Source organism: Cynocephalus volans, chromosome 1 (assembly GCF_027409185.1).
Source record: "Cynocephalus volans isolate mCynVol1 chromosome 1, mCynVol1.pri, whole genome shotgun sequence".
NCBI classification, from domain to species: domain Eukaryota; kingdom Metazoa; phylum Chordata; class Mammalia; order Dermoptera; family Cynocephalidae; genus Cynocephalus; species Cynocephalus volans.
In genome coordinates, this window is record NC_084460.1 from 34,371,007 (window position 1) to 34,515,185 (window position 144,179).

Consider the following 144,179-nt stretch of genomic DNA (forward strand, 5'->3'; position numbering starts at 1 on the left):
AGAGGGAGCCAGGAATCCACCTGGGCTAAAGATGGGCAGGCCTGCTCCCCACTACCTTGCTGAGAGCCCCACTCCTGCTCATGCTGGGAGCCAGCTGTGTGACCACCCAGGGGCCAAGGTGGAAAACCAGCCATTTCCACTCCTGGAATAAACCAAATCATGTTCTGCTCTTGGTTAGAAGTATCAAAGGGGCAGGAGAGGTGACAAAGTCAGTGTTTCCAAAAGTGCATTTGATAAAAAAAAAAAAATTCTTTTAGGCTATAAACCTCCAGGTGGGAGGTAATTCACTTTCTACCAGGCATCGTATCACAATCACTGGGTTTTACTGGCTGGTGTTGGAAAAACAAAGCTAAGTGAGGAGCTTCTGTTGGAAGGCCTTTTGTAGAGAGAGGGTGAGGTAATTTCTGAAACATGGCTGGTTAACAAGGACAGAGCCCAGCGTCCTGGCCAGTCTTGATATATTCAAGTCATTTCAGTCCAGGCTTCCTCAGACTGAGGCATCAGAGTGAGCAGTTAGGGGTGGCCTGGGCACCCCCGCCTCCCACCTTCCATGTCAGTCATGTATGCAGAGTGAATGCCCAGGACTCTGGGCCCAGCATTCCCTTTTCTGGAATGCTCGGTGAGGCAAATTTGCCACCTGGCCCTTGTGAGTTCCTGCCTGGCCTGGGGGCTCCCAGCCTGCTCCTGCCGGAGGAGTGGTGATGCCCTAGGGCTGCAAATCCGAGGTGCCCATGGCCATGTCCTCTACTGCATTCAGGAGAGTGGTGGTAGGGCTGGAGTTGGGTCTCACCCAGCTCTGCGATTCATAGCCTGGGTCTCCTGATGCTGGGAAGAGGAGCACAAGGGGCAGGCCGCCCTTCACCACACCAGGCATTCTCTCATGAGCCCTCTGAGCTTGTGGCCCATGAGCTGGGCACTGTCCACAGGCTCAGCCAAAACTTTTTGGTGTAACAAGCTGCAGGTTTGTTCCCTGCTCTGTGCGCCTTTTATTTGTCCTAAAACTACCTCCTTAGAGCTCTGAAGGGGCCCCCTATGTCCAGATTCTAATTTGGGGAACAGATCTGGGTTTCCTTTAACCCACTTCTTTCTGAGCCTGTAAGAAATTCTCCCTGAGGGACACCTGGACTGAGGGCTGGGGCTGGAAGAGCCCCTCTTGTGCTACTATCCTCTTGTAATGGGATCTGCTGTTTGTCAGTTCCAGTCCCCTACTGTGGTCCCCATGGCCCCTGTAGCCCAGAGAGGAAGGTGGACCTCAAGGGACCTGGCTGATACTTTACCAGGAGCAGGGCAGCTGGGCGAGGGAGCAGAGGGCTCATGGGAGTGACTGTACCCCTGGTGGCTGCTGGACACAGAGAGGGTCTCATAGCATCAGGCCATCCCCACCCCAGCTCTAGGACAGATGTCGTCTAGGGTGGAGGGGTGGCCCAGGAGACCAAAGACAGGTGTACATGATGCTTTCCACATCTCTGGGGTCTGAGGTGGGCTCTCCCTTGCCTCAGCCTGTGGCAGGATCAGGATGGAGATGATCCAAAATCCACATGCCTTTGGCTTTAAAACAGTATTCAGCCCAGACTGACACTGAAATTCCTCTTGAGCTGACTTAAACTACAAGGTAGGGAGTGCCAAGGGAAGCCACACACTCCCCAGGAGAGAGCTGTGCACTTTTGGATCTTTTTACTCAAGGGCCAGAGACTGAAGGCATTTATTGCCCACCCTGAGCCCTTAAGGCTGTTCCCTCCTCCACCATTGCTTCTTGTCTTCTGGGCCATTCCTCTCCACCCTGAAGGTCGGGAATCGTAGCTGATTCCCTGACAAGAGCCATCTTGAGACAGAGATGACTCTTGGGCATTAGCTCATGTTTTCAGTCAGGGATGAATCATTCCCTGTTAGGGCTTCAAGTCCCTGGGGAGTTTTCCCTGTGGGTCTCCTGGGTGTTTAGGGACAAGATAGGGAATGGCCTGCAGTGAATGAGCCAGGGTCATTCATTTACTCACTCACATAACTTGTGTAGCTGCAACATACCATGCACTGTTAGGTTCTCTGGATAAAGGAGGAACAAGACAGGAGAACTGCTCCTTCCAGTTTTCATCCCTCAAGGACCACAGGCATCAGCAGCCCCATTCATGTCACCTGAGGCAGAGTGACTGCCTCTCAGTCCAGTGTCCCTTTTCTTTTCAGCTCCTAGAATCCTTAGAGTATGAATCTCTTTAGCTGAGAAACAGCTGTCATGGCCACCCCTGGATAAACATTTGCCACTAAGTGCAGATGCTGGATTTTGGGTTCCATCCAGGCAGTCACCTTCCCAAGTCTGTCTGGAACTTTCAGGGGTATTCAGGCCAGCATCTTTAAGGGACTGTAAAATAGCAGTTTAACGTCAGTGTCTAGAAGAATGAGTCCGCAGTTTGCTGCCAAATGCATCTCAGGTTCTTAATGTCACTGTGTCTTGCTCATTTTTGCTCTTTTGTTATATAGTCCCGCCACCCCACCAATAGATAATGGGAGGAAAAGCAGCTTCTTTTAAGATCATAGCCTTTCCTCATGAGTCTGCCTCTCTCTATGGCAGGGGTGGATCAAGGAACTGGGAGAAGCCTGCCAAGGTTGACCAGATACCCAGCTCCTGCTGAGACCTAGGTTTGATGGCAGTTCCTGGCAGATTAAAGGAGGCCACTTCTAAAGCAAGTGCTGCACAGCTCAGTCACCGTGAGCTCTGGCCCTTGCTCCTACCTTGTGCCCCAAATTGAAAATTGGTGGCTTTCCCCAGATTTTGAGTTTCTGGTCAGTAGCTCCAGGAAGCTGAATGAACCCTAGGCTCATGTCTACTTCAGGATATAATTCTCCATCAAATATGCATCATTAGTAAAAGAGCCCTGCACTATTTGATCAATCTCAAGGGGCCTGGAAAGGTTAACAAGGAGGTGGTCCCAGTCCTGCCCCACCACATTTTGCTGGCCTCAGAACATGAGACCATTTGGTTATTGGTGTCAGACACCTTTTGATCTTGAGCTCTCTCTCCCACCTGCTCTCCCAAAGCAGGATACTGGGGTACTTTCCAGAAGGGCACTCCTTAAAACATGCTCAGAAGGACTGTATTTAACTCTTGCTATTTGTAGCCTTGGGAAAGCCTCCCGTCCCCTAGGCACATAAGAGCAAAGGGTCACATGGTCAGTGGATGACTCTGCAGAAGTGACCCACTTTGCCAGAAGCTGTAGCCCTCTCCTTGACAGGCCAGAGGGCCTGTTTCCCATGGGCATTGCAAGTGCCACTGTGCGGGGCCTGGCTCTGCACACCCAGGAAAAGTCTGCAGATGCCCAGCCCTCCGCAATAATTCACCAGACCAGAAGCCACCGATGTACAGAGAACACTTAAGAAAAATGTATTTTATGTGAAAAAAAAAGGTTAAAACTCTGTATACTGTATCAGCAGCTTTGTGTACAAATGGCAATCAAGAGAGTCTAATATATTTAAAACTTTTTTTTAAAAAAAACCCTCGCTGATCTTTGATATTGTAGTGAAGTAATTTTCAGGTAGCCCCTCACCATGTGGCAGTGGTGGGCCTCGGGTCCAACACCGTGGCTCCTCCATATCCCAAGGGGGCACATGTCCCTGGAGTTGCTTCCAGCTGCCAAGACCTGTGACAGAATTCGCTGTTAAGAGTTTTTAATTAAGATTATTAAATTCCTTTTAATAACACCTGTTAGTGTGACTGGTTATTGCTGTGAACACATTTGCACTCTGCTGACTTGAATTCACAAAGAGGTGGGGCCTGGGATAGAGGGTGGGCGAGGGCTCCCGGTCCTCGCCCCCACCCCAGAAGGTTCTGCTAGGAGGACCCTGAAGCAGAGGGAGGATTCGGGGCTCAGACATGGCACAGATGTCTTCCCAGATTGGGAGATGGCGAAAACTGATGAATTCGAGAAAAGATGGGTGGGTGAATAAAAAATTAAACGCAGGTGATAGAGGCGACATGGTTGACCACATCCAAGTTGTGAGAGCGCAGTCAATGTGCCCGAGAGCAGAGCAGGCGCCAGCCTCTCGTCCTTCCCTCTGCCTAGGCCTGGCCACCCGGGGCCTGGCAGGGCTGCGCTGTGCAGCAGCCGGCAGGGGGCGCGCTCGGACGGCCGGGGCCGGGCTCTCGGGCCTGTTTAGCCTCCGCTGCCCGCACCTCCGCCCGGGGCTCCACGGCCGCTCAGGCGCGGCTTCTCTCTCTAGCTGACCGCCAGAGCTCGGTTCCCCGCAGGGAAGGAGAGGGACCGACTACGTCGGGGAAGATACAGAGTAGCTAGGTTCAAACTCCGCTCAGCAACTCCCGCAGTGGAAGCAAGGGGCGGGTCAGGCGACGGGGCAGCCAATAGCACACCAGGGGGCGTGGCCGTGGCTGCGTACGTCCCGCCCCGTCCCTCCAGAATGGCAGCCAATGGGAGAGCCGGGGCGGGGCGGCGCGGCCAATGGAGCGGGCAGGTTTGATTCAAAGGTGCCTATAAAGCGGTCCCGCACGTCTGGCCCAAGCACCGCCGCGTCCGAGCGCCAACATGGCTCTGTTGTCCGAGGGGCTGGACGAGCTGCCCACCGCCTGCCTGTCGCCGTGCGGGCCGCCCAACCCGGCCGAGCTGTTCAGCGAGGCGCGGCGCCTGGCGCTCGAGGAGCTGGTGGCGGGCGGCCCCCACGCCTTCGCGGCCTTCCTGCGACGCGAGCGCCTGGGTCGCTTCCTGAACCCCGACGAGGTGCGCGCCATCCTGCGTGCGGCCGAGCGGCCTGGCGAGGAGGGCGCGGAGGCGGCGGCCGAGGACTCCTTCGGCTCGTCGCACGACTGCTCGTCTGGCACCTACTTCCCCGAGCAGTCGGACCTGGAGCCACCGCTGCTGGAGCTCGGCTGGCCCGCCTTCTACCAGGGCGCCTACCGCGGTGCCACGCGCGTCGAGGCGCACTTCCAGCCCCGCGGCGCGGGCCCCGGCGGCCCCTATGGCTGCAAAGACGCGCTGCGCCAGCAGCTCCGCTCGGCGCGAGAGGTGAGCCGCCCGCCCGGCTCCTGGGGTCCGCGTCGGTCCCTGTCGACCCTCTTCAAGAATAGGAAATCGAGGCCTGCTGGGAGCGAGGGCCGGGCCCGTTACCTCCTCTGCCCCTTTCTGTATGCACGGGCCAGGTGGACCCCAGCGTCCACGACTCACCCCACTCTGCGTGTCTCCCTTCGGTCCTGGGTCCCCCTGGCCTTTCCTAGTGGCAGGGGAGAGTGGGAGGTGCCTCCGTCATCGAGGATGCGAACTGTGCCTGGGTTCTAACGCCTGACATTCGTATCCTCTGGGGGAGGGACCAGAAATACTCCCACTTCCAAATTTCAGTTAAAACCAAACCAGATTGCCAGTTTTTCTGGCTGTTAGCCAACACTTGGTACTACTTCAGGGGCTTCTTACGAGACGCATTATCTAAGAAGAATTTACCTAGGGAAAAGTTCCTGAAAGATTGTCTAGAGAGAAAACTATGGGGCATTAGGAATCTATTAATACTAGTCTCTTCCACGTGTCTTTCGTTGTGGAAAGCAAATAATACAAGAGTGGCAAAGTGAGAGCCCTGCCCCTTTCCCTCCTGCCACAGATGGAGGGGAAATTGCTCCTTTTGTGAATGAGTTGGGGGCGTTGCTTTTCCCTAGGCTGGGTCTGCTCCAGTTAGCAGTGGCCTCCTAAAATGCAAATGCCCCTGCATTAGGCCGGCTTCTCTATTCACAGTGGCTTTGGGTCCTATTTTCTCACTCTTAGTGTGGCATGGTGTTGGGGTGCAGTGAGAAGTCTTGTCTGCCTGCCAACCAGTATGAGGCTGCAGCAGGGTGCTGGGAATCTGGGGATCAGGGAAAAAGAATGCAATGGACAAGGTGGGAGGGACAGGTAAGGGTATGGCAGCTAGACACCTAGTCCAGAGCCATGGTCAGCTGCCACATTGCTTGTGGACTGACAGTGCCCAGCTTCCTTGCTAGCTACCTGTGCCAGGGCATGGAGGTGAAGTCCCAGGCCATGGTAAGACTTAGTAGGGCTGGAACCTGAGTGTGTCTGACTATGGGTAATATATTTCTGCATCAAGTCTGGGAACAAGCCCCGACTCTTAGGAGTGTTTCTGATAGGTGTTTACCTGACTGCTGGAGTTGCAATGTTAATCCATACAGTGAGTTAGGGTCTTGCCTTTAGGGAAAAGGATGTGGTCTCCAGCTAGGCGAGCATTAGCCTTGTGGTGCTTGGGTAGGCTGAGGGTCCGTTTGATACTGCAGACATTTTACTTGTGGGTTCAATGAGATTAAAAATATGGGAAAAGGCAAAATTGTGGGGTAGGTGTGCATTCCCAAAGCTCACCTCCAGGAGGAGAACTTGAACACTTGGAACTTAAGAAAAGGAAAGAACGGATCTCCAAGAAAAAGAGATATGGATTGCCCTAGACTTTTGCCCAGTCCAAATTTTAGTGGTAGTGAAAGGGCACTGGAGCTAGAGGGAAAATATCTGTACACTCACGTGCTGGCCTTAGAAGGGGATCGAGGCTGGAGCTCAGACTCTCCCCCTTCCTGTGGGCATTTTGTGATACTGACATTCCTGGGTAGAACCTCCTGTCCCGTTCTGTCCTCTAATCCAACTATATGGATCTGTCCACTAATCCAAGAAACAATCCACTGTTCTCTCTGAGATTCTATATATGGAACCTGGGCAATTTTAACTGAGAAAGGTGGTTAAGTTACCTTTAAATCCAATGAGTATTTTCAGTGTATCTGCCATATGCCAAATTATTTGCTTATTCTGTATCTACTTCGTATTGTACACTACCAGGAGCTGGGGTCAAGAGAAAGGCATAATTCTTGACTGCACTGGAGAGTGTACAGTTGGCTAGTGAAAAGCAGTGAGGAGTTTGCTGCAGGAAGTGGGGGAGGGGTAGAAGAAAGTGTTTGGAGTGGTGCTGATCTCAGAGTTAGGTCCAGGAGGATGGGTGGGGTTTGCCAGGCCCAGGGGATAGGGACAGGACCAGAAGTGTGAAAGGGCCTGGCATGTTTGGGGTCAGCCAAATTCCCCATAGCTGGAGCAGAGAGTACATGATGGTTAGTGGTAGGAGAGGAGGCTGAAGGGGAAGACTGGAACCAGACTGTTGAGTGCTTTGCACACTACTGAAGGAGCAGTGGGGAGCCATTGAAGGTTCAGAGGGAGGAGGGGAGCATGATCAGATTGGTGTTCCCTTGCAGCAATTCTTGTGGAAGCATGGAGGATGGGTTTGAGAGTGGTGAAATGTGTCCAGGACAGTTATAAGGAGGGGGCCAAAGGGATCTATGTACAAGAAGAGGGTCTATGCTAAGGCAGTGCGGGCAGGAAAAGTTTTAGGTAGAATTGACAGGACGCGGTGATTAGATAGCCTGGAGGCAGACGTGGTGGGGGGGGGAACAGGACAGTAGGCAAGGCTAGGAGAGGAAGATACAGCAAGAGTTAAGGAAGACTGAGGTTTTTTAGCTTGGGTGGACAGCAGTGCTACCAAACTGGAATACTGGAAGAATAAGGCTGAGGGTAAGGGATGCTGAGATGAGCTGGATTTGAGAAATGCTGAATTTGAGGTCCCAGAGACCATCTCTTTTGGTTTTTTTAAGAAAACAGTAATGCCTTTTGCCTGGCACTGTTCTAAGTAATCCCAAGGTAGGCACAATTATTATCTCCATTTTATAGATGATAGAATGGGGACATGGAGAACTTAAATTGCTCTGAGGCTGTTCAGCCAGGGGATGATGGAGCCAGGACTCAAACTGAAGCACAAGAGTCTCCTAACCACTCTTAGCCACGACGCTCTGCTGTGTTGCCATGTGTGGGGATAAGGAGCTTGTCCTCAAGTGGACAGAGACATATGGGGGAGAGAGATAATAGAGAGCTAATCTAGTGGCTGGTCAGGTGCTGCCACTCTATGTAAAGGCATGCATTGTGTATATGGGGAATGGCTGTGTCACTCTGGCCACATATTTTGAAATCTAGTACCTGTGACAGTGAGGATCATGAAGGTGCACGCCTCAGGCTGTTTTCAGGATGAGATGAGAAGCTGTTCTGCATCTGTGTTCCAATGGCTGAGGTACTTAGTGATGATATGATTGAGCACTTTTCAACAGGTCAGTTTTTGTGCTAAACCCTTTTCCTGGATTATCTCATTTAACCCTCCTATCCCTGGGAGGAGGCCACAATGAAGAAGAGAACAGGCACAGAGAAGTTAAGTTCTTTGCCCAAGATCACACAGTGTGGGACAAAGCTGGGCTGAAGCCTGAGTCTGCCCTGCTCTGCAGCTGATGCTCTTAATCCCTACTCTACACAGCCTCCCTGCCATGAGGAAGGATTGGTACTTGGGTAGTTTTCAGCAGGCTGAAGGTTTTTGACAGTTTCTTAAGATTTGCACTTTTAATTTCCATGTTGCATATTCTGTAAACAGGAAAATGACAATGATAGTACTAGATCTGCCCTTTTCAGGAAGAAGACTGGACTGGGGTGGTTGGTTTTAAGAGGAGGCGGCAATGAGCTAGCAGAGAACCTTCTGAACTCATCAGGTGGGGAAGGCGATTAATGACACCAGCATATAGGTCCCTGGGGTTCAGGTTTTATAAATTAGCATGTGTTTTCCCCTTCCTGGAAAGATAGAATCAGATATATATTTTTGGTACCTGGAGCAGAAGAAGTATGTGGGAATCTTTTGTTGGGCACATTTAGGAACTTTGAATTCCATGTGAAGTATCCTACACAGTGACACCAGAGGTTGGGGTCGGGCTGCACTAGAGCAGGGTCAGACCTAGGTGTTTGCTCCCTGCAGCTCTATCTTCCCTGACTGAGGAGGTGCACCAACCTGCATCTTCAGGCCTGGCTCTGGAAGGAGTGTGGATAGGAGCTCCATGACCAGGGTTGGGCACAGGAAGCCAGGGTTACTTAGTGGCAGGGCTTAATCCTGGCTTTGCAGCCTGAATGGATAGTTCTGGGATAGGTTTTATCCTGCAGCTCTCTGACCACACAGAATCACCCAGGGCATCTGGCACATAATAGGTGCTCAATAAATACTGTGGAGGCCTATTATATGTACCTTTACTCATGCAGCTACATGCTTTTGGGGGAAGAAAAAGGACAGAGAGGGAGGGCAGAGGTAGGAAGGAAGAAAACCAAATAGTTCAGGTGATTCTCTCTGCCTTTCTACTGAGCAAGGATTTGTCCCTGGGTGGGAATGACTGGGGTTGTGAATCTGCCAGCTCCCCCATTGGCTCGGTTTCTGCACACCTTTCATGCCTTTCAAATTGTGGGCATCTACCACACTGAGGTACATGTTTAAAAACATGATTTATATATAGCATGGCTTGAATAAGAGCTGACTGCTTACCTGGTTCTCGGAGAACTTCACCAAAGCTGGAGGAAATACTGCTTTGGACCTTTTGAGAACCCCTATGTTTGCTTCCTAAGGAATTTTTAGGATAATTTTGAACTATATGGGATTTTTTTCCTTATGCACTTGCTCTAGAATCTATGCCTATTCTACTCTATCCATTGATGGATTATTCCCTTCTTTGTCTCTATTGCCCTGTGAATCAGCATTTGGCTGGGCTGGGGCCCCCTTCCTGGAATAGCGCATCACCTCATTTGGCAATGGGCTTATGATGTGGATGTCTGGCTATTCCTGGTTTCTGAACGGGAGTTCATGGCAAAGCTCATCCTCCCCGGAGGTTCCTCACTCCTCAGACCCATCCTTCTTGCCATCTACTTATTCCCTGCATGCTTTACTTCCAAAGAGGCAACCTTTTTTTTTGCAAGACCTCACCCTTCGGCATCCTTTTGATAACCTGAGCATTAGTGGCAGTGATCATTGCATTGACAAAGAGTCCTGCCAGGAGGAGTAGCTGTTGAGGAATCTGTTGGGGGCTCCTGGTGTGTATGTGGATGTATCCAAATTAAGGCTTTCGTGTTCTTGCTTAACTCTCTTCTGTGTTACAGTAGAAACTGTGCGGTGTGATCAGTTCCTGTTGTGGATGCCCATGTCAACCCAGAGCAGGGTTTCTTAACCACATCACTACTGACCTTTTGGGCTGGATAATTCTTTGTTCTGGGGGGCTGTCCTGTGCATTGTAGGATGTTGAGTAGCATCCATGGCCCCCACTCACTAGATGCCAGGAGCATCCCTCCCATCCAGGTAGTCATGACATTCAAAAATGTCCCCTATTGCTCAAGAGTCACAGAATTTCTGTTTGGGGTGTTGAAAGAGTTTTAGAAACATATAGTAGTGATGGTTTTACAACATTTGAATGTAATTAATGCTACCGAATTTTACACTTAAAGATTATTAAGATGGCAGATTTATGTTATATATATATATATATATTTTACCACAATAAAAAAAAGTCTCCAGACATTGCCAAATGCCCTCTGGGGGCAAAATCACCCCCACTGGCCTGGAAGTTCTCACTAATGCATCATTTTGGGATGTTACCCATCAGACTGAAGTGTCACTACTGTTTTCCCTTCCTTTTGATTTTATGTGCCAGGTTAAGGATTTAGAATCTTTAGCCATTTCTTTTCTTTTTTTAACTGTGTTAAGACATCCATAACAAAATTTGCCATTTTAACCATTTTTAAATGTACAGTTGAGTGGCCTTAAGTGCATTCACATTGTTGTGCAGCTGTCACCGCCATCCATCTTCAGAACTTTTTCATTTTCCCAAAGTGAAACTCTACGCATTAAATGCTAGCTCCTCACTTTCCTCCTCCTCGTGACCCCGGCACCCACCATTCTACTTTCCGTCTGCCATTTCCTTTCCTTATTCTTTTTTCCTAGCATTCGTCAGACAGTAAGGAAGCTGCGGGATTCTTTTCTGACTCCTTTATGGATACAGGATAAATTCTCTCAGAAAAAACAAAAATCAAAAAAACAAAATGTAATGGATATATTAGCTTTTTAAAAATCTTTATGCAAATGTATAACCTCTGAAGGGGAATTTGGCAATATCCAGCAAAGTTTCAGTTATAATTACCTGTTGCCCCAACAATTCCATTTATATTATCTATCCCAAAGATACACTGGCAGATGTATGCAATAGGTTATTTGTTGTAACACTAATTATAATAGCAAAAGACTAGAAAGTCCTCAAATGTCCATCAGTAGAGGACTGGTGAATAAATTAGTTCATCCACGCAATGGAGTACCCTGCAGCTCTAAGAAGGAATCATGACTGGCTCTCTATTCTGAAATGAAGGGTCTAGAAGTGCACTGACCAGTGCAGTAGCCATGAGGCACATGTGGTTATTGAAATTTAAATGAACTTAAATTAAGTACATTAAAAATTCCGTCCCTCTATCATCTCAGAAGGTTCTGTTGGACTGCAGTAGTCTAGAACATTGTGGTATGTTTTGCTTTTATCTACGTGGGATATGAACATTCATATACATGTATACATAATACATATACTTGTTTATATCAAACAAGGTTTATATATACCTACACGTACTTGCTTATATTTAAGAAATTGGAAGAATAAATCAAAAATGAATTGAAATTATTATCTTAATAGGGAGGGAGAAAAGGAATGGATGAGGATGGAAGGTATCTCCCAATATACCTTGTTTTGTAGACTGGATTTTGGAACCAGCCACATGTATTACGTAATTATAAAATAAAAACTCAAAATGAAAATCCCTCCCTGCCCCCCAAAATTGCCTGATGCTTTCCCCCTACTTTTGAAAAGCCCTGCCTGACTGTGCCTGACTGTCATGCTGGAACAGTACAACAGAAATGCAGCTGCATGTGGTCAGTCCCTCTGTGGGCCAGTGAGAATTGTCCCCCCATTTCCTGGAGAGGCACTGTACGACTCCGCAGACTGCTCCACCAGCACTTTAATCTGACACTTAAATTGTTAATTTTTTAATAACAGCCTGTGAAACATAGGGAAAACAACTTAAACAAATTTAGGTTTTGCTGTGGAAATTTACATTCTTTTTGTTTTTAAACCCTGAAGATGATATAAAGAAGTTATTTAAAGATTTTTAAAGAAATCCTAAGGAGACCATTTCTGTTCTGTTAAAATATGTAATATCTTTTGCCTTTTTAGCCAGAGGGTGGCTAGGTGAGTAAGTGGCAAGAGCACTGGGGACCTGAAGAAATTGATGGGTGCCATGTGGTCAGCATGGGGGGCTCAGCGGTCAGGCTGCTGTTGACCATTGCACAGGCTAATGCATCTGAATGTATGCAGACCTTGAGTAGAATTCCAAGCATGTTGTACATCTGACCTTCCTTTATGACTCCGGGTGGGAAGGGAGGGAAACTAAGGTACACAGGGAAGGGGTAATGGACATGAACTTCCTGCTTCATGTGAAAGAAGAGCTGGAATGAGAACTGGAATGACTGGCCCTGAGTGGCCCCTTTTTTTTTTTTTTTTTTTTTGTCTTTTTTCGTGACCGGCACTCAGCCAGTGAGCACACCGGCCATTCCTATATAGGATCAGAACCCGCGGCGGGAGCATCGCCGCGCTCCCAGCACCGCACTCTCCCGAGTGCGCCACGGGCTCGGCCCCTGAGTGGCCCCTTGAGGTTGCATGTGTGCCTTGCCAGAGCCCAGACCAGCCCAGGGAGGGGGCATGAATCACAGACTCTTCAGAGCTGGAAGATGCCTTGTTTTGAGGACACTGAGGCTCAGGGAGAATGGCTTGCCCAGGGATAGGGGCAGAACTGGGACTAAGAATATGAGTAGCTGCCATTTGAGGGCTTTCTATATATAAGCCAGAAACTGCCAAGTGTGTACATGGATTCTTTCATGGGCTGAACCACCAAACACTATAAGATAGGTAGCATTATTTGCGTATTATAGAAGCCAACAGAACTTAATATGCTAAAGCATACATGGCTCTTGAAAGAGGGGGAGCCAGGGCCAAGTCGGGTCTCATTCTACAGCCTATTCATGTAACATCAGTGCTTCCACTTCTGGATTAGTTAGCAAGACTGCCTGCAGAGAAAAGGTGCCCTGTGTTCCAAGTTTCCTTGATGTTTCTACTATTAATTATTTTGTGTTATTATTAATCATCCTCCATGGTGGGCTAGATCCCATGTACTTTGTGGGACACTCTACTGATCCTTTCAGGATTTATTCCAAGATCCCAGTCATTTGAACACTACATATTAGACTTGTTAGGAATAATATTTAGTCTAGCACTTTTCTGATATTTAGATGGCTCCAGAGTCACAGACCTGGGTTGAAATTCCAGCCCCTGCATTTCCTTTACTGTGCTACTTTTAACAAGTTACCTATCCTCTCCAAACTTTAGTTTTCTCATCTGTAAATTGGGGATAACAGTTGGTGGGGTTTTGAATCCTCTAGATAACTCTTTAGAGCTTTTGTGCAAAAAGACAAGTGAAAAAGGTTCCAGTTCTATGTGACAAGTATAAAAAGGGTTGGTGACCTTCCCAAATATGTGGTGAATACCACAGTGATTTCTGCTCTCAGACTACATTAGTCTCCAAGTTTCTTGGTACAGATCAGCAGGGGATAGTTGGCGGTACTGAGAGGGTTGGGACTGCAGTTTGTTACCCAAGAGGATGTGGGTAACTCGACATAGGTGTGGCTGTTCCAGATGTGGCAGGAGAAGGACAGGAATGGTGTGGGGTATGGGCAGCAGGCTGGCATCCAGTCACTGAGATACATACAGATGGGCATTGACCCTGTAGACTTTCAAAAGTCAATACTTGCACAGCTTTCTGGCCCTGTGAGAGCAGGTGGGCTTTGTGCAGCCCTAGCTGGGAGATGGCAATGCCCACTGTGACCCTGGGCACCTGGGGGGTACGAGCTGCTTGCCTTCTGGATGTGTCTCCTTTGTCCATCCCACATCATGCCTTGGGGAGTAGGAGTATTGGCCAATTTCTGCACCATCTTTGAAGTCCTACTGTACTTTTAGGGCCCAGCACCCTGCAGCAAGAGCACCAATACCTAGGAGATGTGTCCTAGTGACCGTTGCTCAACTCAGTGAAGAGACTGTTCCTTCAGAGATTCAAAAAGCCCCAGGTCTAGCTTAACTATGTAGGGCTTGCTTGCATGAGGACTGGAGTGGGGAGAAGTAGGGGAGTGGGGACAGGGCCTTGACAGAACCTGCTGATCCCTTCTAGGCATGGGCTGGTTCTCTCCTGCTTTAATAAGAAAAGAGGAGGGAATGTTGGGTATAAGGATAGTCAGGGGAAGAATAAACCTCCATCAACCCTCTAAACACTCTGAGGGTGTTAGGGCTCAGCATTCAAATCCAACACACAGGAAAGATTGAGGCTTTAAAAGCAAGCAATGAAATGATTAGAAAATTATATACTTACTCATCACATAACAAACGTGTTGTGCAATTGTTTTGTTAAACGGTGCATCAAAATTCAGTTTGGCAAGCGCCTGTGCTGTGGGCCCTGGTCTCAGATGCCTGCCTCCATCAGCCCTCTCTAACAATGCCAACTGAGCTGGATTCTTCTGGTCTCTGTTCCATAGCAGTGGAGGGGGCAGTCCATTGGTTCTGTCACTCTGTGTTACCCCTAGCTTTTCTCCTGTCTCATTAGATGGGGTTCTCGGGGACAGGGATTGACCCTAGATCCTCAGGCTCACACTGACTATTTGAAAGCAGAGTGGGAATCAGAGAGGCTAGCAGGAATCTGTGTGTTCCTCGTCAGCTTTCTCTTGCGAGCTCTACTCTCATTCTTACACCTGTTACTCAAAACCCCCTTGTGATGGTTTACTGCCACCTCAAAATCAGTTTTCAAAGTCTGTCTCAAGTTTTCTTTTTCTGTTTCTGAATTCTGTGGCCCTGAGCCTCTCTCATTCCCTCTTCCCACCGCTTCTCCCTCCTTTTTCCTCTATTGCTTGGCTCTCCCACAGGCCTCTTTCTCTACTCTGCAGCCCTCATTTCTTCTTGCCTGGCCTGTCATCAAAGCCTCTATCACTGATTTTCCTTCTTTTGGTCTCTTGTCCTCCTAAATGTTTGCTGCTGAAGTTGGTTAAACTAAAACATATCCAAGTGACTGCTGTGTTGCGGGCACTGCATTGGAGGAGGTTGTAGCAGATCACTGCCCTAAGCCAGCCTCTTCCAGAAGCAGTTTCTTCTGTCCTGTTGGATTGATCACTTTGAACTAACTCATTTCTCTTATACAGGCAGTGTGGGGAAGGAGGTTTAATATTGATTGATTGACATTCAAGACCTTGTATGTTCTTGCTCATTCATCCATCGTTCCCAGGCATGTCCTGTTGCTCCCTTTCATGAATACTGTACATTCCAGCCCAACTGGTACATACCCCATCATTTCTTCCCTCTTCTTCTGTCACCACATGGCTTCCTGCTGGTATGCCCTCCCCTTCACATCCTCCGTGTCCTCACATCCAAATCTTGTCCTTATTTGTGATTCAGCTCAAATGCCATCTCTTCAAGGAAGCCTTCCCTGCTCTTATCTGGTAAACATTTGAGTTCCTGCAGTGCATCTACCACTGCAAGGGAGATGGTTTACTATCTCCCCCTCCCCCCAGCACCCTGAAGTATTTCCCTGATTTAATTGCTTCTTGCAGTGCAGTATGTACCATTTTGCTTACTTGCATCCCATGTTTTCTTCTTGAGGATAGGTCAGTCTATGTCAAATTCTTCATAGCCTCCTTTCTGCCTTGTACAGACTTTAGTCCATAGTAGACTCTGAAGAGGCAATGGCTGCATAATGGAGCATCTGTTGCATGCCTTGCCCTGAGCTAGGTCCTTTCCGTGCTTTGTCTCATTTAATCCTTACCACAGCCCTTTGCTGTAGTGCTGTTGTTATCCATATCTTCCAGAGGAGGAAACTGAGACTCAGAGAAATTAAGCAACTTGCCCAGGGTCACACAGCTAATAAGTGGCAGAGCTGGGTTCTATGTCCAGGTCTTTCTTCCTGTTAGCCTCTACTTTATGTGACCTGAGTGAATGGGATGGATACAACTCTCAAAATGGGACATATAAAAATCATTGGAGGATATAAACTTCTGAAGATGCTACCGATTTAGAAAGGACATTTTATTTTTAAAATCATTCTGAGGGCTGGCCCATGGCTCACTTGGGAGAGTGTGGTGCTGATAGCACCAAGGCCACGGGTTCAGATCTCTATATAGGGATGGCTGGTTAGCTCACTTCGGAGAGCCTGGTGCTGACAACACCAAGTCAAGGGTTGAGATCCCCTTACTGGTCATCTTTAAAATAAATAAATAAATAAATAAAATTTTAAAAAATAATAAAATAATCACTCTGTTCAGTGGATTTTAGTCATGCCTTTACCAAGAATAGCTCAACCAGGGCACCATCAAGATCAGGGAAGGCAGGGAAGGGCAGCCAGGGAGATCACTGGTGTTCCCAGACCCCCTCCTAACAATGCCTTCCCAGGAACTGGCATTTCAAGGTCCCACATCTTAGTAGATGAGAGCGTGAAGTGTTGGAGAAAAACAGCAAAATTGCCTCTTTGTCCCTGCATATCTTCTTTAACCCCCAAATCCTTAAGGAGTAATGATGTCAGGTACTGTCCTGAGTCCTCTGGGGCCACAGAGATGAATCAGTCCCATTCAAAGGCCTCTGCTCCAGTAGAAGGGGTGAGACCTATAAATAAATAATCTTAACATTCAGAAAAAGAGTTAATGTGATTCTGAGAGACACAGGCTTTCACTGTTGAAGTTGAGAGGAGGGAGAAACCCTTACAGCTCCAGATTGCAAAAGAGCTCATGAGACTTGGCTTCCTTAGTTAACACCCCCAGCTTCTGACTTGGTTTGTAGGGATTTGCTTTTAAGCCTGGGTGTTTTGACACCCCAACTACTCTGCCAGGAGTATAGCTGAGGGCCATGGTTTTAGCCTGTGAAGGGTGCGATTAGAGGCTTTGCGGCCAAAGCAGCCTCTCTTTAAAAGAGTGAGCAAAGCTGGGACCTGGCAGATGTCTCCCTGCGTTGAACTGCTGGGGCATCTCAGACTGTGGACTGGGAAGGTGAATAAGCAGACACTAAGGGATCCTTTGCACCTTGCACTTTATGTAACATAGTCATTTAGTTCTTGCTTCAAGCCTATTTTGCAGCTAAGGAAACAGACATTTGAAACAGCTATAATTTGCCCAAGGATGCATAGCCAAGAGGCAGCTGTTCACTGTAATCTGATGTTGGGTGTGGAAAATCAATTAGAGCACTAGTGGAGCCATGCTGTCGGGGACAAGAAAGGACTGGTCTGAGCTTCAGGGTGGAATCCTTAGGAAATATTTGCATGTTCTTGTGGTGGGCTTGCCCTGCGGGCAGACTCCAAAGAACTACAGAGACCACGTTTTTCAGCGGTGAGGTGAGTGCCATGGAGGTCATTTGGGTGGATGCTGTACAGCAGATGCTGACAAGCCTGGCTGGTGAAGAGAGTAGAATGTTGGGAGGAGGTGGTATGTGCTGTTAGGGAGGCAGAAGGTGGGAGAACCTACGTGCCTGGTTTGATCGGTTTCAAGCTATGAGTTAGTAGTGGATGAGGTGGGCCTTTCTAGATCATAATAAAAATATCAGAGATTATGAACCAAAATCAGACAAAAATCAAAATCATAGACTTAGAGAATGTTACTCCGAGAGAGGGCCTTAGAGAGAATCTAAGGTTTGATTGATTTGTTTTACAGACATAAGAAACGTAAGGCTAGTAGGGAAAGCAACATGCCTAAGACGACAGTGTGTGAGCCACAGAACCTAGACAGCTTGCTGCTCTGAATCAAGCTGTAAGACTGGGGTTTAGTAAAGGAACAGAAGTCAGATGGAACGGTGTGGAGGAGAGTGGTTGGAAGGCAACTTGGAGTGTTAGCTGGGCCAAGTCAAGATTTGTAGGATACATGGGGGCTGGCTGTTTAGCTCAGTTGGTTAGAACACAGCCTTATAACACCAAGGTCGCAGGTTTGGATCCCTGTACTGGCTGGTCTCCAAAAAACAAAAAAAATTGTAGGATACAGGGGCCTGAGTGTCTTCAGAGATGGCAGAGAGTCCATGGTGAGGGGAAAATTGATGTGGCAGAAGGAGAAGGAAGGATAACTGTAGGATGGGATCCTTTCCCTGCTCTGCCAGGGAGTGCAAAGTTGAGACACCAAGTTGTGAGGTGGTGGTCTCATGAGCTGACAGCTTGCTCTTCCCTCTGCTCACCTGCTAGGTGATTGCGGTGGTGATGGATGTTTTCACAGACATCGACATCTTCAGAGACCTGCAGGAAATATGTAGGAAACAAGGAGTAGCTGTGTACATCCTTCTGGACCAGGCTCTGCTCTCTCAGTTTTTGGATATGTGCATGGATCTGAAAGTCCATCCTGAGCAGGAAAAGGTTTGTGGCGCACTATTTCATTTTCACCGCAGTCAGCAAGTGTGACTGAGCATGCATGATCTACAAGGCGGTTGGTGGTGGCATCCCCATTTACAAGTGAGGGAACCAGGTCCATGAGCACAATCATATGCCTCAAGTCCCACGGAAGACGAACAACATCTGTGACCTGACACTTCCATCTTCAGTGTCTACCCAAGAGAAATGAAAAAAGGATTAAAAAAGATGTCCACACAAAAACTTGTATATGAATGTTTATAGAAGCATTATTCATTACAGTGAAAAGATGGAAACAGTCCAATGCCCAGCATCTAATAAACAGATAAATAGTATGTTGTCTGTTCATACAGTAGAATATGTTTCAGCCATAAAAAGTAACGAAGTGCTGATGCATGCTACGACATGGGTGAACATGCTAAGTGAAACATGCTCAGTAAATGAAACCAATCACAAAAGACCAGAATAGGGCAATCTATAGACAGAAGGTAGATTACTGGTTGCTTAGGACTGGGGTTGGGGGCTTGGAGGGATGTGTGGGATGCTAGCTAAAGGATACAGACTTTATTTTTAAGGTGATAAGAACATTCTAAAACTGACTGTGATGATGGCTGCATATATCTTTGAGTATACTAAGAACTACACAATTTTACACTTTAAACGGGTGAATTGTATGGTGTGTGAATTATATCTCAAGCTGTTAAAAAGGAAAGAAATGACAGTTGGGAGTCATAACCTCAGCCTCTCCTCAGAACTGTGCTATCTTCTAGCAGAGTACAGCCAGGGCCACTGATGGCAGAGGGCCTGGGGGCTGCCTCGGAAGCTGCTGCTTTGGCAGGAGCTCCAGTGGGCTCCGCTTTCCATCATAGCGACTGCTGTTTGTTGAGCTCCTACTCTGTCCTCGGCAGTGCCCAATGCTCTTGACAAATATAATGTTACTTTATCCTCACAGCAGCCTGCTCAGGTAAGTGCCACTATCCCTTTGTTTTAGGTCAGGAAATGTTGACACACAGAGGCCAAGTGTCTACATCTACAAAGTAGTGGGCCTGGAGTATGATGCCTCTTCTGTCTGCCTCCATTCCTCATTTTGTGTTCATAATCATTGTCACATACTGCTGCAAATTTCTTATTATTATAAAATTAGACTTTATGTCCTTTTCTCTGATCATGAAAATAATTTGAGTTTAAGTATTTAGATGTAAGGCTGTACAACTTCGTATGTTTAGTGGAAAGAGGCAATAAAAATAGTCATTTATTATAGGATTCTTTTTTCTTTTTTAATTAAGCAACTTAACCTGTTCATCACCTATTTGAGCACCTACTATGCACCATGTACTGTTCTAGGTAGTATTAGAAATAAAGGAAGCAGCAAAAGGAACAAAGAATTTGGGCTTTGGTACCATAGGTCACTGCATGGGAGACACTAATTACCTTGTTATTATCAAGCAATTTGGTTTGCAAAATTTTGGCTATTTAACTTCTCCCACAGAGTTCTTGTTGGTTGGTTTCTCTAATGATAAAATGGAGGATTGGGTTTAATTAGGTAGTTACTAACCTGTCACTGGTACTACTAAGCAAATTTGTAGGGAGGTAGGTTTGGGGCTTAGGGATAAAATGAGACGAGACAGCCATTGACCCAACAGTCAATTAAAAGATGAGATCAGGGGGACCCAAGGAAAACGCTGGTCAGGCGTGGAAGAGAGTATTATCATCTAACCAAATATTCAGCCCGTGAGTGCTCTCATACAGAGCCAGGTGAAGAAATTGAAGGTGTCAATGTTTAATTTCAAGGCGCTCTTTCTATAATTAAGGCTGTGTGTTAGGAGTGGAAAATCACAGAATAGTTCTGGCCACAACTTTGATCAAGAGACTGGCTCTGATTCATTTACTCAGCAGAAATCTAGGAGTATTTACTGACTCAGTTGTCCACTGTTGGTTGCTGCCTTCAGGGGTACCCAGATCCTTGGTAGAAGGGATTGAAAAGGAGGTCTGTACCTCTGGCCTCCCCAATTTTTGTAGTATCTTCCTAGGGAAGCACTGCCTTCCCCAGCTGCTTCTCTCACCTGTGCGTGTCTGTGCTGGTGAATCTGTGCCCTCACAGAGTGGGGGCAGACTTCCTGCCCTGGCCCTGCGGCTAGTTCAGAATGTTGGGTTGTCCTGTCTGCAGGAACTTGGTCACTCATTTGTGTGTGGCTGCTCAAAAGTGCTTTGGCCACAATCACAAAAGCCTGCCTGACATTCAGATATGTCCCAAAGGGAAAGATACACAAAACCACACCTAAATCTGTCCGTAGTGGTATTTTTTCTTATGCTTGTTATTATATGTTGATCCTTTAAGACTTGGCTCAGAAGTCATCACCTCCTCCAGGAAGCCCTCCTTCTGCCAGTTACAAGTGTACCTCTATGAAATTTCTTGTTTGTTTTTTTTTTTTCAATTTTTATTTTTAAATAATTTGAGATTTACAAAGAAGTTAAAAAATAGATAAGGAATTCCTGAATACTGTTTGCCGAAATTCTCCAAATATTAACATCATACAAATCTTAGTATAAGTATCAAAATCAGGAAATAAACGTGATATAGTACTATCTAATCTACAGACCTTATAAAGGTCACCAGTTGTTCCACTAATACCCTTTTTTCTAGTCCAGAACCCTATCCAGGACTGTACGTTGCATGTCGTCTTAGCTACCTTTAATCTGGAGCTGTTCCTCCATCTTTCATTGTCTTTTAGAGTTTTGATACTTTTTTTTTTTTTAAAGATGACCAGTAAGGGGATCTTAACTCTTGGCTTGGTGTTGTCAGCACCATGCTCAACCAGTGAGCTAACTGGCCATCCCTATATGGGATCCGAACCTGTGGCCTTTGTGTTATCAGCACCACACTTTCCCCAATGAGCCACGGGCCAGCCCGTAGAGTGTTGATACTTTTGACGAATACTTGCCAGTTTTCTGTAGAATTTGGTTTTGTCTGATGTGTCTTCATAGTTAAATTCAGATTATGCATTTTGGTAAGAATCACAGAGGTGATATTATGTCTTGCCATAATTTTTTTGCTTTGTATTTTGTTTTTAACTTTTTATTTCGAAATATAGATTCATAGAAGTTGCAAAGACAGGAAAGAAGTTTCACGTATTCTTTACCCAGATTCCCCAATGGTTGCATCTTATGTAACTTATAGTACAGTATCAACACCTGGAAATGGACATTGGTACAATGTGTACATATAGTTCTGTGTCATGTTATCACACTTGTACAGAAGACACAGGACTGTTCTATCAAAAGATCTCAGTCATACTACATCTGTATAGTCACATCCATTCCCCTCTGTGTGCCCCCGCAAAACTTTAACCCCTGGCAACCACTCATTTGTTCTCCATCTCCATACTTTTATCATGTAGACACTGTTATATAAATGGAATCATACAGTATGTAACCTTTTGAGATGGGCTTTTCTTCACTCAGCACAATGCCCTTGAGATCCATCCAGGTTGTTGCATATATCAGTAGTTCCTTTTTATTGCTGAGTAGTATCACATGGTATGGTTATGCCACAGTTTAACCATTCCCCCATTGAAGGACATTTGGATGTGTCTAGTTTTTGACTAATATGAATAAAGTTGCTATGGATATTTGTGTAGAAGTTTTGTGTGGACATAGGTTGTCATATCTCTGGGTGATGTTATGTCTTGCTGTATAGTTTCTTAATCATTCAATTAGTTTTCTCTCTCCTCCTCTAGTCCTTGAATGTAAGAAGCGTGTCTTATTTCTGTTGTCTCAGGGCTTGGCACATAGTAGGGACTCCCTATGTTTATGGAATGAATGAGAAAGTCAAACAAAAATCTTAAACATTTAATTTGAATGTATAAGATTTCTAACAATATATAGCTACTGGCTTGCTCCAAAGAATGAAGATTGTCTTAGTATTTTGCATACATTTACATATGTCATTTTACAGGAATAATTATGTCTACATGTTCAGTATATAGTCCCACTATACTACCAGTGTACCTTTTTGGTAAATATGTTTTTGTGGGAGATGTGACATTGCTGATTAAGCCATGTATCATATGAGTGTTTCTGCCTCAGCAGTCCTGTGTTAGAGAAGGCTTGTCCTGTGTTCCTGTTCTCTGTACCCACCATTGTGTGGGGTAAGTGAGGATGAGCTATTATTCATTAGTGATGCCATCAAACAAAAGAATAGAAGTGTCAGCTTAGTTTCTTTCAGTCTTTGTTAAAATGTTATTTATTACTAGCATGTTGTCTTTGATGACTTTATCCCCCACATTTTGTTTCAAAGTTATTTCTTGGATTCTGTTGTTTAATCTCCCAAAAAGGTATGTCTTCTTTTAGAATACATATACACATGAACTAAGGCTGTCAAAAGTAAATATAAGAAAACGAAAGAAGAGAAGTACCCTTACTTAAATTCACAGAGTCATCTGGTGATTATACTGTGTGTGTTGTTACTAAATTGTGGCTCTAAGCCACGCATCTGTCAATAAGTTTGAAATTGTAAACTAAACCCTCTTGTATTAATTGTTTGTTTTCACTTGATGAGCGTCACTGAATTGTTCATTTATTTTTTTTCCCACTCCCTCACCTACAGCTGATGACAGTTCGGACTATTACAGGAAATATCTACTATGCAAGGTCAGGGACTAAAATTGTTGGAAAGGTTCATGAAAAGTTCACGTTGATTGATGGTATTCGAGTAGCAACAGGCTCCTACAGGTAAGTTTCTAGCCCGTCCATGGCTTATTAATCTAAACTCTTCAGAAGCAGCATGTAATATAAAGGCAAAAGCATCTTTTTCCTCTCAATGAGAGCCTTTACTGCCAAGCATTCTGATATGTGTGCATCTGTGTTTGTGAGTTGGTTAATCAAAGCCTCCTTCTGTTGAGGCAGTCACGGTGGGGGTCACTCCCCCTGTCTTGTGCTCCACAGAATTAAAATGTAGTGGTTAAACTTGCCATGAGACCACTCAATCAGAGAGTCCTAGATCCAAGCCTTGGCCCAGGCCTGTAGTAGATGATTAGGGGTTAACAGTGACACACACAATCTCAAATGCTGGTTCCTCTGGGATTTGGGCCCCACTGGTCTGGCTCATTTGAGAGTTAGAGCAATGGCAGGCATCAGCATCATTATCCAAGGCTGTCACCTTTAGACTTCGATTATTCACCTTGCTTCAACACTTGTCATGTACTGCTTTAGTCTAGAAAATACTGACCTTGTTTCTGATCTCACCTCTGCAGTCTCCTTTGGCAATGGCATTCAAGGAGAGAGCAGGGAAGGTGGACAGAGGGTGGAGGTAATGGGTGGTTAATGCTAGGCCTTTTTACTCATGGCTCCAGGATCGTGTGCCTTGCCATCTCTGCATGAGAGATTATCTGATGATATGCATGAGGTGTGTGTGTAGAATTTAGAGAAGAAAAATTCATTTTTGAGGAAACACACATCCACTGAGTGCTAATTATATGTCAGCACAGGGCAAATGTGGACATGTGAAGGTTTATGGAAGATCAAGAAACTTGCTACCTTTCTTTTAAAACAGAAAGTACTGTCATTGCTCAGAACAAAATTTAGACTCTTTCTCAAGATTTCCTTTTGTAAGAAGTTTATAAATAACAAGAGGAAACTAGATTTTCACCCAAAGTAGAATTTATTAATGAAACTTGGCTCCAAATTGTTTTTGGCTATTCTAAAATATAAAAATATAAAAACTACCCTCTACAGATCAAATGTGCTACTACTGATGACCATGATAGCTTCCATTTATTGAGCACATTTCATAATCCTGGTATTGGATAGGTGCTTTGTTCACATTATTTCATTGAAGGTTTTCGGAAGAATCTTCCTTCTCAGGCTTTGAAGGCAGATCTCAGGTGGAATTTGCATTAGCCAGGATTCTTGGTTGCAAGAAACTGAGATGATACTATGTTTTATGATCTCTCATTTAAAACATTCTACTTCTGGTACAAATTTCTGTATCAGTGGGGTGATTGCAAGTGTCAGAAAGCTAACTCAAACTACTTTATGCAAGATGAAACTTATCAGCTTGCAGAATTTGAAGGTGTAGAAAGGTACAGTTGGCTTTTGGCTCATCTTGACCTAGGGGCTGTACACATTTATCAGAACACTATCTCCTGATTCTGCTTTTCTCTGGTTTATCTTTATTCTCAGGTAGGCTCTCCCTTTGAAGGCATATATCCTGGCTTATCTACATGGTCTTTAGTAACTATCTCCCAAAGAGACAGACTCTTTCATCACTGGTATCAATCCCTGAAAAGTGACTTGGCCTTGATGGGATCATGTGCTCACCAAGGATGCAGAGATAGGAGACTGGTCAGCCTGCCCCTACTGTGATTACAGGGGGCACATAAAGGAAAGCTTTCTCGGGTGGGGTAGGTGTGGGTTCTGTTACTAGAGGAAAGAGAAGGGATTGCTGGACAGGCAGGGGCACATGGCTACTAATCGGTTCTAAACGTGTTTTGAGCAATGGTGTCATTGTTAGAATAACAAAGCATCTCTTTGTGAAATTGGCAGCACTGGCGGAGGCAGCAAGGAGCACTAGCAATTTGTAGGGACTGGGGCCTAATCCAGGGTCTACACACTGGTTCTCCAATATGCCATCTCTAGTTGATTTCCTCACCTCTGGCACTGTCCTAAATATTTCAGAAGCCCTTTCTAGGTTTTAAAAACTCTGAGGCTGAGGACTGTGTAGGTGTTAGTGTGTTGATTAAATGGCTGGCCTTTTTACTTTCTTGTTAATGCATATATATGTTATGAACATATGTTAGGGCTAGTTGAATTCATGCTAAATGGTAGGTATGAGATTACCAAAGTTGTGACCCTTATATGGCAGGATATCTGGGCTTTATTATTCAGATTGATAGTAAGTAGACTAAAAGTCCTCATCCTTACCAGTTTCTGTTTGTTTGTTTTTAATCCTTAAGTTTTACGTGGACGGATGGCAAATTAAATAGCAGTAACTTGGTAATTCTGTCTGGCCAAGTGGTTGAACACTTTGATCTAGAGTTCCGAATTCTATATGCTCAGTCAAAGCCCATCAGCTCCAAACTCCTGTCCAACTTCCGGATCAGCAGCAAGTTTGACCATCTAGCTGACCGAAAACCACAGTCCAAGGAGCTCACGTTGGGCAACCTGCTGCGGATGCGGCTGGCCCGACTCTCCAGTACTCCCAAGAAGACGGACCCAGACCCAGAGGTGCCCTCAGAGGGCAAGGCAGAGACCAAGCGCTGGGACTCTGAGTCCTCCACCATTAGTGAGGAAGACTACTTCAGCAGCCAGAAGGATGAGTTAGAGGACAGAAAGGCGACTGATGCCACCACTCAAACAGAGCCAGGAGAGGAGATGCCCGTGCCCAGCATGAGTGAGGTGGGAACACAAACCAGCAGCAGCACAGTGTGTGCAGGCACCCAAACCGCAGTCGCCACCAGGGTAGCGAGCTCCCAAACCACGGTGTGTTCCAAGTCAACCACCACCCAGACCGATGTGGATGAGAACATTCTCTTTTCTCAGGGAACCCAGTCTAAAGAAGGGTCACCACTATCGAAAATGTCCGTGTCGAGATCTTCCAGTCTGAGGTCTTCATCCTCTCTGTCTTCTCAGGGTTCCGGGGCAAGCTCCATCGGCTCCCACACTTCCCTCAGAGCCACTGCCTTCCACAGCCCCGGATATCCCAAGTACTCGGGCACCCCCTGCTTGGATCTGTGCTTGAGCGACTCGTTTAGAAACTTGAATAAAGAGCGGCAGTTTCACCTCACTGGTGTCAGGTCCCGCCTCAACCATATGCTGGCCATGCTCTCAAGGAGAACATTCTTTACTGACAACCACCTTGGCTTTAATCCTGGAAATTTTACCAGAGCATCAGCTAATTTGCTTGTTATTAGAGACACAGCACTTTATCCTTCCTATCAGTGACTGCTCAGTGTTCAGGCTCCTGGTTTCAGCCAGACTTGTAGTAGACATTATCAGAGCTTCCTGCTTTATAAAGTATCACATGTCCCCAATTGCCTTTCTTTCACCTAACTTTCAGTCACCTGGTCTGTCTTTGAATTCTATAAGCTGCATATTATTTTACATGCTTTTATTTTATGTTTGTCATATACAGACCAGGTATTGGTTTTATGGCTTAAACACTATGGGTACAGTTTTTTGCACATTTTTAATATTGAGAGAATTAAAGAGAATATTTAGGTGTTCTAAGGTTAATTCAGTAAGAGATAAAATATGTTTTGTATTTTTCTTGATTTGCATGCTCCTTTGTTTTAGAGGTTTGAATGACCAGTGTTTTTATGATCAAAATCCTATTTAGAAAAACTTCCTTAATTGTATATCTCTTTAGAATATCTATGTTCTTAGCATTAAATTGATATAGACAACTTTTGTTTGATTATTTGAGTACTCGTTTTTGCTCTCTGGCACTTTTTAACTCTAGGAATATGTCACAAATATATGCATCTAATAGATATCTATGGAATTTTTAAATTTTTTTTTAGTGTCAGGGTGGGGAAGAAGTAGATGATTCAAATTGGAGAAGAGAAAATATATGCACTTCAAGTTAGAAGACATAAAACTAGTATCAGTGTCATACCTTCCTTACCATTATGAATATTGATGTTGCTCTGTAGTTTGACTGAGGAAGTTAGCCAGAAATAGCAGCCCTTTGCTTTTCTTTTTTCAAAGAAAAAGCCTGAGCTATTTTGTTGAAACCCTTGGTTCTCTGCTTCTCTGCCAAAGAAGGCCTTCCTGGATTCATCCCAATATTAGCCCTAGTGGCCCTATGGGCCTAATTTCGTCAGATGGGTGTATTGACAATGATTTAGCAATCTAATATCATAGAGTAGGGGCAAAAGAGGACACTGACAATTATACTAGATTCCTAGCCTGGTGGCAGGCAATGTAACTGGTTTCTACACCCTGCTAATCAGGATTGGCATGGCTGTGGAATCCTGTTTTTGTCTGTTCTCATTCACATGGACAGACAAAAGGAAGAGAGTTAGATGATGCTTCCTCCTTCACCTGACTTGAAATCAAAAGAGATCTATAACAGGGGAGGGTGTTGCCTGTCGCAGAGACTGCTGATGTACCCAGATCATGAGCACTCCTGCAGGTTTTCATACATGCACCAGGACCCCCTTCTGATGACCAGGTTATTTGCTGGGTAAGTGCTATAATCTGTGGCTGTGAAGCAAATACAAGGAAACTGGTCCATGTCTGGCTGTAAACAATTCTAGGCTAAGCGTTGAATAAACATTGTTTGAACCATTTTACACATTTAGGTCACTTCATATGTGCTATCTTTGATCCTCACAATAATGTAGTAGAAAGCTATGTAGGTTAACATAAAGTCAGTATCGTTAACCTGTTAACATAGGTTAAACAACTGCTATTTCCAACTTTCAAATGAAGAAACTGAGTCTCAGATTAAGTAGCATATTCAAGGTCACATGGCTGGTAAATGGTGACACAAGAATTTGAAGACATGTTTCCTGATTCTAAGTTCAGCACTCTGTTATACGACTATTTCTCTATGTGCAGTATGGAGGCGTTAGAGTATACCTTGAGAAGTGGCAGTTAATGCAGTGGTGAATGGAAAACAAAAACTTAGTTGCATCAACAAACATAGTTACAAAGCTATATGGTCCCCCAGTCCTCCCTCCATCCCCCTTTCTTTTTGTGTCCTGACCGAAAATCAGAGTTTCTCGATCCCTCTGTGACCCAGCCAGCTGCAAGTTCTTCCCGGTAGGCTTGAAGCAAAGCTGGGGCCTTGAACATTTCCAGGCACTGATACAGATGTCTAGGTGATTGCCTAAAAACACTGAAAGAAACAGGCCCAAGCCCTGAGCCAAATTCCTTAAACCCTCACATAAACTCCATACCCTTACCCCCTCGCTGTGGACATATCTAAGTAAAATATCCCCTTCTCTCACTGTCTGTCCTGAGGATAAGCTGCAGCACTCTGTAGGTAAATTACCCTAAGAAATGCTTTGGACTGATTACACTGGCATTTAGTGCTGTTTTCTTTGGAATCCCAACCAGCCCCATCTTGGGATGGTTTGGGACACTCCCTCATGAGAACTCCACTGCTGCTGCTTTTGGGTAATTCATTTGGATGAAACAAAAGCCCTAATCTGTGATAATGTATTTAAATTCCATTTGAAATTTTAACTCAATGTTCTGTGGAACTGTTAATAGGATTATATGAAAAAGATTCTGTGTTTAGATTGGGAAATGCTGGACCAAATAAATTTATTTGTTTATTCTGGGCGGCTGGCCGGTATGGGGATCCAAATCTTTGACCCTGGTGTTACAAGGCCACACTAACCAACTAAGCTAACAGGCTGAACCAAATGAATTTAAACAAAGCTCTTTACTATAGGACTACTCAGATCTTTGAACTAACAATCACAGTGAATTTCTCAGAGCAGTGCAGGTAGATGTCCTATCACAAACTTACCCGACCACAGAGCACTCTTTTTGTAGAGCAGGACCCAAACCCATTATTCTCTGAAAGTGTTGTCAACAATTAGAAATAAGAGTAAGAGATACAGGGAATCATGAGAAAATGGCCCAGTCTCTCAGAGTAAGCAAAGCTTTTCTGGAGTTTGAGTCCAGAAAGTATCACTATAGAGCAGAGTTTCTCAAAGTGAGATCTGAGGCCCACCTGCACCAGAGTCTGCTGGGATGCTTGTCTAAAATGTTGATTATTGACTACACTCTCAGCGGAGGGCGAGTATGGCAGCCTATGTGGTTCAGAAATATTTGTTACCTTCCCTGGGAGAGAATTCTCTCTATCCGTCTACTGTCAGACTTGTCCATTATAGACTTGGCTATAAATATTTTAACATATATCTCTAAAAGATAATTCACTTTTAAAAAAACCACAACACCATTATCACACCTAAACAACTGATGAAAATTTCTCAATATCACCAAATAACTACTCAATGTTTAAATTTGGTTGTGTCATTTTTTTCTCCCTGATGGTTTGTTTGAATTAGAGAGCCATACAATTTTAAGATCAACAGTCAGACTTCAGGGTTGACATTCTCTTGTAAAACTTAAGGAATCGACTGAAGAGATGCCATCCTACCTCTGTAGGCAGTTACTGGGGATTATGTCTTTTTCTTAATGGAAATTAAAATGACTAACAAGAAAAGCTAAAGTATGAGTTTGTGTAAATTAAAAGTTACGTGAAGGACACCTAAGAGTGGGGGATAAAAAATAGAGTCAGAAATGAGGCTAAAGTGCATGCCACAGTGTACACATCTCCTTTGTACAGGCTGCACACTTAACTTTAAGCTTTCCAGTAGCCAAGACAGAAAAAGAAACCTGGTAGATACATCATTCGCAATGTCCATAAGATTAAAATAAATCCAGGTACAGGAGGAACAATTATCCCTGGTACCAAGATCAGGCAAGAATTTCTTACAAGGACTCAAGAATAGTACTGTGAAGTATCTTGATAATCACATCCTACTAATGACGATGACAGATATTCTGGGGCGTGCCCAGGACCTCTATCCCAAAGGCAGTTGTCTGAACCTGTGAATGAGTTGAATGTATTCACATGCATTCTGTGAGCATGGAGAATGCACCTTCTGCTGAATTTGTTCAGATGAGCATTGTTAGGCTGGGTTTCCCTGTGCCACACACCTAAATGTATGCCCCAGTTTGCCTGGCATAGTTCCAGTTTGTCTCTTATCCCCAGGTCCCATCTGGTTAACACCCGCTTTCGTTCTCAAAAGTGTCCTAGTTTGAACAATGAAACATACGGTCATCCTATGTAGAAAGCACCTTGCAGACCTAAGGAGGCCTTCCCCAACTTGTCCAACTCTATAGAATTGCACGTTCCTCAGGCCAACATGATAGAGGCTCCTCTGGTTGCTGAGTTTCCCAGTGGACCTCTCCACAACTCTGTGCCCAAATCCTTGAAGTTAAGTAAACACTTCTGCTTATGCTAATACTTATGCGAACGTGACCACTTGTGTGCAAGCCAACAAACCAGACAGGTTTACATATGTTACAACAAGTTGCAAAGGGCTTTACCTTAAGCTCTCAGTGGAAAGTCCCAGTATGATACAATTCAGTAAAGCAAGTCTGCAAAGAACCACTTTTTTTCATTCCGGGGTATAGCTCTCTCTGGTCTGGCTTAATGAGGCTACCAAGTGTAGTTAGGATTTTTCATAGGAAGCTAACAGTTCTAGCCCATGGATACATGGATGGTTGTAATGGACATCTGTTGTTTTTGCTTCATTCATGCATTCATCCTCTGATAATCTCACCCACAGATTTTTCTCTGAGGAAACATACTATGCCCAGCTCTCAGTCCATGTGGTTCTGGTGAAGCTGACCACATCTGACCCTGGGGGTGGAATATGTGGCCTAGGTCTAAGCCAATCACTACATCTTATTCTCTGGCCTTAGTGATTGATTCAGGGGTGGATAAATGGCCAGTCAGAGATACTTTTGCTAGTGAATCTTGGAAAGAGGTTTGATGGTTTTTTTTGTTTTTTTTTTTAGTTTGTTTATTTCTCATCCCCCCACAGGAACCCTGTGCTCCCTGAGGGCAGTAACCTCACAGCCTCCATGCCTCCTGCCTACAGTGCACGCAGTGCTAGAGGAGGTTTGATGTTTAAGAGTATGTGGTGGCTAGAGCTGATATGGCCATCTTGTTACCACATTACACCTGAGTCAGTAGAAGGCCGAAAGATATGAAGAGTCCTGATTATGTTTTATGTGTCCTGATGCAGCTGTTTCAAGTCAGAATTACTCTTGGATATTTTAGTTTATATGAGCCATTTTTTGCTTAAGTGCAGATGGGTTGGGTTTTCTATGACTTTCATCCACAAAAGTCTTAACTGGTGCAAAAATGAAAACCCCTACTAAATCCTATGTCTCCTAAACCTGATCAATATGCTTGGTCAGAAATATTTCAAGGCAGGAAGTAGAAGTTACCATCTACACAGAAAAACTTCTATAATATACCCATGAAACATGATTTTGAGGAACATTATCTTTTTGGAAGACCTATCATTATTTGGATGTTACAAAATGTACCTCTACATAACAAAATGATAAAACTTTTATGGAATTGTTGGCAATGGACTAAATAAATTCTGGATGCCATCTCAAGAAATAATGGTTTTAATTTTAGAGTAGTTATTTTAGGTCATTCTTTCTGAAATTAGTTAATAAGGAAGACTAAGAGTCTAATGAGACCAGTCTGAGTTTGTGACCATTAAACCACACCATCAACATGTGTTGGCTATTTTCCTCTCATAGAAGTCTGTGTACCCACTGGTGACAGTTGGACTTTGAGAACTTTCTAAGACAGATGAACTAATTCTCATCTAGGAGAGTTTAGCTCTAATGGTTTGAAATGGCCTATGTGGCTGAAAAACACTCGCCTGAGTTCTTTTTTAAAAAAAATAATTTATTTTTTATTATCATACACATTATTACAAGTCATGCTTATTTATTATGCCCCTTATCCAATTTCTGCCCTTCCCTCTACCCTCCCCTGCCCCTTCCACCCTCTAATAACCATAGATTTGTTCTCTTCATCTGATAGGTTAACTGTTCCTTTGTTGGTTTGTTGCCTAGATGATCTGTCCAGTACTGAGACAGGTGTGATCAAGTCCTCCTCTATTATTGTAAAGTGGATGCTTCTATTACTCTGCAGTTGCTTTGTGGAGAGGGCCATGGCAATTTTGATGGCTATGGTAGGCTACCCACGTGGAAACGGTGTTTTTGGTGTGCTCTTTACCTGGTTGTGGCTGGGTTTGGCTTCCCCTAGCTCTATGCCTTAAGACCCGGGTGGGGCCCCAGGGCGGTGGTGCCAGCTTGCCTAGTTGCAGCTGGGTTCAGCTATAAAGCCTGAGTTCTAATTTCAGTTCTGTTACTAAATTAACTCATTGATTCTGACCACATTTAACTTCAATGGACCTCAATTCTTTTAATAAGACAAGGAATTTAGGCTAGATAGTGACTAAGGTTTCCTCCAGCTTTAAGATATATGATCCAATAATTTAGGCATGGCCAATCTACTGTGTTTGTAAATAGGAAGATTTCATCATATAAGTCATGAGTAATGTATAAAATATAGAAATAATTTTAAAAGAGACATTTCTTTCATTTTCCCTTGTATTCATATATTGTCACCTCTCACAGAGTGATGGAGATGCAAAAGATTACTCAGAGTGCATGTTTTCAGAGCAATGAGAAGCCCAAAGGGACTGCACCCAGGGAAAACTCCTTCATAAGAGAAGAGCCAGGCACAGCCCTGGGTCAGTTTTTTCTTCAATTTTTATTGCAGAGACAAAGTTACAGAAGAAAAACAGGTGGTTAATCAATCATAGTGAAAACATAAAACAAACTGGCTATGTGACAACCCTCATTAAAGCAGGTATAACTTAAGATAGTTCAAGCAATTTACCATCAAAAGGACTCATAAAACTAAGCTATGTGATGTACAAAAGGAAACAATGAGATAATCACCAAAGCACTTAACTCCCCAAGAAACTCAAAGAAACATCTTAGGGCAAGATGTGGAGCGGTTCCCCAAGCACTAACTAGCAGAATATCCTTGAAGATTTTAGCTCAAATACTTTCCCAGTATCTAGGTTTAGCTGCACCAAGGGCAACTGTCCCCCGAGCAATCACTTTTTGCTGTGCTTCAATTCTCTTATCTACATCAAAGTCCTGTGAAAGTTTTCTGGTCTTTTCCAATCTTAGCATTTCTATGTGTTTTCCTAAAGAGCTGGGCTTTGGTCCCCTAAGCTAGGGGCTCTGGCCTCCTAAACTACAGGACTTTGGTCCTTCTAAACTCCAGGCTTTGTCCTTCTAATCTACAGGCTTTGGCCTAAACTAAGGACTTTGGTACTTGTAAACTACAGGCTTTGGCCTTCTGAATACAGGCTTTGGTCCTGTGAAATACATGTGTTTTGTTTCCATCTCATTAAGGTCAATATCCTCCACAATGCATAAACCTTGCTTTCTATATTTGGTCCTTCAGTGAAAATAATACAAAAACAAAACAAGCAAGGATCAATGTCACGAAGAACTAAAACTAAGTATGGTATTCATAGACACATTACCCAATAGGCACTTTGTTATTAGGCTATGAATATGAATGTGACATGGTCCTTGTCCTCAAGAAGTTCCCATTATAATATAATAGGCTGATTAACTATAATTCCACTAAATAAGTTATCACAAAAGCAAGCACACAGGTTCTGATCTACAGGGGGAATGCTTAAGTTGGATAGCGAATTTAGAGAAGTCATAGAGCGGGCTCTTAAAGGATGAGAATATTTTAAAGGATGGATGGAGAATTCTAGGCAGAGGGACTAACATGTATTGAACTCTATTTTTATTATTATGGAAATAAATTAAAAGGAGATTTTGGAAAATGAATGTGTGCAGGTAAATTCAGAGTTTTTTCCCATGGCAGGTTTACTCTGCTTGAATCGAGGTAATGAAAGCTAACATTGATTACCTGCTATGTCTTGCAGTGTGTTAGGTACTTACACATTATCTTACTTAATACCTTTTTAACCCTCATTTTAAAACTAAGATTAAATGATGGCTAGGATCTAGGAAATGGCAAAGTTAGGATTCCAAGTCAGGACTACTTGTCTTCAAAGCCCTTGCTTTTGCCATAACTATGCCATTTTCCTCAAAGAATGCAGATTTTCTTCATAGCTCTAAAAATGCATAGATTTTGAAGGCTCTCACTTCCTTCATTTAGTTGCCTACCTATAAAATATCTCTTCCACGTAAGCCCATTAACCCTCATTACTTTTCCTTTGGATTAGTGGAATCTTTCCCAAGCTTGTTGATCCTAAGAACGTGGGAGCTTCTTAAAATGCAGGTTCCCAGGCCATGCTCCTGGAGGTTGATTCAGGATTGGATCAGGGTCTAGAATTTTTTTTTTTTTTTTGCAGTTGGCCAGTATGGGGATACAAACTGGTGACTTTAGTGTTATAAGGCTGTGCTCTAACCACATGAACTAACCAGCCAGCGTATAATCTGTATTTTTAACAAGGATTTGATTCATGAGCAAACTGGAAGAAACACTGGGTTAATGTCCTAGCCTAACTCGCCTACCCACTTCTAGTCTCTTCTTTCAACCCATTTCCAACCCACACCCTGCCCCCGTTTTCTGGCATTACTCTGGAGGTCCTTGAAGATTTCCATACCATTTCACGCTGCTTCATTTGCTGGTAATGAACACTACCGCTTATCGAGCATTTATTTACTATTCCCCCCACCCCCCGCCACCCCCGCCTTGGACGTAAGTCCATGAAGGAAGGGGCTGAAATCGCATTACCTGGGCACACAGTAGTGTCTACCTGCAGCCCGGGAGACACAGACTCAGTTACCCCAAATATACGAACTGATCTTTAAAGGAAGAAAAGGAGTTGAGGAGCAGTTCCAAAGTTGTTTGCCAAGACATTACTTTGGTTCACTTAAGTAACGTGAGCTACTAGTTGGCTCTACAATTGGTCTTGGCTTCATAAATTCTAGTGACTTGTCTCCAACTTTTGAGGTAAAAAGAAAACAGAAAAAAACATTCTAGGGACTTTGTAACAGAAAGAATGAAAGTCACATTGTACAGTTTGCGATAACATTTAGGTAGTCTGTATCTGTTGGTGGCGGCAGAGTGACTACTAAAAACGTGCCCTTTAGCAATCATCCCGGACATGGGCGAGGAGGACATCACTGAGTCCCACACTCTTCTCCCTATGGGCCCAAGTTTGACAGACCTCACGTGGTTTAGACTGCTCTAAGCCATTTTCCATTCTTAGCAGGTGCCCAGTATTTACTGAATCATCAAGCCCATAAGGGAGTCACTATTATCCTTCAATTTGAAAACAGGGAGGAGACTAAAGAAGTAGCAAAGTTGGAACAGCCTTACGACATAATCAGTGTTCAGTAGTGAACCCGGGAAGCTCTGCCTCAGCGCGCACCGCGTGCAAGGTGCGGCGCTGGCGGCAGCAAAACTTTCATGCCAGCGGCCCTCGTACAAAGCGCGCCCTTCCGCAGGTGTGCGGCCGCCATTCAGGCCACGCCACGACCCCAGAAAGCCACTTGGAACCCGGAGTCACAGGCTAAAGAACAAGACGTAGGAGCTCGCCCTTCTCCTCAACATGGCGCGGCGGGCTCACGCGGGCGCGGGGGCGGGGCAGAGCGCTCTCCGGAGACGGGCCGTGGGTCACGTGGCTCAGAGGGGGTGGTGCCACGGGGGCGTGGCCGTCACGGTGGCCCATCCGCCTGGGCCGAGACTCCTCGCGGGCTACGCCCCCGGGACCCTCGGGGCTCGCGCGCAAAGGCGGGGTGGAGCCTCTTTCGCGACCTTTCACCCCAGCATGGCTGCACCCGTGGGACCGGTGAAGTTCTGGAGACCCGGTAAGGCCCTTGGCGGAGCGCTGGGCAGATGCGGCGGCCTGTTTTCGGTCTTGGCGCCGCAGCCGGCGCCCTGGGCCCGGCGGGCTGGCCACTGCCGCCTCCGTGCGGGTGAACTCTGCGGCCCAGGCTCCCACGGTGGTCCCCAGAAATTCGGGAATGCGACCCCAGCCTGGGCAGAAACTCTCCGTGTGACCTCGTTCGAGTCTCTCAGCCTCCTCGGGCCTCGTTTTCCTCGTTACTTGTGCCTGTCCTGCTCACGCTGCCAGAATCATAAAGCGCCCACGCGTGCTTTGTTACCGCCCCAGGGCTACGTTGGGGCCGGACGGGCGGTGCTGCTGAGCGTTTAGGAGCGCAAGCTATGGAGTCAGATTGCCCGGGTTCGAATTTTCGTCTCTGCCTTACAGTACTAGGGTGACTTTGGGCAAGTCACTTAATCCTTCTGAGCCTTGGCCTCCTCACGTATACAATGGGCAGAATAACATCTATCCCGTGGGCTTGAATAACAAGCACAACGCGTTGTCTGAATTAGGTAAATTGCTCCTAAAAAGGGAAAGTGTGTTATTTTCTTTTAGGGTTATTCTTGTCCACCTGAATGTCTACCAGAAAGTGAACACTTTTCGTGTTGGTTGCCACCCACTTCCTCTCTTGCAGGCTAACGAATCACGATCACAGCATGCTTTGCTTGTTTTGACATTTACTCATTTAACAGGTTTTTATTAAATGTGTACATGTCAGACCATGCTAGATGCATTACTTCCTCCCCGTTTATCAATTTCTTGTAAAAAAAAAAAAAAAAAGAGAAAAGTTTCTTAAACTGTTACCAGCTTGTTTTTTCCCACCACCTTCAATCTTGCGGGTTTGGATGTGCAAAGTATATTGCAGCAAAAAAGAAATGAGACAGAGAAGGTAACAAAGAAAACTTTTAAAGGGTGTTGTAGAGTGGTTCCCAGAAATTCTGACCATGCATATAAGTAACGTGAGAGACAAACCCAAACAAGAAAAGTGCCTAATTCTTTTTTAAAATCTGTAGTTTGTCATTTGATAGTTTTATGATTCAGCATTTCAAGGCATCAGCCAATTACCCATCCTGAGTTTTATTTACAACCGAAACTAAGATCTCATTATGTAGTGAGATCTTTTATTTATTCAAGCCTTTAGTAACAGGTGAAAATGGTAAGTATGATAAAGGCCTGAATGAATTGTTGAAAATCAGAGTAGGATACTATTTTGATTAAAGAACATGAGATTAAAAGTTTTATTCCATTATTTAATTCACTCATTGAGGGTGCACTTATTGAACACCTAACTCTGTGGTCAGGAGACACATAGATGACTAGGGCTCTGCTCGCAAGGTGCTGTTTCTCTCAATTAAATATGAAGTTGGATGTCCTGTAGAAGAGACTTTAGAATGAGGCAGAATAAGGTGGTTGTAGAGTCCTGGAGTCAGGCTGCAGTGCCCATCCTGACTACCACTTACTAACTCAGTGGTTTGACAGAGTTACTCAAGTGCTCAAAGTCTCAGTTACCCCATCTGTAAATTGGGCATAATACCTATCCAAAGAGTTGTGAGGATTAAATGAGAATTATATATGAAAGGATCTTAGGAATAGATACATGTTGACTGTTATAATTATATGGAAGTATAGAAGAGGGAGGGAAAAAGTGGACGTGTGGATAAAAAAATAGTTTATAAAGATGGTGATATTTTTGAAGTGAACATTGAAGCATGAATAAGGGCATATTCCACAGAGAGGTAGGGGAATGGAACTATAGGCAAACAGTGCAGCATTAACAAGGGCAAGATGGGGTGATGGGGTGTGTGCCTCAAGAATGTCTATAAAATCAAAATAATTGAGTAGTGTCATGGTGTTATGTGGTAGGGTAGGTTTTGGCATGTGGTAGGAGATGAAGCTTGAAAGGTAGGTTAGGGCCTCATTGTGAATGGTATGCATGGCAGGTTAAAGAATTTGGACTTCAGTGTTTTCAAGCAGGGTAGTGACACAATGAGGTTTACTTTATCTTTTTCGTGACCGGCACTCAGCCAGTGAGTGCACCGGCCATTCCTATATGGGATCCAAACCCGCGGCGGGAGCGTCGCGGCGCTCCCAGCGCCGCACTCTCCCGAGTGCACCACGGGCTCGGCCCTCAATGAGGTTTACTTTAGAAAGATAACTCTGGCAGTGGTGTAGGGAAGGATGGAGGTAGAAATTGGAGGCAGGGACACCCTCAAGAAAGAGTCCTACTAAAATCGGTGAGAGATATTGAAAGCCTCAGTTCTGGCCTGGCTGCCAAGAGAAGAGACCAAGTGGAGAGAGACTTTAGAGGCAGATGTGGGAGAAGATGAAGTCACCAATGACTCAAAATTCTCAGTTGGGTGAATGTCTAGGTAAGTTGTTCTCAAATTTTGCTGTATAATTGAATCACTTGGGAAGCTTTAAAAAATTCTGATGTCCACTTGCACCCCATGCCAATAAATCAGAAATCTGGAGGGCAAGGGGTCAAGCAGCAGTATTTTTTAAAGTCCCCAGGTGATTCCAGCATGCATCGAAGCTTGGGAACCTCTGGTCTAGGCAAACTATGCTGAGATGGGAATAGATTTAGTACACACTAATTGGGCCCTTACTTTGTTCTAGTCACTTTCACTTATAACATTTTATTAAACAGTCACAGTATCTCTGTGATGGAGGTAATATTCTTATTTTACAGATGATCAAACCGAAGTTTAATATATGGAAGAGGCTGTGTGAAATGCAGGATAAAGGGTAGGAGGTGGTTGAAGCTGGAGATGAGGCTAGATGTTGGAATCATGAACATATCCTATAGGCCGGGTGTCACAAGCTTCGGATAGTTTACAGGGGCATTTCGGACAATCTATTTTTTTTTTTTTTTGGCTGCTGGCTGATGAGGTGATCTGAACCCTTGAGCTTGGTGGTGTTACGAGCTCAAATGAGCCAACTGGCCAGCCCCCAGACAGTCTAAATGAGTGAAGCTGCAGGGTAAAAGTAATAGGGAGCAGTGGGGACTGTGGCAAACTAGAGTGTGCATGCAGTGGATAGATATGTACAGTGTAGACATACACTAGAACTTACATATGCTGTCTACAGTAGCGAGCTGTATTCATTTTCACCTAATTGTTGTCATGTGGGCTCAGAGTTGCCAGGTTTCTTTTTTTGTTTTTAAGAAGACTAATGTCCAGACTTGAATGGGAAATCTTTGCGTGTTGTTATAAGTGAACTATTTAAAATATTTTAATGATAGGATGTCTGGGGACATTAAGCCACCAGTGTGTTATCTCTACCTTAGGAGTATAACTTAAGAGCTTTGTATGGCAAACACTTCATAGCAATAGCTTTGACGTTTCTTTGGCCTGACTCACAGTAAGAAATATGTTGTGTTGTGATTTAACACGCATCCATAACTGAAAAAAATTGTGCAAAAACAATATTGCTTTCTGGGATGTGCTCTGATACTTTCTATTCTATTTCTAGTTCATTATTTTTAAATGCTGAACCTACTACATTTTAAAGTATAACCTACTACATTGATTTCATAAAATACTTATAGATTACCACTCAAATTTTGAAAAACTGGGTTAAAGGGAAAGCCGGATTGGGGTGCTATCATTAGCCTTGTTTTGTAGATGGACAAATGAAGACATTTATGGTTTGCAAAAATTACAGAGTTGTTACTCCCTTAAGCATAGCGTGTATTCCCAAGGAAAAAACAACCATAAGCAAACAGAGTGGGCTGTGGGATGTATATAGAGGGGAAGCAGTCCTAATGTTCTGGTTGGGCTGAATGAAGTCTTTTGTAAGGAGATGATGCGTTCTTTATTGATTGACAGCAGCTGTTCTTGTAAAAGTGTTCAGAACAGAATATACCAGGATGGACTGGGCCATGTGTTAGAGACAAAAGAGGGATGGGGTAGTGAAGACACCTGGATAGATTAAACCCTGGTGTGGGAGGAAGTTAAGAGACCCTGCAGGAGCAATTTAAAAATATTCCAGACATGAGGGAAAGTTTAAAACGTGTTTTGAAAAGGAGGGAATTCAGGATAGAAACACAGTAGAAGAGAATAAAGGATTCTTTACAGTAGTTTTCTTGGGCAAACCTTATAAGGAGTTATTAAGATGTAGCAATAATAAGGGGAGAAAGGAAAACCTGCTCTTTTGAGCACAGGCTTTGTTCCAGGTCTTGTTCTATCATTTATCTTGTTGAAAGGGAGGTCAACATTTTGGCAAAAGCAACATAGCAGTGCCCCACTTACCTGATTTTTGGCAATCTTGGACTTCTGGAACACAACTATGTTCCTGGAAGTAAATGGAAAAGGGTCAGGGATCTGAAGCAGTTATTCTAAATTTGGCTCTTCGGGGTCTATGGACCTCAGCATTTTATATTTCTGGTAAATTTATATTCTGAGTTATTTTTCAGGAGAGGGAGTTATAGTCTTTATCATATTGTTAAAGGGATCTGCTCCCTGCCCTCCCCCCAATGTAAAATTAAGTCAACTGGGCTAAATAGGCTTTTCACAAAGCCCTTGTACGTTCACATAGCGTCACAGATTCTGAGTTCAGAAGACCTTGGAGATGATAGTTTTTGGTAATTATCCCTGTAGTTCCCCCAAAAGGAGGCTGTGCAGCACATTTTTGAACTTCTAGCGAGGGTTTTTATTGATTCACAGCATACACCAGTGCTGAACAGCTCTACCCTTTGAATATTAAACCTTGTGTCATTTACTTATTGCCCTTAGTTCTGTCCTAGGGCTACATGTACAAATTAGTGTGAAAAGTTACAGAAGCTGATCATAAAGTTTTAATCCATGTTCCTCCTGAGGCTTCTTCCTTTTGAGGCTAAAGTGATTTCTGGTTTCATTTCCCATCTAACCACTCCAATCCTGTGGTTCAAATGGGGGCTGCCATTTCTGCATCCCACTCCACTGGCCGTGATTGATTGGATCAGGGTGGGTATCGGACCTAAGCTGGGAGAAAAAGTCAGTCGCCGAGTGTCCAGTATAAAAGATCCTCTTCCATCCCCATGTACACAACACACAAGCTGGGGCTCCTGGTTCCCTTTATGATGTCTATTTCTCTCCATAGCACTTATTACCACCTCTGTACTAAGTTACATTCTACAGGGAGGAAGAACAAAAGAAGCAAGTAAGCTCCATGAGGGTAGGGCCTGCGTGTGCATTCTTCACTGGTGTATTTTTAGCACCTAGAGTAGTGCCTGGCACAGAGCAGGCCCTCAGTCCATCCTCTCTGGGTGAGCGAATGAATGATTGGTAGAGGACTTGTAAACTTGAGATCTGGCCTGTCAGAAGCCTTGTTCCCAGCTCCAGTACAGAAGCCAACCAAAGGACTGAAAAGAGCTTGTCCAGACTTATAGACATGAGAGAAGGAGAAAGCTGGGGCAGCCTTTGAGTCCCTGGTTCCTGTCAGCCCTGATCCTTGCTGTCATCCTACAGGATTAATCCTTTTGTCTCAGATAATTCCCACTGGGTTTCTTGTAAGACTGTTGAGAACTCGATAATACTGATATCAGTACTAAAAACACTGTACTCTATAATATACAGATCTGGGTGGCCAATTTGTTTTGTTTTGTTTTTGGTGGATGACTGATATGGTGGTCTGAACCCTTGAACTTGATGTTATAAGGCTGAACTCTAATCAATTGAGCTAAATAGCCAGCCCAGGTGGCCAATTTGGAACCCACTGGACTGCGATCCCCTGCTCTTGACAAGACAGTGAAGCTGTAGAGAAGATTTTTGTATTCTGATAGGTACTTTTCTAGATGCTTTCCTAAAGTTAAATACCTTTTAGTAGTTTGAGATACAAAGCTTACTGCTGTTGTGGATCTTCGTCTATGAAAATTTGTAACCTGTACATATTTTTTTGTTCACTGCATCAGAGAATCTGAAAAAAACATTTCTGCTGCAGGTACAGAGGGGCCAGGTGTCAGCATCTCTGAAGAGAGACAAAGTCTCACCGAAAATTTTGTGACAACTGTCGTTTACAATCCTTACTCTGCCCTTTCTATAGAGCAGCAGAGGCAGAAGCTGCCAGTGTTCAAGGTACGTTGCATAAGCATGTTCAGTCCGTGGGCCTGAATGTTGTGTCTGCAGCAGCTCTATGCTTGGCATGGAAGGGGCTAATGGACACAATGAGCTTGGAGAAACCCTATTCTAAGGGATTACTTTTCAAAATATTTGTGTTAGTTAGCCTTATAAATCTTGAAAGCCCCTAAGATTTGTTCAGTTAGATCTTGCATCTTGAAAAACTGGAAGAAGTGAAATCACATTCTTTTTTCCCCTCATTGTTTTCAATTACGGGCAATTTCAAACGCAGACAAGTAGAGAAAATAGTGTAGTGAACTTCTGTGTACCCAGCTGCAACAAATTACTACATATGGCCAATTTTTGCTTTCTTTTCAAAGGCATATTTCTTTAAATAAGATTAATTGGGAATACAAGGTCAGCTGAGAAAATCAGTCAGTACTCTAATTACCTTTGAGACAGTGACAGGATTTTGGTGGGGTTACTGGATACTGTTGCACATTCCAGGCACTCGATTTTATTAGTGTTCATGAAATGGCCACATGCTCAGCTCAGTGTAAACCAGTATTTATTCTAAATACATTTGTTTGTGGTAAACCATAGTTCTCCAGTACAGATGGGCACCATTGATGGACATATTTTCTCCCTGTTGGCAAGTCCACATGGGAAGCCAAATTGTAATCAGGAACTAGGATCAGCGCCAAAGGCAGGTTAGATATACTTGGAGGAAATCTGTTTCATGCAGCCCCTGATGAAGGGCGATGAATTCTCTTTGCCTCACACGGTGCCTCTGGAATGACCCAAGTAACTGTGGCCACCAGCACCCATGTCTCTCTCTCTCCTGGACAGTACTGGGTGAAAGGTGCCAAGTTCTTACACTTAGGGAGTCCTTTTATCTAGACTGTGTTGATAATTCTTCTGTTAATATGTTCTTTCTCCAAATGGATATGAAACAGCAGCCTTCTAATGTAGCCAAGTTGCCTTCATTGGAGTTTTATATGGCCCCAGACATTTTAGTCACTCATGAACTGACAGTCTCTGGGTTTCTTCCTCAAGTGACCTCATCCATTTTGTGTGCATGTTAAGGAGGTTGACCCTCAGGAGATGAGATAATAGGTTTGCTGTTACTTCCTTACCACTGAGGAACACAGTCTGAGCTGTGATGAAGCATCGACTCTGGAGCTAGATTTCAGGGTTCAAACCTGAGCTTCAGCGTTTGCATGCTGTGTGACCTTGCTTCACCATTCTAAGCTTCTGTTTTCTTATCTATAGTAGGGGAATAGTGGTGGCACCTCCCTGGTAGGACTGTTATGAGGACCTGATGGGATAATCCATGCAGAGCATTTAGCAAGATAACTGATGTGTGGTAAATGCACAAGTACAAGGAAAATTATTGTTTACCGAGTGTTTGAATTCTGGCCGTTTCCTGACTATTCTTCATCCTCCAACTGTACTTATAAGATAAAATAAAGTTAATGACAAATGGCAAAAAAAAAAAGAAAACAAGATGTTGAGATATGTTGATGAAATTAAAATGGTAAGAAGAGGGGTATAAGCTATTGATATAAAGCAAAGCAGAGTTTCAGCACAGTTGAGATCTCATAAGATGTTAAAGATAGATCTAGAAGATGAAATACCCCTTCACGAACCCTCCCCTATTAAAACTAAAAGCAGAAGTAAGTTTAGAAACAGAGGTTGGAACTAAAGCATCAGCAAGTCTTTAAGTATCACCCCTTATCCTCAGTACCATTATAAGGCAGCCTTCCCCTTGGCTGCCTTCTGTAGTCTGGTGTTCTTTTTGGGCCCTGAGCACTGCTATCCAATGTTGCCCTCTTATTCCTGCCAGCTCCACTTCTGAAGCTCAGTCCCATTCTCCTCACCAGCTCTCCTTTACTTCACTGCACCTGTCGGTGGTGCTGTCATTCTCTGTCTCCAAACTGGAAATCTTTGTCATCTCTCATGAATGTCACACATTTGACTCTTTCCAATTGCTGTGCTTCTTAGATCCTTTAGGCCTTTAACACATGAAGTTAGAGCTCTTACCTTCACTTTCTTCATGCTCAAATCACTCTTGTATGCTGCTGCCCAATTTTCTCAAAACAGCCTACTTTGCCTCTACACTCTTTAGCTCTGCATTCAAGGTCTTTCACAATGCAGTCCTAACTATATTCCTTCACTGGAATTTGCATAGTTTGCTTATTTCTATCTTCTCTCTTTTGCTTATGTTATTTCCACTTCCTGGAATGCCTTGTCTGTCTATTTATCTGTATTCGAATTGTCTTTCAAGTTTTTCTTGATCACCCACTCATCCATCCATCCATCCATCCATCCATCTATCTATCTATCTATCTATCTATTCTACTGTTTTTGTAATACTTGCAAAGAACATGAACCTTTCCCCTTTCCTGGGGACAGCGTTGTGCCAGCCTGGCCTGAACTCACCCAAAACAAAAGAAAACACAAAGTCCAAGCAACCAAGAAGAAAGCATTTAGGTTACAGTCATTAGACCACCTGCGGCAGAATCTCCTTTGGGTGCTTGTAGAAGTACAGATTCCTGGGCCCCAGCCCAGCCCTGCTGAATTAGAAACCCTGATGGTAGGGTTAAGAATCTTCATTTTTAACAAATGTCAGAGGAGATTTTCACACTAAAACTTGAGAACTGCATATTTAGACTCCAGATAATGCCAAATTCAAAAGCCCAAAGCCTCCAATTCCTTATTTTCTTGTTAGAAACTGGCAGTATCCTGGCCCTTCTAATCCTCACCAAAACCATTGTTGGTGTGGCATCAGATGAGCTGAGCAACGATCAGAATGGGATAATTAGGCAGTTTTTTATTTAATTCCAAACCAGGTATTTATGGAATACCTTCATTACCTTTTGGACCATGAGATGTATTTATAAGCAAATGTGTGTACAAAAATTCCGAAGCTAAGGAGATAGATAGATAAGCTAACTAGACAAGATGTTGGAATTTTCTGTGACTTTTCAGTGGACAAACCAGTGTTTCTGCTCACACCGAATGGGTAAAGGAAGGCTAAGTTGAAATATGTATGTAATCTGTGAGTGCTTTATTGTAAACTTGGATGTAGAGGTTGAGATGAAAGCATATTCTTTTTTTTCTGGGGCTTTTTACAAGTTAATAATGAGAAAATTTTAAATTAGGTAATACATGCATGTTGTACAAAATTCAAAGGTCTCCTTCACACCTGTTTCCCAGCCACCCCGCTCCCCTCTCTAGAGGCAGCACTCTTATCAGTTTCTTGTTTTGTTTTTTTCCCAAAGATAGTGTACATATAAATAAGCATGTGTGTGTTTGTTACCCTTTCTTTCTTTCTCTCTTACTCTTTCTTTCTTTCCTTCCTTCCTTCCTTCCTTCCTTCCTTCCTTCCTTCCTTCCTTCCTTCCTTCCTTCCTTCCTTCCTTCCTTCCTTCCTTCCTTCCTTCCTTCCCTTCCTTCCTTCCTTCCTTCCTTCCTTCCTTCCTTTTCTTTCTTTCTTTCTTTCTTTCATTTTTTTAAAAGGTGACTGGTAAGGGGATCTTAACCCTTCGCTTGGTGTTGTCAGCACCACGCTCAGCCGGCCATCCCTATATAGGATCTGAACCCATGGCCTTGGTGTTATCAGCACGGCACTCTCCCAAGTGAGCCACGGGCTGGCCCTATTATTACTCTTTCTTTAAAAATACAAATACTAGTGTATTATTTACAGTGTTCTACAATGCCTTCTTCCCTTGATGTATCTTTTAGATCATTCCATATCAGTACAAATAGACATTTTTTCTAACAACTGCAAATTATTTCATTATTGGAGTGTTTCATACCTGATTAAACCAAACTCCTGTTGATGAACATTTAGACTGAATATTTGGCTATTGTAAACAATTCTGCAATGAGTTTGCTTGTATATACATCTTTGTGCATTTGTATTGGTATGTCTGTAGTATAACTTCCTATAAGTGAAAATTTTGAATCGAAGGGTATATGCATTATATATGTTGGTGTTACACTCAATTGCAGTTGTATCAGCTCATGATGATGCTAGCAGTACCTAACAGTGAGAAATACATTTTGATAGTGTTTGTTAAAATTTACTCTTTTTTGGAAACTGCTTATTTCACAATGTCCTAATATCTTTGTTTAGGTCTTTTGAAACAGTGTATAGCTATTTACAATTTATGGTTATTCTTTTTCAGCTTAGGAATCATATTTTGTACTTGATAGAAAACTATCAGACAGTGGTGATTGTTGGAGAAACGGGATGTGGGAAAAGCACGCAGATTCCTCAAGTGAGTACATATTTAATACATGTCTTTACACTTAAAATTTTTTTTTTTTAAAGATGACTGGTAAGGGGATCTTAACCCTTGGTTTGGTGTTGTCAGCACCACGCTGAGCCAGTGAGTTAACTGGCCATCCCTATATAGGATCCGAACCCGTGGCCTTAGTGTTATCAGCACCGCACTCTCCCGAGTGAGCCACGGGCTGGCCCTTTTACACTTAAATTTGGTTGGAAGGATTTTGTAACTTGAGAACTCTTCTTTCCTATCATTTGCATTTTTAAGGACTCCTCTCACTTAGGAAATATTCATCTCAACTAGATACTTTTTATTAAACTTCTAAGTCTTTTAATTTATTTGATTAGTACTAAAGTAACAGTTTGCTTTCAATTTATTATAATTCAAAAATAATAATGGAAGTCATCTTCTAAAAGGAACAATGAAGATTTATTCAAAGATGTATAATAGTTTTTCAGCTCAAATAAGTACAATTGAAAAGGTGGGGTAAAATGAATACCAGTATCGTTGTAAATAAAAATTGGTTATTATAGAATTATGCAGTGCTATGGGAGAAACCAAAATCATATCTGATGTGGATAAGAGTGAAGAGAAAGAGTAGGAAAGGCCCTGCAAAGGAAATGGCATTTGAAATAGACCTTGAACTATCAGTGGGAGCTGATTGGAAAGACGTTTCAATCCAGCGAATATTGTGGTTAGAGACTGGGGTGGAGAAGTGTAGGGTGAGGTCAGAGTGTGTCTTATGAGCCTTGACTTAAAGGCTCCAGAGTGGTCATTAAGCGACCAGGATTGAGAGTCCTGACAGGCTTTTCTTTCCTTTTTTAATGTTAATTTTTATTAAAGTATAAAATATATATAGCAAAGTGCCAATATCATAATTGTGCATCTTGATACATTTTCACAAGTGGATACACCTGTGTTACCATCACCCCGCTCAAGAAACAGAACATTACGAGAACCTCATAAGTCCTCTTGCGTCACCTTCTGATCTCTAACTGCCCTTTTTGCCTACCCCCACAAACATGAACACACAGGATAATTCGTATTCTGGCTTCTAACACTATAGATTAGTTTTGCCTATTTTTGAACTTTGTAAAGGAATAATAAAGCTGCTTTTGTCCAGCACTGTCTGTGTGAGATCTCTCCCCGTTGTTGAGTATAGTTGCAATTTCTTCATTCCCATTGCTGTGTGACAGGGGTCCACAAACCACAGCTCAGGGGCCAAATTCAGCCCACTGCCTATTTTTATAAATAAAGCTTTACTGATACACAGCCACACCTGTTCATTGATGTATTGCCTATGGCTGTTTTCATGCTACGGTGCAGAGTTGAGCAGTTGTGATGGAGACCTAAGACTAAAAATTTACTATTTGGTTCTTTACAGAAAAAGTTTGCTAACCCCTGGTATATAGTATTCCATGGTATGAATATTCCATGGTTTATTTCCTCTATCCTACTGTTGATTGACGTTTGAGTTGTTTCCAGTTTTTAGTCATGACTAGTGCTGCCGTGAACATTCCTGTGCTTGTCTTTGGTGAACATATGAGTATGTGCACATTCCTGCTGGGTCATACATTCAACTTTAGTAAATAAATGTCTATCAGATTTTCAACGTAATTGTGTCCTTGTACAGTTTGTGAGCAAGCAAGTGACATGATGAGCTGAGCTTTAGGTAGGTTTATTTAAATTCAGATGCAAGATGACTTGGAGATTAGAGGAGGCAGGCCATGGAAGGCTATTGTGGTAAGGAGAAGGGAGCTGTAATGGGGTCCTTGACCAAGAGGTTGTAGTGGGCTAATCTGGGAAGGGTAGGAATGAGAGCAATATTAGAGTTAGGGTCTATAGAAATTAGAAACTGGATGGATATTTGTGATGACAAAGGGGGAGGAATAAAGGTGGACACTGACTAAACACCTCTTGCTGCTTTGGAGAATAGTGGTAGTGTTAAATGCAATAGAAAAGTAAAGATTGTTTTTTGGGGGAAATTGATGTGTTTTTAATTTTATTCATTTATTTTATTTGTTATTGTATGCTTTTTGGCAGTGGCCATTAAGGGGATCTTAACCTTTGACCTTGGCGTTATTAGCACCACGCTCTAACCAAGTGAACTAACCAGTCAGCTCTGATTTATTTATTTATTTATTCATTTATTTTTATTTTTTAATTTTTTTAAAAGATGACCGGTAAGGGAATCTTAACCCTTGACTTGGTGTTGTCAGCACCACGCTCAGCCAGTGAGCTAACTGGCCATCCCTGTATAGGGATCCGAACCCAGGGCCTTGGTGTTCTCAGCACCACACTCTCCTGAGAGAGCCATGGGCTGGCCCAGCTCTGATTTTAAACAGACTTATTTTTTCCTGTATCATTGATGGTCTTTGATGACATTATTCACAGGAAAATTGGACTTGGAGTCTGAAGTTTGGCAGAGGTCAGACTTAGAGGGTGTGGACTTGGGGAGCATGCACATACTCATGACATGTGCAGGAGTGAGAAGGAACAGAAGGAGTTGAGAGGAGAATCAAGGACAAAGCCCTGGGAGCATCAACATTTAGGAGTCAGGAGCAGAAAGGAGACAGAATGGCAGCTGGAGAAAAAGAAAGGAAACAGGAGACTGTCCATGGTCAGAGAAAGCTGAAGAGGAGCGAGGTTTCTAGAGAGGTGGGTGGGTGGTGCTTTCAGCCTGCGGAGCAGGAGACCTGATTTGATTCTGGGTGGTTCATCTTAGGGAGAGTGAGTCCAGTGGTAGGGTCTTATGATTAAGAGATTGTCATGGGAAGGCGATGAAAATCCTGCTTTTTTGAACATGCTGAAGTCTGCCTGGTCCAGACTTGTGACATGCTGACATTTCTGTATGGTTCTCAATTCCTTTGTCTGCTTCCCTACCCCAATTCTGAACTGGGTTTAGGTTGGGACTTGAACATAGGTATTTTTAAAAAGTTCCCCAGGTTGGTCATGTAATGTGCAGCTAGGGTAAGGTAGGCAGAGGGAAAAGACCTAGTAGAGAAAGGACAATTTGAAATGCAGACGGCAGAGGGAATGGTGGCCTGAGGAAAAAGTATGTGCAGCTGGTATCAAGAGCCCAATACGTTACTTGTTGCTCACAGAGAAACTCAGTAGAAGGGCCAGGTTAAATTACTGAGTGATTATCAATTAGAGATTAATAATAATAATAAGTAAATATTATAATACAATATTAACAATAGTAAATGCACTTTACATGTATTGTAAACTAGCATTTTACATATGTTGATCTGTTTAGTCCTCAATAACCCTGTGAGGTAGGTACTATTATTATCTTCATTTTCCAGGTGAGGACACTGCAGAGAGTAGTGAGGTTGGTGAATACAGGGCAGAGTAAAAGGTCACATGATATTCGATAATTTTAGTTTGTTTTGGAATTGGTGTGTATGCTTATTTAGTAAACTAGTATAAACTACGTTATGGTAACATAAAACCTGAAAATCTCAGTGGCTTAAAAACACAAAAGTTTATTTCTTGTTCATACTGTGTGGTCATTTTGGCTTGGCTTTGAGACTGCTGCATGTCATCACTGGGACCAAGGCTGACTGCACAGCTCTCAGGTGGGACTTGCAGATCTTGTGGTAGATGATAGAATCATGAGCTGGCTCTTAGAACTTCTGACCAAAAGTGGTCCTTCTGTTCACATTTTATTGCTTTTCACAAAGCAAGTTACATAGCCAGGCCTGATAGCAGCAGGGTGACAATGTATATAGTCCTCCCACAGGGATGGGTAGCAGTTATTTGTAACAGTGATACAATATATATCACAATGATCTGGTCATTTTTTCTAGCAAGGCTTAGCTTTCAGGGAACAGAGCAGCCAACCTAGGGGCCAGGTCCAGGGAAAGATGGCTGCAAGGAGACAGAGAGGAGTAAGGGCTGAGGATCCAGGCTGGGGAACTGGGGAATGTGACAGCAAACTAAGGTCTTTTGTTTTTTTCTGGTGGCTGGCCCAGGAACCAAACCCTTGACCTTCGTGTTGGAAGGCTGCACCCTAACCAGCTAAACTAACCAGCCATCCCTTTCCCACCTTTTTTTAATTTTAAGATTCATTTAAATATTTTTAATGTTTCTGAATATTTAATAAGTTCACATGGTTTAAAATTCAAAAGGCATGAGAGGACTTAAAAAGAGAAAGATTTCCCTTCTGCTTTGTCTTCTGGTACTCCGTTCCTTTATGCATGTTATCAGTGTCTTGGGTAGAGATTTTTTATGCATTTACAGAGAAGTGAATATACAGTCGACCCTTGAAAAACATGGGTTTGAACTGTGTAGGTCCACTTATACTTGGATCTTTAAAAATAAATTTATCAGAAAATTTTTTGGAGATTTGCAGCAATTTGAAAAAACTCACATAGCCTAAATATCAAAAAAATTAAGAAAAAGTTAGGTATGTCATGAATGCATAGAATATTTGTAGACTCTAGCCTATGTTGTTTACTACCATAAGATATACAAAAATCTATTATTCAAAATTTACCAAAACTTATGCACGTAAACACAGACTCCCAATCAAGAGAAATGTAAACAAAAATAAAGGTGCAATATTAAATCATAACTGCACAAAATTAACTGCAGTACATACTACAGCACATTAACTGCAGTACAGTAATAATCTTGTAGCCACCTCCTGTTGCTGCCTCCTGTTGTGGCTCAAGTGGTGCCGGTGTCTGCTTCAAACATGTGTCAGGCTAATCACCTCCGCATGAGCAGTTCCTCTCTCCAGTAAATTGTGTATCAAGGTAAAAAGCGATCTCTTGTGGTTTTCTCTTTATGATTTCCTTTCCTTATTCTTTTTTTAAAGATGACCAGTAAGGAGATCTTAACCCTTAACTTGGTGTTGTCAGCACGATGCTCTCCCAAGTGGAGCTAACTGGCCATCCCTATATAGGGATCTGAACCTGTAGCCTTGGTGTTATCAGCACTGCACTCTCCCAAGTGAGCCACCGGTCGGCCCTCTCTTTATGATTTTCTTAGCAACATTTTCTTTTCTCTAGCTTTCATTATGGTGAGAATACAGTGTATGATACATTATAAAACATGTTAATCAACTGTTATGTTATTAGAAAAGGCTTCTGGTCAACAGTAGGCTATTAGTTGAGTTTTTGGGGAGTCAGAAGTTATACATGAATTTTCAACAGCATAGGTGGTCAATCCCCCTTTCCCCCACATTGTTCAAGAGCCAACTGTGTGTATGGATATATATATATATATATATATATATATATTCATATATGTATGCCCCCATTTTTAAAACACGAATGGTAGCATCTATACATGTTTTAATGCAACATTAAAACGTGTTGTCTTTTTTTACTTAATGTATCATTTTTTTCCTTCCTTTTTTCAATGTGTTATTCTTTTTTCAGTTCCATAGAGTCTAGTATGTGTATATAGTTTATTTTACCATTCCCCACTTGATGGACATTTAGGTTGTTTCCAGTTTTGTATTATCACAGTGATGCAGTGAGCCAATTTGCACATATATAATTTTGCATACTATATGTGTATTTATAGAATAAATATAGTAGTTATGGAGTTGCTGGCTCAAAGCACATGTACATTTGAATTTAATTATTTCTAAGGAATTGTATATTATTAAGAGCACTTTTTTGAGTAGGAAATACATTTACATGGTACAAAAATTCAAAAAGAAGAAAGGAATAAATGGCGAAAAGCAAGTCTCCTAATCTTTATTGTTGAAAATGGCTAGATCATGGTGATGGATTGTATCATTGGTCCAAATATCTGCTACCCATCCTGTGGAGGATTATTCCCTTTTCTACTAACCATTCAGTTCCCCTTCTCTGAGACAGTCATTGTGTCTAACTTATTGTGAAACTACATTTGAGTTATGGCCTAAGAAAATTGGAAAGACTGTGGAACTGAAGGTTACAGCAAGGATACAGAGCAGGTTTTTCTCAATAAACTGTTTTGCCAGATTTATATAATATCCTTCTGTGGAAAAATACAACACACTGAAACACCAAATGCTTGCTAGTTTTGAAATTCCACAACCTATATGTGGAATTAAGATATTTTTTACTAGAGCTCTGTCGAAACAATGGATTATGAAAACAAGCTCTTCTTAACTCCAGTTTTTATTAGTACTGTTATTGGTAGAGTTCTTCCTAATTCCATCCTTTAACTAGAATACCAGATTTGGTGGTCTTTAAAAAGGGTGGAGAAACAAGATGGAATTCAGCCTTTAGTTCAATGATCTCCCTCCATGACACCCCACTCCCTCCTCTTCTTCTCTCTTTTTTTTTTTTGGTGACTGGCCGGTACAGGGATCTGAACCCATGACCTTGGGGTTATAAGGCTGCACTCTAACTAATTGAACTAACAGGACAGCCCTCCACTGCCACTTGACATCAGGACTAAACCTGCTTTTGCAGTGTCTTTACATTTCCCCTCCCAGCAGTCACAAGCGTGTGGTAGAACTCTGAATCACACGGTGTGTTGAGGTGACTCGCCTCATGGACAGACTGTTGCTTTTTATGGAAGTTATTTTTTCTTTCACTTAACATTACTACTAAGGGATTGGCTACCTGTGTGTTTGTTTTAATTTCGATGGTAGAATTGTGTCCTGGTTGTATGCCACGGCTTTGGTTTGCTGAACCTGAATCCCAGCTCTTAGATTTTTATCTGTTTCCTTGGACAAGTTCTATGATCTCTGTCGTCTTAACTACGTACTGTTGATGATGCTATTACCTTCCTTATAGGATTTTTTGTGAGGATTAAATTGGATAATGCATGTAACGCATTCAGCACAGTTCCTGGCACTTAGTGAGGTACTCATTGGATTTTAGCTGTTATTCTCATAGTTCTGGTTTTGTGTTTGTGTTGATTGGGGTGACTGGTGGTATTTTGTGTCTGTATTTAATGCAAGAGAGAGAAATTTTATAGTTTTTATAGCAAAAAACCTACATTATAACATTTTGGTCCTTGCAGTCATTTTAAAAATTTTATTTTTAACTAATTTTAGACTAACAGAAAAGTTGCAAAAAATAATGCAGAATTTCCTTACATTCCACATACCATTTCTTCTAGTACAGTAATCAAAAGCAAGACACTAACAGTGATGCAATACTGGTAACTTGACTATAGATCTTATTTAAATCTCATTAGTTTCCCCATTAATGTTCTTTTTCAGTTTCAGGATCCTGTATTGTATTTATTTGTTATTCCTCCCTAGTCCTGTCTAGTCTGCCGAAAGTTCCTCAGTCTTTCCTCATCTTTTATGACCTGGACACTTGAAGAATACTGGGCATTTATTTTGTAGAATGTCCCTCAGTTTGGGTTTGTGTGATGTTTTCTGGTAGTTAGAGGGAGCTTATATGTTTTTGGCAAGAATATTACAGAGACGATGTTGTGTCCTTCTTAGTGTCTCATATCCAGGGGTTTAAGATGTGGATATGTTTTGTCACTGGTGATGTTAATTAACCTTGATCACTTGATAAGATGACAGGTTTCACCTGTATCCCATTGTAGTTGATAAATATCTTGGGGGAGATATTTTCAGACTGCAAATACTCCACTTCTATAAGGAAAAACTGTACTTTCTCCCCCATTTATTTATTTATTAGATTTTTATTTGTATCAATATAGATTCATGAATTTTTATTTTTTTCTATGGGTTAGAATCCGGTACTATCATTATTTTGTTGCTCAAATTATTCCAGCTTTGACTATTAGGAGCTTCTTCTGCTTGACTCCTGTTTTCTTTCTAAAGCCTCCACCCTTTTTTATTTTTGGCAGCTGTCCAGTAATGGGATCCAAACACTTGACTTTTGTGTTACAACACTGTGCTCTAATCAGCTGGGCTAACTGGCCGGACTCCATCTTTTTTTGACCACTTCCTTACTTTCTAGTACCGTGGTTTAGGCTTGTCTTATGTTTTTCCCTGTATAAGTACTGGTTTTTTTTATTCGTGAATGGTATTTAGAAATCAAGATCTGGATGTTAGAGTGCTTTATTGCTACTGAGGTGTCATTGCTATGAGTCTCAGTGGGCAGACCTGGGAAATATGTGTATGAATATTAACACATATAAATACAAGCATCTATCTATTTGTATCTGTCTATCTATCTATCTGTATATATACATATATATGTAAAACACCGTGAGTTTATGCTGATACATACTTCTGATTCCAATCCCACACCATAGAGCTTGTCTTAGTCTTTCCTTATTTGTAACTTTTCTCCAACAGTGAGAAACTTAGTCCTTATTATTTATAATACATTTATGTATTTGGTAAATTCTAGTATATACATAAAGTAGTTTCAGAATTGCTAACCCATACCCCTGTTGGGTATTTACTAACGTTTACTAACTAGATTACAGCATTTATGTACAGTTCTTTTTATCTTTAGCTTTTCAGCATCCAGTCAAGGTACTGTTTTCCATAGCTACCTAAGTTAGTTCTTTTCTTCTCCATCCTCTTCAGTGTGGGTGTGTTACTCATTTGTAATACAAAGAGGGTCATTTGTTAGTGTCTGTATTTCCTTTTGGTTTCCCTCCACATCCTGATTGGTTTTATTTATTTTGGGGGTATAGTATGTGAGACATAATTGTGATTCTAGGAGTCAGAGCTACACAAAAAAATGTATTCAAAGCATTGCTGCTGCCTCTTCCTCCCTGTTACCCTGTTTTGGTTTCCTCTTCTTTCCCCCGCTTTCCCGCTCGTTCTCTGTAGGCAAACATTATCTTTAGTTTCTGGTTTATCCTTGCTATATTTCTTTTGAAGAAATGAGCAGATATGTGCAATAGCATTTACATTTTTTTTTTTGTTACAGAAGTAATATATATTCATTGTAAAACAATTAGACATTATAAAAATACGTAACTCTGATAACCACTGTTATCCATATTGGATTTTGAGTGCATATAATCAAATACATACATGTATCAAATATATACCTAAATCTGATAAATACATTTAATCAAATTTAATCAAATGTTATATATGTTAATCTAATAGCATATATTTGTATATACAGAATTTAATTATTTATTTAATTTGGCTAAAATGTGTTATATAGTTGCTGTTTATATTGCACTGTCTCTGTGTGTACTTTAGAATTCTCTGTTCTGCAGATTTAGCGCTTTTTGGAGTGACCCATGGATAATTTTTTGTTCTCAAGGCATCTGTAGTACATGGATTTTTCAGGACTGGGGAGTCAGAATGCTGATTTTATACTGTGGTCCTTCTGTTTATCAGCTTTTATGTGAACTTAAGCAAATTATCTAACATTTCCAAGCCTTAGATCCCCTATTTGTAAAATAATTTCCAAAGTTCTGTTGGGACAAAAAATCTTTTCTCTGTGATTTGAACACAATGCAGGGTCATCATGGGGGAAATTGTTTCTGGAACAGCGATGTCCGATGTATACTGAAATGTGATTTTGCTTGTAGTATCTTGCAGAAGCTGGCTGGACAGCTGAAGGAAGAGTGGTAGGAGTGACCCAGCCTCGAAGAGTGGCTGCTGTTACAGTGAGTTTCTTTTTTATATTGCAAAGATTCTGTCTGCAATTTCTATTTCTGTGACTTATTTTTTTCTCATTTCCTAAAAGCTCTAAATGAATAGAAGTTGTTCTTTAAGAATTTAGTTCTTCAGAAGGGATTAATATACAGAGTAGACAAGGAACTCAATAGCAAAAAAACCCAAATAAAAAATGGGCAAATGATCTGAATAGATATTTCTCAAAAGGAGACATATAAATGGCCAACAAGTATATGAAAAAATACTCAACATCACTAATTATGAGGGAAATGCAAATCAAAACCACAACGAGATAACCTTTAACCCCAGTTAGAATGGCTGGTATCAAAAAGACAAAAAATGTAAATGCTGGTGAAGATGTGGAGAATGGGGAACTGTTATACACTGATGGTAGGAGTGTAAATCAGTACATCTATTATGGAAAACAGTATGGAGGTTCCTCAAAAACCTAAAAATAAGACTTCCATATGATCTAGCAGCCTACTTCTGGGTGTATATTCAAAGGAAAGGAAATCAGTATGTTGAAGCGAAATCTGCACCCCCATGTTTATTGCGTCACTATTCACAATAGCCAAGATGTGGAATCAACCTAGGTTTCCATCGACAGATGAATGGATAAAGAAAATGTGGTATATATACACAAATACTTTTCAGCCATAAAAAAGGATTAAATCCTGTCATTCATAGCAACACGGATGAGCCTGGAGGACATTATGTTAAGAGAAATAAGCCAGGCATAGAAAGATAAATACCGCATGTTCTCACTTGCATTTGGAAGCTAAAGTTGATCTCATAGAATTAGAGAGTAGAATAGTGGTTACTAGAGTCTAGAAGGGGTTGAGGCGAGGGGGTTTAGGGAGAGGTTGGTTAACAGATACAAAATTATAGCCAGATAGGAGGAATAAGTTGTAGTGATTTATAGTACTGTAGGTTGACTGTAGTTAACAATAATTAATTGTATGTTTTCAAATAGCTAGAAGAGAGGATTTTGAATGTTCCCAACACAAAGAAATGATAAATGCCAATTAACCTGATTTGATCATTACAAATTGTTTACATGTATCAAAATACCACCGTATGCTGTAAATATGTACAATTATTATGTCAAAAATATTAAAAGGAATTAAGTTCTTCAGTTTAAAAAGAACTATGATTTAAATATTTTTGTAAAATTGATACCTACAAATTATGAACATTTCAAATAATAATGGGCTGAGGAAGTTAAAACAAAATAAATAATTAAAAAAAACCCCAAATCTCACCATCATTCAAAAAACATTGTGAACATTTATGAACATCATTTCAAGCTTCTCTTAAAGATAAAGGTGAATGGTTGGCTGGCTGGATAGAAATAATTTTATAAAAATGGGATCATAACCATATATTTGCTTTTTGTTGAATTTTTAACAAGAGGAAACTGAAATGAAACAGAGTAGTTACTAATCTTTGGGTAAATATTTGTTCACCACAAGAGAATTTATTAAAGCTTGAAAAGTAAGAAAAAAGATTACAGAAAACTTTAGGATATTACTTATTTTTCAAACTATATGTTATACTTTCCTGTTGTGAAAGGAGAGGAAATTCATCTTTCCACCTTTTCTGCCTCTGTTTGTTATACATACAGTACTTTTTCATTTCAAGATTTATAATATATGTGTTCTTAATCATAATTCACATAGGTGTTTAACCTTAATTCTAGTTTAAATGGATTGAATGTTCATCACTAATTATTCTCCATGGTTTTGCCAACACTGAATTGCTCATTTTGCTTTATTTCTTGATTGGTTGAATTTTATCATTCATTAATTTTTTTTTACATGCTTGAGAATGCTTGATTGTGATCTTTGTTGATGTAAAATTCTCATTTCATACTCTCTTTCCCTGGGAGCTGTGCAGACTTTGCTCCACTGTCTTTTGGCATTGTGACATTTCTTAGTCTCCTGGGCCTGAATTCACTGCCGCTTCTTGTCTTTGTCATACAAGGATTGTTGGCTCTGCCTTTTAGGATGGTGACAGGTACACTAAGGAAGCCAGCAGTCTGCTCTGGTTGTGTGGAGGCCTGGGCCTCCTTCTTGATTCAGACCTTATAGTATTTGGCAGCTGTGTCTCCTGGTTTATCGTTTGGGCTTGTGGCTATCTCTTTCTTTCGTTGAAGATGGATTTTTTTGTTGATAATATGTTTTAATTCTTTTGATGGCTTTTTAATTAGCTTTGAGAGAGGGAAGTGGGAGTAAAAATGCCTTTATTTTGCCATCTTTACCTCGACAAGAAATTAATTTTATTTTCCAGTGTTATTTTTGCTCAGTACTGAGTTTCAATTATTGTGTAATTCTTCTTTCCGTAGTCCATTTCCTCATGGTCTCCAAGTTAGAAATTATTTGATGAACATTTTATAAGTCCTGCGTGATGTAAAAATGGGGGTAACAGTTTGGAAACTCCACTGCACTGTAACCTCATGGCCCTGAAAGATGACTCAGTTACCTAAACATTAGAGCAATTTTCCTTGTTTGTGGTTTGGAATTCCAGCTTTTAATCAGTTTGCATTTTAGCCCTAAATTTGTAGCTATGGATAACTTCCATGAAACTGCAAGCTTTCTCTCTTTTTTTTTTTAAAAAAAAGATGACTGGTAAGGGGATCTTAACCCTTGACTTGGTGTTATCAGCACCACACTCTCCCAAGTGAGCCACGGGCCGGCCCCACAAGCTTTCTCTTGAAAGAACAGAGAGTGTATAAATTAACCATGTAGTATTAATAGAGCTGTCAAATTTGAAATGCTACATCTCAGAAAGTACTTTGTGTGCAGACTAAAAACTGAAAACAATCTCAGAGCCTAAGAACAGATTATATAAGCCATTGCTTGATCTCTGGGAGAGGTAGTTAGTAATGAGTGTGCTCGTTGGACTCATGTGGTCTGGATTTAACTTCAAGACCAGGTTACCTCAAGCTCTAATGACTGTCTTATTTCAGTCTCTTTATTTGTAAAGAGGAGGATGTCTTCCCTCTCTCATGGGCCTTGCGCATATTTAATAAGACACAACTTGTGTGGCACTTAGAGCACAGCACTTGCCATGTAGTAGGTGCACAGTGATTGGTTTTTCTTTTTCTTTTTACCTCTCTTTCCCTATATATATTTGGTCTGTCAAAAAGATAATATTTGTTTAATTTAGCTGATGAGGTTATTGGGAGCAGAACTTAAATAGTAGGGGTAAAAATATATTAAAAAGCCACTAGAATATGACCTATGTATTTATAAATGATAAAATTTTTAAAAAGTAAAAATAAATACTTTTTATAATAAATGTATAAAAGTAGTAAAATAATAAGAATAAACAAGTTTGTCTTTTACCTTATAGACCTATAAAATGACTGTATTTTTATGGAGAGGATTCTTACATTTATGCCCATTTTTATACTCCTGTTTTCCCCAGAAGCTCCCAGTATCTCTATGCACACATTTTCTATTTGTACCATTTTCCGAGATTTATAATATAATGACATGTAAGGTTGAAACTGAAACAATAACAAAACTGTCCTGGCAAAATGCTGATTGAAATACAACCTCCAGAGGTAGAGCAGTGTAGGATGAATTTCTGGTTTTGTAAGATGTTTTGAAAGGCTACATGGTATAGGCCAGCTGCTTGATGATTGGTTCTGTTTTGGCCTCCTAGATCTGTAATTTCAAGTCACTAGGCAGAGCCTCTTCTGATCCTCATCTACTCTTCAGTTTCTTAAATGCTGATGGACAGACAGAGCCCCTGTACTTCAGAGCCTGGAGCTGCTGGGGCTGAATGGCTGGATCAGTAAGCCCTGTCTCAGGACACCTGCTGTGCCAGCCATGTCCCAAACTCAGGACTGGGGAACTACTAGGGATGGAGGGTTGTCTCACCTGTGAAATAGAGACTAAAAGCCTGCCTCCCTTGGGGGTTGCTATGCCAGATCCCCAGGAAATCGGTGTTAATATTGCTTCCCTTTGGTTCTTTCCAGTTAGGTAGTTTATGTAGTAAATGTTAAACTATTTGCTTTTAGATTAAACTAAGTGATAAGTATTATTGCTCCTCTGCTTTTATGGTTATTCATTATTTCAGATATTTTCTGATATTAAGTTAATAACATTTGAATAGCCTTCTTGGGGGAGTGCAGGGATCTTGCCTTAGGATTCTTTTTCCTCTTTCCTACACAAACCTTTTATTTGTCATATATTGGCGGGTGAAATTCTATGGTTAATGGTCTTCATAATATATTACTTATTTTGTCTTCGACTTTTACATTATTATGTTAACTTGGATCTTTTATTAGTCTTCTCATCCACTCATCTGCCTTTTTTTTTTTTTTGCAGCTGGCTGTCATGGGGATCTGAACCCGTGACCTTGGGATTATAAGGCTGCACTCTAACCAACTGAGCTAACTATTTAACCTGTGTTCTTGTTTTTCATTTCCCCTTAAAGTGGTTTTGGTAGGTGGAGCACTGTTATGAATTGTTTTAGGTACCTGGCTCTGAAAACATAATCCTTTTGCCTTTAAAGAGAAAATGAACTTGGTCTAGTTCTGAATTTTATCATTCCTGTTCTCTTGCCTTCATGGTCTGGTGGGAAGGTACTTTATTTCAAGGCTGAGAGATATGAAAAGTTGTCCCTGGTTGGTGTGCTCTTTCTTTAGGGAACAGGTTGAATCTTGTCATTTCTTTTCATTTTTTTTTGTTTTTTGCTTTGGTCACCAAAATTAGTGTTGAATTTGTGGCTCAACTGAAATAACTTGGGTATATTTATGTGTTTAAAATTTTCTGATTGGCTTTGAACTTTTGAATATGATCTGTAATTTCTTTGATCTTGATCTGTAATATCTTCATGTGATTTCATTTTTATTGATGATGTTCTTATAAGTTGCCCCAAGACCATTATAGAATGAAGCAAGAAATATATATGTTAATAAATCACTAAAGTTATCACATTTATTCTGTAATAACCTGCACCTTTTTTTCTCATTTTCCACTGTATTCACATGCTGCTTAAAAAGTAAATGACCTTTAGATTTTCCATAGTATATGCTATGTGCAGTAATTTCTGTCTCTATTTTCAGCATGATCTTTCTTCCCAAAGGTTGCAGGGAGAGTAGCTGAGGAAAGGGGTGCAGTGCTGGGCCACGAGGTGGGCTACTGCATCCGCTTTGATGACTGCACCGACCCACTGGCTACGAGAATTAAGGTGAAGTGCTCAATCTGCTTTTCTAGTGTAAATATGGAAGAAGATTGTTTGGGGGAAATTAAAAACATGCAGCCTCACTGCTGTACAAGACACTGATACTATGGCAGAAAGTGTAGGAAATCATCCTGGCCCTCAGGAACTTTATTCTGCTGGGAGGTACAGAGCTCTTTCAAAGAGTCCTTGAATCTTAGTCTAGAAAGGAACTTGGAAGTAAGGTTTAGACCTTGGTTCTACAGATGAGGAGGTTGAGGGCCTGGCAGGTTGAATGACTTGCGTGATGTTATATGCCCGTTGGTGACAAAACCAAGATTCAAAGCTGTCTTATGTGTGTTTTATTGTTTTTCCACTGACTCACACAGCTATCTAAATATAGAAACAAGTCTGTAAAAGCCTTAAAAAGAGGGACAAGGTAGTATAAATTGATAAAGTATAGAATTCATAAATGTTGTTTTCACTAGTTAGAAATTCCTCATTTTTACTTGGTAATGGATTTTATATGTATGTTCTTTGACCTAGTTGCTAATATTGAAATAATTAGTATTAGTAGTAATCAGTGTATAATCAACTCAACTACTATGTACGTACCACTCTGCTGGAATCAAAATCTAATCAGATAGTGCAATAAAACAATGAATGAAAGTACTCTGATGAAATGAAAATTGTTTATTAGAGGGCCGAGCCCGTGGCGCACTTGGTAGAGTGCTGCGCTGGCAGCGCGGCGACGCTCCCGCCGTGGGTTCGGATCCTATATAGGACTGACCGGTGCACTCACTGGCTGAGTGCCGGTCACGAAAAAACGACAAAAAAAAAAAAATAAATAAAATAAATAAATAAATAAAGAAAATTGTTTATTAGAATCTCAGCTACCTCTCAATTTGCAACAGAGGAAAATTAAAAATAATCAGATGAGCTAAATGAACAATGTAGTGATTTGTCTAAATACGAACCTTGTTTCCAAATTCTGTATTTTGTTACCTTTTACATTGATTTTCCTAGGTAAAGGGAATATTCTTTTGAACCATCAAATTTTGTATTTTAACTAGCTAATTTTCAGATGATTTTCAGTGGATTACATAACCAAATGATTCTTTTAGAGAATTTCATGAAAAGCTTTTGTATTTCATTAGTCATAATTTCAAGGCACTCAGTTCTTGACTGGTAGCTTGTCACTGGTGGCAGGTTCTCACTTTCACTCCTATATTTGTACGTGGCAGCTGGTACCAGGTCCAAGAAAAATATGATAGAAATGCATCTTGCTCTTAAAAACAAAACAAAAAAAGTAAAAACACTGAGATACAGCACATGAGGGAGATGTTTAGCCTTCTTAATGTACTGAATTTGTTTTGGGGTGAGAATAAGAACATCCATTTGTTACTGCATATTTATAAAGCATTTTATAAATGTTCATTAATCCTAAATATTAGTAGCTGGCATTCCTTGAACACCATCTGTGTGCTAGGTCCCGTACTAAACACATTACACATACTATCTCACTTAGTTCTCACAGTAACCCTATGAGGTAGATACTTTTATTACTTCATTTTACAAATGAGTCAGGCTCAGAGAGGGTAAGTAACTTGCCCAAGATTCACACAAGCTAGCAAGAGGTAGAGACAGGATCTGAACTCCCAGTAGTCTGACACCATAGCCCATGTTCTTAACCATGACTCTGTCTAGCTTCCCTAAAATAATATCAATTGAAGTTGAGGTTGCTAACCTCAATTGCTGCAAGTCTCCAGTCTTTGGGGCATTTTAAGAACAGTTATCTCAGATTTGTGGCATTTCCTTGGGCAGATACTGGTTGTCTTCATTGCCTGTTCATCAGCAGTACCAGTGGTGTAGGCCCAGGGGAAATAGGGCTTAACTGATGTTCATATAACACATGCAGGTGAAATTTTGGTAAAAGATTTGCAACCCCAGCTGAGGATCCCATGTTCGAAATCTTTTTTTTTTTTTTTTTTTTTTTTTTAAAAGATGACCGGTAAGGGGATCTTAACCCTTGACTTGGTGTTGTGAGCACCACGCTCAGCCAGTGAGCAAACCGGCCATCCGTATATGGGATCCGAACCCGGGGCCTTGGTGTTATCAGCACCGCACTCTCCCGAGTGAGCCACGGGCCGGCCCTCGAAATCTTTTTTGTGAACAGTTTCATTGCTTGATAATGAAAATGTTGGGGGATTCCCTCACAGTTTTTTGTGGGAATCGATTTGTACGCATGCTGGTGAAGAAGTTGTATTTGAACTTTACAAAAAATTATTAATGTATAATGTAAATGGATTATTTCTAAAACTTTGTTTTAATTTTTTAGTTTCTTACTGATGGAATGCTGGTCAGGGAAATGATGGTTGATCCACTGTTAACAAAATATAGGTAAATGTGTTTTTCCTGTGATAACTTTTCTAAAGTTTCTGAAGTTCACAAATAGATTGAGAAGCAGTTGTATTCACATTTGGGATTCATGTCTGTGTTCAGCTGCCCCAGAGCTTTTCTCTTGATCTTGGCTGCTGTGACCTTGATGTTTTTCTCAGAATTTAGGTAGTATGGCCCCTTACAGTCAGTCAAAAATGGGCACATTAAAATTCCTGTCATTATTTAAACAATCTGTTGACATGCCCTTTTTATCTTGCCTATGTCACACCTCAGGTCTGATGGTGACTGAAGAGCCACAGCACAACAGAGAAGTAACTGGGCAGTGTTTTGTTGAATGTAATACATAGAGTCCAAATAATTATTTATCACTTTCTTCTTCCTTGTGTGCCTTTGTCCATCACTTGTAGCGTTAAATTTGTCCCACCCAGGCCCTGTGGCATTTTGAGAGAGGATGTCACATTTGACTCCCTGGTATATGTGTGTCACAGCTGTGACACTTGCCTCCTTGGCTGTTTCTACAGCTTAACCGTCTTCAGGTGGTTGAGCCTTGCTTGTTATGATTTTTATGTGCTTTGTGGGGTTATAGGTTATGTTGTCATTTAAAATCAGGTATTAAACCCTCTGGAATCTGATGAGCATGATGAAACTCTTAAAGACAGCAATAAATACACCATTTTTTTTACCAAGATATATTGATGTCACCGTTTTTATTAGCTTAAGAATCACCTCATTGTCAAAGAAGAGTGACTTAGGTTTACTCTTGATACAAGGTGATTGCACGAGGGCTAAATCTCAGAAGTCCCTTTAATGGTGTAGATGGGATTATGGGGTGGTTTGTTGGATGCTCACTGAGAGCTTGCCTCTGATTCTCAGTGCCATCATGCTGGATGAAGCCCATGAAAGGACCTTGTACACCGACATTGCCATTGGCTTGCTGAAAAAGGTATGACCTCATTGCCAGATTTTTGTTTTTTTGTGTTTTTGTTTTGTTGCCTAATTAGGAAAGTAATTGTAGAAATTTGGGAAATCCAACAAAATACAAAGGAAAAGAATTAAAATCATTCATAATCCTACCTATTCAGAGAAAATCACTGGTAGAATGTTGGTATGTTTTCTTCTCTTTATGTCCGTGTATGTACGTGCATCTGTTTTGGCATAATAGGGATTGTATCATACATGCTAATTTGTATCTTGCATATTTCTCTTAACATTACATCAAGATAATTTCCCTGTGTCATTAAATATTCTTTGAAGACATTGTTTTTAATGGCTATATAATCACAGCTCTACCATAAAACATTTAACTTCTCCCCTACTGTTAGACATTTATGTCTTCCAGATTTTAAATACTGTTGCAGTGAACACTCCTGTATTTAAAATCCATTGCAGTTCTGTTTCTTTTCCTTAACTTTTTATTAAACAAACCAAAGAGTAGAGAAAAGGGTATAATGACCCCCATGTGCTCATCATCTGGCTTCAACAATTACAAGTCATGGCCAACCCTACCTCCACACTCTCTTCCCTGCCTGTATTTTCTGTTTGTTTGTTTGTTTTTGGACAAAAACCCAATCACAGGAATCTAGAGAGAGGAGGTATAGAACATAGTGATTAAGGGCATGGGCTCTGGGTCAGACTGCCTGGGTTCAAATTCTGATTGCTGAGTTCACTGATTTCTAAAATGGGGATAACAGTAATCTCTGCATCTGCATGGGTACACTTTCCTATATGCTAGCCACTAGCCACTTTTGATTATTTCCATTTAAGTTAATTAAAATAGAATAAAATAACAAATTTCAGTCTCTCAGTCACACTGGCTATCTTTCAAGATCTCTATAGCCACGTGTGGCTAGTGGTCTCTTCATTGGACAGTGCAGATGGGGGCATCTTCATCATTGAAGAGACTTCTGGACAGAACTGTATCATTATTTGTTGTGAGGCTTAAATAACGTAATATGAAACTCCTAGGATGGTACCTGGCATGGGGTCGCAAGTAGACTATGAGGTACCTTTGTGCAAATTAGAAAATCCTCTGGGAGGATGTCCACAGCTAGGTGAGGGGAAAGTGGGCTGGATTTCAGATGGCCCCATCCTCCTCAGCCAGGCATCCTTATGCAGTGTGTACTGTACAGCTATACGCAGGGATGCTGTAATAGCACATAGCTTAGTCTGTGTTAGCTGCTATTGTCATCATTTTCATTATTATTTTATACCTTGGCCAAAGATTTAGACGTTTTGATACTTATGAGGAATTATCCCACCAGCTTATTACCTTTTTCAGAAATAGTATAATAAGAGGGTCTGTTTCACTGAATATTTGCTAAAACTGAATATTAGCTTTAAAAAGTAAGTCCTTGGTAATGTGATAGATGAAAAAACAATCTCATTGTTATGTATTTTTGCTATAGCTTATTTGATCATTTCTCTATGCCTGTCAGTCATCTCATTTTTGAATAACTGTTAATATCTTTTGTCCATATTTCTGTCTTGGTGTTATCATTTATTGTTTGTTTGCTTTTAATGTACTTTATCATACTTTAACTATGTATACATAGATTCAGATTATCCCAAGACCCAGGTATCAGGAAAAAATGGTTTTATTCTCAGCAAATTCAAATTTGGGTCTTAAAGCTCCTTTATACTGTCTATAAAATTTTTTTAAGCTTTTCATTTTGGAAAATTCCCTACATTTACAAAATTGGAAAGAATAGTGTTATGACCACTCTTTTACCTATGACTTTAACAATTATTAATTTGTTAGTCTTATCTATAAGCTCTCCCCATCTCCCACCCAACAACAACAACAACAAACCACACACACTGGATTATTTCAAAGTAAATCACCCGTAAGTATTGCTCTGTTGTTATTGTTTCCTAATGCCTTCTTTTTTAGATTCAGAAAAAGCGAGGGGATCTTCGATTAATTGTGGCCTCAGCCACTCTGGATGCGGAGGTAAGAGCATCTCCTGCCTTTTCCTCCTCCTGCCATCAACACTGGAGTTGTTCACCATATCCCTGGGAAGTTCCCTCTAGCAAGAACTTATCTTTGGCAGAATGGCCTACCTTAATTACAGGGTCATCTGATGTCCTAGATTCTGTGTAATCAGAGGATACTCCTTTTCAGCTCGTGGGTGGAAATTAGTATGTAATTAAGTGAGTTCATAATTACCTACTTGTCTTGTTTCTGTACGTATTGTCTTTCTCCCCACACTGGCAGCTTCTTTTTATTTCTTTCTTCAGTATGAGGCTATATTTCTTGAATTTATTTATGGCTATAGCGTTTATATTTAGATTTTTTTGTGCAATTCAAGTTTCCCTTGTACAAATAATAATTTCCATGTTAAAATTTTCTATGGCTAAGTTTACATTATTTTTCTGTTTTGATGCCTAATATTTGTTCAAACGGGTTCAGCTCAACAAATAGTGTTGGCCACTGCTACACACACGCACACACACACAAGGGTACTTCAAAAAGTTTTTTTAATTCCATGGAAAAATGGAATACGATAATACGAATGGAAAAAGATAATAGGAATCCTTTCATGAACTTTTTGAAGACCCCTCATATATATATGTGCTAAACTCTGTGCTAGCTATATGTGATCGATACACTCCCTGACTCGTTGGGGAAGCAGACACATAGATAGATATTTACAGTTCAGTGTGTCCAAGGAGCTGAGGAGGGAGAACTTAACTGTACCTGGCTGGGGGGTGCCCAGCTTTCACAGAGGAGGTGACATCCTGGCTGGGCTTGAACGATGCTCAGCAGTTTTTGGATGGGCAGAGGTGGGGAAGTGCATTCTAGGCATGTACAGAATGACAGGGGCAGAAACCATGTGTTCAAGGAACTTTGAGTCTTAACTTGCCTGCTGGGGCCCCACATGGGTGATCTGTCTGTCCCCCAACCACCTCTCTGACTTCATCTCCTTCTACTTTCTCCAGTGCTCTCTGCCTTCCAGCTACATTGTTCCTCTTACTGTTACTCAAAAAAACCTGCTTGGAGTAGGTGGAGGTGTGTCTTTCTAGACCGTTCTTATCCCAGACATTCTCATGGCTCTCCCCTTATTTCATTCCAGTTTTGATCAGATATTATGTCCTCAGAGAGGCTTTTCTTGACTACCCTGTCTAAAACAGTGCCCCTATTGCTCTTTCTCCTCTTACTGATTGTTTTTTTCTGATTAACACTTATCACTACCAAAATTATAGGCATATTCAAGTGCTTGTTTATTGTGTGTCTCCCATCACTAAAATGTAAGCTTCATGAAGATCGGACTTTGACTGTCTTATTCATTATTTTATCCCTTCCACTTAAAACAGTGTTTGGCTTGACCCTACAGAGTAGGTGCTTGGGTTGAATGAATTCTGATTGAATGGGAAACAATGGGAGATTACAATGGAGAGGCAGGGGCGAGATGATGGAAGGCCTTATAGGCTAAGCAAAGGAGGATGGAATCTATCCTGTACCGGTTGGGAGCCAAGTGGGGCAGTGACTTGATCATATTCGGGTTCTACAAAGATCATTCTGGGTGTTGTGTAGAAGAGACAAGAACAGATGTGGAAATGCCAGTTAAGGAGGCCAGTTCTGTAATCAGGTGAGATGTGGAAAGGGCCTGGCTGTTGGCCTCTGGCTCCTGGTCACCCTGTGGTTTCAGGGATGCAGAACAACTTGCAGAGAGAATATATCTGCACATGTACCCACACTGGTTTCTCAGACCTTTTCATGTGCTGTCGGAGTCTGTTTTCTTAGGTCCGCCCATGATAACTTTTGGGTTTAACTCTTTTGCTGCCCTCTTTAATTCTCATCTCCTTCACCCATGACACCTGCTGGAATGAACCTCTCCAAGTTACCTCCTCTGTGACCGACTTGCACAATACATCTCTATTTTAACCTATCTTCTTTACCTCCTTCTCTCTTTTTTAAAAACTATTTCAAACAGTTTTTGTTGTGTTGAAAACTATAATGTCCAAGTCTTTTCTTAGATTCATTGTTAAATAATACTTACTAATTGCTCACAATTGCCTTTAGTTGTCTTTTGGTGTGGCATAGAGATTTTAAAAAACAGCCTCTTTCCGTTCTGCCCACAGTAGTTGCTGTATATGGTTTTCTGGGAGTAATTTATTAAGTGGCAAGGTAGGATGTAGGAGATTTGTCATACCTTGGTATGCTGTGATGTGGGGCATGCTGGGACTTCAGCAGCAGTCAGCTGGGCCTTTGGGGAGTGAGGGCCATTCCTTCCTTCATCCCTTCCTCACCTGCTCTGTGAGGGGAGACATGAGATATGTGTGTGTGTGAAGGGGGATCTGTGTGTGTGGGTCAGTCCTGTGTGAGGATGTGGGTGCCTGTGGGGTGTGGTACGTGAGTTCATATGTGAGAGTAAGAGAGTGAGAAAGAGGATGTGAGTGGGCTGAGGAGAGCAAGAGTGAGGAAGACTGTGTGGGGATGGGGTATGGCTTAGGTAGCATTTTGATCTAGAGGCCCAGGGGTGCTCAGAACTCATCCCCACCCCCCCAGCTGCTGGGTCTGTGGGCCACAGACTAAAATATCAAGTGCCTAGAGGAATAGGGCTGCTGATATGCCACCTGCTCTGGTTTCACTCAGGGACTGGGGTGGCCCAGCCTGCAGATGACACTGCACATGCAGCTGGGAGGCAGAAACAAGCTGAGTATGACAGGGGTTGACTAAATAGTTGTCTTGATTGGTTTAGCAGCATTGTTAATGGAAATCTAATTGAGTGAGCAGTTACATAACAGGACCAGGTATAAGTACACAGAGAGTATGGTTGCTGGTGGTTTCCACAGTTTTTTTATTATAGGTCCAGCTACTTGGAGACAGACTAATTTCTCTTTCCAGATTATTAGAGAAGGAACTTGGGGTCAGCTGGGGTCAGGTCCCCACTGTGGAGCATTTTGCATGTCGGCCAGGGGTGGGCATGGTGGGTAGACATGGCTGCTGGGAGCCCACTCCTGTGGATTGGGTAGCAGCAACTATCAGGGAAGGAAGCTGTGGTGATCTGGAAGACAACCCAGTGATGGGTTGTCTTTTAATTCCATTGTCATTTAATTCCATTTCATAGACTGTCCTCTTCCTTTATAAAACCATGTTTCTTACTATATGTCTATGTCAGCGTGACTCCACCTTTTTCAAACCTGACTCAGGCTGTTCTTTTCTGGGTGGATTGAACTCATTTCACTCTCCTTGTTCCTTGATTTTGCCTCAAGATTCATACACTGTTGATACTATGTTTATTTGATTTTATATGTATTTATTATTCCAAATGAAGATAAAAGATAAGGATCTTAAGGATAAAGATCTTGTGCGTTCTCAGTAAATGCTGACATTTATGAAAGAGTGACTGCTTATTTTTACCCTACAGCACCACATATTTCTTATCAGCAAAGGCTTAGCCATCCACTCTAACAAAATTGTCAACGCATCATCTCCCTCCCTGTTCTGCTTGCCTTTTCTGTAACATTCAGCTCTGTCCACTGAGCCCTTCTTAAAATCTTCCTCCTCCTCCTGCAGTCCTTGGAGCCATCTCCCCTCTCTCCTGCCTCCTTGATGGCTTCCTCTTGTCTACAGAGGGCTCATCTGCTGGCTGCTCTTTCTCTCCAGGGCTGCCCACCTCCATGGCCCCTGATTCGGCTGACACTTCACACTTGTGGCAGGCTTGACTGTGCTCCTGCATGCCAGTCTTAGCTGTTCAGCAGCTGAATAGTCCCAGCCCACCTAACCTCATAAACCTGTGACTCTTGGGTTCTCTGTCTCAGTCCCTTTCTCATTATCATAGTCATTCAGGCTCAAGACTTCCCTAGCTTTGGGAAGTTTTTATCCCTGATTAAGAATTTATTCCATCTTTCTCCCCAGCATGTATGTGCGTGCGCATGCACTCAGTGATTGAGATCCTGGCAGTGGTACCTCTGGAATGCTTGCCTGAGTTGACACTTGCACTCCCTCTCCCCTGAGCTATTCTACTCGCTCTCTTAATTAGTCCTCTTTCCTCTAATCTCTTATCTCCATTGCCCTTCTCCCAAACGGCCTCCAGAGTCTGGGATCCAGAACACAGGTCTGCTAGTGTCATTCCCCTCCTCATTGCCTTCATCTTGCCCATTCAGTAAAGTGTGGCATGGCATTCGGGCTCCTGCAGCATGGTAGCTGTGATCACTTACTAACTGTCATTCTAGGCTAGAACTGTGCCGAGGGCTGTCACACAGGTTATTTGAACTTCACCACAACCTGCTAGATAGCAGTTTGCTTGGTAGACAAGAGGGCCAACTCGGACATGAGGCCGGCCTGCCCTAGACCTCAGTCATGGGTCCCTTTACATGTTATTCATGGGTCCCTTGCATCTTAGTCCACACTGTGCTGTCATCCTGGTACGAGATGTCTCTTCCCCTTCCCAGCCAGTAGTGATCCTCATCCTTTAAGGCTCAGGCAAGTGATACTTTGCCTCCATGAAGCCTTCCCTGCAAGCCAGTAATTACTGATCCTTCCTTCTCTCAGACTGTAATTTGCAGCTTTTTTCCAGTCATATAGTCAGTCTGCCTCAGGATTTATTTTAAGATCGGTTCTTTGCACATGCCTCTTCTCTGGACTGGGGAGTCTGTTCTCACTTGTTGGTGCAGTACTGCTGGTGTGCCTATACCGTGCACATCATGGGGATGCAGGAGGGCTGAAGTGACTTGGAGGGGATTTACCCAAAAGGGAGGTGAAGAGTGGTGCCGTGTGGAATCCCGCGTCACACCACATAGTCCTTTTGTGGCTTGAGGCACCCTGAGGTCTGTGCTTACTCTTCTTGAGCACACTCCACCAAACGGAGTCTGTGTCCCCTAGCAGCTGGCACCAGCAGCCTCTCATGGAGTGCTCACTTGCCCGCTGGTTTAGTCACTCATCTCCTCTCAGGCTCGGCCCCATCGTTGGCCAGAGCTCTTAGGCCAGGCCTCCGACAGGCTGCAAGTCTGGTGGTCAAGTGCCTTTGAATAGGATGTGGCCAACTAGTTGGGAGAAACTGCCAAGAGCCAACAAGGTACTGTGGGAGTATCTGCGAAGTGTGTGATTGATGACCTTCCCCATACAAAGCTCTGCGCTAAATCCTGTGGTGCAGATAAAGATGGAGAAGACACCATCCCTGCCATCAAGTGGCCTAACATTATTGAGAAAGTTGTAGTAAATATGTATCAGTAACTGTAGTGCCAAGAACATACCTCCTGTTCACAGATATAGACGTTTCCTCTATAGACTGATAACCTGTGTAATCAGATATGTGCTTGCCGAATTAGAGCTATACATCAACCTGATTTAACCTGTATTGAACTCAAATCATACATTGTAGTCTAATTTTTGTTGAAATAAACTACAGGGAATAAAAATAAGATAATACCATAGCTACATATCAGTAATGTTCAGATGCATTACTGAATGCGGTTTTGAAATCTAACCTTTATTATTTTTATCAAATCTTTAGTAAAGAGTCTGTCATTGAAATGTGGCTCCCTACGATTTCAATAAGAAAAATGTGAATTTTAAAAATTATATTACAGCCCATAATCTGTATTACATATATCTAAGCCCTGCTACCCAAATCTTCTCTGCCAGTTTTATATTATTTTCTTTCTTTCCATGAATTACTATGATACCTTTTTGTTCTGAGAGAAATGAAGAATTGATTTTTAAATTTTTTATTTTATTTTCTTAGAAATTTCAGGATTTCTTTAATCAAAATGAAACCAGTGACGCAACCAGGGATACATGTGTAATCCTAACAGTGGAAGGGCGAACATTTCCGGTGGATATCTTTTATCTACAAAGGTTTGCTGATGCTTGAATTCTTGATGACGATGATTAGCAAACTAGGCCTGTGATGTGGAGTAATGGGGAACTGCATCTGCTTGCAGCTCTAAGGGTGATGAGGAGGAGCATGTTTTGTGTCTCCTGTTGATAGAATGTTCTAGAACCCTGCTTAGTGTCACTGCTGAATTTAGTTTAAACTCTTGACACTGATGTGCAAGTTTTTATGGATCTGTGGTCAATAGCTCAGTTGAAGAGAGTAAAATAGTAAAAGGTTGCAGGAGGTGGGGCTTGACAGTTTTCAGAACTGGGGTTTACAAAGTTGCCCATCAGTGGGGGCAGTATTGGTGATTTGAGTCATTTAATTCTCTGCTCTCTACATCCTTAGAAAGAAGGCCTGGTTGGCATTTTGGGAGGAGTCCCCTTGGACAAGAAAGGGGCCATCCTAATTCCTGTACCTAGTCCTTTGGCAAGCAAAGACCAGGAGCCTGGTCCAGTGGCTGATAAATCCAGAAAGTTGTGGGCTTGATTTCTGAATTGTTCTAGCTAGAAAGCACATCCATCAGTTCTTCCCACTCAACCCATACATGTTGCCAATGATCAGGAGGGAAAATGGGCCAGGAAGAGTATGGGATTTGACACTGGGACCACAGCTCCTAATTTTCACTGGCCCGGCATCTTTGCATGCTAAAGATAATGCACCTATATGCATAGATATATTGTTTTCATTTCTTTGCAAATAAAGCTCTAAAAATCATAGTTTACATACAATTGTGGATTATTTTTGAAAGCTGAGTTTAAAAAAAGAAATAAGAATGAATATTTATTTATCCGTATACTAATTACCTGCTGGACAGGCCCAAACTAACTTTTATGAGGCTTTGTTGCCAGATTATCAGGGTAATTGATCTGTAATTAATGAGTATATTCTAGTGATGAATTTATCCCACTTGTCTTTTCAGTCCTGTTCCAGATTATATCAAATCAACTGTGGAAACTGTGGTGAAAATTCACCAGACAGAGGGAGATGGAGACATATTAGCATTTCTTACTGGCCAGGTAATTCCGTTGGACTTCTCTGTGATGAACAGACACGTTAAGACAGCACTAAGTTAATACAGAGTTCTTTTACTTTACTTAGTCATTTATTTCATGTTCTGTTGTATTTGTTGGTTACTTAATTGCTCGAAAAAATTGTTTGGTTTGATTTCATTCATCTACCAATTAGATTGTCAGGGAGTCATTAGCTCCTGCCTATTCTATCTGCAGGGAGTTAAATGTATTTTACATTTATTATCTGATTCTAAAATAAAGTATGTGGTTGAGTCTACAGGCCATTTTGTTTGCCAGAATCTAATATTGCATTAAGTATGTTTTGCTGCTGCCTGTTGTTGTGGCATGTCTCCTTTCCCAATGACATCTTTAAAGCTTATCCTGGAGGTGGTAAGTGGCCATGTTACTGGAAAAACTACTCAAACTCAAGTGCGCACTCAGGGTTGTAGCATTGTTCAGAACTACCCTCCAGCTGTAATCTTTTCCACTGCCAAACATTTACCTCAGTTCAATAATCTTTTCTGGGGAAAGCTTATAGCAATTTTATATGCCACAACTTGTCCATGTGTGTGAAATGCTCAGTTTGCCATAGTACATAAAAGCTGAGTAAAGTAGTCATTATTGTATTTATTGGGAACTCTTCTGTTCACTGCAGATAGTATAGATTTTAGTAATTAATATTACAGTTGCAAATTTTTACCCCATTTGGCACCATTGTTTGGTAGCATTTGATTAAATACCATTTTAGAGTGGAACATGATAGCATTGAAATTCATGAATCTGGCCAAAATGAAAATACTGATTCTAACTTTCATTTTCTTTCAGTAAAATAAAATGACATGCTTCAAATTGATCTCATTTTCTTTGGTTCCTGGTTCATTGTTTTAGGAAGAAGTAGAAACTGTTGTGTCTATGCTAATTGAGCAGGCACGAGCACTAGCTCGCGCTGGAATGAAGAGACACCTCCGGGTTCTCCCCATGTATGCGGGACTGCCTTCCTTTGAGCAAATGAAAGTATTTGAAAGGGTGTCACGCAGTGTCAGAAAGGTGAGACCATCCTGATGACCAAGGGTATTTGCAGCCGTCTGTAATCATAATGATGCCCCTTTGCTATGTACTGAAAAGATTTTTTTTTTTTTAAATTGAAGTGAAACTTGGGAGTAGGAAAGGTTCTTTTAGGTCCATGGTTCTGTGCAGTAGATCTAAAAGCACACAATAAATAATCTGTTGTGAAGATTTCTAAATCTGCCTCACAGCAAGATCACTCTGACGGTAATTATCAGAGCAGGTGACTTCTTTTTGCTTTTGTTCTGCCTGCCTAATATTTCCCATGACATAGTACTACCTTGGCTTAAGGGCCTGTCTTGGCAGATTGTGGTCAGTCAGGAACAATAGATAAATTAGTACAAATGGTTTCTAAACCGTTTGTTTTAAGTATCAGTTTTCCTATAGAGCCAAGTTTAAATCAGTTAATTCAAGGTGTAGCTTAAAAACGTTTAGCCTTGAAACTGGGGTGGGGAGGGGTGTGGTGGGAAGCATCAGTTTGCAGGAGTCAGCAGGCAGCCAGTCTGCCTATTGCTCCTTGTCCCCTGGCACTTCCTCTGCTTTCCCCTTCCCTTAGATGAGGAATGCACAGACCTAGCCTGAAGTCAGCTTATGGTAGCTATGTATCAACAGGGGGCAGAGATGAAAGTAGGTGGGGGATCATCTGAGGATCCACTCCCAGTTTCAGGCCACTTAGAAGAAGGTGCTCAGCCTCTTGGCCCTTGGGATGGAGCAACTCAAGTCTGCCCAGTCAGATGTGAATTGCAGCCACCCAATCTGGAGACCTGGATTCTGTCCCTGAGTTACAATGTGCCCTGCATTGAGTTACTTAACCTGGAGTCTTGGTTTTCTAGGATATAAAACATAAATAATAACTTTTTTAGGTAGAGGGTTTTATAGCACAAAATCTTAACTTTTTACTACATAAAAATGTTAGGAAGATTTTTATAACATGATTTTTATAAAAGATAAAGTGCTTGAAAAGAGTTCTAAGTGCTATATATACGAGTACATGTCCCCTGCTACTTACAACTCTCCAAGGCAGCTCCCAGTGTACTTGGAATAAAATGCAAATACCTCACAACGGCCCAGAGTCTGCACATGAGCTGGTCTCTGCCTCCCTTGCCAAACTCATCTTGTACTTACTCTCCACTCTGGCCACACTGGCTGTTCCTCCTTCCTTTGAACTGTTTCTTCTCCTAGGATCCCTGTAGTTTTGGCTCTTTCCTGTTACCCAGGTCTCAGCTCAGAATCTTTCAGAGAGGCTTTCCCCGGCCATCCAATCTAAAGTAGCATGCCTTATTACTATAATATTATAGGATATAATATATGTATTATATACTACATCATATTAGATTACCTGGTTGTGTTTTCTTCATAATATTTGTTGCTCTCTGAAATTATCTGCTTGTTTATGTGCACCAGGTCTCCACTCTAAACACTCACACTAGAATATAAACTCTGGGAGAGCAGGGGCCTTGTCGGTCTTGTTCAGCAAACGTCCCCAGCACCTTGCACAGTGCCTGGCAAAGCAGATATCCTCAGAAAAGAGTTAGAATGTGAATGAATAAATGAATATATGTGTACAAGATGGGATTTACTTTGGCTGTGTAAAAGGGAAAAACTAGCATTGTTGAATATTTACTGTGTGCCATGTACTAGTCTCTAAGTCACTTTATATAAATATAAGTCACTTTGTGTATATATATATATATATATATATATAAAATATATATTTATATATAAATATAAAATATATCTAAAAAGTATATATAATATATAAATATATATTATATATTAAATATATATTTATATATATATAAAGTGACTTATATGAAGTGACATATATATGTATATATGTATATACATAGATATACATACATATATATATATCTTATTTAATCTCTTCAGCGACCTCTGGGGGGAGGTGGTAAATATTATTATGTAGATGAGGGAAATGATGCCCAGGAGGTTAAGTGACTTGTCCAGGGTCACACAATTAGCGAGAATTCAAATCCAGGGCACCCTGACTCTGAAACTCATGCTTTTTCTAGTATACCAGACTGCCTCTCACAGATTCTACAATGTTGGAAACACTGTTAAATCTTTTAGGATTTTTAATATTTTATTAAAAGTGAAAGGACTTTTTTTCTTACTCTTCTTTCTGTGGGAACTTAGGTGATAGTGGCCACCAATGTGGCAGAAACCTCCATCACGATCAGTGGCATTGTGTATGTGATTGACTGTGGCTTTGTGAAACTGCGAGCCTACAATCCCAGGACAGCTATTGAATGCTTGGTGGTGGTGCCAGTGTCCCAGGCATCAGCCAACCAGCGAGCAGGACGTGGTGGTCGCAGCCGCTCAGGCAAATGTTACCGTCTTTATACAGGTTAGTGTGGCTTTCCTTAAGGGTTTTAGACTTTCTCATGGTCAGCCTGGGCACTGGAGAATATAGCAAATATTTACCCCTCATGGCAGAACCTAACATAAAATCCAGACCTCCCCACAAGGCCCTGTGTAGTGTGGCCCCTGCTACCTTCCTCACTCTGAACATAGCATTTCTTTGCTAGTACTCCACGTTGGCCAAGGCTGGCCTGTGAGTCACCACCTGTTTGCAGTCCCCATTCTAACCTAACATCTGGTGTAAGCTTGTCAGTACCATGTGACCCTGTAGCGTGGGCTGTGTGTCTCAGGTCCTGCCTTTCTTACCTTTCCCTTAGCCTACTTAATGTGCTGTTTTCTTATTCTTTGCTGAGCTAAAATGGAGGATCTATCCTGAGATTCATTCACAGAAAACAAATAGTTGGTAGACTACTCTGTGCCATGCACCATGCTAGGACCCAAGGGAGCAGAATTAAATTTTGATAAAGACTGTCCCAGCCCATTAAGCCCTTTGAGCTTAAAGATAGCCTTATAGATAAGGATGTACCCAGAGCTGCTCTTTCTTTCTCTTCATTTCTCTTTTGTGGAGAATGGTACTGAGATTTTTCCCAGTTGTCCAGACTTAATTTCCAAGTCACAGTTAATTCCCTTCTCTGTTTGGAATCCATTTGGACATGTCTGGGAGTTTTAACTCTGCCATTTATCTCTCCCGTTCCTTTCTGATTACCATTGTCCTTCAGTCTTTGACATTGTTCTTTCTTTTAGCAAATGTTTACAGAGCACCTGCTATAAGCTGAGCTTGGTGCCAGGACTTGGAGATGTAGAGCTGGGTAAGACATGGTCTGTGGCCCCAAAGCTAACGGTCTGATGGTGGAGGCAGACCCACACATAGATCAGAATGTGTATGATAGGGTTGCTATAAAGCATAGCGAACTTTGGAAGCAGAGAGCAGGGTCAATGTTATTCTGTTGGGGAGTTAGGGAGTGCTTCACAACTGAGGTGGTGTTTGAGCCTGGTCTTATTGGAAGCCCAGGAGTTATCCAGGTGAAGGGGCAGTGGTGGAGATTAGATTTCAGCACACCAGGCAGAGGGAGTGGAATGGAGAAGTACTTGGAGAGGAGAAAGAGGTATAGAGCATTCCTGACAGTGAAGCAAAAGGCAGAACCAGAGACCACAGAGGTAAGAGCAGCCACTGAGAAGGAATGATTGGAATGGAAAAAGAAGAACCAGGACTAACAGGCATCCTGAAATGCAGGAGGAGAAAGTTTAAAGTTATTTTTAAAAAAATTATTTATTGTGGTGAACTGTACATAATGTAAAATTAACCATTTTAGTGGGCCAGTTAGCTCATTCAGTTGGTTAGAGTGTGGTACTGATAACATCAAGGTCCAGGGTTCAATCCCTGTACCAGCCAGCTGAAAAAAAAATCTAGAAAAAAATTAACCATTTTAAAGTTGAGCATTTCGGTGGCATTTACTCCTTTCACAGTGTTGTGCAACCACCACCTCTGTCCTCATTTCAAAACATTTCCATCACTCCAAAGTAGAGGCCCTTACTCACTAAGAAGTCTCTCTTCGTTCTTCCTGGCCTCCAGCTCCTGGCAATCACCAATCTGTGTCTGTCTCTACGGATTTATCTATTTTGGATGTTTCATATAAATGGAATCATAAAATGTGTGACCTTTTGTGTCTGGCTTCTTAGCATAATGTTTTTGAGGTTCATCTACATCATAGCATGTATTTCATTCCTTTTTATGATTGAATAATATCCCATTGTATAGAAAAACAACAATTTGTTTATTCATTTACCAGTTGAGGATATTTAGGCTGTTTCCACCTTTTGGCTATTGTGAATAGTGCTGCTATGAACATGCATGATTGTGTACTTGAGTACCTGTTTTTAATTCTTTGCGGTATTGCAAGGTCATGTAAGTTACTTTTAAAGAGGAGATGGCCAGCATCATCCTATGCTCCAAAGAAATCATGTACTGGAATGCAGACTAAAGATAGTTAGGTGGATTGGGATGAAAAGTCACTGATTCCTTTTGCATGAGCAATTTTAGTGGAAGCGGGTTTGGGGAGGGGCTACCTGACAGTTATCAGTGCATTAGAGTCCAGCCTCTGGGCTTCCAGATGAGCTTGCAGAGAGTGCAGCTAAGAAGAAGGGTGCTCCCTGCTCAGACCCTTCATAGCTTCCCAGAACCTTCTGGGACTTTTGAGAGCTTATCTTCTCCCAGTAACTGGTTATAGCTACACATTGCTTCCCAGCAGAACTATACTCTTCTTGGATGTACCCTCTGCTTCCCCATATCCACCCTCATACCTTTGATACCTTTCCTTGGGCTGTTTCCTCTTGCCCAACAGATCCTTCAAATCCTCTCTCTGAGCCTCCATTTCTCTTTGCGAGGACCACTCACTGGGACCTAGCCTGTTCCTCCTTGGAGGCCACTGTTTCCGGTCTTGGTCTCAGGCCCCTTCCTATCACTGGAGCTTCTCAAGGGGGTTGCCTGTGGCTCCTGCAGCTCCCAGCCTGATGCTTTGTACAGTGGAGTCCTTAGGAGAGTCATTAAACTCTTAGGAAGCACCTACTTCCTGTGAGCATCTTCTCAGCAGTGCTGTCTTCCTGTCTGATAACTTTGCTTCTCCATTGGTCAGCAGTGTGGTTGGAAAATGTGGTTATCCTTCCAGAAAGCTGTACCCAAAATGCTCTTGCAACTAAAGAGAGTATTCCATTTGGAACTTCCTGCTGTTGCCTGTAATGCAGAACCATCCAGTTAGACCTGTGCATCTGGCAATTTATATCAGTCAGTCCACAGAATTTTGGTTGTCCATTTTCTCAAAGAAAGCCTTTTTGAAATTCTTCAGTGATAGTGCTATTTCTTCATGACACTTTTGTTTTGGTTTGCTTTCTCTCTAGTTAACTAAAGCTTTATGATCTAAGTGAAAGTTGGGCCATGCTTGTGTTGTTTCAGAAGTGTGTGTATCTGTTAAAATGTTGACTGATGTGGGAGGATTTTGTGGGTGAAACATTCTCTATGTAATCATAAGCTTTCTGAATATACACAAAAGTGCTTAATCTCTTCCTCTTTTCCCCCCACCTTTTTAGTCTAGCTTTTATAGAAAAAGGCCTCCCCAGTTCTCTTTCCCTCCCTACCCACTTCCCTGCCCCTCCCTTGAGATCCCTGTGTCTTGTGCTTGTCCCTATTTGAGGTCACATTTTGTTCCTGATGGGGCATGTAAGCATTCATTAATCTGTTGGTGGCAGCACTGTATTCTGGGTGTGATGTTGTGTGCCTGGCTTATTGATTTGAAAAGTTAGATTTGGACAGTTTTTGCTCTTTATAAGATTTGGTTGCTATTTTGGTGGTCTATTTTGAAATTGTTCTTTGCTTATCTGTGCAGTTCTTGCCTCCTTGACTTACTCCACTCCAGGCAGAGATAATGGTAACTGGGCTCCAGCAGGGATCCAGCAACTCATTACTTTGGTTTAATGATTTGCTGACAAAAAGCACTTGAAAAACAGCATTCTAACGTAAAAGGGCAAACATTCGTAAAGGTGTACCATTCAAATATATTTGCTTGAAGTATTTTAAAAATAGAGTGGTTTTTCCTAAATATAAAAACCACCTTATATCTAATATCATATGCATCTGATCCTAGAATCCTAGAGCCTTTTGTTTGAGGTAAAGAAGGAAAACTGTCCCTGTGGCATAATGATTGCATTTGATTGTGACATTTGATCCCAAACAATTCTGATTTCCTATCCTCAGAGGAAGCCTTTGACAAGTTGCTTCAGTCTACTGTCCCTGAGATGCAGCGTAGCAATTTGGCACCTGTCATACTGCAGCTGAAAGCACTAGGGATTGACAATGTCCTCAGGTTCCACTTCATGTCGGTGAGTCCTGCCTTCTGTCTGGGGCTGTGGGAAGGCTGGAGAACTCATAGGGGTTACTCATACCGTGAGTATGAGAGAGTTCGTGCCATCTTGTAGGGCATGCTAGCTTTCTCTTTTTTATCACTCAGCTCATGTGTTGTGTGCTTGCTTTGCACCTGGCCCTGTGAAGCGTATGGGAAAAAGCAGCCAGATAAGACAGCCACAATTCCTGTTCATGTCTTCTGAAGTATAGAGATAAGTAAGTGGGTAATTACAGAGCAGTGTGCCTGTGCTCTGAGGGACAAAGGAAGGGCCTCCAGCCCAGTAGTCATGTCCGAGGTGAAACCTGAAGCCCAAGTAATATCTCATCAGGTAAGGAGGGGTGGAGAGTTCCATGATAGCGAGTGATGGTCTCTTGCAAGAGAACCACCAGTCCACGAGCCAAGAGGGCTTTGGAAGAGCTGCCGCAAGACCCTTGTGGCTGATTGTGTTTCTGATTATTTTCTAAGGCAGGTTTTTAGGATTGAAATTATTGGGTAAAAAGGCCATTTTGTAGGCTCTTGATACACGGCCAAATTGCTTTACTAATGTCAGTTCCTGCAGTGCATGAATGGCCAACTCACTAGTCTCCCATCATGCCATGTTATTCTCTTAGAGTTTTGTTAATTTGATTGGAGAGAGAGTATTTACTTTTTTTTTTTTTTGATTTCTCATAAGGTAGATTTTTGTTTGTTTGTTTATTTATTTATTTATTTATTTATACTTAATTAATTAATTAATTTAAAAGATGACCGGTAAGGGGATCTTAACCCTTGATTTGGTGTTGTCAGCACCACGCTCTCCCAGGTGAGCTAACCGGCCATCCCTATATAGGGATCCGAACCTGTGGCCTTGGTGTTATCAGCACCACAACTCACCCAAGTGAGCCACAGGCCGGCCCCTCATAAAGTACATTTAAAAAAAAAAAAATTTATTGGCCACATTTTATTTCTTCTCAATTGTTAAGCCATTTATCTGTTAAAATTAATGTTTATTAGTGATTTTCAGGAGTCCTTTAAATATTAAAGGTATTAACCTTTGTCTGTAATATTTCTTGCAAATATTTTTTCTGTATTTTACTGCTTTTTTTTGTTTTTTAATGTGCAGACATTCTAAATATATTCACAGTAAAATCTTTGTATCGTTGCCTTTATGATTTCGTCAGTTATTCTTTTAATTTTTTTTTTTTTTGGCAGCTGGCCAGTGTGGGGATCTGAACCCTTGACCTTGGTGTCACCAGCACCACACTCTCCCAAGTGAGCTAACCGGCCAACCCATGTACAATATAAGAGATAAAGAGAAGAGGAAAAGTATATGCAAATTGAAAAGCTTATTAAAAGCTCTACATCTAAGATTAAAGGAAAACATATAATGGCAGAAATGACAGATCAATATATCAAAAAAATACAGAGTTTCATACATCATTTAGAATAAACCAAATATTCATTAAAGAAAAAGCTAAAAGGAAGTAAGCAGCGCACACAGTAAACTAATACTAGGACATGCTCAGCTTCTCCAGGCGAGACGTAAATGCAGATTGAAGTAGCTGTAAAGTTTGACTTTACACTAGTAAATGATCATATAGAAAGAAAAATTGTGAAGTCCAGAGCTGACACATTTGGGAAAATACATTCTTTATGTATTGCTGGTGGTTTTATACTCTGTTTTGGTCTTCATGGAGCACTTTCTGACAATATTTAATGAGGCATAGAAATGCTTGTTATTTTTTCAGAAGAAATTTCCATGAGAAAAATTAACTCAAAAGAAGGAAAAAGCTTACATATGTGATAATGTTTATAGCATTATTTTATATTAAATTAAAAAATATAAACAATGAAAATTATAACAAAACTTTCAGATAATTGAAAAATGAAAATAATACATACAAAATCTTCTTTATATATTTCCTCCTGGTTATTTTCCCCTGAAATTGTGTTTTGTATGGTTGAAATCACAGAGTACATATAATTTTTTATATTTAGCAGTATTATTTACAATAGTGAAAAACTGGAAACAACTCAATTGCCCAGTAATAAGAAAATTGACTTCTTCATGGAGTATGACTGTGTTGAAATATTATGCAGCTACCTGAAATAACTGCAGTGAGAAAAACAAACTAAAATGATACATACATAGTAATTCCAAATATGTTAAAGCAGTGTTTGTATATGGTCCCTAGTCAGTTGAAGTCATGGAAAAATTCTGGTGAATGTGTTTATGTGAAAATACTATGGATGTGATTTGTGGAACCCCGGGGGCGGGGGGGGGGGGAAGGGCAATGCAAGGTTTTGGTTGATGATAATTGACTGAAAATAGGGCCAAGGATTGAAAGGAGTCAAAGAGGACCTTGTTAGTTTTGTTTTGTAATTGTTTAAAATCTAATTCAGAGCTGTGCATTTCCTGTTCTCTCATATAATCTCAGTCTAAGAGATCCCCAGAAAGATCCCCAGAGGGTTTAAGCTCCTCCATTTAGGTGTGCATTTTCCCTCTTTGTAAAGAAAGATGTTATTCATGGGCACTGAGGAAGGGCTAGTGAATCAATTACGTGATTTGTTCAACAGTGATTTGTTGATACCCTATGTGTAGTGAATTAGTTAGGTTTAGGTCCCACCCTCATAAGTGTGTGCAACCATGCATGCAATCATTACAACTTTTAAAAGTTCTACTTTGTTCCTTGGCAAACAAAGTGGGTGAGGTAGAGTGGAAAAAATGAGGCCTGAGTTTAGCTTCTGGCTTTGCCACCAGCTTGTTCAAATGTCTTTTACTTATTGTATTCCCTTTCCTTATCTATAAAATTGAACTAAACAATGTGATGCTTAAAATACATTTGTTATGTAAATGTATTTAGAAAAAAAGCTGTGTAGTTTGAAAAAGTACTGTAATTTTATTACCTGGCTTATTAGACACCAAATAATTAAGAGAGAGAAAAATGATGATGCCTGGCACTTAATAGGTATTCAGTGAAGATTTGCATAAGGAAAGGAGATAAGGATTCAGATAATCAGACCAAAGGTCACAATATAAGCTTTGCTTCAGGTTATCTAGCATTCTCTATTATTTTCAGAGATTCAAATTCAACATATGTTATTAACCCATCATAGGCAAGGCCAGGAGCGGGGCTCTAGGTGACACAAAGATAAATCATCCACGAGTGCTGTAGTATGCTGGGGCTCCCAGTGTAGTAGAAGGTTGAGACTGGGAAGTCAAAATGGGAAATGTTTGAAGAGAGTTTAGGGAAAATGGGGAGGTAGTTTAAGGTAGGGACCCATCCCTTCTGATAGAGGGGAGGATGAGGTAGAGCTTCATGCTGAGCCTTAAAGGCCACACAGTACTAAGGATGCAGAGAAGCACAGGAAGGACATTTCAAGGGGCGCTGCCAGCATGTACAGAGCATGGAAGCTGGGAAGCGTGGAGTATGCTAGAGAGGAGAGTGGATTTTGTGGTCGCATTTTTATGTCTATTGCCCAAAGAATTTAATTTAGGAGGACTTTTATGTTTTTTACAGCCACCTCCAGCACAGTCGATGGTTCAAGCTTTGGAGTTACTCTATGCTCTAGGAGGTATGCCTATTTCTCTTCCGTTATGTACTCTCCTATGTGATATTAGTTAGGTTGTATTCATGTTAGAGCTCTTAGTATCTTCAGGAGTGAGATTGGTTCTCTCCATATATATAATCCTCTTAGTGGCACTTACTGTTTATTGAAATAAGAAGTTGGGACTGTAATTAGACTATCAGTACATGAAGGCCATTTATGACAATGAATTTATAAAGCATGCAAGTTCATCAAAAGCTATTAATAACCTTCACCAGGGCCACAGTTCTATGAGACATCCCAGATCAATGATTCCCTACAGTACTGTCGTTAAGAGGTTATCTCCTCAGACCTTGCTCTCTGTCCACCCACCACATCCTGAAATCTGTGGCTCCGTGTTTCTCTCCCTAACTCCCTTCATTTCATTCCTGGGGTTCTCTGTGGAGGATTGGGTACATTACCAGCCTGGGGTATTGTTCCTTCAAGAAAACACTGTGTTATAGAAGAACCTCTATTTGCTTATTGTTTGAAAATGTAGTATTTACCTTGAGATAGGGAAAATTGTAGCCTGAATTCACCTCTTTAGGAAGTACTGTCTCTTCTGTGAATGGCGCCCTAAATGAATAGAATATCCGGTTTGTTATTAAGTCTTAGTGGAAGTTTTGTCCTTTGAGACTTTGAGTGTTACTCTTTTTTTTTAAAAACAGCTTTCTTGAGGTATAGTTCACATAGCAGTGAATTCAGCGGCTCTTAGTATATTCACAGGGCTGTGCAGCCACCTCCACCATCTAATTTTAGAGCATTTTCATCACCCATTAGCACCCACTCCCCATTTCCTCTCCCTCCCAGCCCTGAACCACCACTAATCTGTTTCTATCTCTATGGACACTTTTTATCTTTGTATATTCCTGGCATTTCATATAAATAGAATTATACTGTGTGTGGTCTTTTGTGATTGGCTTCTTTCATTTAGCACAGTGTTTCCAAGGTTCATCCATATTGTAGCATGTATTGGTACTTCATTCCTTTTTATTGCTGAATAAAAAGGTATGGATATATGACATTTTTATCCATTCATTAGCTGATGGACATTTGGGTTATTTCCACTTTTTGACTCATATAAATAATGCTGCTGTGAATGTTAGCATACAAGTTTTTGGTGGACGTTCCCACCAGCAACGTACGAGAGTTCCAATTTGTTCCCATTGTTTTCAACACTTACTATTGTCTGTCTTTTGTACTATAGCCATCCAAGTGGATGTGAAGTGGTGTCTTACGGTTTTGCTTTGCATTTTCCTTATGACTCATCTTTTCATGTGCTTACTGGCTATTTGTATATCTTCTTTGGAGAAATGTCTCTTCAACTCCTTTGCTCATTTTTATGTGGGGTAGTGTCTTTTTAATTGAGGAGTTCTTTATATGTTTTGGGTACACATTATTTATTAGATATGTGACAAATATTTCTCCTTTTCAGTACAAAAGTTTAAAGTATTTGTGTACCTCAGTTTATCCCTTTCTCTTTTGTCAGTAGTGCTTTTGGTGTCATGTCTAAGAAGCCATTGCCTAACCCATGGCCGTTAAGATTTACTCCTAGGTTTTCTCCAGAGAGTTTTGTAGTTTTGGTTCTTACATTTAAGTCTGTGATCTATTTTGAGTTAATTTTTTTGTAGGGGGTGAGGTAGGGGTCTTATCTTCATTCATTATATTTATGGTACTTCTCTGTGAAGGACTAGCCAATTACTGATTTAAAAGATCTCCAGTGACTTAAAAGGCCTTCGGCTGGGTCTGTGTAAGATCAGCCTGGAGTGAGAGCATATTGGAATACATATGTCCATTCTCTGTTCTCAAGCATGTACTAGGAGCTTGAAAGCAAGGATGAGAGAATTTTGTGTAATTTTTCATTTGGACTGGTTTTTCCTCCAATCAAACAGCATGAAATTTAATATATTTCCTATTTCTTCACTACCCTAGATAAGCTGGGAAAGGTAGAGGGAAACACCCAACTTAATTTAATTTCAAGCTGAATTACCATCTTTAAAGAAATAATTATATTGGAGCAGAGAAATGATCTTTTCTGTTTTACTCTGAGCTTTTGCAATATTTGTTTTAATCAGAAAAGCAATAACCAACATTTTGGGGGCCTTAGGCATCCAATATCTGGATATTGGTGAGTGGTAGAGAGGCAAGGAGGGAAGGTGGGTAGTTGAAGGAGTCTACCCAGTTCAGTAAACTGCGCAGGGGAGGCAGTTGGATAAACAGGTCTGGTCTTGGCAGCAGAGGGATCTGGGCTAGTGTTTCAATTCTAATTGCTCACATGGTATGAAAAGAGCAGAGGGCATAGGATGCCACCCTGGCACATTTGTGACATATTGGGTCCTGGACGCGGAAGAAGATGCAGAAGTTAACTGAGGGGGAAGCAGCAAGGAAGGTGAGCCAGGAGAGCGGGGCCACAGAAGCTAGGGAAGAGGAGTTCCAAGAAGCCGTGGTCAGCAGAGTGTTAAGTGCTACTGGAGGCTATAAGGAAGACAGCCTTTGTGTTTGGTGCTACCTGGTTGTTGGGCCCTTGGAAAGAGCAGTCTGTGGAGTAGTGAGAACAGAGTGAGGCTGTGTGGATGGAGGAGAGAATGGGAGCAAGAGGATGTGCAGGGCCATTTCCTTATAATTAAGTCCTTGAATAGAAGTCATTAGAAGTATCGTTGTTTTTTTTTTTTAAAGATGGCCAGTAAGGGGATCTTAACCCTTGACTTGGTGTTGTCAGCACGATGCTCTCCCAAGTGAGCTAACTGGCCATCCCTATATAGGGATCCGAACCTGTGGCCTTGGTGTTATCAGCACCACTCTCCCAAGTGAGCCACAGGCCGGCCCAGAAGTATCGTTTTTTAAAACTGGGTATTCAAGAGCTCAGTGGAGATCTACTATTATTGTTAACAGCACTCTAGTGGCAAATTGAGTTTGGTAGTGTGTGAATCACCTTTTGGATACCTTTTTTTTAACATACATCATCTTTTGTTTTCTCAGCAACTGTACATCTTCCAGCACAGTGGTGCATGCCTTCTGATATCTTTTGTTGTTGTTCTTCTGGCAGGTCTGGACAAAGACTGTCGTCTAACTGAACCCCTTGGCATGAGAATAGCAGAGTTCCCTTTGAATCCCATGTTTGCCAAAATGCTGCTTGAATCAGGTGGGTAGAGCCCGACAGCTTGCATTGATTTTATTTTGATTATCAGAGGAGTTGTTTTTCTGAATTCTCTGTACCCTGGGGAAAAGGGTATGATTGTGGTTAAAACACACAGACACACACACACACACACACACACACACACACACACACACACACACACAATAAAATTTACCTTTTTAATCATTTTTAAGTGTGTAGTTTTATGACATTAGGTACATTCACATCGTTGTGCTACCATCAGTCCCATCCATCTCTAGAACTTTTTCCATCATCCCACTGAAACTGTGTACCCATTAAATACTAAGTCCCTATTATTTCTTCCCCAGCCCATGGCAGCCATCATTCTGCTTTCTGTCTCTCTGAATTTGACTACTCTAGGAACTTTGTAGAAGCAGAATCATATAGTATTTGTCTTTTTGTGTGTGGCTCATGCACTTTGCACAATGTCTTCGCAGTTCATCCATGTTGCAGCATGTGTCAAAATTTCCTTCATTTTTTTTTTTTTTTTTTTTTTTTAAAGATGACCGGTAAGGGGATCTTAACCCTTGACTTGGTGTTGTGAGCACCACGCTCAGCCAGTGAGCAAACCGGCCATCCGTATATGGGATCCGAACCCCGGGGCCTTGGTGTTATCAGCACCGTACTCTCCCGAGTGAGCCACGGGCCGGCCCAATTTCCTTCATTTTTGAGGCTGAACAATATTCCGTTGTATGAGGGTACTTCAAAAAGTTCATGGAAAAATAGAATTAAAAGGTAATACAAATTTTTCCATGAACTTTTTGAAGACCTCTACATCACATTTTGTTTCTCCATTCATCTGTTGACAGACACTTAGGTTGTTTCTACCTTTTGGCGATTGTGGATAATGTTGCTATGAACATAGGAGTGCAGATATTTGTTTGAGTCCCTGCTTTCACTTCTTTAGGGTATATACCCAGAAGTGGAATTACGAGATCATATGGTAATTCTTCATTTAATTTTTTCAAAAAAATATATTTGTTTTTAATAGACAGAGAATAATTGTGTACGTTTATGGGGTACAGTGTGATGTTTTGATCTGTGTACACATTGTAGACAGATTCAGTCAAGCTAATTACCATATTCATCACCTCACCAACTTATTTTTTGTGGTCGATAGCAATTTTGAAACATACAGTATTGTTAACTATGGTCGCCATGCAGTGCGATAGATCACTGAACTTATTCCTCTAGTCTAACTAAAACTTTGTACCCTTTGATCAACATCTCCCCTTTCCATGTCCCTCCCCCCGCAGCCTCTGGTAACCACCTTCCTACCTTTGTTTCTGTGGGATAGACTAGTTTAGATTCCACATGTAAGTAAGCTCATGTATTTGTCTTTCTGTGTCTGGCTTATTTCACTTAGCATGATGTCCTCCAGTTTTATCCACGTTGTCACTGGTGACAGAATTTCCTTTTTTAAGGGCTATATAGTATTCTGTTGTGTATATATACCACATTTTCCTTACTCATTCGTCCTGGATACTTAGGTTGCTCCCATATTTTGGCTATTGTGAATAATGCTGAAATGAACACTGGTATGCAGGTATTTCTTTGACATACTGATTTCAATTCATTTGTGCCCAGAAGTGGGATTGCAGGATCAAGTGGTTGTTCTATTTTCAGTTTTTTGTGGAACCTCCACACTATTTTCCAGAATGGCTGTACTAACTTTACTTTTTTTGAGGAATTGCTATACCACAGTGGTTGTACCATTTTATATTCCTACCAGCAGTGTACAAGTGTTCTAATTTCTCTGATACCTTCAGATTTTTTTTGAGAATATGACTTCTAGGATTAAAGCATATAATCTGGAAATTTTCTCATAATTAGAAATCAAAATCATCTAGACAGTATAGTTTGCTTTCCCCCCCTAGGGAAGGAAATATTAAGTGTTTCTTGCCTTTGTCTAACTTTTACATCAACTGGCAATTTATGAAGATGTGTTGTGTTTTGGGAAAAAACCAAATGCCCTTAGCTTTCCCTTGAGAAACAGGATTGTCAGTGTGGGGTTGGGGCAGTACCTCCTTCATGAGGCAGGAGGCTATGGGGGGGACTAGACAGGTGGTGCCGTTTGCTCTAACGTCCTAGAGGACTGATTGCTGCAAATTCGGTTCCCAAGTGCTACAGCAGTAGCCCGCAGAGTGTTTTCCTGGTCTAGTTGTAACTTGAGCTTCCCAGGTGAAAGGAGTTTAGGACAGAGAAGGGTTTAGGACAGAGAAACAGCAGAAGGTACACAACCCACACATTTCCTGTCGCTTTTTCCTTTCAGACTCACTGCCAGGATTCTAGATGTACACACTAGAGAGTAGGGTACAGATGTGAGCTGACCTGCCCTTAGTGATGGGGACCGTCTGGACCCCAACTTGCCATATAGCGAGAGTCCCCTCATTTTACAGCTGCAGAATGGAGTAAAGCCCCTTTCTCAGAGTCTTTCAAGGCTATGATTCATTCATCTGGGCCACATATAGGACATTCCATTTAGCAGAGTGAAGTAGTTGTATACTATAGACTTAAAAAATTAAATCACATAAAAATATCTTAGTTTGCAGTGTAGTGCAAGGCAAACGTGGGAAAAGGTCTTTCACTTCTTGTTGACCCATTGTAAGTTCGAAATCAGACATCCTTTTTGTTTTACAGGAAATTTCGGCTGTTCTCAGGAAATTCTAAGCATTGCAGCTATGATGCAGATCCAGAATATCTTTGTGGTCCCCTCAAACCAGAAATCTCAGGCAGTAAGTTCAACTTTCTCCCAAGTTGTTTGCACCAGTCTCTCACTTTGGGCTTTCCTTGTTAAAACTCACCCAGCAAGTGCTGAAGACAGAGTTGTGCAGCTGATATCAGCTCACATTTTGAGTGTGTACTGTGTACCTGATGTTGTACCAAGCATTACATGCCTCAGTTCATTTTATCTTCACTGTAAACCTGGCAGATATCTGCTGTTTTCACATTTTAAAGGTGGAAGCTCAGAAAGGTTAGGTAGCTCATGGTCACACAGCCAGAGTTGGTGGAGTTGGCTTTCACGGTCCAGAGCCCCAGACCTTAACTACTGCACTACTGACTTTCAACTTCCTGTCACAGAAGTTGTCATTCACGCCGCTCTGGTAGAAACTTTGGTGGGCACATAAGAAACATAAGGAGTTAGGTGCCTGGGCACAGCAGGCCAATTCTGGGAACCCTGCTGCATCACGGTGGTGTTGTAGGTGTGGCATTTTGAGCTAAAGAGGTGCCAGGAACCCAGGCATCAGTGATGACTAAGGGCGAGTGCTGGAGAGACTGTGAAGGAGGAGTTAAGATATTGAAGAGCATCACGGAAGTGAGGGTTGTGATAGAGGTAGGTCAGAGGTTAGGTGAGAGTCAGTTCCTTGCACATGGAGGGCGGAACTGGGATGTGCAGTAGGGAAGAGAGACACTTCCTTATGGACTGTCGGATCGTCTCTTTCAGTTGTGTAACTACAGGTTACAGAGTTTTCCTGCCTCCGTGCCTGGGTGGTTATGTCCATTTTCTCGGTTTTGTTTGTTTGTTTCGTTAACCTTCGTAATAATCCTACTGCAGAAAACTCACTTTGAAGGTGAGAAAACTGAAGTTCTGGCCACTCTGTTTAACATCGCAGTATATCCCATTTCTACTCCCTGCTTTATTTTTCTCCCCTGATGCTGCTGCTTTTTTTTTCCCCACACAAACACTCAGTGGAAACTCTTCTTACCACCTGCTATGCTATATATTTTGCCTATATATTTTGTTTGTTGTCTCTCTCCCACCACTGTTTTACTTACTATTGTATCTCAGATGCTTAGCACAGTGCCTGGTCTACAGTAGGTGTTTGATAAATATCTGTTAATGAGTCAGTGAATAGACGGAAAGAAGGAAGGAAAGAAGATTATGAGGTATTTCATCCCAAGATAAAATTCTGAAGTTAATAAGTATATTTGCATACTTGTGTATATATTGTATATGCCGCTCCTTTAGCCCATGGGAACAGATGGCATTGACCAAGGTCTTACAGAAAGAAGAACTCAGTGGTGGAGTGGGAAAGGGCTGTGATGCTGGTGGTAGCCTGGGAATGCTGAGTGTATACCATGTGGCAGACATCAGCCCCTGCCCTCCTGCAACCTATATTCTGTTGGGGGCTAGGAGGAGTTCTTCTGAAAGAGGTGGTATTGACTGGATCGAGGAAGAGAGAGACACTAACATGTATCAAATTCCTGTGCCAGGTAGTTTATAGTAAATTATCTTAATCCAGAGCAATCTTAACAGAGAGGTTTGATTTCCCGATTTTACAGGTAAGGAAATGGAGGCTGAGAAAGGTTAAGTAACCAGTCTGAGGTCTTTTAGGATAGGGCAGAGCTAGACTGGTGTGAACCAGGGTTCTGAATCCACAACCCATGTGCTGTTCATCCTACATAGTGTTACCTCCCTGCTACAAGTGGCTCACAGGAGGCAGCTTCTAAAAATTACTTTATTCTTTCCAGATTCGAGTGCACCGAAAATTTGCTGTCGAAGAGGGCGATCATCTCACTATGCTCAATGTATACGAAGCATTTATCAAAGTAAGAGCAGCCCCCACTCAAAGGGCCCCCTCCATGCACCCACCTACTTGAAGTGATCTAGAAGTGAGCATCCTGGAAGTTCTGTTCATAAAGGAAAGGCCGAGAGACCCCTTTATTTTCTTATTAGGTTTATTGCCAGTACTTCTAATTGGTGGATTGGGCTTCCTGTCTGAGTGTCTGGTTCAGTATTGCAGAGAAGAACCCCGGAATTGTTTATTGCTCTTCCTTGCCTAGAGATGTGGTTCACTAGCAGTGGGCTGACAGCTTGGCCTCACTATGTCTCACATCCACCATGCTGTTGGATAGAGAGGCAGCATTTGAGAAGGACGTTCTCTTGTATTTTCTGCCAGATAAATGGGGCTGAGAGCAGCTGGTAGTTTGGGGTTGAATTTTCAAAGCTGTAGGCGAGGATCTGTGCATATCTTACCAATGTTTAGTCATAAGTAATATTATCTTTTAGTGTTTTTAATATTCTATAAAATTGAGAGCAAATAATACCGCTTGAAGTTCTCATTAGAAATTGTTAAAAAGAGATATCTAAAACTGATGAAGATGATGAAAAAGAAACCTCCCCTATAAAGGAAAGGGTATGATATTTCAGATTTTCAGTATTCATTTCTTAAATACCTTTTTAGAAGAGGAGAAATACTAAATTTTTGTTTTACCATAGATTTAAGGGAGATTAGTTAGTGAAGAGTTTCCATAAAAAAGGCTTATCTCTTATTGAGACTTATGGATTGGTCAAATCAGTTAGAATTCTTTTATTCAAGCACTGTGTACCATCTCCAATCTGAAGCTTTATTCGCAGTAGAATGTAGGTATAGGTCTATATTGCATTCTTCTACAGATGCCTTCTTGGAAAATCCTCTACAAATTAGATTTTCTTATTTAAAATACTTTGCTTCTTGGCTTAGAATATAATTTTAGAGGTACATTCCCACAGCAAAAATTTAATCTAAGATATACTGATCACACTTAAAAATGCAGAAAAATATTAAGCACTGTTGATAGAAAAATCATACTGTGGGGACAAATAATAATGGTTCACAAATTATTTCTACATTGGTATGTGCCATATTGCCTGCCTATAGTGTAATAAAGTGATACACTGAAGCCCGCCAAAGAAGAAAAATTGATTTAAAAAGAACCGAAGGGAAGTGGTTCTTTCTGATAGTTCACGTCTCTTGTAGGTATTTAAGACTGAAAACAACTCTGCTTGTCATTAAGTTCTCATTTGCCCCTAGCACAGAGAGTGAACTCACAGAGCAGTCAGATGTGAGCATGGTTGCTAACATCTGTTTTGAGAGATGGGGCAAAAAAGAGCCAGTTACAGTCTGGGGATCTTGTCCCACTGAATAAGCAAATGAGGGAAGAGAAAATAAATATAATCACAATGTAGCCTTAGTCTAGAACATTTCTGTGTTTTTCTAACTCTCTCTATGTCTGGGTTGTTCTATAGCACAATAAAAGCTCTCAGTGGTGTCAGGAACATTTCCTGAATTACAAGGGTCTTGTCAGAGCTGCGACCGTGAGAGAACAATTGAAAAAGCTTCTTATCAAGTTTCAAGTACCCAAGGAGTCTAGCGAAGGTGAGAATAAATTGCCACAGCTCTTGACTTTCCTTTCTTTGTTCAGTTGCATCTTAAAGTTCTCATGCTGGGCTGGTGTGAGGCAGTACAGTGTGCTCTGTACCCACCCTGGGTTTCACATTTTGAATAGCCTGAGTCCATGAAAAGCTGAAGGTGCGTATTTTTTCCAAGGAGGTCCATTTTTATTTCTGAGTGGTGTTCTTACTAAAAGAATTTCATAGCCTGTGACAACACTTAACATTCATGTCATTGCACATCATATAATTAATTTTCCCATACAGGCTTTGCAAGAAAAATTACTTTCATGTGGATGATACTTATGGCTATTACATAAAGAGTTACATTTTATTTTCAAATACAAGTATGTGTTTAGCCTAGACAGTCACTAAGGGTAAGGTGGAGAAGTACTGTGTAAGCCATCACCTCTGGTCTCTAGCAGTGACAGTGACTAACATTAATCAAAGACACAGTAGGTTACACTCAGGCAGGAGTTCTATAAATGTTTGCTCACTTAATCTTCCACTCTGTGAGGTGTAGGTGATGTTATCTTTATCTTATGGATGAGTTACAAAGTCCTAGGGAGAAGTTAAATTAAGTTCAGGACAACACAGCTGGTAATCAGCAGAGTTGGATCTGTGTGGCTCACAAGCCCCCACTTCTGAGGACGTGACACATCTCATTCATTCAGCTACTGTCTTAAATGTCTTCTGTGTGCCAGGTACACAGCCACATTCTCAACACCACTAGTACGCATCACTAGTATTTGTTAACGTTTTGACATCTAGATGTTAAAAAAAAGAGGAAGCAAATAGTGAAAGGCAAGGTTTTGAGTGTTTTATATGTTAGTTCACTTAATGCTCACAACAGCCCTGTGAAATGTGTGCTGCTGTTATCTGCATTTGATAGATGAGAAAAATGAAGCTGAGAAACAAAAGTAACTTGTGGAAGATCACACAGTGAGCATATAGTGTGGTCAGAACTTGAACCCAGCCTTGAGGGGGTGGTGCATGTCTGGCCAGGCATTAGGGACTGGTTGAATCAGAACATGGGGCAAGAGGTGTGCTAGGCAAGGAGGACTGTGGAGATAAGTGCTTGGAGTGAGCCGCATGTTAGATGCTCAGAGAATATTTGATGAATAAATAAGCTCACAAGAGAGGGAAGAGTTGAAACCTGGGTGATTGGGTCATGTTGGTGTCATTTACAAAAACAGGATGCTTCAGGGGCAGCTAATTGGAGAGAAGGTGATCAAGCTCCTGTCACCTAGCAGATAGATGACAGCCTTATGGATAGATGACAGCCTTATTTCTACATCTGTGTTTCTTAATTGGGTTTTCATTATCAACCCCCTGCCCAGTAGAAAAGTTACACTAAATTTATATTCTTCCTAACGAGAGAAATTAAATGTTAAGGAATAAGATTTATAAGGTAGGGTTGAGCAATGGAGGGCTACAAACCATTGTAATATCTGAGCTATCCCCCTTACCCTTATCCCCAAGCACCAATTTTTACCCCTGAAAATCAATATTGCTCCTGATAAGAATGCATGTTTTATATGGAAATTTCTTATAGGCAATTGGAGAGAAAGGACTGAGTCTTGGATCAGGTCGTGGTTAGAAATGCAGACTTGAGATATCATCAGTTCTGGGCTTAGGAACAATAGAGAAAATCATGGAGACTAAATAAATGCCATGCAAATTTAAAACATTTAGATGTTAAAAAAAGAAAGCAAATAGTAAAAGATATTTTCAGCAGTCATGAGATAAAAGATTAAAAACTTTCTTATAGAATGATTTTATTTAACCTATTTAGAAAAATCACTAGTTTCCAAGTTGATAAATGGACAAAGAATTGGAATAGAGAACTTAACGAAAGAAGAAATACACTGATAGTTCTCAAATAAATGGAAAATAAAAGAAGGTTACCCTTTTTGCCAAAACATTGCTGGTAAAGTGTAGTGACCCAAGTTCAAGGGTTTGGATTCCCTTAGTGGCCAGCCACCAAAAAAGAAAGAGTGTAGTGAAGCTGACATTTTAAAATATTGTTGATGGCTTTGCAAATAGTATCACTTTTAGGAACTTATTTAGCAGCATACTGTATTTCACTGGATCTAAGATACCATCATGTGTAAGACACATCATTTTATGTATCACTGATAGAGAAAAAAATGCTGTCCTGATTTCAGTGAGTTAAAGTATAAAAAAAAAAAAGCAACTCTTAGAAATGATGAAATATGGTATGTCATAAACCATAAAAATGACATTATCCTTTTGCATAATAATTTGGAATTTGTCCTGTGGACATCTAGTAAATGAGGAAGCTTTATCCATGGAAGAGGTTTGTTGTAGCAATAGAAACACTAATTAAAATGGAACTGTTGAAAAATGTGAAGAATTGCACACTGTAGCTTATAACCACAGAAATAATGTTGTAGTATAGAATTCCAGTTTGTGCTTTATGGAAAGAACACCATTCCCACAAGGTGCTCTCTTAAGAAGTTCTGTGGTCACTGGCTCCCTTAGGTTTTGGTGCCTAGCCTTGGTCCAGTCATTTGTTGGAGGAGTCCCACAAGGGAGGAGCATTCCAGCATTATTTTCCTCAGCATCCATTGTGGGAAATGGGAACCTCCTTAGAGGGCACCAGGGCAGGTCTCCAGCACTAGGAGGCACAGGGCAGCGCTGGTTCTGGAGATGGTTTCGAGGTGGCTTGCAGCAGCCTGGGGTGGGGTAGGGCTGTATCCGGGGCATCACAGAGCATGGGGCAGGCCAGGGTCTCACCTGTTGCTCTCTTTGCTACCTTGTGTAGGTGATCCAGATCCGGTGCTGAGGTGCATTGTTTCGGGATTCTTTGCAAATGCGGCGAGGTTTCATTCTACTGGAGCTTATAGGTAACATGATGCTTTGTGAAGTCATTTGTTAAAGGAGAAATCTTAAAAATGACCCAAACCCACAGAAAGCTGACATTCAGAGATGCTAGAGAAGTTAAATAATTATTTTTAATTTATTATCATTCCTTCTTCCAAAACTGGGTTGAGTTTAGCTATATAGCTTTAAGCAAAATATCTTAACTTTCTGTAAATATTTCTTAAATATTCAGCACATCTGCATGTCGTAATGTGTGTTTAGAAGGATGACAATTAACATGTCTAGAAGCTGGTAGTATTTCAATTGTAATAATAGAATGATAGGACTGGAAGGAACCCTTAAAGGTGATCTTTCCCAGAGAAGTTACTTTTGCCCTTGGGTAGTTTATTATGTTTTTAGAGATCCACAGGAGTGAAGTCACCAGCTACTCCAATACATTGTGGCCACATTTGGTGTCTTTGAAGGTTGGCAAGTGTTTCTTCATCTGCTGGAGGTATCTCCTGCTACAATCTATAACCTATTCCAGTTCCATTTTCTTTTTTCTTTTTTTTTTTTTTATAAAAGATGACTGGGAAGGGTATCTTAACCTTTGACTTGGTGTCATCAGCACCACGCTCAGCCAGTGAGCAAACCGGCCATCCCTATATAGGATCCGAACCTGTGGCCTTGGTATTATCAGCACCACACTCTCCTGAGTGAGCCACGGGCCGGCCCTCCAGTTCCATTTTCTAGCCATAGAAAATCACTGATGATTGATGCCTTCCTAGTAGCTGTTAGTATATTCAAATACAATAAAAACTAAAGCATAGCTTAGCCTTCTTTTCTCTAAATTACATCGTTCCAGTTCTTTGAATTATTACTTTTAGTCTGTCTTCTGTTCCTTGGCTTGCTTTAGTTTCTTAACTTCATTGTGTTCTGTTTAATGCATAGCTGTCATCGTTTTCTATTCTTTAATAAAGGAACGATCAAAAGGCTTTCTCCCCAGGTCTTCTTTGGATTTCCTCCATCTATTATTTTGCCATTAATTTTTTTTTTCCCCCTTAGGAAATCTTACAGGTCTGTTATCTTGAGGTCAGCCAAGATATCCCTTGTTGTGGATACTGGGCTTCTGTTAATAAGTCCAGAGTTGCACTGAACATTTTTTATTTTGGCAGCCACATCTGCTCCATCTAGTGTCCTAGTAGCTGACTGTTAGAACTTAAGGATAGCACTTTACATTTATCTCTAGTAGGTTCTATTTGTTACTGCAGGCCAAGTGTTCTAGCCCATCAGTATCATGATTCTGTTGCCCATCATACAATCTCCCCCTCCCTACTTTGAGTTGTCCATGTTTGAGGCAATTCTTCCAGTTTGGAGGTGACACCCTCCCCTCTCCAGAGGCCTTACATCTTTCCCAGGGAGTACTGCTCACTTGTCATTTTCATTGCCTCCGCTCTCCTCAGGAGTGTTAATTAGCAATTTCTACTGGCATTTTAAAAATTCTTCCATCAGTGTCCTTAACGAAACTATGGCCTACATTAGAGGTTCCAGGGCCAGTCATTCCTTGGAGACAAAGTTCAGTGTCGATCAGCTCACCACCACCTGGTAAGAAAGCCAGGACCCCAGGATGCTGGCTTTATTACAGTGCTTGGGATGAGCTTGGTCACGGTGCTTGGAGCACTTCCCCCAACAACCAGATTCCTGATGCCCACAGAAACACTCCTTAACTGTGGTGTGGGCAGCAACATCTCGTCTCTTAGTGTTTTCTCTTATGATCTGATCTTACTGATAGTTGTGTGTTCAGTAAATATTTTTTGAATTAAACAATCAAATCTGGGTTGGAATTGGAAATACTGTTTCAGAGAAATTAATTGTCTAATATTGAGTGTCTTTTTTTCACTATTATTACCTCTCCCTACAGTCGTTTTTTTTGGTGGCTGACTGGTATGGGGATCTGAACCCTTGACCTTGGTGTTATAACACCATGCTGTATCCAACTGAGCTAACCAGAGAGCCCTGTATTATCTTTTAATTCTTTTTATCCAGAAACTTTTTGAAATACCGTCATATTATTTCTGTCCCAAAGGAAATTGTTTTGAAAGAGAGCCTGCAGAAGATAAACATAGGCAGAACATTATATTTCTAAATATTTTTTCTAAGTGTCCACATGTTGCTTTTCTTTTCTTCCCTCTTTTGCATGATTTATTCTTGACTTCTGGGGTGGCAGCAAGGGGAGGTGTCAAAAAAGGGCACAAGAAGATGGAGAGAATTGTTTTGTTCCTGTGAAGTTCAATCTGCATGCACTTTTTGGTGATATTATAAACATCTGTGGGAAAGTCTTGCTATAAGCATTTAAAATGTGCTTCAGACAAAATTCTTCTATTTCATAAGGACTATCCGTGACGATCATGAACTGCACATACACCCTGCGTCAGTCCTCTATGCAGAAAAGCCACCTCGCTGGTAAGCCCCTTCCTGCCACTTAGCCTTGTGACTGCTTTGAAGGCAGAGCCCAGCTCATGTTCATCTCTGGGTCACCAGTACCTGGCACAGGGCCTGGAAAACAAGCGCTCTGTACACATTAGTTGACTTTGTTATGCCAAGTCGTCTGTAAAATTTCTGCTCTATCGAAGATCTCCTTATGCAAATGGTGGTATTTGTCTACTCACTCATCCCCTCAACAGGCATTCATTTTCATCCATTGACTAGATCTAAATTCTGCACTGTCATGTAAAACTTAAGAGTCTCATCTGTGAAATGGGCACACCATTACCCACCACTCAGGTCGTGAGGCTTGAGTGAGCAACAGAATGCGTGTGTTTAGTGCAGTGCCTGGCATGTGGAACAGATGCCTGGTAAAGGTAAAGGGAAAAAAGTCATCAGCGCTAATCGTGCTTCCTGACTATCATCATAAGATATGGGAAGTTAGCTCATGCTCCCTTCTTGTTTCAGGGTTATCTACAATGAAGTTATACAAACCTCCAAGTATTACATGAGAGACGTGACGGCCATTGAATCTACTTGGCTGTTGGAGCTGGCTCCACACTTTTATCAGCAAGGAACGGTAGGAATGAACAGTCCTGCTTCCTGTGTTCATTCACTTCCCCAACTCGTGGAGAGATTTGAGCTTGTGACCCTGTAAGTGGAAGGGTCTTCTCATCCCTCCCACTCTGGCACTGTCAAGGGAAATTGCCCTTTTAAAATCTTCTTATGATATTTAATTCTTATCCAGTCAAACAAAAAATATTTAAAATCTTTATAGTTCTTTGCACATCCTGATACAGATATCAGAAACCAGATCAACTGCAGGGACTGATAAAAATGCTGAGTGTGGGGCTGGCTGGTTAGCTCAGTGGATTAGAGCATGATGCTGATGATACCAAGGTCCAGGGTTCCATTCTCGTACCAGCCAGCTGCCAAAAAAAAAAAAAAAAAAAAAAAATGCAGAGTGTGTTGTTTGTGCTATATTGGGTTGATAAGAATAAACCTGTAGTGAAAGAAAATCTTTTCCTTCAAAACCTCTTAGGTGGAAGGGCCGGCCCATGGCTTACTTGGGAGAGTGTGGTGCTGATAACACCAAGGCCACGAATTCGGATCCCTATATAGGGATGGCCGGTTAACTCACTTGGGAGAGCGTGGTGCTGACAACACCAAGTCAGGGGTTAGGATCCCCTTACCGGTCATCTTTAAAAAAAAAAAAAAAAACCTCCTCTCAGGTGGAAAGCAGCAGACTTCAGGAGTCCAAGAGAAGTGTTAGAAATGCAAACTAGAAGTTGTGAGAAGAACAGTGCGGCTATACAAGGGCTTGTTAAAGTGGTAGGATGCAAGCAGTTAGGAAGGATGTGCCTGACATCACCTGGATTCAGATAGATTCTTGGAGAACAGAATTAGCCTAGAAGCTGAGTCATTTTCCCTTCTCAGCTCAAAAACTAGTTTCTTTAGGTCAGACCCACAAAGTTAAAGGGCAGATAGCTCAGAAATTTGAAGAAGATGACAAGCCTGAACTTCTGCATTTGTCTCTTCTCTCCAATAACTGTTTGTCAGCCCGTCACCTCCACTGTGATCGGAGTATTTTTAGAGAGGCTGGGACCTTTAGAAATCACTTAGTGTAACAACCTCATTGTACAACGAGGGTTCCAAAACCCCCAGAGAAACTTGACCGCTTCTTAAACTAAATAATCCAAAGGCACTTCTGTAGAGTACTTCAAAAAGTTCATGGAAAAATAGAATTGAAAGATAATACGAATCTTTTTATGAGTGTTTTGAAGTATTCTTGTACCATTAACTTGTCCAAAACAGATCGACTACAAGAATTTTCCAGATCTCCAGTGGTTGCCCATGTATGGTAGATATTGCTTTGTTGAACACAGTGCAGCACTCCATACCCATCCACAGCCACAGATCACCCGCAGCTCTGTTCCTGGCACCCTTGGTGACTTACTGTCAGCATTATTTTTCAGAGAGTCACTCTCACCCTGTAAAGAGCCCTGAAATGGTTCAAAGTCAGTTTTGTTTATGCTCAACATTCTTTCCAGAAACGAGCACCAAAAATGGCTTCACAGGCAGAGTGGCGTCATCTCCCATTCCCGAGCTAAGGCTTCTGACTTAAGTTGTAGGGGTCACATCAGGTAAAGGGCAGGGAGGAGAGAATTCAGAGAAATTCAGTGAGCCCACACACAGCTGGACAGGGAGACCTGTTCAGAGATTTGCCTTCTAGTTCTTCAGTTTTTCCGCCTGATTCTCAGAGGAATCTTTGTTATCTTGGGAAAAAACCTTTTTAACCTGGCCTTTGCAAGAACCTGTACTGGTCCTTTATCAAGCATAAGTGGATAGGAAGTCTGAATTCCTGTAGCTCATTTAGACCTGGTCCTGTTCACTGTCACCTCTCACGTATACTTGGTGGCGTGCTGTGTCTTCTTTCGTACCTGCATCCTTTCAGGGCCTGTGATTCTCTCTGTGGGCAGTGGGACTTGCTCTCATGAGGTCACGTGGTGTGCTAAGAAGTGGGGTTGGGGTACTGAGCAGTCAGGGGGTGAGAACTCTCACCATGTGTTAGACTGGCATGCCTGCAGTGTCTTTTGGTTATTTGTTTATGATTATTAATGGGGTATCAGGTATGCCTCAGTTGGTCAGCAAGGTATACTGTGCCTCAAATGCATAGTTTAGGATTTCTAGCACTTTTATCTTTACTTTAGAATGTAAAGAATATTTTTATACTTCAATCCTATTATCTGATGCCCATGATTATAGTGTTATGCTTCATATGTTATTTGTGTTGGTAGAGAGTGACATTTCCAGAAAAAAAAGTCACTAGGAGGTGTCCTTTTCCTGTCTTCCCAGCTAGCTCAAGCCCTCTGTGAGGGCAGGGGCTGTCTTTATCTTCATCCTTGAGCATAGTTAATTGGCATGTTGAGATGTGTGGTAAATTGATTGAGTCCCTTATCCTTAAGGATAGGGTACTTTTCCTTGACCATTGTCAGGAACTTCTTAGAAATTTGAGGTCATCTCCAGCCTGAGTCCAGTCTCCTAAGCATGGGTGTTTGGTTGTAGGGGGCTGTCCTGTGGGTTGGGACAGAAGGAGCCATGTTGTGAAAAGAAAACCCTTCATTGACAGCTTCTGCAGAGCCCTGTATAACCAGGGTCAGCCATGAACTTAAGGCCTGTTTTCTTTACTGGTCACTTGAGCTGTTTCCCTCCAGACTGTTTCCTGAGGGGTATAGCATTTGTGGAGAAGGTGTGGACCAGATGGAAGGTTTGATTTGGTCATTCATATGGGAGTTATGTTGAAGTCTGGTTTCTTTGTCTCATCAGCCCCAACTATGATGTTTTTTCTTGTCTTGTAGCACTTGTCCCTGAAAGCCAAAAGGGCCAAGGTCCAGGACCAGTGAGCAGAGCTCAGCTGTGGCTGCAGGGACCTCTTGGTGTCCTCTCCTCCATGCAGCTGCCCCTGGACCCACCACAGTCTCCTGTGGAACCTTCAGCTGCTCAGAAGTGGGCTGCAGCCCGTTCCCTGCCCCTTTCCTTCCCGCCCCCTTAGCACTTGCATTCCCTGCTGGGATCCGGAGGAGTTTGTGCACAGACAGGCCTCCTGCTCTGTTGTACCCAGGCTGAGTGGAGTTGGCTGGGCCATGCTCTTGGGCTCACTCAGCTCTCTCACTCACCCAGGATACCACTGCACAGGCTCACAACCCTCCAGCTTTATGGGCAGTGGGGGGAAGGTTAGCCACTGGAGGCTGAAGCACCACGTGGGCTGGACAGAGGATTTGCTAGGCTGGCTTTGCTTTCTCTGCTGGGGCCACAGCTGTGTTGACCAACGAAGGCTGCTGCCGGGTATGAACAAGCATGTATCTACAAAGGGGTGAGACCTTGGAAACACCGGGGATTTCTGCCAAAATCACCGAGGGACACATCTGGTGGACACAAGGGCTCCCAAACCAAGTAGCCTCTGTTTTTACTCTGCCCTTGTCCCTGTTTATCTGCAGCCAGTAAGCTTGCAAGGGATTGGTAATGGACAAAGAGGACTCGTGCACTGCCCTTTGTTGGCCAAGGATTTCTGTATTTCACAAGTAGGCTTGGCTTCCTCTGAGTACAGTACCACATCCTGGTGCCAACAGCTGGGCCCTAGCGAGAGTTCATTAGCTCAGACTCCATGGGGGGCCTTTTTAGCAGGAATTCAAAATAGTTTAGATGCTCTAAACTTATGTAGCTCAGGAACATAATGATTGTGTATTTGTTTTTTGTTTGTTTGCTTGGGTTCTTGCAAGGGAGTAGCTTTTCCAGCAGGTACTGGTTTTATTGTTACCCCAGGGCTTCTTTGCTGTGATAATGCTTGTTTGCATTTCAACACATGACCGATACAGATTTTTTTCCCCTTGCTGTTTCAGTGACATTTATTTTAAAAAACGCATAGCTTGAAAATTTATTTTTGTACTGATAATAGTTTGGATGTGCCACTTTTGGCACCAAACATGTATGTCATTTTTATTTCCATTTTATAAACATGTAAATAATACTGATAACTTGTTAATAATAGTAAATCTTTATACCTAAAGTAAATGTATTCCCTCCCATCCATGGTTCTCATGGTCTGTATTTTAAGATGGTCCAACTAATTGTTCTGAATGAGGGCCTGATAGTACTAAAAACCCTGTTGTGGCATACAGCAGCTTTTCGGGTCACATGGACATGGGAAGCTCCATAACACAAGATTATGTGACTGAACACCCTCTAGACCTTATTAAAGCAAACCATGGATCATTGTTTAAAGGAGTCCCAAAGAAATGCTAATTCTGGCCTGTTTCCAGTTGAGATCTTCTGTGGAGAGATCAGCAACACATTATTTTTAAAGACTGGCTTTAGGACTAGGGCCGATCCTAAAAAGCTTATGTTGCGTGGAAGGGGAAAAAGGCACAGGGTCCACACCCTCAGGATGGAGCCTCGAGATCCAAAATGGAAGGCCTGGAGGGAGCAGACTGAGGCAGGCACACCTTTGCCTGCTCCCTCTCCCTTTGGGTGCCCGATCCTGAATACCTCTGTCCCCTCTGTTCTTCCACATCTCAGCAGGCTGCCTCACCAGGGCAGGCCTCCCAATTTTGCATCCCATAGTGTGTGACAGCCCATTGTGGGTGGAGATGGATCCTCATTGTCAGAGGCCTGCACCTGCAAAATCCCATGACCTTGGCTGGGGGCTCCCTTGATACATATCTGCAGAACCACACAACCTTGACAGGGAGCAGTGTCCCAGCCAGGGTGAGAGGAATAGCGGCTTTTAACATTGTCTCTTGCAGGTCCTTTGTCCCTGGCCCCATTGGCAGCCCACAGCCATGACAGCAGGGCCTCATTGCTCACAAGACTTTGTCCCCAAGTAGTTCCACAGAATTAGTTCCCTTGGGCTCCACATGGGTCTTCAAATACTGTTAGGGAAGTTTCCCGCAACATTGCTGTGTCTTCCCTCTGAAGCAAGCTGAGAGGGTGGAGGGGAGTTGGTGCTGGAAAACGTGGAGGCAGTGGTGTCCTTTGGCCCAGAGAGGGGCACTTTCTGTATTGTGACTTGCATAGACCCTGCCAGTTCTCTCCAGCTGGTTTCCCTGTGGGTTGGATGTTGCCATCACAAGGAGCCCCCTGGGTTTGTCCATGCTCTTGTTGGTAGCTCAGTCCAGTCAGCAGATGTTGCTGAGCCGTGGGGCTGTGTGCATGCACAGGGAGGGGGGTGGAGATGCTTGACCACAGATAGCTGGATGAGTGGCCCAGGATGGATTGGACAGCGAGAATGACAGGCTGTCAGGGGATTGTGGAGGCCACGTGAGGGCATTTAGAGCCCAGGGCAGCACGCTAAAGAGGCTTCCCCCACCACAAGACGTTTTTTGTGGAAGTGAAGATCATTCTCAAGTTCTGCTGCCCCGTGCATCCCCTCACTGCTGGGCTTTTCACTTTGGCCATGAACTAGGAGAGTTGTATAGTCCCCTAGCTCAGTACTCCTCTATCTCAACTGTTTTGTTCTGGTGGCAGCACAGCCCGTTCGTTCCCTGTGCTGCTTCCACCTCGTGGACTAGGCTCTGCTGTTCTGTCTTCGGTTGCTCCTCTGGCATCCCGTCCCTGCTCTCAACTTGACTTTCCAGGACCCAGCGCTGACAGCTCAGGGCAGTCATTCATAGCCTGAGCAAGGACGTTTGCTGCTGGCCAGGTGTAGGGTTGGGTGGTGGGGGCACAAGGATGAGGTTCCTAAATCGGGGTGACCATGAGACCCCATCCTAGAACTACTGGTCCAGATCTCTGATAGTGAGACCTGGGAATCTGTAGTTTTAAAAGCTCCATCTCAGATGGTCTGATGAAATGGTGGGCTAGGGAATCACAGGTGAAGGAGACAGGAGTTGAAACATGAGGACATCCAGCCTGAGGGGAAGGTGAGCCCCCAGCTGGGAGGTCAGGGCACCGGATTTGAATGAAAGTAGATAAACTTGTTTTTGCACAGGTTGGTTGTACCTTCACATGTGCTTAGATCCCAACCTGAACCCACTTGCCTGTTTCCCTAAAGCACTGTGATTGGTGGGGAGGGGAGGTTGGAATTCAGCTCCAGGTAGGTGGTAGCAGTGGGCACCAGTGTCAGCCCGTAATGAATTTTCTGGACTCCTGCAAAAATGAGAAACATGTAATGAGCATTTTGTAAAGTTTAAGTTTATTCTACATAAAAGACCATCCTTTAGTCTTTTCTTGGTGCTAAAACGTTTTCTTTTACAAAACAATGGTGATATTAGATGGTAGTGGGTTTTTTTGTTGTTGCTTTTCTTGGAAAAATAATATGCCAGTAATCCTACATCAGTCACCAATTAAAAACTACCTCAAAATGAAAACAAAAACTGGCTGATGAAATCTCCAAGTCTGGGAACCCCTGGGCTGTGGACTGAGGACTGCATGGGCCAGTTGGTAGCATCAGCACCAGGCATCCTAGCTGTGGGAAAATGGATCTTAATTGCCAAGCAACTGAGTTTCAGTGAACTTTTGGAGCAGCGGGAGGACTACCTGTCTTTATATCTCATTGGAACGATTCAAATTAGCAGGTCTCAGCCCCCATATCCCTTCTTCACCTCAAGATCAGGTCAGATATTTTCCACTCTCCAGTGACTCATCTGGATTTGCAGGATGATGGAACTCTGGCTTTATCAGTTTAACCTATTTTTTTCTGAGCCATTCGAACTGGAAATAGCCTATCAAATAATTTTGCAAATAGCTGGCCACTTTGGGGGAGTAGCTAGAGTTTGCATGGCAGGTGGTCTGGGGAGGGCTTGCAGTCCTGGGTCTTCGTAGTCATTGCTCCCTTTAGCAAGCAAAGATAATGGGTTGACATCCCTGGTGAATCATGGAGATGTAACCTTGTGTACTCTGGGTGGTACTGAACTTGTTCAAACAGGCTGTCTCCTTGCCTGCTTGAGGGGCCAAAGAGATTACCAGCGCATCATTTTCCCTGGCCTGTGGCGTATGTGGTCTCTGCTGCCACTGGTAGGTTCTACTGAAGGCAGTGAGCAAGCCACAGAGGCTGGGAGGTCCATGAGGCAGTGTGGGTGGGGTACAGTAGTTAATGCCCCAGAGTCTCCATAGCCAGGTGAAGGCCCAGCACTGGCTACTGCCCAAGGCTTCTGAGTCCTTGTCTACTCATCATGTACCTGAATACAAATGTCCTCACCAGGCTTTTTGCAGGCCTTAGCCTGACGGGCAAACCCCTGTGTGATCCAAGGGTAGACAGGGCTCCTTCCTGCCTCCTGACCACTGCTGTGGGCCTCTGTGTTTGGTCCCCTGGACCCTAAGAGCAGGAATTGACTGATACGGACTTGTCGGCCCACCCTCAATTATTTTAGCCATTTTCATTTGATTGCTTTTTTTCCGTTTTAAGCTTCTGATTTCAAGTACAGTCTCAGGTTTGCCTGGTATCTGCTGTCACTGCGTTTTCTCTTAACTGTTCTTTAGATTTTTGTTTTACTTGTGGGTGTGCTTTGCCCCTTTGACCTCTTGGACGTAAGCGTTATTAACCTTTTTACTGCAAAGTTAAAAAGAATACAAATGTAATTTTCTTTGTTTTTATACTCTTTTCAAAAGTATTTTTTTCCTTAACAGTTATTTTAACTTCTTGGTTTTATTTATTTAATTAATTAATTTTTTATTGATTATACATATTTTTTTGATTTGATGTTGAGATTTGTTGGTCAAATCAATATTACTAGTATGTATATTGTTACAAATTGTACTTCTTTATGCTCTACTTGTTTGTTTTCACCTTGGTTTGTACATTTATGTACAAAAAAAATGCCATTTAGTTTTGTGGCAGTGGTGGTTCTGTAAGTATTTTCTTCTATTATTTTCATCTTCCCCTTTAATATACTTGTTTTAAATTCACCTTAACAATTTACCTCTCATTTTATTTTACTTCATCTACTCCCCTTCTCTCCTATCTCATTATATTTAATTTGCTTTAGCGGTTGGCAGAAGGCCTACCTTTAGGTGTGGGAGCTGGGAGAAGATAAACATCAACAAAGGATTAAATGGCAAGAATATACGAGGAGCTCCTATAAATCTACGATAAAAGCCCCCGGTAGAAAAGAATGGGAAAGAGAACAGGCACTTCATAGAAGCAGACCCAGAAGTCTACCAAGCCAAAGAAGAGATGCTTCAACACGGTCATCAGAAAAGCACAACTAAAGCAACAATTAGATACCACTTTGCACCCATTAGATTAGCAAAAATTGGAAGGGTGGGTAGTGGAAGTGCAAGCTGAGATATGGAGGCCTCCACGCAGCTGGTGTGCCCGTCAGGTGAGGTGTGTGCATGCCCCATGGCTCAGCAATTCTGCTCTGGGTGTATGTTCCCAACGAAACTCTCACCCGGCTCCACAGGAGACATGTATGAGGGTGCTCCCCCAGTGGGCTGGGGTGGGGGTGGGGAGTAACATCACCCATCCGTGGGGGGTTGCAGGGGAAATGTAGTGGGCGACGCTATGCAGAACCAAAGAGCAGTTTCTAGCCATAGACGATATATAACATAGACCTTCAAAACAGCTGAATGAAAAAAGTAAACAGGACAGGGCTGTTGACACAAACTGAAAATGCATGCTCACAGAAAACAATATAAGGATTGCAAAAATATGTACAACCAAGAAGATGCACGTTAAAAGTGTCTCTAAGGGTGGGAGTAGGATGTGAGGAATGGCGATAAAAGAAAATTAGAAACGAAATAAAACAAGGTGAAAGGAAGGAGCCTCATGTTTATTTGGAAGAAGCCTGGGTTTTAGGACATTTATCCCTTCTTATTTAAGGTTTTAGACGTGTGCTGGTGGCCCCATGGAGGCGAAGGTTGTGGGATTGCCTTCCCAGCTCATATCCTGCAGGAATCACTGCTACCCTGGAAGGAATGACCCAGTGAGCAACATGTTGCTTACATTCCCTGTCACAGCACAGTTTTACCAGATACGTGATCTCCTGATGCCCTTTTAACTCACATTTATTCTCCATACCCCACGGTAGAGTTAGTTTTCACTGGTAATTTGAAAGCCAGCAGCAGCAGCAGGGCTTGTCTGATCACCGAGGAGGGAAAGGCACACATCCCCGTTATCCTTTTCAGTAGAGGCGAATGAACTCGCTGGAAAGCCCTCCCCAAATTCATGAAGAAACAGACAGATGGTAGTAGCTCATGGGGTTTATCTGGGCAAAGCTCCTCCAAGTTTCCAAGAAAGGAACCAGTAGGACAAATTACATCATTTTAAGTCCTTCCTGCTGAGCTGAGCAGCATCCTTACGATGGGATGTATGCTCCTGAGAGTAGCTCAATCTCCTAGACTTAGCAGGCTCAGGGAGATGGAAACGTGGGCTTCAGTCACGTCCCCCTCGCCCTTGCCTGGTTTAATGGTTAAATTGCACATATTGGCAACTGCTTCCAGACTAGTTACCCCAGCGGGTATAAACTACCCAAATGTTATCACAAGTTGAACAATACCACCCTCGATCTTCGTTGTAAGGTTCCTGGAATTTATGATGCAGAGAGCAATGGACAGCAAGTCAGTAGCTCGTGTTATTTTAGTAAACCAATGTAAATTCTTGGCAAACAACTTTGGAACTCTCCCTAAGTTCTCCCTTTCTCCTTTAAAAAATGTATTTGTAACTGCTGCTGGATGGAGCACATTTTCAAGGCAACTTGAATTTGTGTTTTCCCAAGCTGCAGTCCCAAACCTTGGCTTGAATAAACTTTGCTTTAAATTTTTGTCTCAGTTTCTTCTTTAGGTCTACACTCTCAACTGACAGGGACTCTTGTACCTCTATTTCAGCTGTTGGCACTTTTGCCCTTGGAACTGGCCTGCATCGTTCTGAGCTAGATTTGGCCAGATCTGCCAAAGAGAACTGGATATGCCAGGGCTTTGGAAATCCTGTGGTGAGTTTTTATCATTGGAGGAGTGTGTAAACTTCAGCTGTTTGCTGCCCCTAGATGTGGCTCCCTCTCTCCTTAACATTGGCTTGCTAGTGATTTAGAACTAGTTTAATTAGCTCTGGTGTCTGATTTTCCAAGGAATGCCTTGCAGGGGGATAGAAATCTGGGTGAGGTTAGTGAGCCAACATGCAAATTGGAGGAGGCCACCAGGGAACTTATTAAATTTAAGTCTCACTCTCAACTTTTCATTGCTTGAGAAGGGTATTCTGAATCATCCTGGGTGTTCCTGATTTCAGCTGCAGACTCATAAGGAGGGCAGATTCTGGGACAGTTACCTGTCCCAATGATGAGTTGGGGTCATGGAAACCCAGCTTCAAGGGAGACAATGTAGGTTTCCTGTTTCCAGATTAATAAACCAACGTCAGCCGCCTGAACTGTGACGTTGCCTGGCCCAGTTCTTAGTGGGCCCAGATAGTGTAAAGTTTTTACGTGTGACTTTTACCAATTGATTAGTCCATTAGTTCAGCCAGAATTAGGATTAAAGGGCCCTTCACCCCCCACAACCTCTTCTGACTGCTCTCCTGGCTCATGCTCAGATGGGATTCTGACAGTTTTTGGGTGTGAGAATAATCGTTGCAGGCCATGACTGGATGTCACCTGAGTGGTGGGACAAGGGCACTGATATCCCAGTCCGAAGACCTGGATTAAAAAAAGAAAAGCAAAACAAAAAACCTTTAATGAGGTATAATTTACATACGGTATTTACACTCATTTTAATTGGATAGTCAGTGAATTTTGACAAACCAATATACCACAGTGACCACCCAAATCAAATATAGTACATCTTCATCCAGAAAGTTGCCTCATGATCTTTTGTATGCAACACCCTCCCCCCAGCCCCAGGCTCAGGCATCACTCTCCTGCTTTCTGTCATAATTTTGCCTTTTCTGGAATTTCATATAAATGGAATCATTCACAAAATATTCTTTTGTGTCTGGAAAAGACCCAGGTAAGCCCTACTCCCACAATTAATTTTGGGACCTTTGACAAGACACAATTTTTGTCTTGCTGTCAGTTTTCTTATCTGTAAAATAGGGATAATAACTTCCTTCCTCCTTTCCTTCCTGCCTGCCTGCCTGCACTGGTCGTGGAGTTAGCTCCACTGTGGATCTAGAAAGGTGCTGGACTAGGGGTTACTCAGTAAACAGGAGCCTCCGTCCCTTCCAGGTCTGACTGTCACAGAAGGCTCCTAGCCTCCTGGCACCATGATCTGCAGGTCCCTGCTTCTTCACAGAGGACTCCTGTTATTTAAATAAGGGAGATAGAAAGACCCCCAGGAAAGGACCAGGTGCAATGATGAGGACCCACAGATAGGCAGAGGCCAGAGGTGGCCAGGACCTGAGCAGAGGGAGGAGTGTGTCTGGAAGGGGTACACAGTGGTCTGGAGTGGAGCCTCCCTGTCCAGGGGCTCAGGACATTGCGATTTCCAGGGGGAGTGGGTGTGAGTGGCGGGTGGGTGAGGCTGCTGGACACTCCAGGACAGTGGTGGCTTCAGGACAGACCCAGGCTTGGACATACACTGTTCAGAATCACCCAGGAACAAGCCCAATGTCACACCTTCAGACCCTACGCGGTCGTGTCTTCTGCATATCAGGCCTGAGAGATTTGGCAATTAATACATCAAAGTCCCTGATCCCTGGAGCTCACATGCTACAACACCACCCTGCAGTCAGGCTGCAGCCTATCCTTAGCCAGGAATGTGGAGGGTCCGAGTCTGGCCCCGAGTTTGGCCTGGTGGAGTCAGTCCTGTTCACCTGCTCAGCACCTGATGCTACAGAGCAGTGCTGTGCTGCCCTCTGCTGGCCACACAGAGGCAGTGACCCCCCCCCCCAACTGCTGTCCCACCAGGCAATGGATGGAGGAGAAGGGGACCATGCTTTTATTTGGTTCCTTGCTTCTGGCAACTTGGCAGAGCAGATACAAAGCGGCAGAGGCAGTGGCAAGAACTCTTGCCCCTGTGCTCTAATCTTCCTGTTATTTCCTGCGAGGCCCTACCTTCCTTCCCTTCCCTGTAAATACTTGGGTTTTAAGACGTGGGCATTGAATCAAATCATGTTGCATTTTAGCCATCTCCTGCAGCACCCCCTTTCCACCGCACTCTCCTCATGCCTCCACTGTTGCAGCTTGTTCAGCGAATGCCTTCTCAGCCATCTTTCATCCAGCAGGGATGGAGGGACCAATCCTGAGTTTCAGGGAGCACCTGAGTTTGGAGGTGGAATGTGGGTGACACTTTACCCAGGTAACACCTTCCCTGGGCCACAAAACATAACTGATAGATGGACTAGTGCTAGGTGTGCTGCTTTTAGAAAAGTAGGTGGGATCTATGTCTCCTCCTCTTGAATCCAGGCAGGCTAGTGGCTGCTTTGCCCAATAGAGTAGTGTAAGTGGTGCCATGACTTCCCAGGCTGGGTCACAAAAAGCCATGCAGCTTCCGCCTGGCTTGCTGGGACACTGGGCTGCCACCTAAGCAGGCCAGCTACCTGAGAGTAGGATGCTGAGGAGGCCATTTGTAGGTTCTGGTCACTAGTCCCAGTAGAGTCCAGCCTCAGCCAGCCCATCCTGGGGGCTAAGATGCCCTCTTGGAAGTGAATCCCCCAGCTCAACGCTTTCAGGACCAAGCCTTTGACTCACCCTCTGTGGAGGCCCAGACATCCAGGAGCAGAGAGACAAGCCACCCCCGCTGTGCCCTGACCTGACAATCTGCAGACATAATAAAATGGCAGTCATTTTGTGCCACCAAGGTTTGGGTGGATTGCAAGGCAGCAATGGTCATGGAAGCATCAGGCCAGGATGGGACGTCAGGCACCTGATCTGCAAGTGGAACCCACCTGGAGAAAGCTGTTTCCTTGGGAGAACGGGCCCCCTTCCTGGCTAACTAGCCTGGTGCTTTGGAGGCCTGCTTCTTCCCTCGAGATCCAGATGTACACTCCCTCATTTTCCTTAGTTTTAATATAAAAGCAGTGCTTTATGCGACAACCACCACCTCTGAAGGGTCTTCTGAGGAAGAGCGGCATGTTGGGGTTTGGAATTGCAGAAAGTGTCATGCGTGGTGTGGGGGGAATGTTGGGGGTGGGACTGGACGTCATCTAGGAGGAGGTTGCAGGGACACTGCGGGTGGGAAAAGACGAGTCCCCACCTCGTTCGTCCCCTGCAAGGAGGAACCGAGGCTCAAACAGCCACGGCTGAGACGGAGGCAGCTGGCACTGGGCCCACACCCCGGAGTTTTGGAGCTTGCCGGTATCAGGCTCCCCAGCTCAGGCCCGGAGAGACGCCGCGGGCCGGCGCTTGCACGCCGCGGCCGGCAGAGGGCGCTGGCGCCTCGCGAGTGGGTAGCCGGGGCACGCTCGTCCTGCTCCGGGACAGAAACCAGAACCGGGCGACTCGTACCCTGCGCCTTAGAGTGGAAGGAACCCCACCCTCACCCCATCGCCCTTGACTGAGTCCCCATCTCTGTCCACTTTATCTAAAGCTGGACTTTACCCACCAAGTCCTTAAATCTTGACCACCTCCCCAAGGAAGGCATGAATCTCCCCATTGTACAGGTCCAGTGCGTGATAATAATAAGTAATAAAAATCAAGTAATACCAGCAAACCTTTACGGAGTTCTAATTATTGACCTGGCTTGCCGCGTCCTTCAGAGTGGAGTGGGGGAGGAGGGGCGGGAGAGGGGTGTGAGGCCAGCTCTGGAGACCTGGCCACACTCACAGACCCCGGCTTCACCATCAGGGTCTTGCCAGCTTGAGGACTTGCAAGGAGGAGCAGATGGGCCATGAGAAATCTGAGGGACCAGTGGGATGTCCAGACCATCCAAGGCCGCCCTGTTCTGATTTCTGTCCACTGGGGACATCCGTCCTGCAGCCTTGAGTGCCTGCAGAGTGGCCCTGGGAACAGGAGGCCTGTCACCTCCCAAGGTGCACTGTTCAAGCATGTGGTACTCCAAGTCACAGCCTGATCCCAGAGCTGTGCCCGTCGGTGCCAGCACCACGAAGCCACAGTTACAGGCAAGAGTTCGCGAGACCTGGTCCTATCCCATTCCAGCCGCTGGTCCGTTGGAGAGCAGTAGGGAGCAGCCCAGCCCTGGAAGCAGCCCTGGCATGAGGCAGTGTGGTGTGGTGGTTAAGGGCTTGGCCACCACCTACCAACTGTGTGGCCTCAGATATGATCCTTAGCCCCCTGCCTCAGTTTCCTTGTCTGTAAAATGGAGATAATAATAGTATGTACCTATCTCTATTAATCATGTTTTTTGTGTTTTATGATGTGTTGACATCTTGGGGTCTTGTGGACTCAGGGAGTGACTGCCCCTCCCATGGCTAGCTAATTCTTAGAGATAGTGGACCAATATGTAATTACAATGAAATCATCCTGGGTACATTTTAAAGTAACCTCATGAGATTGTTGCAAGAATCAAATGCAGGGATCAAGTGCCATTTGGGTGCAGGGACTAGATCTCTAATCAGGGACCACCTCCCCAAACCCATGCTCCTGAGACCCCCCAGTTCAACTGGGGAAACCGCTGTAACTCCCAGTGACAATCACTCTGAATTATAATAATTTACTGAGCACTTACAGTAAGGCAGGTCTGTGCTAACAGCTCATACCAGCAGTCCTCAAACTTTTGGGTCTCAGGAACTCTTTACACTCTTAAAAATTATTGAGACTCTCAAAGAGCTGTTGTTCATGTGGGTTGTATCTGTCACTATTTACCATTTTAAGAGTCAAACTTGAGAAATTTTAATAATATTTATTTATAATTTATATAAAGAGCAATAATAAACACACGACATGTTAGCATATATAACATATTTTTAGGAAAAATAACTTATTTTCCAACACACAAAATTTCGGGAGAATTGTTTTACATGTTTGCAAATCTCTATAATGTCAGGCTTAATAGAAAGACAGCTGGATTTTCATATTTGCTTCTGCATTCAAGTTTTTGAGATATCACATGTTACGTAGCCCCTGGAATATTCTGCTGAGAGTTAAAACTTTCACTGAAAGCAAAAAAGACAAATAACATCCGAATATTATTATGAATATAGTTTTGACTTTTATGGACCCTCTGGAAGTGTCTCAGGGACCCCCAGAGGTGCCCAGAACACACTTTGGAAACTGCTGCCTTATATACACGATGGGTAAGTTCTAATATTGCCCTAGTTTTACATATGATGAAACTGAGGCATGAGGAGATGAAGTGACTTGTCCAAGGTCATGCAGCTGGGCTTCAAGACCAGGCTGCTTGGGAGGTCACTGGGAAAAGACCTTGACACTGACATCTGCAGCACTCAGCCCTGAGTGAGAGGGCAGGGACTGGACACAGACAAAGGGAGAAGCGCAGGACGGGCCAGTGGAGGGGACTGGGGAGATGGGGCTACAGTGAAGGGCGGGGGCTGGGAAGGGACTGGGGAATCAGTTAGTCACCAAGTGGTCCCGGTGACAGGGCTGGAGATGGCAGCTGGAGGCAGATGCAGCCTCGGGCTGGAAAATCAATAGGTGATCAGCGGTCCAGGGGCACACTGTTCATCAGGTACGGCAGAGAGGCAGGGGTGGGGGTAGGGGTGGGGGTGGGAGGAAATATCACTGACCCCCAGCAGGATTGATCAAACAGCCAGACACCCAAGGCCAAACTCACTAATAAAGTGAGACGTTCAGCTCAGCCCGGCAGCTGCTGGCTGAAGGTCTTAAAAAAACCGCTTAGCTGGAGAGTTCTTGCTAAACTGTCTTTGTTTCTTGAGGCAAGTGGGAGGGAGGATGGACTGGGGGAGGCTTGGCTTGGCTGCTCTTTGGCCTGGGTCCCTCGATTTGACAGAGGCCTGGACCGTGGAACCCTGAGGCTCACATGGCATGTGAGTGTGCTGCAGTGTGCCTGTGCTGCAGCACACGCTATTTACACATGGCACGTGTGCACATATATGTACACAGTACCTCACACGCGCATCCAAGTTGCCTGTGCATGCCTTTGCATGCACGTGCACATGCTACAGCACAGAGCACAACACATGGCATGTGTGCACGTGTATACATATGCTACAACACACATATATGCACAAATGTGCCTCATATGTGTGCAGATATGTTCATGTGTCATAGCACGCAGCGTTTGAGGGATGAGCATGCATGCTGTGGGTTGAATTCTTTCTTCATTTTTTTTTTTTTTTTTCTTTTTCCCGCTGGCCAGTACAGGGATCGAGCCCTGGACCTTGGTGTTATCAGCACCACGCTCTAACCAACTGAGCTACCCGGCCAGTCCTGTCATCTTCATTTTTTCCAATAATATCATCACTATCTCTGCCTATAGCCCCACAGATGCAAGGTTTGTAATGACAGTCCTGTTATTATGGGATGGGGGGATGAATAGAGAAGTGGGGACTAGAAAGTAGTATTTTCAAGGCTAAGCTGTATAATAGAAAGGAGGAGACGTGGAAAGGAAGAAGGAGGGGAGGGGAAAGGAAGATCTGGCATGGCAGGGATTAAAAAGGGTCTGGGAGGTGAGAGGAACTGGGGGGGCATGGGGACAGGGAGAGGTGCTTGGGTAGCTATGGGGTGAGAAAATTAAAGGAGAAAAAGATGTGCAAATGGGATTTTTAGAAGTGATGTGATGGGTAATGAATTTGACCTCCTTTGACATTCTTCGAGGGATCCAAGTAAAGAGGAGAATCACTCGAGTAACTTTCTGGTTGTTGGACTGTGTTTTGTTAAATGTGCTACCATATTGAGACTGGGCTGTGGTGCACTGAATTTATTTGAATTAAATAATATCATCACTCATATTCAGAGTTAAATTTTATGGAATGCTTTTGTGGATCAGAGATTGTATGAAGAGCTTTCCATGTATTCCACTAACCCCAAGGGGTACTACTTTTATTTACATTTTTTGGATGAGTCCATTGGAGCTCAGAGATTTAATCACTTGCTTAAGTCATGTGGCTAATAATGGGTGGAAATGGGATTTGAGCCTGGTCTTCTGACTCTAGTGCCCAGGGCTGCCTTGGTCATTTTCAGAGCATAGTGTGGATGTCGGGGGACCAGGTAGATAGACCAAGACTGCATCTGGAGGAGCATTTCCCATTATTGTACTTTGCCCCAGGTTAGGAGAGCAGGGCCCTGGTGCGAGGGGCAGAGCATTTAGCTTATACTGTTTGGACCCTTCACCCACCAGTGTTTACAGCTCTCATGGTCCCAGAGCCCTCATCACAGAGCCCCCAGCTGGGCACCATCTTCTCTCTTTACTGCTGAACTACACGTGGAGGTGTGGGACGGGGCTGGGAGGATCTGCCAGGCTCTGGTAGTTGACTTTAGGATGTGTAGATCTTAAACTCCTTTGGGGTTTTATAAAAGCACAGAACAGGTACATTGAGAATGATTAAAACCTAAACCATAGAAGAAATGTAAAACCATATTTTCTTAAAATGTGTTTTCGGACTGCCTGCATCAGAATTACTGGAGGCACATGAAAACAGAGATGTCTGGGCGCCTCCCAGATCTGCTGAGCCAGAATCTAAGGCTGGGGCCAAGGGATCTGCAATTTTAAAAATGCTGAACAATTCTTCTACACATTCTAATTTGTTCCTTTGCACCTGCTCTTCCCTTTGTCTGTCATGCTCTCCCTGCAGATCTTTCTTTGGCTCACGCAGTCACCTCCTCAAAGAGATCTTTCCTGCCATCATACCTAAAATATGCCCTTTTTGTTCTCAATCTTTGTATTAGTTTGTTTTCTGTTGCTTATAGCAGAATACCTAAAACTGAGTAATTTATAAGGAAATGGAATTTATTTCTTGCAGTTTTGGAGACTGGGAGGTCCACGGTCCAGAGGGTGCATCTGGTGAGGGACTTCTTCTTGGTGGGGACTTCCTACAGAGTCCCATGGCCTTTCAGGGTATCACATAGTGAGAAAATAGCAAATGAGCGCTAACCTTTTCACTCGCTCTCCTTATAAAGCCAACAGAACCACACCCATGACTAACCATCAACCGTCAACCCATTACTCCATGAATGGATCAGTCCAATCACTAGGGCGCAGTCCTAGCAATCCAGTCACCTCTTGAAGGCTCCATTTTTCAAATATCATAATCGGATTTCCCACCCTCTTAACACTGTTACAGTGGGAATCAAGTTTCCAGTACACGAACTTTTGGGGGACACATTTGACCCATAGCAGTCTCCTTGCTCTGCTTTATTATTCATTATTTATTTTTACTGCATGGATACTAGCTGTATGTATACACACACACACACACACACAACAGTATTGTATACTGTATTATACATGATAAATAAAATGCAGTGTAAAGTACTATGTATATAACACACCGCATGACACAGACCATATAATACATATTGTGTATCAACGTGCTTCTTGCTCCTTTCAGGCTGCTCCACCAGCAGAGAGGCTCTCTGAGCGCAGGGCCTGCCTGTCTTGGTCACTGCTGCACCCTTAGTGAGCAGTGCTGGCCTAGGAGGGGTTGGTGTGAGGGAGGGGACAATGCATGCAAAGCTAAGCACAGTGTGTAACGTGGAAACAAAAAGCCATAAGCCTCACGGTTCTGGGAGTAACTCCTTACTCCTCCACCCCAAGGACTATGAAGAAGTGTTTTCCCCAGGCCTCTTCACTGTTTTATTCTGTACCAAGCAGATCATCTTCTGTGTCTCCCCCATTCCTTCCCCCACCTTCTTCCTTAAGGAGCATCGACGATAATCACGTCAGCAGCTGTGGGCAGTGGGAGGCGTGCTCTGGTCCTCCCTCCTGCTCCTAAGCGCTCACATTTCACAGCTCATGTTGGCTGCTCCTTAACTCTTCTGTTCCTCTCATTCTCAATCAATTTTGGGAAAATCTATCTGGGAGTGGGGCAATCCGGTTCAAGGTCAGCTAACCAATGACCAATCAAATTCTCTCTCTGGAGGAGTAGGTGACACAGACACAGGGGTCAGCAGGTGGACGGTGTTTGTGCTGATGTTTCCAAGGATGTTGGGGTGCAGATTCCCTCTGCTCCTGGAGAGGCTGGATAGGCCTGGCATAGTGGAGCCCCTGGCTGGGGCCTTTGGGCCAGAAAAGCCTCATTTGTTTACCCAGTGAGCCTTAGGGATATAATCACATTCTGTGTGTGCCATAACGTGAAGATGGGGAAGCACTGGTGTAAGTGCAGGACTGAAGGCAGGTGCACTGGACCACAAGGCCCTCTGTGCATTGCTTGCTGGTCTGGAACCCACCTCTGTTTGTGAGTACAAGCTTGCCGGGGCCTCTGTTTTCTCAATCAGTAGCATCCTAACCAGAACATGACAGCAACTATAGCCCAGGAAAAGGCAGAGGGCCTTGAAAATGCAGAGGCAGAGGCACTGGGGTGAGAAGAAAATGGCGAGTCTGTGAAATGGAAGAGACATTGCTTAGAGGAATCTGAAGCCCGAGATGAGAGATTATCGGAGGGCACGGTGCATTGATATACACGTTGGATATTATTATCCCCATTTTTCGGACAGGGAAACTGAGGCTCAGAGTGGCTCAAAACCTCACTCCAGTCAATGGCAGAGGTATGTGGGCCTAACTCCATACTGAGCACTTTCTCTTCTCAGTGCTACTCCTGTAGCTCAAGGAAACTTGATAAAGAATGTTTTGAAACTTCAGCTGGCACTTGGCAAGTGTTAGTACGACATTTTGATGGAAAAGATGGAGCAATGTCTACTGTATTTGGGGCAATTAGGTAGCAGCAATAGGAACAGGGCAGACTTGACATTTGGCCATCTCAGTAACGGCACAAGGACTGAGGCCATTGTGTTGGCAGAATAAAGTATTTAGGGAGTATACAGAGTTGAATGATGGTGCCCCAAAAGATATATCCCTAGAACATGTGAATGTGACCTTATTTGGAAAAAGAGTCTGTAGATGTAATTAAGCTAAAGATCTCAAGATGAGATCATTCTGGATTATCTGGGTGGGCCCTAAATCCAATGGCAAGTGTTCTTACAAGAAGAAGGGATGACAGGAGGAGGAACCCAGGGGAGGAGGCCATGTGAAGACGGAGGCAGAGGTCGAAGTGCCGTGGCCTCCTGCCAACGAACGCTAAGAAGCGCCGCTAGCGACGGCCAAGGGAAGCCCAGAGAGGGGTGTGGAAACAGTCCTCCCCTACACCCTCCAGAGGAACCAGCCCTGCTGACACTCGATTTTGGACTGGCCTCTAGAACTGTGTGGGAAAGGCGTCTTTTGTTTTAAACCACCATGTTTGTGGTCTTTTGTCATAGCAGCTTTAGGAAACGAATATAGGGGTGTAGAATGCTGTCCTTGAAGAAACGAGAGCTGTCATGTGCAAGGGGCTGCACATGCTCTGTGTGTCCCTGGAGAAACGTGGAATTTAGATACCGAGCTTCCAGCTCCTTGGGAAAAGAACTTTCTATAGTCACGGGGTTCAAGGATGGAATGGGCTGCGGTGGGAAGGAACCAGCACCCCATCACTGATATGGCACGTAGGGGAGTTTAAGCATCTGTTATGCAGTTGAACTTGACAATGTGTGAGTCTCCTCCAGCCCTGAGAATCTGCGTTGGTGCAAGGAAAGATGTCACGATTTGGAGAGGTGACAGGGGACCTAGAATGGATGCCCAGGGTGGTGTCCAGGGATCTGATGGATGGTGATGGTGCTTGGCAAAGAAATGGATCTGTGGGAGGGGAGGGTGGTGAGAGGTTGACTGCTGGGCTCTGGGGACCCTGGCATCAGAGGTCCTGACCTCGGTGAGCCTTGCAGACCACTCCCCGCCACCCGCTCCTTGTGTGCTTCTGGTAAAGTCCTTTCCATTTGTTGCTTTGGACATAATGTCCACAACCCCCAAAGGAACAACATCCCTCAATAAGCCACAATATTTTCCCAGCCAAGAACTTGCTGTTTCAGATTTATTAAAATTGCTGTGATATTCTCTTCCCATTTCTGCGCCAAGAGTCGGTGTGGACAGATTTCATAAAATCATGGAGTGGTGAATGTAACTGATTGTTCAGTCAGAAAGAAGTGAACTTATTTATTTATTTTTAAATGTACCTTTCAGATGGGCAATGACTGTTGGCGTGGGTGTGGAGAAATGGCGCACTTATGTGTTTATTAGGGGACCACAAATTGGTCCAACCCTCATGGACAGCAATTTGGAAATGACACGAGATATAATGTGTGCTGAGGTTTTGGGTTTCTTAGTTGCCAAAATTCAACTGGGCAAGAAATGTAAGCTTGTTTCATTTTCTAATTGAATCTGGTTTCTGTCTCATTATCTCCTGCTCCCTCCCCAATATGCATACCCTTCCATCAGAAGGCAGAAAATTAATTCTAGTTCTTTCAAGATAAACTCACCACTTGAAGTGGTCTTCAGCCAATTAAAATTTCCTTCCTGACTTGCCTTCTTCTTTTTTCTTTTTTAAAGATGACCAGTAAGGGGATCTTAACCCTTGACTTGGTGTTGTCAGCACCACGCTCTCCCAAGTGAGCCACGGGCCAGCCCTCTGACTTGCCTTCTTTCTGGGGTGGGGCACTGTATTTGGAGGTGGGGGGTACTTACATAGGAAGTCCTTGCTGGGTGCTGACCTCTCCCTCCGTGATGCCATCTTGGGGGGTGTCGGTTCATCTGCAGCATCTGCTCATTGGTGGAAACATTCAGCTCTTTCTCTGCACTGCTGTGGAGCCATGAAAATATTTCAGGGCTACTTTAGGCTGTGTATCTTCCCTGCCATTGCGGCTAGCATGACCGAGGATTGCAGATGGGAAATAGGGCCCAGGTCACTTCCACTTTCAGATCCCCAAATTTATCCGTGGCACGATGTCCCTCATCCTGTATATAGTGCTCACCCCGAGCAGGGTGGCAACACACTCAGCCTTTTCTTAAAGACCTTCGTCAGCGTCTTACTTTCCAGCTCTGCTTTCCAACCTCTTCTCCCTCTGGCTCAGAAGGGTTCCTTTGTTTTGATTCCCTCCTCACAGGAAGAAAAGCTCACCCAACAAGCACTCTTTCACCTCTTACCTCTGAACCTAAAGGCCAGGTATTTCCTCTTTTTGTGCCCCTATTCTGCTCTACTCAGCCCCCACTGTCAGGCTGGTGCCTGAATGGGAGAGAGTTTGGGGGTACAAGACCAACGATATCTGTTCTGTTGTGTTCCGCTTATACTAATAGACAGATACCTAGAACAGGCAAGTTCATAGAGACGGCGAGTAGAATAGGGGTTACCAGGGCTGAGCAGGCGGGGTGTGAATGGGGAATTATTGTTTCATGGGTCCAGAGTTTTGTTTGAGGTGATAAAAAAGTATTGGAGATGGATTGTGGTGATAGCTGCATGACACTGAGAATGTACATAGTGTCACTAAATGGACCGTAGCAAAAAAATGGTAAACGTGGCAAATGTTATGTTATATATGTTTTATCATCATCAAAAAAATAGTAAAAACAAACAAACAAATAAATAAATAGCAACAGGGCGGGGAAAACAAGTAAAAAGCCATATCCATTAATACTTGACAACAGCTTTCTGACCCTGTGAATGTTCCATTTGGGGGAATCGAGTCTTCGGAGACCCTGGCCGAGGTGTGCAGGGACTGTGTGCAAGAGGCTTGCTGCAGCCTGGCGTGTCATCGCGACACACCGGAGACAACTTGAGTATCCATCAGTGGGGGACCCGAGGGCGTAAGTGGTGGTGGAACAAACGCTGGGTAATGGGACAAAGGATGACGTGAAAGATGCCCAAGTCGTACTGTCAAGGGAGTAGAATAGAGTGCGCGGGAGCGTCCTGTTGGTGTAAAGAGCCCTGTGTGTATGGAATGGGTATGAAGTTGCTGAACACTGGAGGTGAAGGAAATGCCCCCTCCCTCCCTTCCTTCTCTCTTTACTAAGGGTCTGTATTTGCCTTCCTCACCTTTCACTACTGTGGGTTTTAGTCTACATGCCTGCTGTGCCTGATCATCTTTTTTTTTTTTTAACATTTAAAAAATTATGAGAAATAACTAATTTACAGGAAAGTGCATAAAGTATAAATGTCCAGTTTAAACTTGTAAAGCAAACACCTGTGTACTCACCCCCCAGGACAAGACATTGAACTAGGGCTAGTACCCTCACGTGTGACTTCCTAATTAACTTTCTCAAGAGGTAATGATTATTTTCTTTTGTAGTAGTCCTTACTGCTTCTTTGAAAAATCATTTTATTTTGAAATAATTTCAGATGAGCCAAAGAGTTGCAAAAATAATCCAAGGAGGTCCTGTATGCCCTGGTATATTCTCATACCCTCACCCAGCATCCCCTAAAGGAAACGTGCTACATAACCACAGCGTGTGTATCAGTATATTTATCAAAACTAAGAAATTCACATAGACCCAATACTATTAACTGAACTACAGACTATTTGAATTTCACCGATTGTTTTACTAATGTGTTTTTCTGCCCCAGGATCCAGTCCAGGATCCCATATAGCGTTTAGTTATCATATCTCCTTAGTTTCCTCCAGTCTGTGATAGTTGCTTGGTTTTTTCTTGATTCCTCATGACCTTGATACTTTTACAAGAGTACTTCTCGGAAATTTAGTACAATCCTTGCTTTTCTTTGTAATTTTTCTGCCCTAAGTTTGTATCCCCAAACAACATAGTTTAGTTTTGCCCATTTAAAATTGTATATAAGTGGAATCATACCATGTATATCCTTTTGTGTCTTACCTATTTTAGTCAACATTATGTTTTTGGGGGGATTCACCCATGTTTTTGTGTGCAGCTGACGTTCACTTTTTCTGGCTGAATATTATCCCTTTGTATGGCTACAGTATATAATAATAATAATAATAATAATAATAATAATAATAATAATAATAATAATACAATGGCTATCATTGAACCGTGTTACATTTGACAGACTTCTGGATTGTTTCCAGTTTTCGGGTATTGCAAACAATGCTGCCAGGAGCATTCTTATTACATGTGTTCTGGAGTACAGTGGCCCACATTTCTCTAGGGCAAAAATCCAGGAGAGGAAACCCTGGCCATGCATACCTCTAGCTGGACTAGATACTGCCAGACTTTTCCAAAGTGATTGTACCAATTTACAACTGTACCTGCAGTGTGGGAGAATTCCCCATTCACAACACCATTGTTTTTTGAAATCAAGTTAAATTGGTCAAGGTCTTGGCAGGAAAGAGATGTAAATAAAATGCTAAAACAACCCTAGGATTTAATTTAAGAGAATTTGATGAAGAGATTATTTGCAGAAGTGTGGGCAGGATTAAAGGAACTAACAAGGGAGATTGAGGCACCCGGGCACTAGCAACAGCCGGAAGCTGTTACCACCTCTGGGTCTGAAGAGGGAGAAGAGGGGAAAGTGGAGGTTCCTGCAGGGGCCGTGGGCACAGAGTGGAGTTTCTCAACCCATTTTTCATCATTACCCCCTGCTGTGGATTGAACTATGTTAACTCCCAAAATATGTTCACGTCCTAACCTAATGTCTGTGAATGTGACCTTATTTGGAAATGGGGTCTTTGCAGATGGAATAAAGTTAAAATGAGGACTGTCTTAGCTTGGGATGCTATCACAAAATATCATAGACTGGTGGCTTAGCCAACAGTCATTTATGTCTTACAGTCTGGAGGCTGGAAAGTCCAAGATCAAGGTGCCAGCAGATTTGGTGCCTGGTGTGGGCTCTCTTCCTTGGTTGTACAAGCCTGCCTTCTTGCTTTGTCCTCACATGGCCTTTCCTAGGCCTATGCTGGTGGAGACAACAGGGGAGAGAGAGAGAGAGAGAGATAGAGGGAGAGAGGGAGAGAGAGAGAGAGAGGGAGAGAGAGAGAGAGAGACAGAGACAGAGAGACAGAGAGACAGACAGAGAGACAGAGAGATATCTCTGTCTTTGTCATCTTATAAAGGCATTAATCCAATCTAGACCTAATCTAGATCTAATTACTCCTAAGAGCTCTCCTGCCTAATACCATCACATTGGGGGTTAGGGCTTCAACATATGAATTTTGGTGGGAACACATTAATTCCATAACAAGGTTATACTGGGTTAGGGTGAGCTCCCATCCAGTGACTGGGAGAAATCTGGACACAGAGACACAGGGAAGGAAGTCATTTGAAGACAAAAGCAGAGACTGGAGTGATGCTCCCAGAAGCCAGTGAACACCAAGAATTGCCAGCAATGAAAAAACCCCTTCCTAGACCCTCCAGAGGAAGCATGTCCTTACAGACACCTTGATTCCTGACTTCCAGCCTCCCGAAAACTGTGAGAGAATGCATGTCTGTTGTTTAAGCCACCCAGTCTGTGGGACTTTGTTATGGCAGCCCTAGGAGACTAACATAGCCCCTCCCAGCAAGGAGTCTTTTTAGATATTTTTCCCTAATTGTCCTCTTTTCACCACTATAAAATTTCAATAACACAGGCATACTGTATATCTGTTCCTGTGCAGTGACCCTTTGGAGGTTCACAAACCATTGCAATGTGTAAGATGATTCCTCCCCAAGAACCAGTGGTCATCCCCATGGGGGCTAAATTGCTCCCACTGAGGTTGCATCCCTGGGTGCCCTGCAGCCCTCCCGAGAGCTGCAGGGGAGCGTGGCTGGCACCCTCGGCTTCAGCTGCCTCTCCCTCTTCTCCCTGCCTCCCTTCTCTTTCACAAGCCCTGGATCCCTTCACCTCCCAGACCCTCCAGGGCTGTCACCATGGAGAATCAAGGATTCTATGATCTAAGTCAGAAAACAAGATGGAAATTAGTGTCATAGGGATTACAGTAGGCAGCAGAGAGTAGCACATAAGAATTTGAGTTCTGGGCCAGGCTGCCTGGGTTTGGATCCTGGTTTCTGCTCACTGGCTGTGGAACCCTGGGTAAGTTACCTAACCTCTCTGTGCTGCAGCTTTCTCATCTGAAACATATGGATAGAACAGTATCTACTTTAGAGAGACATTATGATTATTAGACGAACTGATGGAATAACATGATTAGAACGGTGCCTGGCGCATAGTAAATGTTGTGTAAGAGTTAGTTCTATCATCACTTTGCTGGGTGTGTCTCTAGTTGTATGTGGCATAAAAAGTTCTAGAAATAGCTAATGGTGCTATCCCAGGGGAGTAAAGCTGGACCTATAGGAGACAGGCTTTCACTTTTTATTTTACGTGCTTTTAGACTATTTGAATTTTTAAAAGCAAGCACTTGTAATAGTATTTAGAAATAAAATATTTATCTTAGAAATTTCAACTCTTTAGATGCAAAAGATAAGCTTTTGAAAAAAAAATGATAAGCTTTGCATCATTTAATGTAGAATACAAGACATGACAGGCTGTCATCAATCTTCACTGCATGTGTGCTTCTAAAGCAAAATTTATGATTGTTCCTGGAATTGGGGTTTGACTTCTTGGGTTCCCTAGATCCAAGATTCCTTAAGCTTCTCCTGCAGGGCACAGAGGAGGGGCTGAGCCCTGGGCTGTAGCTCTTCACAACCACCCCTCGTGGGCCTCCCAGGACCACCTGCCTCCCAGCACCTGCCCTGGTTGCCAGGGAAACAGCCCTTTATTGAGTGGAACCATCCCCAAGCCAGCCCAGTGATTTGTCCTTGTCTAATTATTATTACTCTTTGCATTTCCCCTTTGGATGAGTAATGGGGGAGGGTCAGGGGTGGGGGGGTGCAGGAGCCGAGGAGCAGTGATTTGTGGGGTCGGCAGCTCATCTTTGAGAGGAGGAAATTTATCTTTCTGGAAGCAGGAAACAACCCAACAGAGATGAATTCAACAGTTCCCATGTGAGTCTGTTGTGTGTTCACACGCTGAGCTGGAGTTGCCGACCTGGAGTGAGTGTGCACATGGACTCGAGGTGTGGGAGTGTGTGCACAGTGCACAAACAGTGAGCAGACCTCTCGGAGTGGCTGTGTCCAGAGCCGTGACCCTGTGGGTGTGTCTGGGGTTTTTGTGTGCTCATGTGCTCAGCTCCTAACAGTGTGTGCACACATCTGTGTATGTCTGAATGTGTGTGCCCCTTTATGACTGAGCTGTGTAACCTAGGGATGCCTGCTTACATGCATTTGTGTGATAGAATGTGGTGTGCACCTTGGAGATAAAGCAAGGAAAACCTGGGTGTGTATGCATTGACTATATAGCTGTCAAGTGTGTTTATGTCTTCATGTGTCTCTGTGTGTACATGGACTACATTCTGTTTTCAAATAGTAGACTTGTCCTCATGCACATGGCTGCATGTGAACACAATGTGCATATTATTACAAAACCCCCAAAATAGGCCTTAAAATCCGGGTCGTTCCCTAAGCCGGAGCCACCTGAAATGAAGATGTAGGGGTTGGATAATATCATGGAAGGTTTGCATACCACATATTTTGGTAGCTGGGATAGATGGCAAAAATTTCCTCACTCCTTAGCTCCTCCCTGAATCCGTGCCCTTTGCATGTGACTTTACATTACCTCCAAATAGGAGGTGAAATCTATTTTCCTTGGACTGGGCTGGACTTGAAACTTACTTTGGGGAATAGAACGAGGTGGAAGGGACGATGAACTGGTTTGGAGCCTAGGCCTCAAGACACCTTGCAGCTTCCAGTGGCTCTCTTAGAGGTCTGGCCAGCTGCTACATGAATGAGCTTGAGCTAGCCTGCTAGAGGATGAGGTGCTATTAGAAACCAGCCCAGTTATCTCAGCTGAGGCCATCCTGGACTACCTGATAGCCAGTTGATCTGCAAACACATGAGAGAGTCCAGCCAAGACCAGCAGACTGCCCTACCTCACCCGCAGCTGACCCCCTGCTGACTCATAGTCATTTAAAGTTATTATTGTGGCATTGCCTAACCAAAACTAAACACCCAGCAGGCATTTAGATAGGTACACTCAGAGCACAAGTACATACCACAGATACCATGAGATTAATAGCTTTATGTACTAAGAGTATTAGTTATCTATTGCTGTGTAACAAATTGCTCCCAAATTTGGAATCTGAACACAACAAACATTTATTATCTCACAGTTTCTGTGGGTCAGGCATCAGGGTGTGGCTTAGCTGGGTGTCTCTGGCTCAAGGTTTCTGTCAAATTATTGGAGCTGCAGTCTCATCTGAAGACACAACTGAGAGGGAATCCACTTCCATTTTCATGTGCAGGTTGTTGGCAGGATTCAGTTCCTTGCTGGCTGTTGGTGGAGGGTCTCCCTTAGTTCCTTGCCATGTGCACTTTTCCATAAGACAGCTCACAACAGAGAGAGAGAGATGGAGAAGCTGTTGCTTTGTGTTGCTTCGCCCCCCATGGATTTGTCACCCCACTTCCCCTGGGTGATGGAGATGCAAAGGATTACTCAAAGCCCATCTCTTCTGAGCAGTGAGAGACCCCAAAGTGGTTAATCTCCCCAGAACCCTCCAGCGAGAGGGATCCCTTCCTCAGGAAATTAACACCGAACTGGGGTTCTCTTCCAGCATTATTTTCCAGACCAGGAAGTTACAGGAAGAGAACATAGGTGGGGTTATAGTTTAACAATATAGGCTGGTAACTTTCAGTGAAACAAGCCAGATGACATTCCAGTAGACAATTAAGTGATCTTACAGCAATTTCTCAGTATCTTTACATAACAGTCAGTAACTAGTCTGTCCTTGAGCCAGCAACCTTACTGTGCCACAAATCTTTATCTTACGCCAGAGACTGATAGCCTGAGGAAAATTTCCAGTCCTCTGCAAGGTCAATATCTGAAACTGCAAGACTTTGGAAAACCAGGCCCTGTGAAGTACATATGCTTTATGGTATATTCTGCAGAAACAATGGTCTTTTCATAACCTGACTGCAGAAGTGACATCCCAGCATTTCTGTTATATTTGTTAGAAACCAGTCACTAGGCCCAGGCCTCACTCAAAAGCAGGGGATTACACAAGGTGTGGATACAAGGAGGTGGGGAATGTCTCAGAGTCTGCCTACCTACCTGTATATACATAGGCTCACACTCAGCTGGGCTAACTACATAATCGCCCTTTCGCCCTTTTGTCATAGATTTTGGTCAGCCAAAGAAATTGGTGTCAGAGACAGTGGGTTCTACAGGTTCCAAAGACCTTCCCTTATCCCACCCCTTTGCTGGCATCCTTACTTCCAATATTGGGAACTCACTTGCTCACCCAGCCTCAGGTTTGGCCCTGACACCTTGCTTTGGTTGCCCGGAGTAGAAAATTTTGCGCTGGCCTCATCAAACCCTGTCTCCTCCCGATCACCAAGGAAGGAACAATGTATCAGGATTCTCCAGAGAAACAGAACCAACAGGATGTACGTACACATATAGAAACAGATTAATTATAAGGAATTTGCTCATGCAATTACGGAGGCCGACAAGTCCCAAGATCTGCAAGGTGAGTTGGCAAACTAGAAACCCAGGAGAGCTGATGGTGTATTTCCAGTCCAAGTGCTGAGAGGCTCGAAACCTGGGAAGAGCCGGTGTTTCATTTTGAATCCAAAGGCAGGAAAAAAGCTGATGTCCTAGTTCTGAAGCAGTCAGATAGGAAGAAAGATTCTCTCTTACTCAGGGGAAGCTCAGGCTTTTTGTTCTACTCAGGCCTTCAACTGATTGGATGAGGTCCACCCACATGGGGCAGCGCCGTCTGCTTTACTCAGTCTACCAACTCGAATGTTAATCTCATGTCAAAACACACTCACAGACACACCCAGGATAACGTTTGACCACATTTCTGGCCCTTCATTCATTGATGTGGACATTCTTTCATTTGCTCATTCAGGGACTTCCCTCTGGGCTTCACAATGTGCCAGACCCTGTGTGTGACCATTATCCATCAGGCCAGAAGCAACTTCCTTCCCTTTTCTCCTTTCCTCCTGCCTAAGGATTTTTTTTAAAAAACAACTTTATTGGGGTTTAATTTATATAAAATAAAATTTATGCATTTCAGGCTTATAGATGAATGACTTTTGACAAATGAATACACCTGTGTAACCCCGCTTCAATCGAGACATAGAACATTTCATAATTCCAGAAAGTTCCTTTAGCTTCCCTGCAGTTGTCTCCCACCCACCCTCTCACCATCATGCAACTCCTGATCTGATTTCTATCTGTATTTCTCAGTCTAAGTTTTCATTTACTTTTAGTTTTCTTGGTGTGTTTTTGTTTTCTTTATAGTACACATCTCCTGGGTAAAACAATATTCATTTTTCTACCAGCTGCTTTCTTCAACCATTGCTGATACTGGCCAGGCACAACACATGTACATAAACACACACACGTACATGCATTACACAAATTTACATATATACACACATGTTCATATTACAGGTTAGGGAAACTTCTTCAAGGCTCAAAAAGTAGAGGTCAAGGTAAAGAAAACACGGTTGTGTTTTTATCGAAACCCATATCAGTGCACACACAAGCACACACATAGCCCCTGACACTGAGAACCATTTGCTCCAACCTTCTGCTCCTGTCAGAGTCAGCGCAAGAAGAGAAAAATCGGAATTCTTGCGCTGTCTCAAAAGTAAAAGCGACAAATTAGTTTCTTGTCAGTGCACTGCAATAAATACATTGTCATTTTTATCCCCCAGTGAATCATAGTCTCCATTTCTCCCGTAACTATTATACAGTCTGCTGGCACTATATCATTTTTTGGTAATTTTATTTTCACCAATTGTTTTATGAAATTTTTGAGTTTTATGGACACTAAAACAAATCTAGCCTGCGAGTGTTATAGCCCTTTAAATCATCGGCAGGAAATCTCAAGGTTCCTCCAGACTGTGGAGGAAGGAGGCTTTAGGGAAGAAAGATTGCCCCTAGCTTATAAACTGAGCAAAAACCCAGAGATAAGTTTGTAAAAGGGACATAGATCATGGCGGGTGAAAACTGGGGTGTAAAACATTTCCCTGCTCAGCTCCTATAAGAATAAAAATGGACTTTTATTTAGCAGAAGCACTGAAGTAGTTGTTGAGGAACACACAGTTCTTCTCCTGCTTTCTTGGCCATAATAGTCTGTATTTCCCTCTGAGTCTACAGCTGCTCACAGCCAGGGAGGGTAACCGAGTTATGGACCATCTCAGGGAAGCTGAGCATCCCCTGGACGTCCACACAAAACACAACCCCCATGTGAATGTCATAGTCACATCTCTGTGACTGATAAGTGAAAAAAGCTTAAAATCTGATTCTAAAGTACAACAATAAAAAAACCCCAACGATATGAAAATAGTTAAATCGATTTGGAAAAAGGCTTGCCTTACCAGGTATTAAAATGCATTATAAAGCTACAATAATAAAACCAGTGTGTTACTGGCATAAGACTAGATGGACAAATCAGTGGGATGAGATAGATAGTCCTGAACATGAACTCAATCCATGAGAAATGAAGGATCGCACATCAATGGAAGAGGGATGGATTATTCAGGAAATGGTGTCTGTAAATCTGGTTATTTGGAATATGGTCAGTTTAGATCTTCATCTCATTCTAGAGTCCAAAAACTAATAACTAGATGGGTGAAACAGTTGAAAGTAAAAAATAAAACAATAAAAGTCTAGAAGTAAGTATATAAAAAGAATTATTTGATCTCTGGATGAGAGGGCTTCTTTATGTGTGACCTTGGATAGACCTGCCAAGGGAAAAGACGGACAGATCTAGCTTCCAATATGTTTACACGCCTGTATCTCAAGACAGATTCCTCAACCGAAGTCCAAAAGTCAAACCGGCAAAACCTTTTTGACATATATAACTGCAAAATGTTAGTCCCTATAAAGTGATAAAGAAAATCACCAGGTCTTAATAGAATGGGCCAATAATAAACCCTGAACTTCATCAGAGAATAAAGATATTTATATTTAAGCATGGGAAAACATTTCCAAGCATACTAGTTGTGATGGTTAATTTTATGTGTCACCTTGAGTGGAGAACAGGGTGCTCAGACATGTGGTCAAACATTATTCTGGGCATGCGTGTTTCTGGCTGAGATTAACATCTGAATTGGTAGACTGAGTAGACCAGAGTGCCCTCCCCAGTGCGGGTGGATCTCATCCAAGCAGCTGAAGACCTGAACAGAGCGAAAAGGCTAATGCTCTTGAGAGTGGGGGAACTCCCTCTGCCTGACTGCCTTTGAGCTGGGACATCAGTATTGTTTCTCCTGCCTTGAGCTCAACCTGAAACATGGGCTGTTCTTGGGTCTCAAGACTGCTGACATTCAAATGAACTACACCGTCGGCTCTCCTGGGTCTCCAGCTTGCTGACTGCAGATTTTGGAACTTGGTCTCCGCAATGTTGAGAGCCACTTCCCTATACTAAATTGATCTTGATCTCAATCTCTCTTTGTCTCCCCCCTCCACCATTATTGGGTCTGTTATCCTGGAGAACCCTGACTGATACACTAGTCATCGGGGAAATACAAACGAAAAGCCCACTGGTATGCTAGTTTTTCTCACACCTTTTGATTTTTTGAGAGTTCTCTTGGATCCTCCCTATCAGCATCTGGACATTTCAAGATTCTCTCACCTTAAAAAAAAAAAATCTCTCTTCCTACAGCTCACTCAAACCACTAACCTCTCTTGTCTTCCCACAGGCCAGTTTCTTTAAACTTCTCTCAAGATGCACCTCTCCCTCTCCTACCATCCAAGGTCAAGACCTTGCACCTGGCGCCCTGTCCGCCTCTTCAGTGAAACCCCATGTCTCAGTCAGGGTCTCCCTGTCCCCACCCCTCCAGGGAGTGCCATTCACAGGACTTGGACGTGGACGCTGCCCTGCTGTGCAATCTAGCCGCGCTGCTGGACGTGCACAGCACCTTGCAGCCTTTTCCCTATCAGAGCTCTCAGGTGCCTTTGACCTGAGGCAAAGCTGGGGTGAGGTTCCGTAGGGAGAGAAGAGGGCCTGAGACAAAGAGCCTTCATCAGGGGATTGTCACCAGCATTTCTGCACCACCGTTTTGGGGATGAGTGGGTAAATGTCCAGCTATTTCCTGGCTGGCTGACTCAGGTAGGAAAATCAGGCTCCAGAAAGTCAGCCTTTTTGCTTTTATTTAACTTGGTGTTTAAAAAATGTAGCAGATACTCAGTTAACCCTCTGAAAATCTGAGCAAGTCTTACTACTTCTCCCCAGCCCCAGCTCGCCTTATTGCTAATGTGCAAATCATAGCACCTGGTACACAGGAAAGAGCACAGCACCTGCCACTTTAACCCAGGTCACCTGGCCTCAAATTTATCATTTCTTCCCTGGACATTGGTTGTTTCCAGCCCATTCTCTACTTAGCAGCCAAAAGGAGCTTTCTAAGACTAAAATCCCATCACTCTGCCAATTTAGAAGCCTTCAAATACTCCCATTTGTATACAGGATAAAATTCTGACTCCTTGCCAGGCCTTGCTCAGCTTCTACCTGTCTCGCCAATCTTTCTATCCCACTTGCTCCCTGTGGTGCAGGAGGTGCTCAAGTTTTCTGGACTTGGGTTTCAAGACTTGTCTCTGGGTTTGCAGCTACTCCCTGAGGTCTCAGGCCCCCTCCTCTGAGCTCTCCCCGGACGAAAGCTACTGTTGCCAGTTAGGCCTGATTTTAGCACCAACACAGGGAAAAAGAGACCACAAGGAGCTGGTTTATGCAAATATAGTGGCTGGGCATGCTCAATAGAGAGCACAGAACATTCTTGAATATGCCTGGTGCATGTGATAGGGTCTCATCAATGAACATGCTCCAGAAAGAGACTGAGCATGTGCAAGACTAAATGTTACATAACTGGGAGCCCCCTTAATTCAATATTCATTAGATAGAGAAAGTATAAAAGCCATATCCCAGGCGACGGTGGTGTTGTTGCTCTTCCCTGGCTGAGGTGTGTATGCTTTACTTTGTATCGGATTTACTTTCAGCAGGCGGCTTTTCACTCCCTTGAGCCAGCCTGCACTTTGTACTGAACTTTAAGTGTGTTTTTCTTGCTTCTGTGTTAGACTTGATGTCTGTACTGAACTTACTTTTGTGCTAAACTTGGTGTGGGCCCTGCTCAGTGTCTGGAGCATGCTGCACTCTCTCTGCAGAATGTGTATTTCTAATCTATTACATTAAACTTGTTCTCACTTTCTACTGTGACCCTGCCCTTGAATTCTTTCTTGTGGCAGAATCAAGAACCTGGTAAAGAGGACTCGGTGGGTTGAGGCCGACTATCGGGCCCCCCAGACCATGCCTCCGACATCACCTTGATCACTCTGGTCCAGCCACACTGGCCTCATTTATGTTTCTAGAACATGCATGTTGGGACTTTGCCTAAGCTGTGCCTTCTGCCTCGACTCTCATCTCTGCTGTGCTTCATATGCTGGGCCTGTCTCAAGGGGGGTTCAGAATGACCCTCACCTTGTCAGAGAGGCTGCCCCTGGCTGCTGTCTAAGGAGGCACAAGTGTCCCTTCTGCCATTCCAGTCTTTTGCTGGTTTCCTTTTCAGCACTCATCACAACTTGTAATTTTTAAAACATTGATTCGGTTGCTTACTGAGTCTTGTCTTTTAGAAGCTAAGCTCCATGAGGACAGAAGCATCTGTCTGGCACCTCGTGGCATGCCCAGTCCCTAGGACAATGCTGGGTCATAGAGGACACTAACTGTAAATTTGTTGACAAACTGGCTGAGAATTAATTAATGGACAAAACTGTTGTAAAACACTGTAGCTTATAAAACAACCTCTCCCTTCTGTCACCCTGAACAGACCATCCTTAAGCAACACTGTTCCAGGAGAGGGTCAGGGTGTGAAAATAACAGGCAAGGAAATTGCTCTGGCTGGGATTGTTAGCAGCTGAGGATTTGAGGAGAAGGGTGCAGGTGGTTTGTCTTGACTTCTACAGGGATGCTTTCTGAACTCTAACATGCAAGGAATCACCTGGGGATCTTGTTAAAATGCAAATTCTGATGCGGTAGTTGTGGGGTATGGCCTGTGATTCGGCATTTCTAACCAGCTCTCAGGTGATGCTGATACTGTTGGCTACTTTAAGGGGCCACACTTAGAGTAGCAAGGACCTAGACCACCAATTCTCAAACTGGGCTGCACAGTGGAGTCACCTGGGGAGCTTTAACACTACCTAGAAATTTTGGTGGCGTTGATGTGGGGTGTGGCCTGGGCATAGTTGTTATTTTTTTATTTGTTTTTAAACTGCACATTAGTGCAGCTGACTTTGAGGACTCCAGGTCTGGAGAGCATTTTACTTTATACATAATTATGACAAAATGAAACATTTGACTAATCAGAATTATTTTCAGGAAGAACACTGCACTTTTATGACAAAAAAAAGTTCCTCGAAAGCTTGCCTGAATCATGGCAGGGTCTGAAAGTGGGTGAACCCTTCTGCAAGGACAAGGCAGAAATGGAGCTGCCATCTGCCTTGGGGACAGGACGGAGGGGGAAACTGAGGCTGGAGCTCATGGGTCACGGAGATGTAGGAAAGTCTCCTGCTCCTCCTGCCCCCAGACTTCAGAATAATTGACTAGTGAAATGCCTGAACAGAATGGAATGTATTTTAAAGGATGCCAGTGAAGGCAGTCATTCTCAGGCTTATCTGCACATTTAAATCTCTTGTTGATCTTTAAAAAATTCCAAATTAACTCACAGTCTCTGAGTGGGACACGGGCCAGTACTTCCTGGAGCTCCCCAAGGAATGCAACATGCAGGCATGCTTGGAACCCACTAGGTTCAGGTGGTGAGCCTCCAGCAGTCTGGGTGGATAAATGCAGGGCACAAAGGCAGAGAGGGAGCCAGTGTGTATCAGCTGGGGGGATTCCTCAAATGCAGGGAAGGTTCTGGATTCTGAGTTTGTGAAATCAGTGTTTTAATTCAAGTAGAACCAGAACTCCAAGGCCAGGAGGGCCCAGCCAACAGCCATTAGGGAGGCACTTGGTTTGAGAGGAGAACTGCTTCTGTAAGACTCAGTTTCCTCCTCTATAAAATGGGAATAATACTTGTGCCTAGGAAATGTTTTGAGGAACAAAGGAGAGGATATGAGTGGATGTGCTCTGTAATATGCTGTATAAAGAGGAAGCTCCTTATAGCTCTTTGAACATGGTCTGCTATTTTACAGGGAATGACTTTTGATAGAAAAGAATAAAGGAGATTTTGCTAATAAAGGCTCAAGATTATCACCAGCATAGGAGAGGCATTAGCTCAAGCGCCACCTTGTGGTAGACACTTGAATTGCAGGAGTGGGAGCCAGAGGCGTTTTTGATGGAATTAGAAACATCAACTCCATCAGAGTTTTCTCAACCTCTGCATGACTGATATTTTGGGTTGAGTCATTCTTTGTTTGGGGTGGGGGGACGTTGTTATTGCATAGTAGGATGTTTACCATCATCTACGGCTTCTTCCCACCAGTAGCACCCCTCCCTGCCGCTGTGACAATCAAAACTGTCTCCAGACTTTGCTAAATATCCCTCCAGAGGCAGAATGTCCCTGGTTGAAAACCACTGATGTACTGCAGACATCAAACAATAATAAATCTGCTAACAATTTTTGAGTGTTTAGTATTTCTAGCACTTTGCCTAAATGTGCTAACCACTTCACATCTATTAACTTATTTAATCCTCAAAAGTATCCACATTTTAAAATGAGGAAACCGAAGCCTGGAGAGGTCCTACCTTCCCCGGGATCGCAGTCCCTGGCTTGTAAAGTTGAGTGAGCTTAGTTTGGAGACTAAGCAGAGGACATCTGGGGATCAAAATCTGTTAGTTTTCTAATGTTGCTATAACCATAAATTTAGTGGCTTAAAAGACAGCACCCTCTGGAGGACAGAAGTCCAAAGTGCGTCTTGTGGGCTGAAATCAGGTATTGGCAGGGCTTTGCTCCTTCTAGAGCTCTAGGAGGAGAATCTGTTTCCTTGTCTTTTCCAGTGTCTAGAGCATTCCTTAGCCCACGGTCCCTTTGTCAAAGCCCATCACTCCAACCTCTGCTTCTGTGGTCACATCTCCTTCAACCTGTGCAGTGTGCATGTCTGAAGAGCCAACCCATTCCATGGAGCTCTGGAGAGCATTGCTGAGAATAATTCGAGGAACTGGGAGGGGTAGATATTAGCTGACATCAAGAAGGGATTTCTAAAAAGCATCCCTGTCTGGGGCTGGGCTGGGTTGCGGATTTGATTGTGGAGGGGGTGGCTGAGTGGGATGAAGGTGGAGTCACTGGGGATGAGGAGGTGGGGACACTTGGCAGCCAGGCAATGGGTAGGCTGTCTAGGTGGAAGCACTAGACAGCCTACCCTAGCATCCCCTGGGATGATAGCATCCCCTGGGATGATAGCAGCACTTGGCGGAACAGGAGTCTGGGCCAAGGCCCAAAGTCTTAAGTGTGTGAGGGATGCAGCCAGGAGGTCAGAGGCTGGGAGACAAGGAGAGCAGGGTGGTGGGCTGGGCCAGCTGCATGGGTATGCCATGCATGCGGTCACATGGGACCTCTCGCTCAAAAGGGCCCCCAAAGGGTTGTTGTCTTGAAATTCTTAACACATTTACTTTTGAATGTGTTTTGTAAGTGAAGTCTGATGGGACAGTGGGGTCTGTCCTGGGGGCTTGGCACCTCTGCCCACACCCAGTCCTGCCTCTCAGTGCCTCCACGCCTCCCCAGGACAGGCTCTTGGGCACTTACTATCTTAGCCCCTGGTACCTTGGTCCTGGTCCAATGCCAACTTCAGATGGGGTCATTAAGAGTGATTTAATGACAGGACCATTTACACACACACAGGCAGCGAGAGGGAGCCCCTGGGGCTGGTGCAGCTCTCTAGGCTAGCAATAGTCATGGGAACCTTTACCACCTCTAGGCAAAGGGGCAGGGGGCAGGTGGTCACCAGCACCCAGAGGGGGAGCTGTATGGGGAGGGCTTTTTGAGTACAGGGCCAGAGCCAACCCACAGTTACCCACAGGGACCCTGAAGGGCAAGAGCCAGGCATAAATGCTCACTCTCCCCATGGCTCCTTCAGGTTTCCTGCCAGTGCCTCCCATTCACAGAATCCAGCCCGAAGCCAGAGGGCAAGCAGTCCCTGTGGGCCATCCCCCTCAGTCACCTAGCAGCAGGAGGAAGCTCTCAAGTGGACCTGGAGGGGCAGTGGATATACTGGGGACAGGGGACTACTGGTGGTGATGAGAAAGCTGCAACAGAGTCAGGTTGGGGGATCGTGCCCAGATTGGTCTGGCCTGGTGGCTGTGGATGGGAGGGGCTTGGACATTTTGGTTGGGTCCCCACCAGCCTTGCACGCCCAGGTTGGACCAGACTTGGATGTGGAGGGGGCTTGGGAGCTTTTGCAAGCCTGTCCTATGGCACTCACTTTCCACTTTGCCTTAGAGGAGCCATTTCTGGCTGGAAAGGGCTTCCCCTGACCCGGACAGCATCCTCCTCCTCCCAGTCGGGGCTCTGGCCTTAGCTCTAGCCCCAGGGGTGGGGCAGTTTCATCTTTCCCTTGGCCCCTGGCTGGCCTGGCCAGCAACAGCTCTGTCTCCTGCTGTCAGGGCCGCCAGGATATGACAAGCGGCAGATGGGCCTCTGATCAATGGACCCTGTTCCCAAGCAAGGACGGTGGGGCTGGGGCAGGACGGGGGAGCGGCTGCTAATGGATGGGCCCAGGAGCAGTGATGGATGGGCAGGAAGAAGCTGCCATTTGTCTTGGGGAAGTGAGTGACTCCAGGGAGGAGGAGGGGGAGGGTGGCGAGAGTGTGGCTGGAGCTGGGCACCCAGTGGGGATGGGGAGTGGGGTGGGGGTGCCTAGCTGGGGCAGGGCTGGGAGAGGGGCTTCTTCTGCCTTTACCTCCCCAGCCCTGGCCAAGGAGGTCCTGACATATCAGGTGGAAGGTCTAGAGGCAAACCATAGAAAAGATGATCAGATCGTGCCCTTGCCTTGTTGCCATTCAGGGTCAGGCAAGTCCCTGCATGGTTTTGAGACCCTTCATGATCTTCTCATTTCTCCCTTTTCTTCTCCGTCCTCACCTCCCACTACTCTCCTTTGATCATGCCACCATAGCCAATTCACTAGCTTGTTCTTCCTGTGCCCTCCACCTGCAATGCCCTTTCTCCTGGTACCTGCACAGCGCTCTCACACTTCCTGCAGGCCAGATGTCAAAGTGGGTTTCCCTGGGCACTCCTTGTAAAATAGCAATGTCTCCTGCCCCTCGTGTCCCCATCTTTGTCTGGTGCACATTGTCACCCTTACTCTGCCTTGTTACTTTTTATTTATTTTGTACCAGCCACCATTTGACATGTCACTTATTTGATTACTTGCTAAGCTCTCTCTCCCCCGCAGGTTGTAGACTCTGAGGACAAGGCGTGGCTTCCTCTTTTTGCTGCTGTATTCCCAGTGCTAGAATGGGCTCAACAGATTTTTGTTGCATGTATTAGTGAGAGGGTTCAAACTAGAGCTCTGATACTTCCCGGCTTTGTGAGTTTAGACCATCTCCCAAGCCTCAGTGTCATGACCTGAAAGAGAAGGGGACAGTCCTTCCCAGAGCCCCTATGAGGATTATGTAAGGCAGTGTGTTTCAGCACAGGGCCTGGCAATAGCCAGTGCCTGTATTTTAGAGAAATATAGAAGGCGTGGGACTTGTTGTGGTTGGAAAATAAAATTCTCTTATCTCCAGTCACCCAGCCAGTAAAAAATTCTCAAAGGGAGATGAGACCTGTTGCTAAAGATCAAATCAAGGATTTTTCTGTAAGGCCCCTTGTTAAAACCTCTGAGAGATTTAATGTGGTACTAGTAGACCCTCTCAGCTAGACAAAATGCCTTCTAAGAATTGTAAGGGTCCAACAGAGAGAGAGAGGAACCTGTTTCAATTAGAATGAACCTCAGTCAGATGCATAGGAAAGCCATAGAGTTTTCAAGAGAGTTGTACCAGTGAAAATACTGCAAACTTGGACTAAAAGTGACTGCGACTGTTCACCATGAAAACAGGTCTCTGCGTTCCCAATTTTACATGAGCAGGGAGTGGGCTGAGAAAACTCTTTAGCTGTAATATGTAGCCATTTCTTATGGAAAAAAATGATGATTAAGAGGGGGAGAACCAACATCCAGATAGGAAAGCTAAGAGCTGTGGAGAATAGTGGACTGGGGAGTCACTTCTAGGCAATCAGAACTGGACCCTGATCAAGGGCTGTCCCCTGCTCCTGGAAGCAGAGGGAATTGGCAGTATTGCCTGGCTGGATTTTAGTGTTGCTATGAACTGGAGACTAACAAGTACCTCCTATTTCTTCCCCTTCTGACTGGCAGTGTCTATTGTGGATATTCTGTCCCTTTTCCACCTTTGTATGTTGGGTGTGGGGGCAGTAGGAGCTGTACCTTATGAACGTCATCTGCCTCTGGCCTTGATTCAGAAGTGCTGTGGGCTGGGCTCTGTCTCCCCTCCACACCCCTCATTCACATGTTGAAGCTCTTACCCCCAACATGACTGAATTTGGAGACAGGGATTTTAGGAGGTAATTAAGGTTAAATGAGGTCATAATGGTGGAATCCTAGGATTAGTATTGGTGGCCTTAGAAGAGAAAGAGAGAAATCTCTCCCTCTTTTCACACACACAAACCAAGAAAAGGCCATGTGAGGACACAGCAAGAAGGCGGCCACCTGCAAGCCAGGAAGAGAGCCCTCACCAGAACCCAACCATGTTGGTACTCTGGTCCCAGACTACCAGCCTCCAGAACTGTGAGAAAATAAATTTCTGTTGTTTAAGCCACCTTGTCTATGGCATTTTGTTATGGCAGCCTAAGCTAAGACAAGAACCCAAGATCCTGGACTTCAAGCATGAGCATAAAGCCATGGAATGAGACTTTTCTTTTGGGTGAGAGTGAGCATATTTTGAATATGTCAAGAATGGAAGTAATTGTAACAGAGAGTGGACTATGATAAATTGAAAATGATGCTCACAATATTTTGCAGTCCTTCCCACCAAGAAATAAGAGTCTACTTTCCCATGCTGTGGATCTAAGCTGGCCTCATGACTTGATATGACCAACAGAATGGGGTGGAGGTGATGTTGGCAAGTTCTAGAATGTAGGAAAATATTAGAAACAGCCGTCATCAGGGGATTGGCTAAATAAACAGTGGCACGTCTATAATGTAGAATGCCTCCTAGTAGTTAGAAACGATGAAGTGGATCTATTTCTATCAAGATGGAAGTATTTCCAAGACATACTATTGAATTATAAAAACAATTTGCCAAATAGTAACTTGAAGTAAGATACCATTTATGTTAAAATATAAGCACACAAAACAATATCACGTATTTTCCTGTGGATGCATAGGTGAATGTGTGTGTGTAAGATCATTAGAATAAAAGAGAAAGAGAAAGTTCTGTCGGGAAACTCACCAAACTGAAGTCAGGGGTTTAACTCTAGGGAGGGGAGAGGAATGGGGATGGTGAGGCAAGAGGGAACGTTATCTTTTTACTTTACAGATCCCTGCATTTAGTCAATAGTGAGAATATATTCATACATTAATTGCATAATTTAAAAAATTAAAAGCTAAGGAAAAAAAATTACACAATGACCTGTTTCAGAATGTGGCCCAGGATTGACGTTCTTCTCTGTAGCCTGTGGTCAATGGAAACCACGGCTGCTCCCTCTTGGACGTGCTTCTCCTGGGCCTGGAGTGATTCTTCTATGGCACTGGGTGCTGTCGTTGGCCCTTCCTGCCATCGTGGCTGTCAGCTCCCTCTCCCTAATGTCCCTTCTGCCCTCTGCAGCTGGGAGACCATTCTCGTTGACACAGGAGGCCCAGGTGCTCCTGAGCGTGGCACCTGCCATTCATCGTTGCTGCAACTTCAGTGCAGCCTGGGCCTCCAGTTCCTTGGGAGATTCTTGTCCTCGCATCACTAGAATGTCACATCATCTTATCCTGAGCAGCTTTTATGGGGAGCCAGTGCAATGCAGAGGGAAACAGAATGAAGGGGGTTGGCTCTTTGTATGACCCCACAGCTAGTTGTGCAACCTTGGACCACACCTGCCTGCAAACCTTGCTTTTTAGGAAATGGGACATGAGTGTTTTGCTCCTATGGCTGCTGTGCAGAGCAAATGGGGTAATGCAGGTAAAGCACACCATGCAATGGCAGGGGTGGTGCAGGGACTTGTAGAAGAATTTTCCCTTTCTCCCCCTTCAGCCCTGGCTGTGAATACCTTCATAGCTGTGTGACTGGTCTAGTCACTTAACCTCTCTGAGCCATACCTGTTAATTGGTGATAATGACACCTTCCCCACAGGGCTCATTCATTCATTCATTCATCAATATTTATCAAAGACCTAGTGTGGGTTAGGCACTGTGCCAATTATTAGGGATAGAGTGATAAGACAGATGAAGTCCATGGTCTTACGTTGATCGTTGCCTAGTGATAAAGACAGAAATAAAACAAGTGGCTGTACAGATAATTGTCGTGAGCTTGGAGATGAAGCAATAAAACACCTGGCACCTGGTAGGTGCTTCAGGGAGGCAGCCACCTGACAGCTGCTGCAGCCCTAGCCATGCTGGGCTGCATGAACCCACTACGGGAGCCCTAAGAGAAGGCTAACTCCCACCGCCCGTTTGGTCCTAGCCCATCAATGCTCAGACATCCTCTGTATCATCCAAGTGATTTCTCAGGACATGTGGCCTCTCCCCCAGGCCAGAGCACTGCTGCTCCAAGCAGCCAAGATCCCAAAACTTCATCTCAAATTGTCATTGCCCTTTGCCATGGGCTGTGCTGTTTTCTCTCTAGGAATTTATCTTCCTTTCTAAGCCAGAGGATGGAGAGGTTCGCAGGGTCCCTCGTCCTTGCCTACAGAGCAGTAATAACCATCCACGAAGCATCGCCATGTGCCAGGATACTTTATGCTCATCTCCTTCAGTCTCACAGCAGCCCTGGACAATATTGTAACCACGACTTTATAGAGGGAATGGAGGCACAGAAATGTTGATTAAAGGCCACAGCCACACAGTTGGCTAGTGGTTGTGTTTTAATTCAAACCCTGATGCCCTCTGCCATTCTGAGGGTGATCTACAATAATATGACTGAATCAGAGTTGGGAAGAGGGGATGGGGTGAGGACAAGGGAGAAAATCCAGGGGCTGGGTAGAGGGGGTCTGGTCTGGAGATGGGACACTGGCATCCTTGTCCTCAGCCTCCTTTGAGAAGATCCCCTATGCCTAGGAGGAGACAGGAAGGGATGGATTTATGGAAGATTTGTGAGACACTCTTTGACTGTTTTGGTCCCACGACAGTATCTGACAAGTCCTCTGTGAACAGTCACACAGGCTGTGGACTGCACAACTCTAGATGGCACCATTCACACTGTAGTTTATAAGAATGGCGCCTTGTAGGGATATGCGCTTCACATCCTATGTTATAAGAGTACCTCTTAGGACTCCTGGCTATGATGACATGGGGACAGAGAAAGCCTTTCTCACTTTAGAACAGGGCCCCTGGGCTCCTGCAGGAGAGTGAGATCAGAAAGGGACAGCTCACAGCAGGCCATGGAGTCTCCTAGGAAGGATGAGATGGAGGTGTGAGCCCTGTCTCCCCCAGCAAGCTCATCTGGCTCTCTCCTTCACCACGGTGCCCGTTCACAAGCACCTGGTGGTGTCACTGCTGTTGCTCTGTGCATGAGGCTGAGGTCACCACACACCGAACCCCTGCAGGGTTGCTGGCTTTCAGGGCTTTGCCTCCAGCCCAGAACTAAGGGTAGCCTCTTTCTGCCAGCTCTCCTGGCTGGCTTCTGAGTCTCCCTCTCCTACTCCAGGGGACAGATTGGGGGCCTAATTTGCCCCTCTCCCTGGAATCCTTCCTGCAGCTGACTTGGGGGTTAGGGAGACGCAGGATGGGTTGAGGGAGGGACTCATGTCAGCCCAGCCATTTCCCTGCTTTGAATGGACTCAGTTGTAAGAGCCTCCTTCAAATGCAGGAGAGTCTTGGAGCCGGGGCTCTCTCACTGCCCAGGGACCTCACCCACTGTCCCGCTGTGTAAATCCCAGTCTCCCTGCCCGCTCCTTGTCAGGGACCCATTCCAGCCCACGATGGCGATGGTTTATTACAGCTCACTTCCTGCTGTGAGTAAATAAGTTTGTCTCCTTTAAATCCTCTGGGCAATTAGGAGAATGAAAGACTGAGCTTCGGATTAGCATTTATTTCCTCCAAACGTTTATATGAGGCCATTTTCCCACTGACAAATTGTGGGGCAAATTGTTCTCGAGAAAGTCTGTCTGCGGCAGAGGTGCTGTGACTAAACGGCCGGCGTAAATTTGGGGCCATAAATCCTTCCCCCGGGTGAACGGGATTTATTTGCAGCAACTGCCATTACGGGCTCAAAGAAGTAATAATAAATAGGTTGATTTTGCACCTGTTTCAGGATAATTAATATGCACACTAAAGGGAAAAGAGGGTGTTTTACAAACTGCCTGGCTTGTGGCTCAAAATTCAGAGTTATTCTGGGGTCCTCATGTTGGCGGCCAGCCCGTTTCAGAACTGAGGGCTGGGGGCTGGTCTGGGGTCTGACCTGAAGCTCTTGTGTTGCTGGTAACAGACCTTCCTCAAGCTAGCTTGAGTAGTGGGGGGTTTGCTATGAGTGCAAGGGTGTGAGTAGGACATCCATGACACTTAAGTGTGGCGTATTGGACACTCATTGGCTCCAAGTGACAGAAACCCAACACAGCCAAGCTTCCAGGACTGGACCCCAGGCCCTAGGGATTGGGGTGGAGACTCGGTACTACCAGAGGTCTGTCTGTCTGTCTCTCTGCTTCTGACCTCACAGAGGTCTGTGGGCATTCAGGGAAGATATCCAGCACACACCAACCCCCCCAACCCCCCCTGCCTGGCATGACAGCCTGCCATTTTGCCCCTGTGTGTAGATGACCTGCCTTATGCTCACAGACCTGTCCAGCTCTGCAGCCCAGTGCCACAGCCTGGGACCCCTGCCCAGCCCTGGTCAGATCCCTCCCTGGGAACTGTGACCCTGAAACCTTATCTACTGCCTGCATTATCACCCTAAATCCTGTGATCTGAGCTACGCCCAGGTGGGGGCTTGGGGTGGGGTTTGGATGCTGGACCTCTGGTTGGTAGCAAGATCTGTTCTCATTACCTCTGCCTATTTAGGTCCTGTCTGGTCCCCTCCTCTCCTCACCTCCTCTCCCCTCCCCTCCCCTGCCTCCATGTCCTGGGCAGTTGAGGTCCCAAGGGTCTCTTTGCTGAACCCCTGTGGGAGAGCAGTTGGGCGGCGTGGAAGTGCAGCAGTCGTGAGCCTGGACCCTGGAGCCAGACCACGTAGG

At 43.3% G+C, this 144,179-nt stretch overlaps 2 protein-coding genes across 6 annotated transcripts; both read left to right on the forward strand.

The window, feature by feature from the left end:
* Positions 1-4,523: 4,523 nt before the first annotated feature.
* On the forward strand, positions 4,524-26,602 carry FAM83D (family with sequence similarity 83 member D). The gene is made up of 4 exons (XM_063114644.1): positions 4,524-5,006; positions 18,141-18,308; positions 22,909-23,033; positions 25,256-26,602. The coding sequence occupies exons 1-4, from the start codon at positions 4,530-4,532 to the stop codon at positions 26,241-26,243; spliced, it is 1,758 nt and encodes a 585-aa protein (XP_062970714.1). The 5' UTR covers positions 4,524-4,529; the 3' UTR covers positions 26,244-26,602.
* Positions 26,603-35,672: 9,070 nt separating this feature from the next.
* DHX35 (DEAH-box helicase 35) lies at positions 35,673-108,784 on the forward strand. Of its 5 annotated transcripts, none has more exons than XM_063092564.1 (22): positions 35,673-35,738; positions 41,675-41,808; positions 45,984-46,076; positions 55,527-55,604; positions 60,712-60,816; positions 63,125-63,186; positions 64,060-64,129; positions 66,077-66,136; positions 71,877-71,989; positions 72,931-73,027; positions 73,910-74,068; positions 76,244-76,454; positions 80,217-80,341; positions 83,865-83,919; positions 86,978-87,073; positions 89,732-89,826; positions 91,565-91,642; positions 93,102-93,231; positions 96,034-96,115; positions 98,463-98,534; positions 99,024-99,135; positions 107,039-108,784. In XM_063092564.1, exons 1-22 carry the CDS (start codon positions 35,699-35,701, stop codon positions 107,084-107,086), a joined length of 2,115 nt encoding a protein of 704 aa, XP_062948634.1. In that variant the 5' UTR covers positions 35,673-35,698; the 3' UTR covers positions 107,087-108,784. The 5 variants fall into 5 exon arrangements, with proteins under 5 accessions (XP_062948634.1, XP_062948643.1, XP_062948660.1 ...); XM_063092573.1 differs by lacking the exon at positions 107,039-108,784 and adding an exon at positions 101,915-103,016; XM_063092590.1 differs by lacking the exons at positions 98,463-98,534; positions 99,024-99,135.
* Positions 108,785-144,179: the final 35,395 nt, after the last annotated feature.

Coding starts and splice junctions, on each gene's coding strand:
- FAM83D (XM_063114644.1), top strand. CDS start 4,530: ATGGCTCTGTTGTCCGAGGGGCTGGACGAGCTGCCCACCGCCTGCCTG. Junction 5,007..18,140: donor AGCTCCGCTCGGCGCGAGAG/GTGAGCCGCCCG, acceptor CTCACCTGCTAG/GTGATTGCGGTGGTGATGGA. Junction 23,034..25,255: donor GTAGCAACAGGCTCCTACAG/GTAAGTTTCTAG, acceptor TTAATCCTTAAG/TTTTACGTGGACGGATGGCA.
- DHX35 (XM_063092564.1), top strand. CDS start 35,699: ATGGCTGCACCCGTGGGACCGGTGAAGTTCTGGAGACCCG. Junction 66,137..71,876: donor CAGCCACTCTGGATGCGGAG/GTAAGAGCATCT, acceptor TTATTTTCTTAG/AAATTTCAGGATTTCTTTAA. Junction 73,028..73,909: donor TAGCATTTCTTACTGGCCAG/GTAATTCCGTTG, acceptor TCATTGTTTTAG/GAAGAAGTAGAAACTGTTGT.